Genomic DNA, 121,896 nt, shown 5'->3' with positions numbered 1-121,896 from the left:
TTCATTAATATGTCTTAATGAAAACTTTCTTTGACAGATAGCAGTTCAAAAAACCCCCGCAGGACCTCAAGCTCAGTTAAGTTACAATTAAGAGTTTTACTTTCAGAGCTGTTCCTCTCTCTGTTCTGTTTTTGTCCCCCTCTCCTCCCCTCTATGCACTGACCTACATTCATGAATACTGTATCAACTGCTGTGGTACATCAATATTTGTCTCTAATATACCCTGCACGATACTTCATACTTAACAGCCGCATGCATATTTTGTGTTTTACTGGATGTATATTAATGGGCATGTACTGATTCATTGTTTAATGAAGTTGAACTGATCGAAGTCAGAATAAAAGAGCACCTGGATGCTAACTACAGCCCGGGCCAAGTCTAATATGATGTTTACAGGCTTGATTCCCAGAGAGTGCAGCTGCAGATTATCCAGACCCACTGGAAAGAAAACACGGTCTTTAACTGAGTGTGCGTTCTTGGAATGTTTTTCCAGGAGGGACATTTGTGGAGAATAAGTTTATCAAAGTACATAATTGTGTTTCTCCAAAGCTTACACTTCTGCTCCAAACGCTTGTAATGACTTTTCTGGCAACTTTTCTACAATTAAACACATTCCAGAAGCTGTCAGTGAACGTGATGCTTTCTTACCAACTGGAGGTTACATTGAAATGCTGTATTTGTGCTCTATGGTAAAAGAGCAAACAGTGATAAATTAAATCAAATTATCTTCTTGGAAATTAAAGGGGACCAGTTGTGCTCATTTTCGGGTTCATATTTGTATTTGAGGTTTCTGCTAGAACATGCTTACATGTTATAATGTTTAAAAAAACACTGTTTTCTTGTACTGTCTGTGCAGGAGCATCCGTTTTCACCCTCTGTCTGACGCACTCCGTTTTAGTGCCTGGCTCTTTAAGCCAAAAAGCCCAGTTTGCTCTGATTGGTCAGTGTTTCTGTATGTCAGTGTCTCTGCACCTGGAAATGACTGTAACATAGTGACCCTTTTTTCCATGAAAAATCATCAGTGAAAGCTTCTAAACCAAAAATCTTCCTAACCGGACATGTTTCAGCAGGAATACGATCTAAAATCGGGAAGAAATTAACAATATCAGTAACCAAGATGATGTGTTTCCCTGATGTTAGCATGTAGCTACATGTAGCAATGTAGGCTATATAATCTAAACACATGCACTAGCGTGCATAAGCTGATGACCATATAAAAAACTGTGCATTCCAATACTCATACTACCACACTTATATGCCAGAAAAAGATTTAGTTTGTCTTAATACATAGTATGCGGAATGCAGTATGCCAAAATACCAGGGATGTTTTACTGCGTCCAATTTTGCAGTATGCAAGCCATTACGCTTTACTGGCTATTCTGACCCACGACGGATGATACACGTCAACTGAGCCACAAACAGATGATGGCTTGACAGCTGATTGACAATTGTCAGAAGTTGCAACGACGGATGAACAGTCAGATAGTAATAACAGGAATATCGATTGTTTAACTGACTAAAATAATCATAATTACAAACAACAGGACCTCACTATAAAAACAATGTAGATACGATTTCGCTGTTGCAAATATAATGTTAGAATCCACAATCTGTACAGATATAACTTTAAAGTTAAACTATACATTGCAAAGTTAACATACATGGCAAACTTGGTAAGTGGCGTTTGTTTTATTTCCAAGGTAACGCACATAAAAGCAAGAGGGTCAAAGTCCAGGACGTCATGTTATGAGAAAGTAGTATGTCCCGATGTGTGCATACTGCATGCAACAATATGTACTTTTTAAGGGCAGCTGTAGTACCCACTAAAAGTAAAAAGAAAAAGTATGCGATCCGAAACGCACCCTAAATGTGTCACAAGCTAAAAAGTCTGCTTGTCTTTTTGGGATTAATAAATATAATATAAGTAGAAAATAATGTTGGAAACAGAATATTCAGATGACTCTGAAACCTGAGGCTTTTGCTCACAGGGATTGCTTTTATGTAGTCTATGTTTACCTCATTACTTGGAACTTAAGCCTTGTTTAATATGCACATCTGACATTATATGACAGACCATAATGAAAAACATTTTTAGGTCCTCCTTAAATCAGGTGAATTTGTCTTAATTTACTTTAAACTGGCTTTTTATATCGATATCTCCGAGGCCTTAGCTGACTCAGAAGTTGAGCATATTAAAGCCCCTCCAAACTTTTTAAATGTGAAGTATTCATCTTTAACATTTCTTATGCCCAGCTTGTTGGAGAGCATAACAAAGAAGGGAGGTCGACACAGGAACAGCTTTTAAATAAATAATTTGTTGTAATACTCAAAGGAAAACTAATGGTTAAGTCAGCAATCAGTAGTGTGGTGAGGGTGTTGGGTGCTATGAGTATGTGGGTGCTAACACAAGCTATGCGTAAAAGGAAACTAAGGCTGATTTCAACATAATCAACCCAAACCAAGCAAACCAAGGAGGGTGTGAGGGAGAGCGAGCCATCTTGGATTCACCCAGCTTTTAAAAGCCCCAAGCAGGTGAAGCCAATCCCTAAACGAAGTGGGAGGGGCAGGCAATCAAGGAGACTCTGGAAGAGGAACACAGAGGCAGGAACACAGGAAAACACACTGACCAAGCCCTGTGGCCATCACACATTACATATAGTATTATGATTATTATTTCAACACCTGATGAGAAGGATGTAAGGCACTGTATTGTGTTTCTGGTTGATCACCACTGTCTTACAGATTAATATACAAAACTTCATAATAACACACTCACATACACACACACAGATACACACAAATATTTTAGTGTACCAACAATTTTATATTCGGCTTACAACTTCTCCAGGGGATAGACTCCTGCTCCAGACAGGTTTCCCCCAGATTTTACTAAATAACCTGCCAAGTATGTGCCTGTAGGAGCTGGATCTGGGCCAATATCAGCTGGGGAGATTGTTGTGGGCCATGTGTGTGTCACTGTGTAGTAGCTTCTAACCGTGTGCATGTGTGTGCTTGTGATTATTTGGAGTTGTGTGGGGTTAGTGAGGGAGTAGGCTGCAAAAGCAGTCTTGGGACAGCAGGCTGTAAACACAGCTGTGTGTTGAGGTGAGCGCGTAAGTGAGGGTAGAGAGCTTTTGTTTTTAGTTTCCCAGGCAAGACTGCAGTTCAGTTAATATGTTCTTCACCCTGTGAGTTGGACAACTGATCCTCAGCTGACTGCACATGCCAGATTATTCACTATATAAATTACACAATCAACATTCAAATAAAGTTTTTGTTTCAGATGTGCAATTCGTCATCACCTCTAATTTCACATGACGTCTTGTGACTGTCTCACTGGTACCGCAGGAGCTTCTGTCTCTGGCTGTTTCTCTTGCACCTTGTCAAAACCCATGTCTAGCTCCTTCTGTACATAACAATAACACAGAAACACTGCACGGCTGTGTGTGATGACCAAATGAGGCAGAAATCCCCAGCAGCTATGCAAACATGTCTGTGCTCCATATGAAATAAACATTTTGCAATTATTCAGCTACATCAACATCATATGCCTTTATATGAGCTGGAAGAACTGAATCCACTGTTGGCTGGAACTTGGCTGGTTCTCAGGTTTCTCTGATACATCTTACATGTATCTTGTTATAGAAAAATACATTTTCCCACAGCTTTACTCAAGACTCGTGTTAGTAAGGAAATAGGAATATATAGGACAGTACTGGCGGTGTGCATCATTTGGATAGAAAATCCAAATGCAGTGTAAGAATTTAGGAAATATAAAAGTAAAATATAAAATATTTTGCATGTTGGTTTACTGGTATGTCTGTGATACCAAGCTATACATATTTAGTAAAGTCAGGGGTTCAATGTACAGATTACCTGAGTCTATAAGTGCATCATTCTGTAATGTGCACCCTAAGTCATTCATAGATTTTGTCATTCTTGTATTATACTGTCATATTTATATACTCTATTCCCATAGCCTATTTGCAAATATGTCATTTTTTGGGTCTTCTTTTTCTCTTTTTGATTTTATGTTGTATTTTTATCAGTCGTGGTTTAAAATATCTAATAAGCTACAAGTCTTGTACATGTAGATATGGGTCAGTAGGGGCTTGCTACACCTACTGGTCAGTTTACAATGCTGTTATCAGCTAATTCAATGGCGGCTACCAGTTTGTTAGGTCTCACTTCCACTTTCCTTTGGTTTAGGTGTCAAAACAATGTGGTTAGGTTTTGGAAAAGATCATGGTTGGACATAAATATTGAATTCACATGGGACCTGAGTTTCATTTGGCCTGATAATGGCGTTCTCAACCTAATAGTAGGTGTGGCAGGCCCCTACTAACTGACATCTATGACACTTATTAATGCAGATAATGGCCATTTAATGGCCTGATAACAGCCACATTGGCTATCATGATGCTTATGTACTGTATTAGCCTAAACAGCATATAGGGCTACTGTTCAGTTTTACCTTCGGGTTAATATTTGCTTCTCTTGAAGGCCAGATGGTGACCATACTGAATGTAGGTCTCTGTCTCCTGGCTCACTGCTCTCATATGGTCTGCTGTGATTCCACCCAAAGCCAAGTCTTCCCCTCCCTTTAGTAATATCCCTCTCTAAAGTTTTATGTTAACTCCAGCTCTTCAAAGCTACAACTCACAGCTAAGATAACTGGAACACTGTTAAAGTTTAATTACTTCTCAGTTCTTCCCTCAAAGCCTTGGTTTGCAATCTGAAAAAGATGAAGTCTGACACCAGTTTGTCAAAAGAGATCAGTAGGAATTTATTTGCTTCAAATACATGTACAGCTCTTTTTTTTATCTGCCATTGATCCAATGATCACCCTCTGGCAGTCATCTCAAACTGAGCTCCAAATGGAGGTCCTCCAACACAGAAATGTCTCTGAGACAGCATGATTATGAGTCGAGAACATGTTGTGCTGGAGTTAGGCTCGTGGCATGTGTAGCTTTTAGCTGAAGTGGCGCCAGCTTTGCATGAGGCGATTTGTAGGGTTATGTTGAACAAAGGACAGAGGTAGAAGCCATCTCTTGAGAACAAATGGACATCCAATTGCTGCAATTACCCCAAAAGATTAAAAGCAGGCTTGAAGGATAAATATATGAAAGAATGACAAAGACACTGTTAAAGCATTTTGCCTCTTGCTATGCTAGCAGATCACTAAATTGGATCTGAACAATGGGAGAAAAGAAAGAAGGTGCAGATGATGAGTTAAACACATGGAAATAGAAAACACCTCATCATGCTGGTGACAACCTAGATGAGTGAATCATAGCAATAAAATGCACAGAACAGAGACTTAACACGGAAAATAAATACTGCACCGATTGCTAAATCCTTGTACATTCATCAGCGCTCATGCATTCAGGCGTTTGCTTCCCACTAGTCTGGCTCAAGTGCTACATTTCCAAGTTATGCCACTTTCCTATGAGAATCCCAGCCTGTACATTGCATGTTATTTCTGTTGTGCTGAGATGAACAACTTCACAGTAAAAATGCATTTGAGTTAATGACTGATGTGACTGACTTTAGGAAGCACTTTCTTTCAAAGACACAGAGGTGATCAGCAAATTGAGTTGTCCCTGAATAACAGAGGGAGTGCTAAACTGCTGGAGGAGCAGACATTTAGAATGATCACAGGTTTTCATCCAGTTGCTGTTTTAGATTTAGGATGATCTACAATTTGACAAAAAAAATCTTAAGGTAACAACACAGCATAGAGTGAGCTGTGCTTGGTTTCCTACTGTCGAAATGTGGCAGCAAGTCCTCTTTTCATATAAATAATGCTAAAAACACAAACGTCTCCTTCTCGCTCACATCAGAACTGTCACAAGAGTCTCTAAAAACCTAGGAGACACATACAGTACATAGCTTGCATACATACAAATATACATATATGCAAATACACAAAAACAATAACCCCTCCATGTGGAATAATGGCATTTCTGGATCTGAAATCATAATTTCATATAAAAATATATAAAAATAAAAGTAAAAATTAAAAAAAGTGTCATCTCAACTAATGAGAAAAAAAACCCAATAATCTCCATTGCTGTTCCACCGTGTGATGCATTGCCAGTTCAATGAATCAGTCTTTGTCAACACACATTGTTTGTCTGTCCATGGGATTCACACACATGTCCAGAGGCCATTTTAAAAGCAGCCACTTGATGCGTTTAATACTGGAGTGTAAAGATGTCCACAGACACAAAGAGAGGAACAAGGTCCTTAGTTCTCTGGCCAGCCAGCGAGGTAACATGAAAACTACACATCTATATCTATCTACACACTAAGGGATCTCCGACTGCAGGGCATGGTAAGTGCACATTCCCATGAAGAGGCCAGTTTACCTCTTAACCCCGATCAGTTCATGGAGACCTGCGTCACTGTTGACATGAAAAGGTGGGCTGGTCGTGTCAACCCAGGCACGTGTTCCACTTTGTGTATTCCTGTAACACTGTTGATCAATAGAAATACTTCAAAGAATGCAAATATTTTACCAGGAGTAGGTTATGGGTGTGTCTTTAATGTCAAAAAATCATACAGTCAGACACTTGATACAAACATCACAAGTCGGACATTTGTGACACCTTCATTCTCACGATGAAAACAATGGTTTCGAGAATGACAGTACGACTGACACCTCCACTTCTTTTGTTTCACGAAAAGAACAGCCAAAAGGATGCCCCATCATGCTTTGTTCAGGTTGTCTGTCTTACAGTTCTTCCTTAGATAATTTTCTAATTTTTCCTTCATATTCTCATCTCGTGATCAGGACTCTGGTCCAGTGAGGGTTCCCTGGTGCTGATCATCGATGCTGAGGGCCCTTGGTTGACTCCAAAGGGAGAAACAGCTGGAGATCGAGCTGCCAGAGGGGACAGCGAAGGGGAGAAGCTTGGGGACATCGCTGCAGATGAAATGGATCCTTCGTGACTGATCGGGGACCTGCGAAGTGAGGCCAAGTGGGGGAATGTCCGTCCAATCACAGGGACCTTGGGGGGAACTGACATGGCCCCTGGATGGGCTACTGATGTGATGAGTGGTGGAGGGTCAATTCTAGGCTTGGGATCCATTTTGTGCTTGGGCTGGAAGGGTTGGCGAGGGTTCTGGCTCTGCTGGGCAGTTTCATCTTTCAGCCTAGCGATCTCTGTGAAGACATTAGCCAGAGGCTGGAACTGAGGGCACCAGTTGAGCAGGTAATCCCAGTTATAGCTTCCGCGGAGCTCTTCATCACTGGCAACGATTGCTGTGAGGGAACCATCCACTGAAGGTTTACCGTCCTCAGGGAAGGCGTAATCCTTGGGGAGGGATATGTTAAGGCCACGGCCTACTCCTAGGTACCCACCTCCCTCGTCCCTATAGACTGGGAGCTGGCCAGAGAGCAAGGTCCCACTGAGACTGCCTCCCAGTTTCTTTCCTTTGAACCAGCTGCTGCCCTCTAAAGCTGCAGGCTCACAGGAAATATCAGAGAGCTGGTCAGCGTCCTGCTGAATCCCAGAGTCTGGTCCTCTGGCAGAGATGTGCTCCTGCATAGACGAGGTAATTGATGCGACGCGGGGGTACTCATTTATCATTCTGATCTCATCATCCTCCGCTGCCTCAGCTGACCCTCTTCCACTGGAATGAGAAGGATCCAGAGAACCCCCTCTAGTGTAGGGACCACCACCGGCCCCACCCTGATCTCCAGTATAGCCTGGCAGGGCCTGGTGGTAAATCCTCTCCCCTCCTGGTCCTGTGTTGCAATCATCTAATTTCTGTAGAGCAGTTCCTGACGCAACAGTTCTATTTCCTGCATCCTGGGCTTTCTTTCTCCTGCGTGACTTGATGAGGAACACCACCACAGCCATGACCACAAGCAATATGATAAAACCAAGAGACACAGCAATGATGCTAATCAGGAGGATGTTGACATCAGCAGCCAGGCCAAAGTTGGTGTTTGTGACATCAATGGAAACCTGGGCTGTCGAAGTGCGAGATGCCTCTAGAGGACTGTGAGCTTTCACATCCAGGGTCATCAGTCTGGTTTCCTGTTTGGACCGGCCAGAGCCACTGCTACTACTGCTGCCTGAACTGTCCACTTTAAGGAAAATGACTCCAGTGGTTTTGTTTACATCAAAGTACTGGGAGCTGGTGGGAAGAGAATAGAGAACAATACCATCCACCCCTCCATCCTCATCATTTGCCTGGACCTGGCCAATGCTTTGGCCTTTCTTGGCTCCCTCTGGGACTTCAAAAGAGAAATCAGAGGATGTGAAGAGTGGGTCGTACTCATCCTCACCTGTGACAAACACCTGCACAGTTACGGTGGCTGAGTGGTTGCCTGAATCCATTGCCACTGCTACGAAGTTAAAGGAGTTGACCTTCTCAAAGTCAAAGGGAACTTTGCTTTTAATTTCTCCAGAGCTCTGGTCCACGGTGAAGCTGTCTTTTCCGGCCACAGACCGTTCCACAATGTAGTACTTCAGTTGGCCAAAAACCCCCGTGTCATGGTCTATAGCATGTAGAACAGTCACAGCTGAGTTTGCTGGTTGGTTTTCTCTGATACTGGCTGTCAGGACTTCCACAGGGAAGAACGGATGATTGTCATTTACATCTTTGACTTCAACAATGACTGGAGCAAGCGCGAAGTGGCCCTGTCCATCTGTGGCCTGGATGATGACAATATGTGTGGACTGGTGCTCACGGTCAAGTGCTCGCTGAAGCCGCAAGGCTCCAGTCCACTGGTCCATGGTAAACAAGTTCACCTCATCACCAGAGCTGATAGTGTACTGGACCTCAGCATTGGGAGTTGAGTCTGGGTCTGGAAAAAAGACAACAGAGTACAATGAATAAACTGGGGGACAAAGTAAAAGAGAAACTGTGAAAAATGGTGAGAAGAGTAGAGAAAACTGGAGAAAAACAAAAGACTTTTGCTCACCTGTAGCAGTCAGTCGGATGATCTCAGTCCCGGCGGCAGCTCCCTCGCTCAGTGACACAGTATATTCTGCTCTGCTGAACACGGGAGGGTTATCATTCACATCACCAATGGTTATCACCGCAGCAACATTGGAGCTCCTCTGGGGCACACCACGGTCTGACACCACCACAGTGAGGTTGTAAAGTGGCTTGGTTTCAAAGTCGAGCCCCTCGGCCAACAGCAGAGTCCCAACTGTCTGAAAGCCCCGCCCCTCCAGGAACCGCACGCTGCTTTCAATCTGGAATGCATTTCCCTCATTCCCGTTGGCAATAGCGAAGTCAAAGCCGCAGTTTTCTCTAGAGAGGTCACTGTCAAAAGCCTCAAAAGTCAGAACTGTTGACCCCGGGATGGTGTCCTCAGAAACAGTAGCCCTGCAGACGGAAGAACATTACGTATGTAAGGACAGCTGTTGAGGTTACACCATAACACATTCAGAATCTAATGAATGTAGACTGACCTGTACTCCGACTGATGAAACACAGGAGCGTTGTCATTGACGTCAGAGATTTGGACCTGGACAGTGGTGAGTGAGGAGAGTGAAGGCGAACCTCCATCACGAGCTTCAATAACAATACTGACTGATGGACGTTCAGGGTCAAATTCCGCCCTGTGATTGATGAACAGGGTTCCTGAATACAGAGGACATAAGAGAGAGTCAACCATTGTGCTGGGAAAGTTACTTTTAAAATGTAATGCATGCTATATTACTCTTGAAACTAGAAACTTATTTATGGAGTGAAACTATATCAGGGATGGAGTCAAGGTTATGTACCATTGTTGGGGTCAATGTAGAAACCCTCCTGTGTTGATGACGTCACTCTGTAGGTGATCTTTCCGTTCTCTCCCGAGTCCCTGTCAGTTGCTGTTACTGTGACTACTACACTTCCTGGCGGTGTGTGCTCAGGCAGAGTTACCTGCAGCACAAAGATATTAATAACAACATATGAGCATCAGGGTAAAAGAAACAAATAATCCAACAATGAATCGCTTAAATACTGTAATAAAATTCCCATAGGTCAACAGGCACTAAACTCACAGAGGGGAAAACTGCATTTTATATCATAGTTCCTGTTTTCCTGAAGTTTGTGCTAACGTTGAGGTCATTTCCTGAGACAAAGACGTAAATACAGGCTGATCTCTGCAACCTTTTCCCAGGGTAATAATAGGCAGTTAACTTTTATCACCCGACTTTGTGCACCTGGGGATTGTATATATGTATTTTTTTAAAAATATGCGTGCCCGTCTACAAGTGCAGTTTTCTCTTTCACGATCTAGTGGTCTGCTGGAGAGTTTCTGAAGTTTAATTTCCTGTCAAACTTTATACGATAACGTGTGAAGAAATCAGAAATATATACACAGTTATTCTGTGATTTCCTTAGGTAGGAAATAGCATGCAATGGGTACATCAGCTTCCTTACAACGCACATTTAATTACCATGAATGCAGTCAATGCACTGGCGCCAAAAATAAAATGAACATCAGCTTGATTTATGAGCCATCCTACCTGATAGAGATCATGGGTGAACGCAGGTGCATTGTCATTAATATCCTCCACCAGTATTGTAATGTTAGCCTCAGTTTGGTGCTGGCTGTCTGTGGCTCTGACAGTCAGGGTGTACCATGTCTTCTCCTCAAAGTCCAGAGGGGCAGTGAGTGACACACCTCCACTGTAGCGGTGGATCCCAAACTTGCCTGAGGCTGTTGGGTCCAGCTGCAAGGAGTAGGAGAGGGCAGGACTGGAGTCGACGTCGTTACCTGTCACAAGAGTGATCTCGGTCCCAATCAACATATCTGGTAGAGAGAGAAAGAAAAACGATTAGCTTTATGTAGCTTTCGCTTTTTCTTGGTTTTAAATTGTTGCACAACCAAGATGCTCAACTACACATCCTTAGACCTGTGCGGGGTTTGACTAATGACAGTATGTATTTTTTAAATGTAATGCATTTGCTGTAAACTGTCAAAAAAGAAAACCAAAAGGAAAAAGTCCTGCAAATTAGAGCACTTACTCTCTGGGATACGGACTTCCTTGGGTAAGGGAATAGTGGGACTGTTGTCATTTTGGTCAACGATTATCACAGTTAATGTTGCCGAACCAGCCAGTCGTGGACTTCCTCTATCAGTTGCTGTTACCACTAGCCTGTGTGTGGGCAAAAAAAGAGATTGTCCAAAAAGTCATCCTGTTTCTTATTACATGTGCAGTTCTAAAACCTTAATCATAATGTTGAAGATAATACACTAAAGGTATAGGTAGTTATAAAAGTTTAAAAAATCAAAATGTTACAGTAAAATGTTACAACATGACTCATGATGTGCTATATCCAATTATTTCCTTCTATATATTTTACCCTGTGTGAATACAGAATGGACTTGTAGAAGCTTAGACTTATTTTTTACAGGTAAAATATATATCCAGCCTCAAAATGTGCACATAAAATGGTTCTTTGATGACGTTTATTCAACCATAGGTGTGCTCTTACTTGGTCTGTGTAAAGATCTCACGGTCCATGATGGCCGCAGTTGTGATGCTTCCTGTCATCGGGTCGATCTTGAACAGGCCGCTCATGCCTGACGACTGGATGGAGTAAGTCACTTGACCGTTTTGGCCCTGATCCACATCCTCAGCCATCACCTGGGAGAAGGTGGAGGAGAGGAAAGAAAAAGGGATGATGGTGAGAATTGATTTTGCCCCTAGGGAAAACTCCAGTAAACCAAACCAGTAGACTGACTATGTATTATTTATTGTGCAGTTTCTATATCTGGAAAGTACCTGTATGATTGGCATCTCATATCCCTGTGCTTCTCTCATGTAAGCCACATAATTCTGCAGCTGAAAGCGAGGGAGGTTGTCATTGACATCCTGCAGGATCAGGTTGATAGCCATGAAAGATGTGGAGGACACCGTTTCAGCCTTCACAACTAGACGGAGTCTGGGGGTGTCTTCAAAGTCCAGTCCATTAGAGCTCTGCACCATGATTTCACCTGGAGATTTAAGTGGAAAATCAGATCATCAAGAGACAGATTAAACTGATGGGTTTAGATTTTTTTTTTTCGATACACATCTCATTAACACCATAGGACATAATACAAAAAACAATAATTGAGTTTTATTGTGTTTCACCTGTTGAGGAGCTGATGCTGAATGCCTGCTTTCTGTTCCCACTGAAGAGGCTGTAGCTGATACCCCTACGTGTGCCATCTGGGTGTTGAGCCTGAGCCTGAGCCACAGCTGTGCCTACATTTTTCAAGTAAAGCAGAGAAAATATTCCACAACTGTGACAGCAGAGAGATCTTCAAAGTGTGAAGCAGGACAAATTAACAGAGTTGATTATTCTAATTTCTAATAATACTATATTAATGTCAGACCTTTTACAGCGTTCTCCTGTAGGCTCACGTCTCTCGCATTCCTGGAGAAGCGAATGCCGTTGTACTCCACCTCCTTCACGTAAATCACCACCACTCCCTGTGCAGACTGAGCTGGGCTGCCCTGGTCCATGGCCTCCACTATCAGGGTCCTCTGAGCCTGGGTCAGACTCCCCAGAGGCTCAGTGGCCTGGATCTCCCCAGTCAGGGAGTTGATGCTGAAGCCCTTGACTGGCATGGCGAAACGGTAAAAGACAGAACCATTGGCTCCAAAGTCTTTATCCTCGGCCTTCATGGTGGCTAGAACCCGCTGGGAACGCCTGCTGGACACTTCGATGACCAGCGGATCCTGGATGAAGAAGGGAGTGTTGTCGTTGACATCTAGGACGGTGACTGTCACCTAGAAGGAAAAGGTAATATCTGGGTTGAGTGCAAAAATCATTGCTAATGTACTGTCCATAAAAAAAGTGAATTATAATATTGTTTTTCAACGAGTTACCTTAACAACTTCAACATTTAACCCTTCATGTACCTGAGCAGAGGTGTTCCTGGGTTCAGCAGGTGAAAGGTCAACAGCAAACACCTGGAAGCTGTATGACGCTCGCTTTTCACGGTCCAGAGGTGCTGATGTGGTAATAACACCAGTGCTCTCATCCACACTGAACGCCCCGTGTGCTTCTCGGCTAAGGAAGTACAGAACCTTCCCATTCATGTCATCATCAGCGTCTGTGGCTGACACCTGGAAATAGTTAAATACATTTTTAGCATTAAATGAGTACCCCTGACATAATGAGGTCTTTTGTTATAAAATCTACTTCATAACTTTATCTACTTACCTCCAGAACTTTGGACCCCTCTGCAGCATCCTCTGACACTTCCACAGGGTAGCTACTTCTGCTGAAGACAGGGCTGTTGTCATTGACATCCAGTACTTTCACTTCCACTGTGACAGTACTGCTGAGAGCAGGGCTGCCTTGGTCTGTGGCCACCACCTCCAGAGTGTATTCAGGCCTCGTCTCCCTGTCTAGGCTGCGTGATGTGGACAGGGCTCCTGTGCTGGCGTCGAGGTGGAAATCTCCATCAGAGTCCCCAGCTGGAAGGAGAATTAACGAAGAAAAATCTTTAAAAATCCAAGAATTTTATGCAGACTGGGTGTTAAAAGTAGTTGTGCCAACTCTGCACTTAAGTTAAAGTTTGAATGTGCTCCAGACAGCAAAATGGAATGGACTATTTTTGAAATAAGACAGAAGAGTACCAGGAGTGAGCCTGTTAGCTATATGTAGATCTCATTTTCCATATGTAAGTGATAGAGCACTGTCTAAAGCAATACACTGACCAAAATGTTTTATGAACACTGTCATTACAATATCGGATATCACCAAAAAGCAATCCTGATGCATCACATACAGGCATGCACACACACACACACTGAGTGTAAATTGTGATAATCTGTCAACAACCTGTAAATCTAAACTTGACCATTTTAAGACCAAAAAACACCAAAAATGACAAAATTCACTGCCTCTCTCTGGATATTGTTATTTCCACATTCGATACACCCTCCAACGGCAATTACAGCAATTGTGGTGAACTAAATTGCTCTTTAAATCCATTCTAATAAAATACTTGGGTTAGACACACAACGCTGTTTCTCACCAGTGATCCTGTACTCCAGCTCTCCACCAGGACCCGAGTCAGGGTCTGTGGCCTTGAGGAAGCAAAGCTCGACAGGGGCCTGGTTCTCCGGCACCTCCAGTCCGTACCATAGCTTTGCAAAGACCGGAGCGTTGTCGTTCACATCCTGCACCTCCACACGGACTACAGCCTTGGCAAAGTTAGGAGGCAGCCCTCCATCCCTGGCGTACACTTATAAGAGATGGAGATTGTTAAACTGATGGGATGTTGGAGCCCATACAAAAGTTTTAACTAATGTACTTGAGGTGTTCTGTGGGAATAAGTGAGCTTGAACAGGTCAAATAGAGTCATGTGAGACAATGAATATAGTAGTACCAGTGAGTGTGTAGTGATCCTGTAGCTCTGCATCCAGCTCCCTTGTGGTGGTGATGACTCCTGTCACCGGGTTGATGATGAAGCCTTCCTCTGTCACACCTCCATACGTCACTTGGCCATTTGAGCCTGCAGTGAAACACAAGTACAAATAAAAATATAAAATAAAATAAAAGTCTGGGCAAACTGCAAAACTGGCAATAAAGCAAATCGGCTACAATTAGCGTAATAAGGCAGTGATATTAATGAATCCAATTCACATAGAGCAAGCCCAAATAACAACTCCAGAAAAATGAGGCTCTGGACGATGGCTGTAACCACTCATTTTCATTAGCATGAGCTTGTGGTTTGGTTTTTTTTTTTTAAGCGACTTGGTTTCTCAAAACCATTATGTGTCTCTGTTGTTTCATTCTCTGGCATTCCTACTGTAGGCATTCAAGATTCAAGAACTTTATTGTCATTAAGCAAGCATAATAAAACTGAAAATGGGTCATCCTCAACTGGTGCATACTTTTAAAAATGTAACATTAACATGTAGAAAAAGGCACGAATGTGAGAGAGAATAAATTCAACAATAGAATCTAACCAATACAAGTACAGCAATATTATGCATAAAGAAATATAAAAACTACAACTATCAAGAGTGCAAACATTATCATCAGCAGATTGATGTCAGTAGACTGACATGAGGTGAATATTGCATGTGCCAAATGATGGCTGCATTTGTACTATTTATTAGCTGTACCTTTTTAGTCATTCTTCCTATAGTGAACTTTGGAAGCTTCCTTTCTTTTGATGCTCTATAATTTTGACGTTGTCCTAAATACATCCTTCCTTGACTTCATCTGTAATTCTAACTGACCAAAAGACACTATGTGTTCCTCATAAGATATCAACAGACTTTATTATCAAAAAAATATGTGTACAATTTAATTTTTCATAAAAGTTTTTTTTTTAAGTTTTTAAAGTTGTATATCTGAAAATTTAGTTTGTACCTACAGTACTGTGTGTCCCCATTTCTCAGCATCCACACTACACAGCGTTGATATAACACATTTAAACCAACCTTGGTCCCGGTCTGTGGCACTAACTGTCAATACAGTCGTTCCTGGTCCTTGATTTTCCATCACCTGGGCTTCAAACTCTGCTTGCTGGAACAGCGGAGCTTCATCGTTCACATCGATCACCTGCACACACAGCACCTGAGAAGTGGAAAGCTGAGGTATCCCGTGATCCTCTGCTACGATGGTCAGATTGAACACTTCCTGCTCTTCCCGGTCCAGTGCTTTAAGGATGGAGAGGGAGCCTACAAGAAAAAGAGGAAACGGTAAAACTAAACTTTTGTGGGTTTCTTCGCTTAAAATGTATATTCTTACTTGGATTCCTTTGGTTTTGACTTGTGTGTGTTGGTGTGTTTGTGTCTGGGTGTGTGTTTGGATTATTTTAGTGAACATGTAATTTTGTGTACCTGAGAGAGGCAGTGTTTGTATGCCTAGAAGGACCAATAAAAACAAAACCTTTACAGCTTTGCTTTATGAGAGTTTCCACACGAAGAGAGAGGCCACAGCCAAGTTGTTAAAGTCTGGCACTTTGAACGTGCATTCAAATGTGAATCAGCACTTTATTAGTGAATATGTATGATTATATTTGTGCAGGCATGCAGGCAAACACACGCAGGACCCAGACTACAACCTGGAACTACACAGCTGCCAACTCAAATCAACCTATGACCTCCCCTAAAATTAGGTTATTGGATTTTTTTGTCTGTGAAACATTACAGTATCTGTTAGCCTTTAAATCTGTAAGGCATTAGTTGGTGTGCGTATGTGTGTGTGTGTATGTGTGTGTTTTATGTAAATCAAGCGTGTTCACATAGAGTCTGTGAATAAGACCACCACTTGTCAGACTCTGGCTTCAGTAACTCTTCTACCTTTTATGTCTACACCCCACACCCCTGTCATCACCCCGACTACAAGGAGGGTCAGTCAAAGTGAGAGGAAATATGAAATGGGTGTGTGTACTGTTCACAGCAGTGTACAAGTTAAGCTGGCATGCGGTGCCTGAGAGACATGTGTAATTTATAAATGCAACAGCATGCCAAACACATACACCGTGTGTTGACTGCCCTGTGAAGCTAAGGCTCTGATGTTCCTGTGGGGTTTTGTTGGCTCCCATGCTGCAGCCAAACAGATGCAAAACATTTACGGCTTCATTCTTTTCTGTAGCCAATTTAATGTTACTGATACAGCACCAACCATTATAAAGGTGTTCTTAGCCTGTCTGGGTTAGCTTTGTTCAAACTCACATGAAACCTTATTTCAGTTCTATAAAAGATCTCAAGGTTTTTCAGTGATACAAAATATGTCCTACTGAGTTTCAGGGAATGACAGATTTTTTTTTCATTTAATGCTGGAGTCTTCAACAGAAGGCGAGCGAACCCTCAGAGGACCCCCTCAGAGTTACTGCAGGGGTGCTGCCAAATTATTGTCTGATGATTTCATTCAATTTTTAATGTGTTTTTTCCCCCAAAAAATGTAAATGTCTGACAATACGCATTAACATGAATCAACACATTACATGCAAAGACAAATCGGCCTATTCATAAAAACAAAACATAAATTACAGTACACATCATTAATGATAGGCGTACAGTTACCCATGAATCCTTGTGCAATCTGTTAACAAGCTTACGCAAGATCATTGCGTGTCACTGAATCATAATGGCGAAGAACTAGTTAGCTAACATTTACATTAGATCCATCCATCCATTTACATCCACTTTTTCAGGGCTGAGTCGCAGGGGCAGCAGGCCAAGCAAAGCACCACAGACATCCCTCTCCCCAGCAACACTTTCCAGCTCCTCCTGGGGTACTCCAAAGTGATCCCAGGCCAGATGAGATATGTAGTCCCTCCAGCGTGTTCTGGGTCTGCCCCAGGGCCTCCTACCAGTGGGACGTGCCTGATACACCTCTAACGGGAGGCATCATGATAAGATGCCCAAACCACCTCAACTGACCCCTCCGGATGTCCGAGCTCCTTACCCTATCTCTATGGCTGAGCCAGTTACTATTGAAACATCTTGATCAACTACCTGTAGTATTTCTACCAGTAATTTGTACTGACATTCTTGTGAGCCACAATGGATCATTTTTTCTTTTCAAGCAAGAGACTTTGAAATACTGTACACCTCAAAAACCACTGGCGAAAGTCCAGAGGTTGAGGCTAATGAACCTAGCCATTGCTACAATTGCTGTTGACTTAGCAGCTACAGGCTGGTTATTGTCAGGTGTGAATGTATGTTTTGTATTGTCACTATGTAATGGTGTAAACCCCAGGAAGAATAGCTGCTGCAATGCAAAACTAATGGGGATTTTAATAAACAAACAAACAGGCAAACACAAAGAAGAGAAGACCCAAAAATTTTCAGAGAATATTTCAAGCGCAACTCATTTTTATACAATATCTGTAGTTGGGGGTCCCTGCTTCGTCTCTCTTTGTGCTGAGGGGTCCATTGCCTGAAAAACGCTGACGATCCCTGACTTAATGACTCTACTGTAAGTCTGTCACAGCTTCAATGACAGAAAAAGAAAATATATATTCTGTAGGGTTGGTAATAAAATTAAATATCACATTTTTGTCCAAATATGTCAATACTGATATTGCAACAATATCATAAAATTGACTACTGTTGATTATTACATGGTTTTTGATTAATAATTACCAGTAATGTGTCTTAATGGGTATAGTAAATATTAGAACAGCTAGAACAGTCTGGTAAGTTCAAAAAATATATCACTTCACTGTAATGCAGCCCACAAAATCAGGAAAAGACCACACTTAGGATATTATTATATCCAAAATCGAAGACAATATCTGGTCTCATATCATGATACAGATAATATTGCCCAGCCCTAATATCTATGTTATCAAACAGCATGAATAAAATCCTTGATCTAATTTTGAAGCTACTTGTGAAGAAATGAACGGACATATAAAAGACATTAGCGGTTAATAAAACAACCAGTAAAGCAGCTGTAATGGGAAATAACAGAAAGTCCATACTGGCAGAGCAGGCATGTAATTTATAAGCAATAATCAAGCAAATTATACCCTCACATCAGGCTGGTAGTTTGGTAAATGTCTTTGCAAAACAATCCTAATCTGCTATTACAGCTATTATTAACCATAAGCTTAACACCACACAGTCTGAGAAACAAACCAGAAGTGAAATCAAGCCGTGCTAAAGCACCAGACACTTGACAGTAATGAAGTAAAGACTTTCTTCCATCTGGAAGCTGCATTAAGTGTCTGTTTTACGGTTCTTAATCCCAACTCAGCCAGAGCTGAGCACGCCCACACCAACCAACTCCGGTGATGAAGAGATTACACATACACATATATAAGATATCAAAGGGCGTCCTCATCCCTAGCCCAAATTAAGCTCGGTTCCCATGAAGAAATCCATCAAGAAAAGAACACTGAGGCATTATTCAAGTGAAATATTGCTCAAAGGCACTGAAAGGCCATCTAGTAAAGAGGGTTATGAGGGTTATGAGTGTTTTAGCAGTTGAGTCCCCGTAGACGCAGCACTTCAGTGGGTAATTACGATTTTGTGGAAAGTTTTGTTCATCTAGGGGGCTTCTATGGGTGGGATGCTGATTATCTATCAATCATAAAAACCCTCCCAGAAAAGGCTACATACAGCACTACTCCCGCTGTGTTAAATCATTCAAATCCAGACTGTAAATGCATGAAATGATGTGGTGAATTTTACCCCAATCATCTTTTGATGGAGTGTAAATTGGGTATTTATGGGAAATCCCCAGTCTCCACAGACCCTATAATATTATTGGAACGTTACGATATTTTTAGATGTTGTGTCTAACCCTATAAATACTCTTACCAGTGTTGGGGTTCAGACTGAAGCGGCCGGCGCTGTTGCCTGCCTGGATCCTGTACGACACCCGGCCATTTTCTCCTTCATCTTCATCCCGAGCCATCACGTACAGAATCACAAACCTGTCAATAAAGTTACAAATAAGATGTCAGATTAGAACAAACATGACAAACTTGGAGCCATAAAAGTAAATGCACTTGATTATTTTTTAACTGTTGGTTTGTAGCCTAATGAATGAAAGCCATCAAAGGCTGCTCACCCCACAGGCTGATCCTCCATGACGCTGACTGCAGACGGAGAGCTGAAGACCGGAGCGTTGTCATTTTCGTCTGTCACAAACACCCGAGCAGTGACCGAACCCCAGCGCCTCTGAGAATGATCCACTGCCTGGTCCGTGGCCCGCACCACAAGGTAGAGGGATGGTGTTGATTCACGGTCCAACTTCTGCCCCAGTGTGAGGACTCCGCTGGAGGGGTCGAGGATGAGGAAGTCAGGCGTGTCGGGCCAGCAGTGATCTATGGAGTAACGCACCTCACTGTTGGGTCCACTGCCATCCTATGAAATAGGAATAAGAGACATTGTGTGAAGACATCACTTTGACTTCTTTCTCTGTTTTCTGACATTTTTTTGAGTAAATAATTAATTGATTTATCTGAAAAATAATTAACAGATTAATTAATAATGAAAATAACCAATTTTTAGTTTAATTTATAGTGTTTGGATACAACTATATCACAGGTAACCATCATTGATTAAGTTTGTTAAGCAGAGAATGATTTCAGTTTCCCACCTGATCCAGAGCCTGGAAGGTATATATGGAGGCCCCCGGCTCTATGTTCTCTGGGACCACAATGGTAACAGGGTCTTCTGTGAACTGGGGAGCATGGTCATTGCTGTCCTGCACATTGATGTGAAGCTGCACCAGGTGGCTGCTGGGAAATGCCTGGGAGAAGTCCGACACCTCGATGTGCAGCGTGTACCTCGACCCCTTCTCATAGTCCAGCTCACGCACCAGGTACACATCGCCCTTTAAGCGGTCCACCATGAAAGTCCCATCTCGGTCTGTCCCTCCCACCACCAGGTAGGTCACCTGGCCTTCAAGTATGTTAGATTCATGCTGGTCATGCGGGCGGACGGAGCCGATGATGGAGCCCGGAGCAGCTCCTTCGACTGTGTTCAGGGTCATGGAGAGCATGTTGGGCTTTGAGTTGGACCTGGAAGAGCTGAGAACCTGACGGAAAGGAAACTAGGGTCAAACAGGCTTATTCAAATCTCAGGATTTCTGCACCTAATCATGGTGATTTAGATCATGTCATGCAAGTAATCACTTTGAAATTCTTTTCTTTAATCATCCACTTACTTATCCCCAAAGAGAGTGGAATAAAAATGGGGAAAACATTTCAATATATAGTATTGTTTCAACCAAGTATAGGATGAAAGTGTCAAGGTGAATGCTGTGTATGTTACTGGATCTGATTTCCGTGGGTATTCTGCAGACAATGAAGCTATATGGCTCTCACCCCAGCCCATCCCTAAACATAGCCTTGGGCTGTAATCTGTTTCTGTTTTGTTGCTATTACTATAATAACCCTCACAGGCATTCTCATTGTGCATGAAGACATTATGCACAATCCTTCCAGTAAATATCTTGACACTGCGGCTTTCTGGCTTCAAGATGAGAGTCAGAGTGTGTGACCTGTGACAAAATAATTAAGGGTGTAATGTGAGGGAAAACTGTAAATATTCCAGTTCAAATAATGCGGAGCATTAAGTGCAGCTTTAATATGCTGCAGTCTGGTCAGATGGGAAACAAGAGCGTGCCAAGGGGGCTTTCGCCACTCTGAGCAACAGCTTCAGGGTTCGATATTGTTCTGGGACACATCAAAGAGCTCTAAAGACAGCAAGCATAAGCAGATTTTAACAAGCTCTGGTTTCATCATTGAAAAATCCATACACACGGCATACCTTTCACTACCAAGATCTGTTGCAATGAATTGCATCTTTCGAGTGTCTTTATGGAACGTGAGCAGCAAGGATAAACTTACAGGAGGAGGGAAGAGATGTGGATAATGTGCATAATACAGCCTCACATGCTACCTAAAAAGACTGAACCCTGTGTACAGGCTGCTGAAGCTAAAATGCACTACAAACCACGTGTCATAGGAAGGGTCCATTTTTCTGACTCCAATTTTTAAAGCTAGAAAACAGGATGTCATGCCATTGTTCCAACAGCCCAAACTACTGAATCCTCATTAGCCCAAAAAATGTCTCACTGGACCAAAAGCCCACTTCTCTGACAGCCCCTTATCCCAAAACCAAGTGTCCATTGTTCCAAAGTTCCATGTCTCTAAAAATACATGTTCTCTCCAATTAGTTTCAGTTTCCCAACAGCATTTAAGCCACCAATCCTGGGTGTTTCTGCCAACATGTCTCGGCATTTCCAAGCCATCGAACCCAGGCGTTTTTTAACCGACCCATCCCAGGTTTTCCAGCGCTTTTGTGCTACTGAACATGGGTGTTTTAAACCAAAGCATGATCATTTCCTAACCACAACAAAAAATCCAACCACGTTTCCCCACAGCGTTGTTGAGAAACATAAAGTTTCAACATATCTGCGACAAAATAATGTACAAAAGTAATGTGTCCGTGGTTTTCGGAAACGTACAATGCAACCTTTTTTTCTTGCAATTGGGTTGTGTAACTGCAAAGTGTGTCGTTTCTGAGAAATGGGACTTTGGACAAATGAACTTTTGTTTTTGGGATAACGGGCTGTTGGAGAAATAGGCTTTCGGTCTAATGGGACATTTTTGGACTGGCGAGGCTTCAGAATTTTGGGCCGTGGGAAGAATGGGCAGTCCCCAAAAAGTGAACCATGTCCTATTTTTGTCCTCTTTTTTCCATTGCCGTGATGCAGTGGGGTGGTGATTTTACTATAAAATCCAAGTGGCATTTAGCAACGATTCAGTGCATTCAGTTGGGATTTGTGGTCTGTTTAAGCCATGAGTGTTGAAACGTAGGACTACAAGTGCTGCAAGTCATGTGCAAGCACATCCCAGTGTTTCAGTTATCTTGAATGTGATGCTTTGCCACACGGTGCCAGCAACTGTGCTGTACTATTTGTACTTTTCCTTGGTTGGCCTAGAGTGTGTACTGTGGTACTTGTGGTGTACAACAATATCCCTGTATCTGACTTTACCCACAGCTATGTGAAATGTTATCTCAAAATCATTATCTGGAAATGTTACCTCATGGGAGTGTTTGAATGTCTCCTTACAGGGAGTGTGCTTGCATGCGTGTATGTATCAGGGCCTGCTACCGTACAGTGGTGTATTCCCTTTCTCTCTGTGTGATTTGATGCAGCTGGCTCTCATCAAATCTCATATGGGAGCATTTGATTCCTAGGTGCCTGTTTCCCCTCTGTCTAATCTCAGTGTCGCACAAGCGGGGCGCAAGCAAAATCTAAGGCAAGCATTCCCACTGTAATTAGCATCCTTTTCCTTTCTGAAATCACATCACATAAAATCACTGAGCTCAAAGCTCCACAGTCAAAGCAAACCACCACCCTTTTCTGGCTAAATGCCTCTGTGGCAGGCTGGGTTTTTTTTCTCTTGCTGTTGAATTCCTGATATTGTATGTTGATATGCAGGACTGACCCTCTTACAGAAAGTTCAGGACAATAACTCAGTCCAGACCAGCTCCCTCCTGCAGCTCAGGGTTTCTCACCTTGGGTTTTGGTTACCCCACTAACCTCTAGAGCAGGAAACGCACACACTTGATTGGATAGATGCTTTTGTTTGTACAGGCACAGGTTCAGCTTCTCTCCTTCTCATATTTATCTCCTTTCCCAATTCCTCTGACAGTTATACTGTTCACTTTGTGCACAGTTTGAGGAAATTACTCGCAGCAAGGAATGCAAAAGGACTGAGGTAATATGTAGATGTGACAGTTTTAGGTTTGGCCACTAGACTGGCCTTTGTGTCTAATTGTGCAATGGCTTACAAATGTTTTTAAGACACAGAAAATGTGTAGGCATTTGTGCATGCAGCTGGATGATGGATGAGGACATTAAAATGTACAGATTGTGTTTACCTGTATCCGTAGCTTGCAGGTGGAGCTGAGGCCTGGTGTGCCGTGGTCAGCAGCAGTCACAGTGAAGGCGTACTCGGCACGCTCGGCCCATCTAAGAGGAGAAGCGGTTCTCAGCTCGCCACTGGTTGGGTTGAGGGTGAAACGCTCTGCTCTGGCGCCTTCAGAGGATGCAACAAATATGGATATCAGCTCAGGTATGCAATGATGATGAAACACTAAATTTACATACTTGAACAAGCTGGTTGAAATGTAACTGACAACTGAATTGACACTCACCTGATAAAGAGTAGTATATAGTTCCATTCTCTCCCTCGTCTGGGTCTTTAGCCATCACTGTGCCTATGACTGTCCCAGATGGAAGTCCCTCCATCACCTACAATGAAGAAGGGTTGTTAGACTTCCATTATGTTTATACCTATCTCTGCCCTGTCTCATCTCCCTTCATTCTCACCTGATGGAGCAGCTCCCTGTCCGGCCTGGCATGAGTGAAACTGGGGGCGTGGTCGTTTTCATCCAGCACAGTGATGTGAGCGGTGCCGGTGGCGCTGCGAGGAGGCGTTCCCCCATCCTGTACGACCACAACAACCTGGTAGCTTGACTGCTGCTCTCTATCCAGGGCGACACGGGTGCTGATCTCACCTAAAGAAAAAGAAAAGGAGAGAGGGCCTCAGTGTGCATTACTTGCAATAGTTAGGCAATAATTACCATGTTAATTGAATTGACACACAGCATAGCATTAATTCCTCAAGGGAAATCAAGCTGGCATTAGTGCCACTTATGGAGTAACTACATTTCAGCCAGTGTAACACAATTACAGCAAACTGCTTCAAGTGTTACTATTAGGGTTCTTAAATTCACATAAAGGTAAAGTTATGGCATTTATCTTCACCTGTTTGTGAGTTGATCTGAAAGTGCCTGTCGGTGTGCAGCAGCCTGTAGGTGAGCCGAGCATTTAGTCCTGCGTCTCTGTCTGTTGCCGACACCCTTCCAAAGCCGGTCCCCGCCAACAGGTTCTCCCTGACAGCCAGGAACACCCTCTCCTGGCTCAGTCTTGGCGAATTGTCATTCTCGTCCGTTACCGTCACCCTGACTGTGGCACTGCCTGTCCTCCCCACCCCTCCAGGGCCTGAAGTGGCAAGCACGGTCAACAGGTACATGTCTTTGACCTCTCGGTCCAGAGAGCTGCGAACAAACAGCCAACCACTATCTGGCATGATGCCAAAGCCGGCAGCATCACCATCAGGCCTAAGGCGGTAGGAAATAGAGGAGGAGGATGAGGAAGAGCTTCCACCATTCCCAGAAGCCTCTCTGTTGAGTGCTCGAACCTGGAGGAAACGTGTGTTGAGCGGTGTGTTTTCCCGTAGCTCCACTCGGTATGTCAGGGTGTCAAAGTTGGGGCCTTGTGCATCTTGCGCTTGGATGTGGACCACAAGGGTGAAGGTGGAGCTAAGCTGAGGTGCTCCACCATCCTTAGCAACCACCTGAAGGTCATAGCGTGGGACACTTTCGTATGACAGACTCCCAATCAGACGTACCTCCCCACTGCCCCGGTCAACACCAAATGTCCTCTGGCCACTGCTGCCTGCCGCCCCAGCAGAGACCAGGTCAAAGCTGAGCTGACCATTATGACCAGAATCTTTGTCGGTGGCCTGGATGCTGTAGATAACTGTCCCCATTTTGGTGATCTCAGGTAAAAGCAGGGACTCTGACGAGGAGGGGAGGAATGTGGGGGCGTTGTCATTGACGTCTGAAATTGTTATTCGTACCCGGCTGGTTCCATACGCTGGAGGAGAGCCAGAGCGTGCCTGGATCTCCAGGTCAAGACTGGAGCAGGTCTCGTGGTCCAGAGGAAGGGCAGTGCGAATGGTTCCAGAGGCACTGTCCACTGTGAAGTAACCATCAGGGTCACCGGAGGAGATGGAGTAGAAGATATCCTTAGAAATACCTGCAGGGAGGACACAGAGAAACAGCATATATATATAAATATATATATATATATATATATATATATATATATATCCACCTGTCCTTAGCTAAATAAATAAATACCCGACACATGAAAAATTCACATGACAGATCCATATCCGCTTTCAGCAGAAAGGGTGTGCTGTTTTTATTTCAGCTAATATCTCATCTAAGTGTTAATGATGGGCTGAATTCACTCAGAGTGGGTGAGTGGATAGAATCACTGAAAGCCTCGTGCAGTTACACAGACAGAGATAAGTGTTACTCTGTCCACCGCACCACTGAGAACACTTCATTTTGACTCCCACTCGGAATTACAGCCCCATCCAAATTCATTTCTCCATCAATAACACTGAGAGAAAAATAAAAGTCTGGCCGCAGTGAAAATAATCCCCAGTGAAGCCCACGCTGTGTGATGGATGTGATATCTTAATGGAGTGTGTGCTCTTGTTGCTTGCGTATTTGTACAACTGCCTGGGTGAGAGGTAAGACGTCATACACTCTCCAGCCCATTAGTGCATTTTTGTCCTGGTGCTTGTCAGAAAGATGAAACCAGATACAGTAAGGCACCTAAAGCATGTTCCCCATAGCAAAGTTTAATATAACAAAAGGCAGATTAAACATCCATACATAGTATAAGAAAGAAAAAGAGAGGACTTCAGAGTACAGCCGCACTCACCTGTCTTGGTAGCAGCTCGGACCACTCCCACCGCCGTCCCCCTGAGGACGTCCTCAGATACAGTGAAGAAATACTGGGCCTGGTCGAACACGGGAGACGCCACTGAGCCTCCCACCACACTCACGTTTACCCTGGCATTGACCGGTGCCGTCAGACCACCACCGTCCTCGGCTGATATCACCATGGAGATTACAGTGTTGGCTTTACCATGGAGCGAGCGTGATAGAGATATCACACCTGTAGAGCAGAAGACATGAGCAGATGAGATGAATTACTCAATATCCTTTCGGCTTTTAAACACTCCAAAGCAGACATGTTTCACAATAGCTCATCTGTTGTTTGTTAGTATAAACACATACACACAGTTGTATCACATGCCACAGCAACGTGCCACACACATACCCGTGTCTTTGTTGAGGGTGAAGAAACCAGAGCCTCCTGCAGGTACGGTGCGGTAGGTCACCCTGCCGTTCTCCCCAGCATCAGGGTCATTCGCCGTTACCTTGACGACAGAGGTTCCTGGGGCACTATGGGTACTGAGACTGACTGTGTAGAGGACTGGATAGAAGGTGGGCCGGTTGTCATTGATGTCTATCACCGTGACCTGCACGCGTGCTGTAGAGCTCAGGCCACCCTGAAAAAAATATATATATAGTTTAAATTTTGCATTAAAATATAATGTTAGCACACTACACAAGGTCACATTTGCAAGCACCAATGCTGTAATGATATTAGGCACCTTAACTATTGAGACAAAGAGAGGCTAAATCATAAGAATAGCTATTTTAGTTTAACTGCACCCTCCCTTCCTGCACTATATATCCCCAAAGACAACATTCAATTTGTTTTCTATCCTTTGGTAAAAAGCGACAGACGCAGACTTTCATGTTATGAAACTTTGACAATAGATTTATGTTGCACAATAAAGACGAAGCAGCTCTAAAAGAACACAGAAAGATGAGTTCTCTGTTGACGATCTCTGAAATATGGAGCCAATCAACCGTTGTATGCATTTGTCAGTGAGGAGAAGAGTTTGCACTCATTACACCGTATCTGGCTTAGTTTTATGAGACCATTAAAAACAAGGATAGTCGAGACGGAGGAAACAGACACCAGCTGAAGAGAGCTGGGAATGTGCCAGGGGGTGGGAGAGAAGATGCATTGTGGGGGTTACGTTGTAAATTACAGACCTGAATTCAATCTTTACCTGTAAAGTGGTAAACATAGAGAATAATAGTATGTACAATAAGTATGATAATACACTTAAAACGAAGGTCATGTGGTGTATGTCTTAACATGAGCCAAGTATACACAAGAGAATGCTTTATTGTGCCTTAAATGGAATTTCAATGCCTATTTAAGTGCATCCAATGTGATTGATACTTTAAATGTGCATGGGTCTACTGGGAAGAGGCTAGAGCAAAGAGTGTGTTAATGTGGTCAAGTAAGGCATTGTATTTAGCTTAAATGGCATGCTATAGTAAAAAGGCTATTTAAATTGACTGTTTAAATGGATCTGTTTTCCTACTTCTTTACCTTTCTTCCTCCCTACACCCCTCTATGTTTGCTCTGATTGCTTTGCCATGCTGTTGCGGTTCCCCTTGACTCTTTTGAAGACACACAGTAAGAGACAGGACACTGTCTTCTTCAAACATGTCCCGAATATCTCTTTGATCAGATTTATTTGTGTGCAGCTGTACACATCTTTAATTTGCCTCCTGCTTGAAGCTTTGATCAGGCGGAGCATCGCACTCTCAGCGGGCAATGTGTTTGGTCACGGAGCTACACAAAGAACTTAGAGCTTTGACTACAGTCGTAGTTGATGTTTTGCTCTCCTTATGAAGTGTATTTCAGTTACGATTAATTAGATTGTACTTAATGTGAAATGAATGAATGAATTAATTAGATTGTACAAAAGATGCAAAGGTTAAAGGAACATTTTTGGGGGAAATAGGCTTATTTGCTTTCTTGTCGCGTGCTGGATAAGATCAATGCCATTCTCTTGTCTGTACAGAAAACACAAAGCTACCAGCAGCCAGTTCATTTAGCTTAGCTCAAAGACTGGAATCAGGAGAGTAACAAAGTCCACCATGCTTGTTTAATCTGTATAGGAAGTACAACTAAAAAGTGCTCTCATTAGAGTGCAGATCTTCACCAGTTGGCTATGTTCCGGCTGTGGCGCATCTGCCAGAGCTGATCTTGGCCACTCTGGACAGAGCATGTGATGCAGCTGTGCCCACTGGAATTATCCCTCCTTGGCTCCCCTACAGTCAAGGTAACAGTAAAGATAATAAAAGCAGGGTTTTTTTTCATCTTGTATTGTGCCTAACTGGCATCATAACATATCGGGCATGGAATTAGTCCGATTTTGAGCCATGACACAGGCCAAAATGTAGCCTGCAACAGACAGTAAGGCTTCTTGCTTTTACAAAAGACAATATTCGGAAATGCCTGTTGCTCTATCCTTTTGCTACGGGATTTTGTTGGTGACCTCCGGCCTTTACCTGCAGGCTAAGAGGAGTGAGGAGTCAGCAGTCAATGATGGAATAAAACAATCAATAAAACAGATTTTTTAAAACAATTTTGATACACTGCAACCACGAGAGGTATTTGAGCATATAGTCATAAATGTGCGCAAAATATTAGGCTGATTGGTCCAGTAGTATGCAAGATTGGCTGTGGACAGACAGATAGATACACAGATACACACATTCTCACACAACCAAACACATGATCTTCTCCACGCTCATGTCTGGTGAAGATAAAAATGGCAGATTATGGTCTAACAGGGCGTTGTGTTACCTCTCTAGGCTAGGTGTTTTCCTCTTCTTCCAGTTTTTGTGCTAAACTACACTAGTCTGCAGTAGCTTCATATTTATTGTACATACATAAGAGTGGTGCTGTAATGATCCTCCTATCTCACGCTTAGCAAGAGACAGAATAACAAAGTGTATTTCCCAAAATGTCAAACTATCACTTTTAGGATTGATTTGTCTGACAAGATGACAGAGTTACAGAGATAACAACTACCGTTACTATGTGCTATTCCCATATACTTTAGGATAAAAGTGTTCTTACTCCATCTGTTGCAGTGACGGTCAAGTCAAACTTGTCCAATCCCTCATCCCGGTCGAGAGCTGTGCTGGTGCAAATCTGGCCAGTCTCCTTGTTTATGGTAAAGTGGGTCGGTGCTGCGCTTCCAGAGCCAGAACCCAGGACGTAGGATACAGCACCAAAGGAACCACGATCCTCATCTGTGGCTGACACCTGAGGGAGAAGAGACATGAGGTAAGACACAGACGGTCCACCGGTGCCAAACGGCCCGTGAGACATGAAGATTTCAAAAAGCATCCCACCAACACGCACAGCAGGTCCTGAAATCTGCGTGAAAGAAAACCTACATGTGTCATAATTATAATATATGAGCTGAGGGTCTTTCTGTTATCACAATAATGTCCCATAATACAGTCACCTCACAGGCCCATACATCTGCACTTGTCATAATATCACACACCATAACACTACTTGTTATGGTTTCCAGAGTACTATAAAAACTGAGCATCTGTGAGAGCAATTCACTTTTATAGATCACAGATATACTGTATGTAAAAAAAGGACAGATCTGCCCCATGGTGTGTTTGAAAAACGGGCAAAGGGATAGGTGGTGCAGTAACCATGGATACAGAGGGAGGGAGCTGACAGGTAACCTTTAGGAAAAGAGAAGAGAGGAGAGTTTTGACAGGGGTTGTGAGTTTGGTTCAGAGGTTAACAGAGGCACTTTAATGAATGTTGGAAGGTCAAACTGGTTTTAAACTGGCATTTAAATAGGATGCAGACTGACAGACTGGGAGAGCCACTTAAGCACACACCTTAACATTAATCCATTTAGTTCCTAGAAAGGACTTCAAACTGTTCATACAAAGACACACAACAGACACAGGTCTTGACCTAACCTTTGACTTTTTTTATCTCATCTACCTTTAAACTGTCTTTCTACTACTGCCACAGACACAAACACAAGATCACACACACACACACACACACACACACGCACGCACAAATATATATATTGTATGCTCCGACTTAATCTATTAAAACACAAAAAAATCCCATAATACAACAAAGATTTCCTTGCAAAACACAGAAGGGAAATGTCGTCTGTGCTCCAGGGTCCTGCCTCTGACTGAAGCTTTACACTGGTCCATAACATTGTTTGGTGGCATTTATGGTGCTTGTTAAAAGCAGCATTCTCCTTCAGATCTCGAAGCCTTGAAGGCGAGCCAAGATCCAGGAGGCCTGATGACATCACTCCCTCTGTTGTACAGTCTTTCTCATGAGGCAACAGTGAGATACCTCAAGTGTTTGACTTCCTTGAAACTTTTAGTTTCAGTTTTCTTTTTGTGTGAATACTGATGAAAAGAAAAGAAGGATATTCTCCTGTGTTCAGCTGAAATAATATATGATGAAATGCTTTATGTGATAATACACAATGCAATATACAAAGATCAAAACAACCAGAAAGACAGATAAAAGAGATTTCAAGAATAAAGTTGTCATGTTATAACCTAATCTGGTAAGATAGGTTAGCTGAAACTGTTGAGCACGTGGGAGAACTACAGTGGCCAATGCGAAAACGGGAATGGCCCTAGCTAGAGCCAGTATTTGGTTTGTCCATTCTGGGCTACTGTAGAAACACGGCAGTGCAACATAGCAATCACTGTTGAAGAGGACCCGCTCCCCATGTAGATATAAAGTTAATGGCTCATGCTAGGGTAATCAAAAACATAATGATTCTTATTTTCAGGTGATTATACACTAAAGACATAAATATTATATTACACACCATTTCTGTCAATAAATCCCCCTAAATCTTACACACTAAACCTTTAAGTGGTAAATCTAAACTAAACTATTTTGAGAAAAAGGTGATGTTCCAGAAATTATGACTCATATAATGATAATACTCTTGAAAATATTCTTAGCAAAATTAGACTTTATTCTCTTGATTAAAGGGTAACTGACATGTTTTAACCTGGACCCTATTTTCCCATGTTTTTGTGACCAAACCCTTTTTACCGCTGCACAAAAAAACACTTACACCTGCTAACAACTGGCTTTTTTATTTAATGGGAAAAGTTACAATTGGTATTCACTCAAATGACTGCAGCATTCACAGATATTTATTGATGGACACTGATGGAAATGAAACACCTGGGTCGACAGGCACATTTTTGCCCCTTTGCCACGACAAACTATCCATCCTTGTCTAAGCAGCACTTGGACATCGTTCAAAACTAGACAGCACCGAGTTTGCGAGAGAGACTGAATAAGTAATAGATACAGAAAGAAGAGTGTTCAATAGTGTCCCTAATGTCTAATTGTCCCCATTTATATAGATGGATAGATACCCTTCTACAGTGTGAAGTGAATGTGGGTTTGCTCTCTATACATCCACTGGTGTGGCCATAGTGTTTTCAACTGGAATTTCTCAAAAAAGAATACATAAAAGACACATCTCTTCTGTCTTTGCTTGTTGTTTAATGATATCATCATAAGTTTTATTCCCTACATGTGAATTTGCCCTGGCCCCTGAGCCTCACAGAGCACAGGACCACCTTAGCAGACATCCGGCAATGACCTTCCTTCCGTCCCACCAACACATGTCTTCACCATTACACTATATCTACTGGCTATTGACAGAGAGACAGAAACACTACCACCTTGACTCCTATTGCTCCTATAGGAAATTAAAAGATGGGAATATTGGACTAACCCCTTTAGGGTTTGGAGTTGTAACATGGCCAGACAGTTGTGGTTTTTGAGGGGTCATACTGCACCTCTTCCTTTGGTCAGTGTTTACAGCTGGGGATTTTAGATCATTGCTGGGACTTCCTACAGAGTACAATGTTGAGACTAGCACTATCTTTTGGGATCTATGCACATGTCTGGGTGTTCGTCATATCTTTCTGACTGTCTATGATGGATTAGCCACCTGTGCTGATGAGAACTAGACGAACATGGACATGCTCACACACACACAAAGACATTTGTAAAATGATGACCCCATCCTTTTCACTAAATCTAATTAAAGAGGCTTTAACACCCATGACCGCCCACCTGGTCATAGGGTGACTTCATCGTCACCTCTATTTTTTCCCCCCAATAAAGTCTGCTGTTGAAAACAAAGGCGAGGGAAAGGGTGCTCTCCTGCGGATATAGCAGCAAAGAAGACATGATTGTGTTTGTTAGGTTTATATGAAAATGCAAGGGTTGGGCACAGTGTACATAAATATGCCTGGAAGTAGTTTGTAAATGGAGTCTTGGACTGGAAAGGACTCGCACAGAGGCTGGGAACAAGAAGGAGAGCAGGACATTGATTCTCCACACACTCTAAAATGTAAAAACCCAAGCAGTATGGTATGGATTCTTCATGCTGGAAAGAAAAAATATGCAAGACAAACATGAGGTTGCACTAAGAAAACGCCAATCCAAGCACACTTTCATGGAAACCTTGGGAGCTATAAAATAAAAGATGTAATGATTTGGCTTTTTCTGCTACAATGTACATATAGTACAGTAGTATTGTGGTTACAAACTTGCAATGCAAAAGTAGAGCAAGAAAAAAAAATACAGAGGGACAAAACAGAGAGAGACATACCTCCAAGACTGGAATACATGACAGAATTGTCAAGGCACAACAGTTTGAAATGTGTAGCAGAAGAAAATCACATCAACCCTCCAGAGAAGACAGGAGCTTGTAAGGATCAACTCTGTCATCAGTACATTTCCCTCCTGTCAATCCATCTGACAGCACAGCGCCAATGTTCAGTTTACACAGCACAGGCCAGAGGGTGGGATCAAACTGACATGCCGATTCGATACCAAAAACCCCTCTCTCAATTTGGTGCAGTATCCTGCATTTACAGCACTTATCTCGACTAAAAAATCAGCACAGTTTTGAAGCCAGTAAGGTAATCTAGTAAACACACACAGTCGACGTGTCTTAAATCAAGAGATCTGGTGGGCCAGACGAGGGTGTTTGCCAGGGAGGAATTCGTCTCCACGCCAGAGCTTGCTCTCTGATGCATGACCAGCCAGCAAGCCTCGGCTCTGCACACCTATTTCTCATCGTGCTCTCCGGAGGTTTCCCGCAGTGATAAACATGCAACTACATAGCAACACATACACAGACAGCAGCTCATACCTTTCAACATCTAAATCTCTCTTGCTCTTAAGTATATGCTTGCACTGTGCTTGTCTCAGTATATGCGTGGGATCTTCCACATTTACATAGATTTTTGGATGTGGGTGTAGACGGCAGGGTGGTCTAGACAGAAGGTCAAAAGTTTGGTCGCCATGTTTTTGTAATGCTCAACAGCATGCCACTGAACCTCTTCAGTGTGCCATCACTCACTTTGTTATATTGGATGATGCAGCATTTACAGATTTAAAAAAAATCATCCCACATCCTATTGTAGCCATTATTATATTAAATGGATATAATGGTGGTTTTGCAAGTTGACTTTCAGACATTATTGGCATGAACCGAAATTAATGGTTGTCTGGAAGGTGCCTTGAGTGTGCCTCACTTTGGAAAATGGTCTGCAGTAATGCTAAGTATACACAATTTGTAGTAAATGGGCTTAAACGTGTAAAACCGCCAATGTGGTTCTGTGGGAGTTCTGATATCCCACCCGATATCACAAAATGCTGAAGTGTCTTATGACAGGAACATGGCTCAAACATGTACGTTAATGATAACTGACCTACAAGGCATTTGAAGTTTATAATCAATTCTAATGCATCTGACATACCGGCTGTGCAGTTTCCTTTTTGACTGTGAGGATACGTACTGGCTTTCCAAAGCATTTATCAGTAGAAAAATCATCAAAATACAGACCAACTTAAAAAATACTTCGGTCAAGCATCTGCCAACCATCTGAACTTGTAATATGTGAAACATTAATTCATCCAGCACGCTCTCAGCTTAAGCTTTTCAAACAGTGCTTTGATTTACCTATCGTGTAGTTCATTGACCGACTACTATGTATTTGTTAAAAGGCACAGCCTAAGGCTCTCAGAGCACACGTCAGCCTGGTAAGGACTATGTGAAAAACAGTCAGGAAGAGCGTGCCGAGTATTGAATTCAGCCAGGACTCATGCCTGGAGCTTTTTGTCCATAGAGAGCCATTCATCCCTGGCTGGGACAGCAACGGAGCGATCACTCACTGGAGCATTAGCAAAGATCCAGACCTCATCATTCATTTGCCTCGCTCTTCCTCACAAGTGCTCTCTCTTTCTGTTTCTTTGGGTCTCTACCTTTCCACTTAGCCTTTCTCTTTCGCATGCTTCAACTGTCACTTCTGCAGATACATGGATGGGTGACTCTCCACTTAGATCACTGATACACACCTAACCCTTCAAATCTGCATCTCAGTGCTCACACACATCACAAATTCGCTTTTTCCACCAGTGATTCCCTAATTTTGAACTGTGTGGAGCATTTCAACCAACAACAAATTGGTTTGTAACTTAAGAAGTTGGTTCCCTACTGGAACCAAAAAATAGCAGGCTTTCCTTGACCTTAAGTGTGAACTGATGACATCAGTGGGCGTGTCATTTTCTAGTGGTTGGAAAGAGAGGATGTAATGGTCTGCTGCTACATCTTTTAATCATTAATATTTGGTCCATGCTTCTCTTTCCGATAAAAAGAAACATCTATGACAGAACAAAAGCTCGCAAGTAATCAGAGCAATCTGTCATTTTGCTGCTACTGTTTACTTCCATTGTTTTTTGTGCAACACCCTCTGTTGATGACACATTTATGATTACAATGGCTCCACTCAAAACTGGTGGAAATGAGCTGGTTCATTAAATAGCAACAAGAATCCTGAAAGGAACTGGATTAAGAGCCCCAGCTAATTAGGTGGAGAAGGGATAAAAGAGTCATCTGCTAGTGATATTTAATACTTCAAATAAGAAGTGTTCTCCTTTTTGGGATGTGATGCAGATTAAAGGCCCATACACACCAAATGGACATCAAAGAGCTAGTGGCGAGTTTCCTGTGTCTTGGAGAAAAGTTGCACATAGATACAGTACAAAGATTACAGCTGATGGCCAAGTAGCATGTATGTTCCGCACCTGCACGAGAGGAAATAACTCCCCATACCAGCAGAGTGTATTCAAAAAGGGAAGCCAGAAGACTTCTAGGATGGATTCAAGATGCTAGTTAGCCAGTTAGCACATTAAAAACACAACCCGATGTTGAAAGAACAAATCATATTTACCGTGCACTAGTGAACAATCACACAAACAATAATGAACTGTTTCTGCTTAGGAGCTCAGTGGCTAAAAAAATAACCTTATCTAATATAATGTTTGTTTGGATCTCATGCTCTCTTGGCTTTAGTCGTTTGTTTGCTTTCCCAACTTCTGTTTCTCTTCTGGTGCGCTGAGCTTAACTGCCAATCACAGTGATTTCATTCACGGACAGGTTCCGCCATCTCCAGTGCCAATTCAACATGCTAAATCAGCCAAAAATAAGCTGAAAGAGCAAACTAGTTCCAGCAGTGTGGGACACGCCACAAATGGGCAACAGACGCTCACCAACAGCCCAAAGTGACCATCGGCTGACCATCAGTTTGGTGTGTCAGGGCTCTAACAGGTAGTTTATGATCCCAGTAAATCAACATCTACCCTAAAGCCTTCTTTACTGGACTGCCCACATCTTATCAAACCTCAGTGACTGACAAGTATGACATCAGCTGACTTGTTCCAGGTTCTGCTTCTACTTTTATACAGGATTGTGTATGTCCTCTTTTATGCCTAGTTCACTCCTCTGTCTTTCTGTCCTTCATTATACTCATGGCTTCATCCTTTTTGCTGTTCTGCATCTCCTCTCTCCTTCCCTCTCCTCTATCTTCTATCCTCAGCTTCTCCAGATGTGGGCGCTGGTCCAGGTAGATCCTGCTGTTCTCTGCAGTTTGTCTCTGTAAAACATCAGTTAGTGTCAGAGGGAGTCTGCACACGGCTTTTCGGACACAGCTGCGGCTCTGGACTTTTATAGCTTCTCAGTAAAGAGAGGGAGGGAGAGAAAGAGATTCTATAGGCTTTCATAGTAAAACCTGTAAAACACACAGAGTTGTCCCAATCTAATCTACTCTTCACTGACTGAAGCCAGCCTCGGATGTTTATAAAACAATCATCATCTAAGAGGTCAAAGAAGAAGCCTAATATTCCCACCACATGCAGAATTACTTTAGGAAAACTCTGGTATGTTACCACTTGAGTCTTCCTAGTCTATTGGTTATGTAGTTATAATGACACTGTACTCATGCCTTGAACTTGCACTGATTGTAGGTCTTCTTCACATATTCTTTCATTTAAACCATCATTTTGGGCATTTTAGACAACGTTTTTGGCATTTGCCCTCATTTTCTAATCTGGGAGTTCCTGATTGGTTGTTTACCATGGCTGCTCATGTTCTATTTCCCCAATTTGACTTTTTTAGGGATGTCACTGCAATCCCAGATCTCACAAATTAACTTGATGAGCACAGTCTTATTATGAATAATGGCAGAAACTAAGAAAATTAGTTCCAAGCTGTAAAAAAAAAAAATGAATTATCCTTTAAAGCAGCAGCAATGACCATAAAAGAGCATGACAGATCTGGAGCTGGCAAAGTGAATGCATCATTGTTGGATAATTGCACACAAGCTTGAAGTTATTTACAACAAACTGAAATGGGAGTCTGCGTTTAAAGGCAATAACTGTGTTGAGTGTCAGATGGAGCTAAAACATTCATTTAACTTTGTTGCTCAGTTTCCACTGAAGCATTCCTTTTGCTCTCCTGTGAGCTGCATTCCTCATATTAGGCATTCTCAAGTCTCCAAATCAATTTCTGCCTTTCTGTTGCCAATGAGTCGAGGCACTATGGGTACAATTAAGATATATGGCAGGGAAGGAGCGAGGGGAAGGGAAGGTCGGAGAGGGGGGAAATAGTTTGGCAAAGGAACAAAAGGCAGGGCTAATGATAACATGAGACCTTGAGATGGGAATGAGGAGGACCGAGGCTTCATCTAGCTTCTCATTCAACCTCCGTTCCTCCCTTGACCTCCGCTTTCTCTTCTAGCGTCTCCCCTCTTTTCTGTCCTCTCCCTCGCTCGCTCTTTCAGCACCCTATTACGGCAAGTGCTTGTTGTCTTTCATGTGGAGTTCACGGCTGGAAATGATTAGGAACATCAAACCACTGAAGGGAAGAGAAGGGGAGGGAGGTGAAAGAGACAGAGCGGGAGAGACTGTGACTTCTATATTTGGAAGAAAAGAACGCTAATATTATTAATGAACGTAATAAGGGATGATGGCCACTAAAAAGCCTCTCTGCCTCTTTCTCTTTCTGTCTCCCACAAATGTGCGTACTTGTGCACGCACAACAGGACACATTTGTGGATGTTCCACACTCAAAGCTAAACAGTAAACTATACCATAGAGTTACAGCTTTTAGCCCACGGAGTTTCACATGCAGACATGTGGTGTGTGTTAGGAAGTTTATCTTTGAGCTGCATCTCATGTTAAGGGACACAGGAGCTGTTGTTCAGGCCTAAGTCGAATCATCTCACATTTATGTCTGATGTTAGGAGTTTCCCATCCCTATATCTGGTTTGTTTTTTTAGTCGTATATAGAATGAGTCTGCTACGTTTTACCCTTCACACACTCAGACCAGTTTAGATTTCAATATGTAACTGGAATAGGAAATAATCAGTGGTGCAATCCCTTTAAAACTATAAATCTCCAACAGCAATTACACCGGCTCTGTCAAGCGCCATCTATTTTGCAAAAAGAGGTAGAGAAAGAAAGGACAAGGAGTCGACTGTGAATGGAGGTTAAAAGTCAGGGCTGAGGGAGATAAAAAGCTAGTTACAGGGATGGACAGAGGGATAGAGGGAGCACAATGAGGGATGACATCACCTTACTGGACTCTGAAGAGTGATAAGAGACGTGGGGGATTTAGATGGTAGCGATCCTATCTTGTGTAAAGCCCTGCAATGTGGCAACCCTTAACCTGTGTGTGCAGCTCTGCGTGTGCCTGTCTGGTGTATGTGTGTGTCGCTGCCTTCCCGCTCCCCCTTTTTAAAGATTCTTTTCAAAGTGAATCCTGTGGGCCCAGAGTGACAGCCGGCCTAATCAGCACAGAAATCTATTTTCTACTTACTGTTAAATATTTATAGCCATTTAAACCCTGTGTCTGTCTGTGTCCAAGGCCTCAGCGGGACTCACTCTGGCTAGTGCAGCAGCTGCAGGCAACAGAGGTGCATATCTGTGAAATACCATGGATTTTATTGTCGCTATCTGCTAACAGGGAAGCTAATGAGGAGCTTGGGGTCATATGTCAAAGTTGAGGGGTGAATGTGTATGTTCACCACCCACAGAGACGAATGAAATGTGTGACTGTATATTCACGGTTGTGGTCATTAAATGGTCTTAAGTCTGCACGCAATAGAGGCAATATGGCCCATAATTACCTTACACATCAGCTGAGAATTAGAGTTGTTTTTTTAAAAGGCATAATCAGGGAAATCAACATTGTGCCCTTGTAACTGATCCTTGATCAGCATTCAAATACAGACATCTGTGAGCTTAATGAGGCTCAACGCTGTTCTATTGTTGTCAAGCATAGCAACTGTTCTGTTTCATGTACTCTGAAAATATTGAAATGCTGAAAAAGTGAAGCAAAAGCTGCTAAAACAAAGACAACAAAACGCATGACAGAAAGGCTTTCCCTAGGCCATCGTCTTTGATTTACACAGTGAGGTCTGTAATATAAAGTGAGCGATGATTATCACTTATTGTCCTCCAGTTGTAATTTAGCTCCAGAGATGAAGAGAAAACAGTAATTAAGGAGTGAGAGAGCACAAAGATGGACTGGAGTTGGACCTCAGACTGTCTGAGCTCCTGAATGAGAGGATGAATGATTGAGAGTGAGTGGCCCACAGTTGCCTCGGGGACACCGCTCTGGGTAATTTTAAATCTTCTAACTAGCTAAACCAGCAGTATGTGTTTAGGAGGATGCATCTGTGTTCTTGCTGCAGCATCTCTCCCAGAATGGGAGCAGACATGTGTGTGCGTATATATATATATAAATGTTGGGCATTTCGGTGGTTTATCCAATAAAAACATGACAAAGAGACAGAGAGCGCGTGGAATCTGTTTTGTTTTTTTTCCTCTACTGGGACACCACAGGATTTTATTTTCTCTTTGACGAGTGTGTGGGACTCTCAGACCTCTGCTAAGAGTATATCATTGGGAGCGGGCAGTTGGAATTTGAGGGTGAGCATCTTGTTGATGGTTTTTGTTTCCAATTTGTGTTTTATGTTCAAAGCATGTCAACGGAAGAGGATGAGAGGATAAAGACGGTTCATACTGAAGCACACGACTCCGGCTATCTAAGCTGTCAGCCATTTTTCAGTTTGTGGGTTTTGCAAGTTGGCAAATGTGTTACAACACCCAATGTGTGTGTGTGTATGTGTGTTTCCTGGGCAGACACAGTGAGCAGTTCTTATTGTGGGTATTGATTAGTCCATCTGTGAGAGCAAAAAAGCACAGAAAAGGGGAGATCAATAGGTGTGATCTGAACGATCTATCACGAAGACAGCTGTTGAAGGAGCGGAGAAAGTCAATGTCAACTTCCTCCAGGGATCAAAAATTTTATAAATGAGAATCTGTCGTCAGCAGGATTTCAAAATCGTATCATTTTTTATTTGAAGAGCCTAAAGCTTTGAACCATAATAAATCAAATGTAATGTATGTTATCTTTGTGCTTCACTTCTGTGGTTGTTCTTTTTCTTATAAAGCTAATGTTTTACTACCACCATCACTATATCAGTCTGAGATGCTTAGACAAAGTTTTTCAGTCCTCCTGCCCTCTCAGTAACAAGGTTGAAGTTGATATGCAAATGGAGATACACAATCCACCTTCTAAACATGCTACACAAAGGTCCAGGCTTATCCCTGTTGATTGCACGGCTTCGCTCCACTAAACCAAAATAGTGTCTCTAAGCCTCTGTAGCCCTCCGCCCATTTAGTCATGCTTCCTGGATGTGATCCCGGAGGTCCACTTTTATCAGTTTATGACCTCGTCCGTCACCATGTCAACAGTGAGCTGCAACATTAAGGACATGGGTGTAAGTTAATTAGCACCAGACTGCAGCCAAATAATGCATGATTTTAGTTAACAGCCACAATTACCCTCACCATTTCGATGTCCTGATTGGAGCTGGGAAAAAAGTGACAAATTAAATTCTAAATTAAATGCTATTGGGATGATATGATTACATTGTTTGCCTTTGCTGTCCAAATGAATGCAATTTGTAAATGAAAACTATAGCCTGTGTAAAAGAAGTGGACGTGGCCACCATGACGTGACCCATTGGTTTTTGGAGTACTGTTTTGGAGCCTCAAGTTTGGAATTTAAGCCATTTTTTGGAACCAAAAGTAAACATATTTGGATGAAAGGGTGGAGCTGTTGAGTGAAGGGTGGATCTGACTGTGATCCCGAGGACACCGCTGTGGTAGGAACTTGTCAATCACAAGCTAGCCACACCCTAAAGCATACCCGGTGTTTATCATATATTTTACTCCAAGAGAGTCCATAATTTACAGAATAAATATGACGCTGTATTGAAGAAGTGATTGAGACCATAGAGTCAATAAGGGAATGTTTTCAAGTGAGAAGTAGGATCAATTTCTAATAGACAACCAGTGGAGTTGTCCCCTGTTTGCCATTAGAAAGAATGCAGGTTTGGCTTCACTTTCCAGACCTGGAGATAACCACCCTTAGTTAGAACTAACTAAATTTATTATTGAAGGTTTGGGGTTACACGTTTAAAGAGAAAATAGAAAGTAATAAAGAAAAGAAAAAGTAACTGGCTTGTAAAACATCAAAGCAACCTGGGACTTTTTGGATGTATCAATTGACTGTGGCCGCTGGGCATTTTTCTTGTGAGGTGCAGACTTGTTTGAGCAGAGAACATAAACAGGACTCACTGAAAAGCCACAAACGTCCCTCTACCACTCCCCCCCTCTCCACCAAAAGCTCAAAACATGGCAGATAAAAATGGCTGACCTCATACGAACACAGAGGTAAACTCCAAAGATGATTTGTCACTGCCACAATGATTCCTTGTATCTTACGCCCAAGGCACTGCCTTGGTTAGGGCACTGTCGTACGTTGCCAGATGGAAGCCTTTAACTCAAAGACTTATTACATTATTTATCTATTACTTTCTCTGCCTGGGGGCTAAGAATACAATAAATCTAGCCAAACTTGAGTTAAAGGATTCTACACTGACATGTTTCCAATTCAAACTAAATCACAGCTTTATAAAGTAAATCTGATTGAAACCAAGTCCCCCTCTGTGGAGCAGCAGGCTTTCTTTTTAGATGCACACAAGCTTCTAGGCTAGTTGAAGCCTGATTTTCACCATATAAACATTTATGTTTCAGTGTCATTTTATTTCTCGATCTGTAAACCAACACGCGGCTATGTGGGAGGTTCACACTAATAAGGCAGAGTGTGTTTATCATTATAAGTAAGCTAGGCTTTACTGGGGACAGACTTTTCTGCCCTCCAGAAATGGTCATACAAAGAGCCAATGCTCATGTGACAATGTTAGTTTCAGGGAAGAGGGTCATTACAGACTGTGTGTGCGCATGTGTGTGGCATGTGTGCGTCTGCGTATGTGTGATCAAATCAATGTGAGTCTTTAGGGTCAAAGGTGAACCAAACTTCCAGCTGCGCCTCTCTTTTCTTGACCCCTAGAGACGAGTTTGTGTGTGTCTGTGTGTGTGCGTGTGTGTGTGTGTAACAGGTCACAACTAACGCTGCATGAATGTGTCACTGACAAAACAAGAGAAAGCAACACCTGTTATCTTTGCACAAAAAGAAAAAGTGTGGCAGTCTTGACTACAGCGAATCACACCCCTGTGTGATGTGACACTCCAAGGTTCAGCGGGGTTAATCTCACTTTTAGTTTTGCTTTTAAGATCAGCACACACAACAGATTAAACCAGCAGTGTGATTTCGTTTTCCTTTCATCTTTGTCTGCTTTTCACACCTGAATCCCTTGTCTACATCTATAGTTCCTCCATGTCGCTCCCTCTTTCCCTCGCTCTGCCTGAGGTCAGGCAGTTAGCGATCTCCACGCCAGGGAGGTGACAATAGTAAAAGATAGCAGGAGCACCCCCTGAGCTTTGAGCTTACATCTGGCGTTGGGTTACTCTGATAGTTGTTGACTGCAGAGAGACACAGCAGCTCCAAACCAGAGGGTCCATGTGCGTTTGTGTGTGTTTGTGCACAACTGTATACCGAGTCTGCACACTTCAAACAGTAAAGCAGAACATATAACAGAGTGGCTCTGTAATCCTATAGCGCCTATGTATCAAAGCAGTCACATTGCCAGCGAGAATATACACAGTATACAGCATGAAAATAGTGACTGTCTTAAACGAGGGTGAAACTCAGGACAGGATAAATAGGTAAACCACTAACAGGCTCATACATGACAGCTGCTGTCATAGCTCACTCTGTCTCTCTGTTCCTGTACTGCAGGGATGCCTGTTCTGATTTAAGAGAAATTTCAGATATGAGCATTCTTTTGCTCAAAATAAGCAAATTTGGCTGCCAGTAATCCCCTGTCTTTTCACCAGCCCCCACCATGAGCTTGATTTTTGTGATTAAAGTGAAGTCTCTACACTGATTTGTCAGTGCCAAGTACATCTTTAATGGTCGCTGTAGATGTATAACATGTGCTCTTCTGGTTGACACAAAGACTAAGGCTTGAAATGAGATATTTTGTCCAAAGAACAAGTTGAGAATATACCTGTGAAAGCCAAAAGACTAAACTTTGAAACAATATGTATTTGTCCTGAAACTTCAGAGCTAAAAATGGGTATCAAAGCATACTGCAGGAGCTGCAACAGACATGTCTCATGTGCCGGATAAACAGAACCCTAAATAAGATAAAATTGCTAATTGAGAGAGTTGAATTTAGTCTAAAAGCTTTAGATAGTCAGCACTAGATAATCCAATCCACATTCAAATCAAGTCTGGCCAAATTTTAAATCTATTTATACGATTATCTCACTTCCCAAGCCTTATAATTCCCAGTGTTATTTCCATGTGAACTTGTTCATCATATGTTTCTCTGCATAATATAAACATTTTTTAAGGTGCTCTTGCCTGCTGCTGTTGACGCCTCACTTGCTGCCCTACAGATGTTTGTATTCTGAATGACTGCAGACATCTGTTAAGATCTTCACTAGCTCGCAGTAATGTTGTATAGCCACAACCTCATGTGCATTTACGCTGATTATTTCTGCTCGGGCTAGAGTTGTGAACATTACTGTACATGTCCTCGACCTGGTACATTTTCTGGAGTCATGTGCACGACAACAAGCAGCAAAGATTAACAGATGCTAATACTGGACCTCTGACTGACAATGGAGCTAAGTTGATTGTGCACTTAGGAGTAACAGGCAGCTATGATAACTGGATTAGCCTCGCATTGACCTGCGCCTGAACCACAGCCAGAGTCATAGATGGGTCACCTGCTTGGTGACTGTTAAGAGAAACATAGAAGGTTCTTCTGTCTGCATTAATGCTCATTACCATCAGGGTCGATGGCAAAATGATACCAAACGCAATTAGCAAAATTAACGCTAAGAAGGTTAAACTACTTGTGCACTATGCAGGACCCTGAGGGTCACGAAGTCCAGCGTGTGTGCTGGCAATTTAAGGACCAATAGGTACCGTTAAAACACATAATTCTCATTAACTGACACATGCAAAGATACAAATACACAGTTGTGGACAGTCTGCACTCATACTGACACATAAACTGCTGAATGGTCAGCTTACAGTCAAGGCAATTACACCTTAATGAATTCTATTGATTGACTTCATTCTGCTGAAGGTTCAGGAGTCAAACCCTTGTCTGTTACACACACACACACGCACATACACACACACACACACACACACACACACACACACACACATATGCCTACAGTATAGCTCAATTTTGCTTAATTGACCCACAGAGACATGAAAACCCTCCATGTGCATTTGTGGGGGAAGATATTAGACACTGCGATTTCATTTTCATACACAGCCTGAGGGGGTTGAAAAACTAGCTTATCCTTGTTAAATTAATTTCCTGACTCTACACATGTGAGGTGAATATGAGGAAGTGGCGGAAAACACAGTCCTGATTCCTAAAGCACCTGTTAAATCAAAGTTCGTGTAGGACCAAAGCCTGATACCCAGAATTTTGACCGTGCTCAGAAGAGGCAGCCAAGTTCTTCATGGGATAAACTGTTCTGTCTGAAGCCGCTTTGGCCGCTTAAATCATCTTTGTCTCTCTCTGTTGTTTTTTCCTTTATTCGGTCCTCACGCTTTTCATCTGGGCTCATCAGCTTCTTCAGAGAGGATTGAAGTTAATTGTTCCTTTGGGTCCACAACTTTCTCTCTCATTCGTTTTCTCTGTCCCTCTGATTTCAGCGCAACAAAAGACAGTCAATGTGGACAGTGATGGTGCGGCCAAACAGCGGGGAGCCTATCAGATTAAAGCGAGCACCGGAGGCCTCATAAAACAACAAAACACACTTGGTAAACCAGGTTGTCAGTGATGTAGAGCATCCATTAAAGATACATTCATGTGCACAGAGGTACAACACATGTGCGCAGTCTGCCTCCCCATTATCATCCCATCCTCCACGGCTAGCTCAGCCAACTGGAATTTCCAAGAAAAACAGGTTGGCCAAGCATGATGCAGCCCTGGGGTCAGAGACACGGCCAACTCCTGCAGGGAGCGAATCAGGCAGGGATGAAGAAAAGGGGAGAGAGCGAGAATGTGAGGGAGAAGAAAAAGAAGAGGGAGAAAGGAGGTCAACGTTGCACACCTACAGACGTGTGGAAAGAAGTCTTAAATCAGCTGCACGTCCGCACTTCATCAGTCAGCTCCCTGGGAAATGACTTCTCAACACAAAGACCCACAGCAAACGCTGTACGGCACGGTAGTAGCTCCAAAAAACAAACACTGCAGACATGAACTGGGCAGACGAGGCCTGAGCCGCAGATTACTCCATTGTCTCTAATAAAAAAGTATAAAAGCACACCACAGGTATTCAAAGGAATGTTGAATGCTTAGACAGTCGCTTTATCTCAGTGTTGGGAAACTGGAAATCTTAATTGCTCCAACAGAGGCGAAGAAGCAGAGATAAGCCGGAATGAAGATTAATTTAAAGCTGAATAGTCTCCACATAGAGAGATTTTAGCTTCAAAGAAAGAAATAATGAGACTCCAGTGACTCTGATTAATTGAGGGCCTTTTTTATCTTCATCACTCCATCTTTCCTGCTATCTGTATCTCTGCAGCTTTCATTCACTGTGCTGAATCATTACCATATGACGTCATTACACCAAGGACAAAAAACAAAAGTGCTACACTCATTACCTCATACCGAAAGTTTGGGCTAATTTATGTTCACAGTTGAGGAGAAAATTGTAAAAGTTTTACAATGTCTCCGGCGGAGTGAAGCAAGCAGCAACGCAGATGCTATTTTCCAACATTTCCGATGCAGTCCACGTCCCAGCGGACACGATGAGCTGCACTCTGCTGTGTAAATCATGATGCACCTGTCATTGCCTTCTCACAGAGCAAGAAAGAAGGAGGTGTAAACAGAAGTCACGGCTGAAAGGGATGAAAGAGAAATTCTACTAATGGGTTTGATACTGAGAGATGAGGTGAAAGTGCCGGGTACAGTATGTGTCAGGAGGAGTGGAAATTGTTAGGATAAGAAGAAGTGTGCGTGAGGAAAGGTGGATAGCCATGGAGGGAGGGGGGCAGCTGAACTAATGTGGTGTTTTGGAGAAGTGTAACAGAGGGTTTAAGAGGAAAAAGCAGAGGGGATGGACAGAAAGTCAAAGAGAACAAAGGAGAATTAATACTTCGCCAAATAAAGATGATGACAGAATAGTATTTATGGTTTCATTTGATGTGGGCATGACAAATAATAGTAATTGTGAGATGTCTGTTGTCTATTTTGGCATCATTTTTCACGCATAAAGGAGGGGAGGACAGGCGATGAGAGGTTTAGCTGGGAGTTAGCAGGGAGATTAGTTTAAAGTCACGAGGTAAACAGACCTGCAACACAGTAAGCCAAGGGGTTCAAGGTAGGAGGCGCTGACTAAGATGCACTAAGCCACACAGTAATGGGAAATGATGGGGTCCCAGCTATCACATGGCTGGTCATACCGAGGCTGCCTGGAAGAGGGGTGAGAGGGGGTGGTGGACCGGGGGTGGCGCAGATTATTACCCAGATCAAAGCCACGTTTGAGTGGATTTGGGTTTCAGAAATGGGAGGAGAACAGGGGCCGAGTGGAAGATGAAGGGAGGGCGGAGATCTAAAGATACAGTAAACAGTATTTCAAAGAGGTTAGAGTCATTACACACCTCAAACACATATTATTAAGGCTTAGATAGACCACTTTTGCTCTGTAACTAAACCCCTAATACAGCATTCACCATTTCTTTCATGCACCTGCTATGACAGATTTGCATCCCCTCTTTTTCCCCACCCCCACTTTAATGCGCTGCTGCCAAGAACAGCTTCTGCCCACGCTTCCTCTCTGTTTGCTTACCCTTTAATGTATTTACTTGACCTCCAAGAGGCATCCACATGATGGTGTTTTTCTCGCCCCTAAACTCCCCCCGCGGCTCAGATGGCAGCATCGTACCTTAGCCAGCAAGCAAAGCTCACCATCGCCAGTGTCACATTTAGCTCAGCTCAGCACTTGCAAAGGAGGATGAGAAAGGGACAACTGATACAACTGCAAAAACAAACGTGGGAGAAGATACAGCGGCACAAAGATAGGGATGGAGGGATGAAAATGACGGAGGGATGGAGGTAAACAAAGCTTGAGGGAGGGAGGGGAAAAGGAGGTCCCTGCTGTCTTTAAAATTGTATTGGTTTTCTCTTTCATTACAGACACTGTGTTGACTCTGCACACTGCTCGCCCCGTGTGGATTCACCACACTGCCTTGACGCACACAGTAAAGCACTAATTTTATATGCATACTGAAATAAGCATATGTGCAAACGTATGCACTGCCTCTATTTTGACATTATACAGCAGTGATGTATGATCTTTTTAATCTTTAAAGGCAATTACAAAGCGGACCGACCAGTTCCACTTGGTAGCAAATGCCCAGCATGCAAGGATTTGCCTCTGTGTGACAAAAAGGTAAATATCCCTCCTGTGTCTTTTATGAGTGAAGCATGAAAGGCCATTGCACTGAAGAAAAAGAGAGCAGTTTTTTGGATGATGTAGAAACAAAATGCCCCTGTACGTTTCTATCTCAAACACATTGCTCCCAGAAGGGCCAGTCAAAACAGGCCTGTCAAACCCGGTTAGCGAGCCACTATAGATGCACAATGGTGCCTTGTGTGTGGGGGCCAACCCAAACTCCTTGTTGGCCCTTTACTGCACTGGCAGGGTATTTCCCATTAAAACTGCTTCCTTTTTTCCTACCTCAATTTCCCCCCTTATCACTTCCTCCTCTCCTCTTTGAGTCCCTTTTTCAATCCTTGTCACCTCAATCTCATCTCCATGGCCTCTCCCTGTCTCTAGCCCTCCTGTCTCCTGACTGCTTATTGACAATTTGTCCCCGCTGGCTTGAACTCTTAAGGCCACGTGTGCAATATTCTTTGCTGAGAGTAAAACCTGGAAAGCCAGGGTAATTGCCTGTTTTACTGCAATGATTTGTTTTCCCTTTTTTCACTTTTCTCTTTGGTTTCAATTGGTTGCAATCCATCTCTACTTTGGAATTTAAATCCATCTGCCAAACTCCGTCTTCACGCATGCTTCTGCATTACAGGTACGCACATTTTTTGATTTGCATTTCTTTCCTGTTTTTGGTTATGGTTACACTTTACTGTCCGTTACTTCACAGACAGGGTGTGTCGCATTCATTTCTAGATGTTTTTTCGCTACAGTCCACTCTCATTTTGGTTTTGACCGAGGAAGAGAACCCAAAAATATTTCTGGTCGATTTTTATTTTATTTCAGTTACTTTAGGGTGCACTGCGCTTCCTCCGCTGTACATTCATTCAGCAGTGGTGGCACCGCACCACTGGAAAGTACCCAGCTTCAGTGTCACTGTCCTCCCAGAAAACACACGCAAGAGCACTGTTGCTGTTTCGAGAACTTCCGCCCGTACCTTAATCTCAATCTAAACATTTAAGTGTGTTATGTTTCTGAACTGCAACCAACAGTGGAAACGGGATAGTGATGTGGTTTGTAAATGGACCACAAACCGAAATTGACTCCAACTCTTGCTGTTCCAAAAAGAGAACACACACACATACAGCACACACGCTCCACACACACACACACACACTGTAAATAATGGATTTTTAGTGATGAACAGATGGAAATGCTCAATTTTGTTCAGGGTTTTCCACAAATATCTGCTTCATTTATATGTATTCTTCACATAATTCTGGTAAGACAAAAATTCTGCAGTAGCTTCAGTATTACGGTTGCTACAGTTGTTTTGCTCAAAGCTCAAGGCTGAAAGCCATGAAATATTTGAGCTATTTATTTGATTCTAATGGTGAAACTGGTCGTATACATTGATATGAAGCCCAAAGTGATGAAAAAAAAAAGATTGTGTAAGTCATTACAATGAGAAACTTTGTTAAAATAATGACTTTGTATCTCAAGGTAACTTGGTAAAATGTTACTTTGAGAGAAAGTTGTCATTATTTTAAGATACTAAGTCATTATCTTGAGGAAAGCTTGAAATTAGTTGTGAGATTCTTAGTCATTATTTCAAGATACTACCTCATTATTTTTAAAAAGTTCTCAATATTGTGAGAAAGTTTTTCATTTTTTTTCATCACACTGGCAGAAATGGGGTTCCATACTTTTATTGACAGTAACAAGGTTGGGAAATGTCTTAGATTTACCTTGATGAAGCACACAACCCAACACTGGTGCAGCTGATGCCATTACTAATATGAAAATCTTCATGTGACATCATCTGGCTCTAATGGACAAAAGATTGGCCAAAAAAACCCTTTCAAAGCATGAAAAAAACCCTGTTAAGCCTTCATTCCTTTCTCACTCCTATCCCTGCCAGGTCGTTTTATCCCCAGTGTTTTTAATCTTTGTTTTTCCTCTTTTGTCTTTTGCTTCCCACTCTCCTCCTCCCTCATTCTCTCCATACTCCAGTCAGTGCCAGCCTCCACTCCCTTTGTTCTCCGCTAGGTGTGGCCGATGACAGAAGGCTAGGGGGCAGTAAACTCAGGCATCGCTCTAACACCGCTTCACTGATTCACCGCTTTGATGCTCTCGCTAATCTCCAGCACTCGCTGTGGCACATACTGGCACAGAGCTACACAAGCTGTGACTGTATACACATGCACACAGCCCTGCACACACACAACTGCTATGAACAAAGGATAAGGGTACAAACAGATTCAGGCAACAGTGTGTACAGTAAGATTAAACACAATCACAAAGACATACACAGAGTTCTGAAGCGGACTCTTGCAAACTTGCACACACACGTCAGAACAATTTCTGTACAAAACAATGGAGCAAAATCTGATCTTTCCATCAGCATAATGCATATGGGCAACTCATATTTAGGCTTACAACAGCAGATCGCCAGCTGCAATGCGCCTTCCATTAAAGAACTGGCTCCATCAGTAGATACTGTTTTTCCCCTCGCTCAGTGTTTCGCCAGAACAGCGAAATGAGCAGTGTCAGGTTCAGAAAACAAAGGATCAAGAAAGGCTGAGTGGAGTCACACACACCCAGGCGCAGCTGATTACTTCACTTAAAGTTACTCATCATCATTGTGTCTGATTGCACACATGTATACAGTCTGAAACAGTTGACTTCTCTTCTCTTAGTACTCCTCTAATGAACAGTTTGCAAATGAAAAATAAGGATTATGTACTTAAAATCCAAGTAAAGCAAACTAATCACGTGCTATGGGTTTGTCACACCACTGAAAAATGTGTTACTAACCACCCAGCCAAATTTGACTGATGAAAGAAAGCCAAGAATATAAAATTAGTTAAGATTAGTTGAAAAAAGGCTAAAAGGCATGTTTACGATAGCAAATTTGCTTGTGTTAATATGACAGTGGAATTTAACAAAGTTGTTTATTAGTGGAATTATTGGACTGAAAGAGCTCAGTGAACTTGTTAAACCCAAGCAGCAACCTCCAGGGCTGAAAACGGACGCCAAAACCTGCAGTTCTTTGAATGGCCACTTGAGGATGGTTCCAAAAGACAGTCAACCCCCATAGGCACTCATGTTAAAATGCCCAACTTTACAGCAGAAATAAACATGTTTACAGCATGGTACAAAAGACAGTTCTGGCGTCTGTTGTTAATTTTTCCCTTCATGACAACTACAGGGGGTGAATTTTTTATATAACCCCCTCGTTCACATCCTATTAAGGCTAAAAGCTATGTGTAATTCAAGGCGGGATGCTTTGAGTGATGGACAGTCTGCTGATAGCGTCTTCAGCTTCCCAGTCAGATCTCCTCCCTCCTCCACATTGCAAACCTCTCGCCCAAATATGGTCACTTCTGGCTCCAAAAACCCAAGATGGCCGCAGCCAAAACGCCAAGCTTGAGGCTTCAAAATGGGAGTCCACAAACCTGGTTGAATGTAGCAAACTCGCCACTCACACATGGTATTAATGAGACAACACGGATGCTATACGTTCTAACATTAGCTTTTATGTATCAGGGGAGGGGTTATGATAAAGATTCAGGCTCCAGTGCATCATCGAGCCAGGATTTCGTAAGATCCTGGACACATAAACAGTGAAAACCAGTCTAAAAATCATTTATCTCTACAGTGCAGTACTGTATAGTTCACAGTTTTTCATGTGTTTTCAACAACTATTCTCTAACAACTACTTTAAAGAGATCCATTGCAAGTATAATATCTCCCATTTGAAAATACTTAACCCTTCTTCACAAATTTATGACTGATGTTGTTCTGAATATTGGAACAATTGTGAGGGCATCATGACTGCACTGATTTTATTGGAATATGAGGAAAATGTGTCACAGCTGTGATGGGAAGTGCATTTTTTCTGAACCAGAAACACATTACACATTATGAGTCACTATTTCTGTGCTAATGGACACCAAAAAGTGCCATGCGATGACATCCTCAATTCAAGTCTTTATGCTCTATTTTGCTCTTTGGCAGATGGGTTGTTGTTGGATTCTCTGTCCACATTCATTGCCACAGCAGAATGTAAATCCGGTTTTGGGTCAGTATTTGAAGCCAAGAGAGCCTTAAGGCCTTCGCTAACTAAACTGTCCTATTCTATAGTATAGTATTATAGAAAACAGCTACATTGAATCTACTTTTTGTCATACTGTATGAGCCATTTTGGTATCAGGCCTTTCACTTGATTCAGAAGAACCCATACACAACCAGGCCACATGTTCTAAATATAATGAAGTAATTCTACATTTACATTATGCCAAACTTTATGATTACATATGATGGAAGCTGAAATCAGCCGGGAAGATTACACACAATCAGTGCATCATTGCTACATGGCACTACAAGAACGTTTTCATTAGACGCGGTCCCCCGGGCAAGATGAAATATATGACAAAAAGAGAGTTCCAGGCAACAATGAGCCGTTCCTGCTCAATATTTAAGTCTTTGTCATCACCCCTGGGTTCAGTTTGCTCCATACCCTTGGCATGGATGTGAGTGCTGGATGAAGAGCAGGACTAGATTAACTTGTCAGCAGTGTGTTAGTTAGGCCTGTCCCATTCTGACCTGCCTGCATCATGTCCCATAGCACACCACTAGACTTTGCGGGCTTCATCACACTCCACAGCTGCTGTAAACAAGGCTCTGGGCCAGGTGTATTAGACGACTTCCCAGTCAAACCATACACAGGGATTCAGCCTTACTGGCATGACTCAATTCAACAATGAAGAAACACAGCGCTGTAGAGCGCCATGGTTTTGTCATAGTTGAGTATTCTTGAATGCATGCCTTACAAGGGCTTTGAAATAAAACCAAAGATGAGAGAGAGAGAAGTAAGCTATTAGGAGTTGGACGAGAAGATTCATACATTCTTGTGGACGCGCTGGACCACCCGAGCAGTTGCCTTTGATCCACGAAAACATGAAGATGGTAGTTAATCCCTGTGGAAGCTCTTTTTGAGATCTCTCCTCTGTGCACACACACACACATAAACATTAGCAAGCACATCAGTGATCAGTATTGATTTTACAGCTAGCACAGGCAAATTTAATATTGGCATTTTATTCTTTTATTTTAACATAAGAATCCTAAAACCCTGTGAAGTTACACATTAAGCTTAACATTGCAGTACCTGCTCAATACCTAAATGTGGCTATTGAAAGAAAAGATGGTTGTTATCTTCTTCCTATTTATCTGTTTTCCATAAATAGCTGACCTAGATCACTGAATTGCAACACACATCGACACTGCTGCGTGCCACTTAGATGGGAGATACTGGGGAAAATGATTGCAGACTAAGTGTAACATTTGGATTTTATGGTCAACACCATGACGATGACCAGATTCGCTCCAAGGGCTGAACACAATGTGAATGAGGCCATGAGTTCATGTTTTCCTACAGTTTATAGAAGAAAAAGAACAGTTGATTTATGGTGTATGAAATCAGTGAATTAAATTTCTAAAATGAAATTTGCCTTGCCTGATCCTTCAACTTTTACTCTGTCCTTGATTACTTGGTGGGTTGGGGCTGAATTTCCAGTCTCTCTTCCAGCGGACACTGCAGTGTAAGACGCTATTAGAGCCGAGACAGGAAGTGATGCGATAAACCAGGAAGTTGCCACTATTGTTAGGACCAAAAAAACGGAAGCTCTGCTTGGAACGATACGGTCAGGAACTGGACTTCTGTGCAGTAATCACACAAGAAAGCCCCAAACACACACAAAACACACACACACACTCTTTCTCAACCTAACGCTACAGGTTAAAAATCCTCCAAGAAACTTCCTTTGAGGACTTCAACTTCATATTTTGCATTTGAATACACATCTACAAAGTATGTCCTCTAGCTGCTTATAGATGGATTTGATTGATGAAGAAATGAAAACAATCTGCCGCCACAAAAGCCATGACAGAACTATTAATTGACATCCCTCGAGCTTTGTAACGTGAGAAGGTGGAAACACTGAGGTCATAACTTAGCATACTGATAAACAAGGCTGACCGTGACTTTATCATCACAGTGACACGGTTGAAAGCACCACGGGGCTCTGACAAAGTATGAATCACACAGAAAGTTCAAAAAGACAAACAAAAGAATCTCTTTATAGAGAAACAGGAACAACACATTTAGCTACTACAGAGCTATCATAAATTAACTGTGTCTGAGAAATAGACATTATTGAATAGTGAACAGCAAACAATTGCTGTGGAAAGCTGGAAGACTTTGGCTCTGCTAATGAGGAACAAGGGTGGACTATGAGACAATGGACCCCTGGGAACAGATATGCAAAGGCCCCACCACCTCTCCTGCAGAGGAGCAAGACACACAGACTTTGTGGTGGTTATGCCTCTTTTATGTGTTGTTTTGTGTCCCTTTGTATTTGTATTTTTGTATTTTGTATTTCAAGAGTGATCATTTGGGTCTACTTGTAGTTGTTTTGTGTCTCTCTGTGGTCATTTTGTGTGTTCTTGTGATTGTTTCGTCTCTTTGAAGTCATTTTATCTCTCTCTGAGGTAACTGTTTGTCTTTTTGTAATCATTTTGTGTCTCTTTGGAGTAATTCTGTGTCTTTTTTGGTGTTTTTTTTGTCTCTTTGTAGTTATTTTTCCTGTCTCTTTCCAGTTCCTTTCTATCTCTTTGTGGTCTTTTTGAGTATCTTCCTGGTTAATACCTCTTAATTTGGGCAACAATTGCAGGTGAAGGACTGTAGGGGCCCTGACACTTTGGGACACTTTGTACCCCTATATCTGGTTGGCCTGTTCAGTAATCCATCTATAATAAGGAAGGTCACCCCGTGATCTGCAGGTCTTTAAACAAATTGGATTTGTCATTTTTCTCACACCATATTTGGAAGCACACATGCAAACAAACAGTTATGTCTTTGTTCACTTGGTTGAAACCTCCAGATTCAGGGTGAAAACCCGCCAGTTATTCTGGTCTGACTCAACAATCACTGCAGTTTGCTGACACGCATTTCACACCTCTCCTCTACAGATTCAATTAGACCTTTTTACAGTATCGCCCCAGGAGCAACACACACATCAACCTTACTCTGCTTTTCAACACACCCCTCCTGCTCTCATCCCTCCTGTTACACACATAAAACGACTGGTGACAGAAACGTTTTTTTCCTCTTACATTCAAGTCTCCATGTTGCACAGCCTTCATTTCCACATCTAAGCTATGCCTTAGAATCTCAAATTCTCTCAGAGACAGGGAGACAGACATGTAGAAAATATAACTGGCACACACAGCTTGAATCTTTCAAATGGCTTCAAGCAAGCCAACACGTAGCTGCGTTGAGTATGTTCTCTTTGTGTGTCTTTCTCTTTGCTCTGCCATTTCCATTCACCTCATTATGAGCAAGGACAAAAAGGATGCTTGTCAATCAGAACATGATTAAATGGGATTTTAGCATGCTACCCACAGCGACAGACAAACTGTGAGTGTGCACGTGTGTGCAAGTGTATAAATGTATGTGTATAAGTGAGCGCCCGACAGTGACAGCCAGACTGTACAAGGCGTCAGGGATTAGGTGGGAAAACCAATCTCGACCAGCCATGAGCAAAGCTCTGTGAAATAATAAAGAAGAAAAGCTTTGCAGACAGACGCTGAGACAAAATAGGTTTCACTGGTTCATTATAGGGGCCGACTCACTGGAGGGCACATCTGGATTCCTCATACAGCCTTAATCAAACAGCTGGTCGTGAGTGCAACCGGTTCAGAAGGAGACTACAAGGATAATATACAGAATGTCGGTGCGAGCGTTTGCGTGTGCGCTTTCATGCGCATCTTGTTTACAGTTAGTTACAAACTGTAATGAGACTAATTGTGCAAGAAATCATGTTTCTATTACGGTGACATTTAACTTATAATGGTGAGCCCCCTAATGTGGTTGTCTCATAGTTTGTTACCATGGCAACACAGAGATACTGTCCCTTACAAAAGCCATGGGAGAGAATTGGGTCACATTTTATAAGTTAATGTATTACATTTCCTTTGTTTTGTTTGTGTTACCTCGCTAAGGTGCCATATGGTGTAAACACTAATAGAAAATGTGGGTGTATGATACATTTAAGGATATTTTGGTACAATTGAAAACACATCTGACATAATTTAAACAGCCTTGATGTGATAAATGGGGAATCTTGTACTACAACATGTACTACAATATTATTAGCAACAGATTCGGGGACACCTCCCAGTGTGTGAATGAATCTTTCCCTCCTGATCAATGCTGCTGTTTTTCTAATCCTTGTTGGCCATGTTTTCCGAGGACGCAGTAGAGGTAGTAAATAATATAAAGGCAACGTTGTGTTTGCTTGCATCCCTACCTCTCTATGAGCTCAATATCCCCTTGGGAAAATGCTTTGAGTGCTCTGTTGATAGCACAATATACATCATCTTGTCACTGCGTTTGATATTCTTGGACTCGTCAGTCATTTATTCAGAGGAGCTACAAGGTTGTTTGAGGAACTTACAGTTTTGAAACTTTCAAATCAAAGGGCCTCCCTCAGCACGCGGCTTACAAGTGAAGGGATGAGATACGAAACAGAAAATGTAACACAACTTTGATTTTTCATCAGAGGATTTTGAATTTCGGAACAAACAATCCTGCCCATGTAAAGACTCAGCTCTGTTTTCTTGCCATTAGGGCACAACACAGATGCTTAACTTTTTTGACAGGAAACTCTCTCTTCAAAACAGCAAAAGGTTTACCTCCTCCTATCAGCTCAGGCAACACAGAGCCAGGAGGAGCTGGTTGATGTGTCATCAGAGTTCGGGAGTGAGAGACGTCTTTGAACCACAAGCAGTTTCAGGTAATGATTTCCAGAGTGGTTACGTTCAGAGAGATGGGGAATAATGCTGGTGCCTCGCCAAGGTTAGAGCTACACACTGCGATACAGATGCAGAGACGAATGCTAAAGCAAATGGCGACATGGTATAAACATCCAGGGTTTGGATGTGCTTTCATGACTTGTGTCTGGTTTCGGGAGGGTGGTCTTCTACACTGCCCCTTCATACCAGCTCATGATCAATAGGCCTGTAAATGTTTTAGCACTGGCGCTACAAGGGGCATAAAATATTGAAGCGACAGACTAAAACACTACCTCGCACGATGAGAGAGGGATTGTATGGCGTGTGTGTGGAGGGGGTGGGTAACACTAGAGAGCCAGTCAGCATTATAAACTACCCCATCAGTCACTCTACACCAGTGTTTGTATGAAGAGAGAAAGAGAGACGGGGGAAAGAGATTGTAAATGTCAGAGCAATTTAGCCTAAAACTCTTTCTCAATTAGTTTACATGGATCTTCTCAATGGCAACCGATTGGTATTCGGATAAGACAATAAACCGTATTTCAGTTTCACCATCTAATTAATAATACTTGTCTCTGTCTTAGGCAATGACACGTTATGACAAACACATGTTATCTGTCCTCACATGACAGAAATACACACAAACATAGGAGAGTTCATATTATTTGTTTACATTTGAACCATTACATAGCTCAGACTCTGGCTCTCCCTTCAGCAACTGCTGACATGAGAGATTACCTTTAGCCACTCCTGTTCCAGCCTCCTGCACACTTACAAACACTCCACTCAGCCCAGGCTCCACATGATTTACTTGAATGTATATACACAAGATGAACTCAAACCCAAACATGAGGGTGCGCGTACACTTACTGAATGGACCGCACGAACATGTATACTTCAGGTAAATGTCAAATGCAACCAATTGTGCGGAAGCGGAGCTGACCTCAGGTTACTATGGGTGTTAAATGACAACTGGGCATGAGTGACTTGGAGGCTGGGCCAAACCATGAGTGCAACTTTATGACAGGAGTAACATGATAGGCTGTGTTTATGACAAAGGAAACTGCTCAGTAGGAAGCTGGGCAGAGGGAGATGAAGAGATTATAAAATGACTAGCTCAAGGAAAATCTTGGTTTGTTAAAATCTGGATCATTTGTAGTGTTCCAGCCATCATTTCTATTGGTTATGATAACATTTTACCACAGCAACTGCTGAGAAATGCTGAGACCGCTACAACTGAGTCCGACACGACAGATCAGACAGGTTATAAACAGTAATTTAACCAAACTTCTTTTCAAAAGAAAACAAAGCAAGTACTATGAAAATAATACCCAACTGTATTAAAACAGAATTTTCCTTTGACCCAAAGAGTTTTAGGGGAGTAAATGAGCAGAGCAGTGAGTGTGTGCAACCCCTATTGCTGCTCATGTCCAAGTCCACATTCCACATTTCTCAATCTTTGGACTTTGCTGCAACCCTCTTAACCTGTGCGACCCTGTGACGCTCTCCAGCAGCAACTCAGAAACATAAGCACACATTCATCTTCTCAAAGCATGTGAGACACTTTATCTTAAGTGTCGAAACCACAGTTCTAGATGTAAAAATCTGTCATCTTTTTGCTTATTGTTTTTACACTTCTTATTCGCCTGTTGGCATCAGGGCCGCCGTCAATGTGCTACACGTTCGCCTTAACACTGATGACACATGAAAGCCAACCTTTAGTACTTGAAAGAATAAAAATTTCACCGATGCCAATGCATGACATCCTCTACAAAATGAGTTTACACAGGCCTTATGGCCATGAAACCTAATCAGCACACAAATTGCTGTGTAATGTTTCAATCCAAGAAAAAGAGCAAACGGGAGTTTCAAACTTTTTCCAGTAAATGGCAGCATTATGTAACAGGAGGCTTGTCTCAAAGGTCTGAGTCGCCCTCACTCTCCCTCTGCATCTGTGTGTGTGCATTATGTGTGAGAGACAGGGTTGACAGATGGCTTAGGGTCCAAAATCACCACCTCGCGTGAGTAGTGGGCCTCAGACCCAGCTCTCACCCCAGTCTCTGCCCTGGGTCCAGGCCTTAACCCAATCAGGGGGATGGATAAACCAGACACACACATGTGGACATTTACATACATCTGCTGAATCTATTCCTAAGGGGGGAGAAGATTGAGAGGATGACATGGACAGACAAATAGATTGACATGAGGGGTGGGACTAACCAAGACCAAAGAAACTGGGGAAATATTAAGTCAGAGGCAACAGTTTTCTACCATTGCAAAACCATATAACTCTCATCTCCTTGTCCTTGTCCCTTCATCTTCCCTCCATGTCCCTGCAGCAGTCACTTGCAGCAAATTCAGACTTGTAATTATACTAATTTCCTCACAGCTGACTCACCCTGGAGGTGGTCAGTATTAAACACTACGCCAGATGGAGAATCAGTGCGACAGTGCTGAGATCACTGTTGATAATTCACTTTTTCCCACCATTCAATATGAGAGCAGTAACACTGAATGATGGAACATGTGGGAGTGTTCGTGTGGCTGCGTGTGATTGCTTCCAAGTGTGAGAGCGAAAAGGCAAAAAGGAGAAAATGGGACAAAGATGACCAAAATATTCAGCTACTTATCACAAATTTGTTTTTTTTTTCTCTTCATACTTGAAAGGAACATTTCTCAGTGAAAAATAGACCACCGGTGACTAGTTCAAATTGTGACGAGTGGAAAAATGGATGTCATGCATGGAAATGATTAGCAGAATAGTAAAATGGCAGCATTACAAAACCAGTGCCACTGCAGATATGCAGCACCCTTAGTTGATATGCAGCCGACATCCATGCTACACTGCCAACCTTACCGTGACCAAAATGATCTGAGGAGATGGAGGGAGAGGGAAGACGGGATGGGTTGGGGGGGAGAAGGTGCCTGAAGTGATTACCGTAGCTGTAATTTATCAGGACATTGGAGTGAGGTCAAGGGGGGCACTGAAGTTAAAAACAGGGAGGGGCAGGTTACATGAGATTCTGACCTCAAAGTCAGAGACTCTGCAGGGAAATACAACACAGACTCGTGTGTGTACACAGAGTCCCCGAGGTTTACTGCACGTATAAACACACCACATACTGTACTGTATATGGTGGTTTCAATATTGAACTCATGTTTGTGTATGTCTGGCTCGCTGCACAGGTACGATAAGACAAAGTGAGGGAGATGAGCATATAGAAGAAAAAGAACAGACCTATGGAGCAGACAGAGAGTGTGGACTATTTGAGACGTGTCCACAGTAAATCACAGTAATAGTTCTCTTTGAAAAGCCCCATAAGAGAGGACCAGTGGAGGGACGCCGTTGGCCACCTTAATAGCACAGATTAAATCTCTATAGCTGGACTATAAACGGACGTCTCTCTGTTTCCATGGGTCTGCTATAGCCTGCATCTCACATTACCTCTGTCCTGGCTCTGTGGTCTGCTGGCTAACCAAACCTGACTCCTACCTCCTATGTCTCTCCTAGGTGGCGTTCAGCCGAGAGAAGTGGTTCCCAAACTGGGGTCCAGACACCACAAGGGTAGCTTGAGGGGCCAATGAGGGGTCCAAAATCAGATAAGAAGCAGTTTGTCACTCAGTTAGTGAAAGAATGACACTATGTAGAAGGATGGTTCAGTATACCTACATGTACTGCTGTTTTCAGTGCACTGCTGTTCATGTGACGCACTGCGGCCTTAAACACTCCTTTTCCAAATACAATAATCACAACAGAAACAGATGTAAAGCAATGTTTTAAAAAATGTTAAGAATTCAACTTTTGTACCATAAAAAATTGAGCCATCAGGTCTCATGAAAATGAAAAACTCATGTGGGCATATCTGTGTATTATTTTTGTGTCATTCATATGTGCAGAGATTCGATCAGCTCAGCTCTAATGTGCAGGTGCTATGGGCCCAGAAGTGCCAAAATTGGGAACCAAATCCAAAATTAAATGTAGACTACCTACAGTAGTTGAATCAGTCATCATAAACAGTAAAATCAGTTCTTTATACAGTGAGCTACAGTATAAAAATGACTCTCGCAGCACATGATCGCAGACCATTTATCTATCCATCTGTTTCTGTGTGTTTACTATATTTACTTCGCTTGCTAACCACATTCTGCACACATACATCTGGTGCCAAAAACAAAGTGTTCCCCATAATGTTCCATGAATGCAAACTGCAATGTTTGGTAAAATTTCCCTCTATCAATCTGATATCAACATGGTATCTTATACCCTACGTCTTATGTCACAGCCAATACAGGATTTGATTTGACACTAACTTTGGCAACTCCTGCACGTCAGTCAAAACTTTGCTCTGCATTCTTTCGCATATTTTCTCCTCTGTGTCCCTGTTTGCCCAACATGAATATGAATTTGGGTGGAAGTTGCGGCTAAGCCTCGAGGATGGAGCTGTCAGCTGTAATCCTGTCACAGGTGTCGGGATGTAAATGTACCTTTGTCTCTCGCACCTGAGAAACCTCAGTACATCTGACACAGTCATCCTGTTTTGCCCAGCTGAGCCCAACCCCTGGCTTAGTGCGGGGACACAGGGAGGAACCCCACCCCTCATCTACTGGAGGTTTCCAAAAGTGGGAGAGACTGATGGCTAAACCAGGCAGTATGTTTACACCCCTGATCCAGGACTCAGATACCCGGTCCCTCCAACGCTCCACCCGACAGCGGAATCCGAAGGAGTCTCTTAGCCTGGGGACAACCCCGACAGACGAGGGAGTCTGAACTGTGGCATTTTTGGTTCCGCAGTTAAGTCACTCCATAAGCCAGCTGTCAGCCATGAAATAAGCGTGTGTTTTTTTTATATGTGCACACTCCTGCCAAGGTGACCTCTGAATGAACGCGATTAAACAAGCCTCTATATTTGTGCGCCCGCATGCATATGTGCGTCTGTGTGTGTAAAGGTCAGCAGTGTCGGGGTAGGGGTACGGAGGGGAGGGTGCACAGAGAGCGCATACATACAAAAATGAGTGAATGACTGATTTATTAGGTGTATAATTGCCACAGCTCTCCTCTATCTTGGCTGTAGATCTCTGTTGGATGTTCAGTTTGTGTGTATGTGTGCTCGTGCGTGTGTGTGTGTTGGAGTGGGCAATGCGAAACACAGCAGGATTAATGGAACACTCAGCGCGCTAACTCCATGCAGACCACCAGCATTGTGTTAACCTCGTATACCAAGATATTGAGACAGAAAGGCCGTGAAATCGTGTGCATAGCTGAATATGAGCCTGTTTGACGATCCACCTGCACGCCTGTCTATCTCATTTTCATCTCTGCATTCCTCTCTTCTTTTTTGTGTGTAAGCGTATGCTTTTTAACTTGGTTGAATATTTTGAAAGCTCGAAGTTAGTCTACTCGGGGTGGATCAGGAAGGATTTTAGCTTTTATCCAGCATCTTCTTTCTACACTCCCCCCTGAAGAGACTCAGGCATAATTTTATCTGTTACCCTGGTGACTCAGTGTATCTCATTTAGGATTTCAGCCAAATGCTCTCTGGTGTATATCATGCCTCGCTGATGTAAGTCGAAAGGGAGAGAAGCAGAGCTCACTCACACACACACACACACACACACACTCAGACGCCCAGAGAGCTGTGCCAGAAGAAGTCTTATTCATCAAACCTAACCTTGTGAAAATGTGGACCTGACTACAGTCCTCTAAATCACCGGGATGAAATGGCAGGGGGAAGAAGAAGCCAAATCACTTTATTACATGGTGCACAGTCAGAGTGGTGTTGGAGCCGTGACTGAAACCAAAAAGAGATGATGTGAAAAAGGGCAGTTAAGAAAATAGAAAGCCTTCCTCCAAAAATAGGAGAACCTGTTTTGTTTGTAGAATAAATGTAAATCTAACTGAAGGATAAGGCTTAAACTCAGCTGCTCAGCTGATAAATCACCTCTTGCCAGATTTATATGTCTTGTTTTAACACAAGATTTTCTTAAACTCCCGGCAAAAATATTTCCCATAGAGAACCAACACCTGCTTCAGGAATACTAAATGAGCCACTGATTGGACTCCAAGCCGAGGTTCAATTCCTCGCTCTGTTGAATCTTAAACCAATAAAGACGGCTCTGAATTCAAAGCCTTAATTATGTGTCTTTGGGGCTGTGCAGCAGGAGGACATTAATTAAGCTAAATGATCCTTCCTCTACAAAACATCTCGCAGCATTCATCAAGGAACAAGCAGGAGAATTGCTCCCGCGGCGTGAAATATAGGTGTGCATTGTATGGAGCTGCAGGCAGCCCGGACAGCGCTACAGGGTTCACATCCACTCCACTATGAGAGCGAGGCAGCTGGAAGAAAAGGCCAGACTAATGTGTAAAATGGAGGATGTGTGATTGGACTGAGAACAGGACGTCTGCTGGGCAAATAAATATAAAAGAATAATCACCCATAGGAAAAAAAAAAAGTGAAGAAAGAAAGCGCCCACTCTATTCCATGTTGTAGTTTTCCATTTTGGAAGCAGGTCCCTCTCTCCTCCTCCTTCATATTTCACAGACAGGGCTGGGATGGATGGGGCTTTCTAGTGGCACTCTGGGATTAGAAACACACACAGATACGCACACTCATAACATCTACATGCTCATGGGCACTACACGTGGCTAAACACACACACAAGCAAGAGAATGAGGCAGCCTGTGAGGTGATTGTTACCAGATGAGGGGGGGTTGTCCATCCACGCTCACTCTGTGATGGACAAAAGATTGCACTGACTTCTCCTCATCCTCTCCTCATTGTGTGTGTGCATGCACATATGTGTGTGTGAGGAAGAGAATTTTCTAGCTTGTTCAAGTAGTTTATTTGGGGGGGAAGGGGCTCGTGTCTTTAATGAATAAAGGCTAAACCCCCCATTTCTCCATTGGGTGAACTGGCAGCTGGCGTATGTGCGTCCCATTCAAATAGAGTGACATGTTTAATTTGACAATTAAGAAAACAAAGGAGCCCATTTAGAGCCACAGTTGGAGGCTGTGTACACTGCTTGTGCAAGTGTGTGTGCTTGTCAAGATTCTCTGCCGAATCGAAAGAGACAGATGGGAAAGTATTGTGGATGCAGGAGCCCAAAAAGCCGAAGCAAACCTGAACCGTCAGTTTAGATAAGCAAGAAAAGAAAAGGAGCCGTGCGTAAAAGTGGGCAAGAAGAGAATGAACTCGAACAAGAATTTACTTTTCTGCTAATTCAAACCACTAGGTCTAACCTACTGCCAGTCAATCTGGCTCATGCGTGGAGTATTTACAGTTGTGGGTAAAGTATTACCTCAGTTTACCTCAAAGCATCGGCAGACCACAGGGATTTAAAGGTGATGCAAATAAAACCAGCACATGGTGTCTCTTTTCAGCTGGCTGACGATCGTTAACCTCACATTAAGTCACACTTTAGGTGTTAGAAAAGCAAGCTGAGCGCTTACGCACGTATACACGCACACACACATTATTTGTCTTGCAAATGTGCATGAAATTATGCTGCACAAACAAAACATTTTCCTACATGAGGAGAACCGTGCAGTATAACTGCCTGTTTCCTAAGAGGTACATAAAGAAGTTTTTTGGCTTAAAAAATCCACCTCAGTACCCACTTATAGGAGAACTGTGGGAGCTGTTAAAAAGGTACAATTTAAGCACACATTTATTTTACAAGTTGAACTAATCTGGAGTGATTGCCTTTATCTTTTTGAACCTACACACAACCCAAGCTACATCAATTCAGGCTGTACAGTTTGCTGTGCAGCTATTTTGACATTCATTTCTTTCAGATTTTGAAGTCTCCTTTCATTTTAATTTTTAATGAGCTTTAAATTTCACTAGAATTTGTCAGAGCAAACAACAGCATTCCATTTTAGGTCAACGATGCGCAGATTTACATCACTGCTTATCGTAAGATACAGACACCACTCCCCATAATCCCCCCCACTTCTCCCTCTTCCCTCCATGTGGTCCTGAGAGTCCTGTTACCATGGCTACCGCTGAACGATGGCTCCAACCCTTTGAAAGCCATCACGCTTCCCTCCACCACACACATGCACGCACACACATGCTATCTGAATGAAGTAATGGCAATCATCCCTCACATGGGTGAGTGTTCATATGAAGACTGTCTGCCTGCTTCTCTCTGTGCCCAGTTACAATAACATGACCCCACTCTCCCCCTGACAGCCATGAAAAATACCTCTGGATGGAAAATTCCTCCCCTGTGCGCACACACACATACACACACACACACACACACACATACAGACACACACATGCAGTGTGGTCGCTCTAATTTGTAAAGACAGCCATTATCATGTAATCAATAGCATTTCTGGTGCAGCCTTGTGGCATTGTGTGAAACCATTCATGCTGTAGAAGATAATGTCCTGTAAACAATGGAGAGAATGACCGTCTGCTTAAAGGTAAAGAAACACTTCTTCTCCTTTACTATGTCTCTCTGGACGCTGCTGTGGTAGACGACATGCAAGGATTGATCTGCCCATTACCCGTCTGCTCCCCATCCAATTCTCCACTGCACTGCTCTACTTTTTGTTTTTGTTTTTTTTTTACAACTATATGTGTAAATGTGTGCGCAAGCAAGGTAGGAAAAGCTCGTTTCAAGGGCGTACTCAGACAGATAGAGGTCAAGTCCCACAAACACACACACACAGGAGTAAGCGGTGATGAATTGGCTCGGCCCCACCTTCCCCTGACCCCCCCTTTCTACGTCTCTCATCGTCATGGTAACCATCAGCACCTCCACTGCATCCTGCATTTATGCTTTCACACCACCACCGTGCAGCCATCCTTTTCATCACACCCTCTTTTTTTCTTTTTATATCCTCGCTCACTGTCTAAAATGTGCTGAGTCCTGCTCTTTCCAGAGCTCTTTGTGCCCTTACCATGAATCATGCATACATTCAGCATCTTCAGCTCTTTGTTACAAAATATTAACACATTTATGCAAGAGCATTAAAATCCTCGGTCATATTTGCTTATCCATAGTTGGACTATGTGAGTGGGCGAGGAAACCGCCAGGCAACCTCTGTGAACAGGCTGCATTTAACTTGATGGTCAATAGCATCTACATGGCACACTGACCTAATTGCCTCTGTCTGCTACAGCATCAGTCATTATCACATTAAAATAGTACGCAACTTATTATGGCAATATAGCCCACCAGGGTGCACTGCAATATATAAACTATTTTACTGCTTGGTAGCAAATAAAAATGAATTTAGTGCCATTTTCATGACAAATCCTGAAGGAAAACAATCAATAAATGCAATAAATCTAACAAATAATATTAAAAAATATAATATAATATAAAAACAAGCTGCATACATCTAATGAAAACAACAACTTTTAGTATTGATGTATAATGCAAAAAGGTCAATACAATGTAGGTAAATAGGGTACCAAACAGCCATGATTTTGATCAGTCAGGATCAGACTCTTGCAATTCATTACCGTCATGGCATGCTTCATTACAACATACAGTGCATAGTGTACATTGCATTACACGTTATACACAAACTAAGCGGTATCATCTGCTCTGCACTTCCTGTGATCTCAGTTTCTCCATCTGCATGACTTGAAAGAATCATTCTTTAGATAAGAAACAAAGGCTTCGGAGGAGAAAATACCCTTCGATGGATTCACATTAGCTCTTGTATCCGGTATTAGAGCAGCAGATCCGGCACTCCAAGATTCTTGCAATCAAGCAGCTCTATAATCGTCCCCTGGAGCGGGGCACAAAATACTCCCAACAGCCCGCCAGTGGTGGGGGTGTTTAACAGTGTGTATGAGTGTGTTTGTGGGGAAGCCTGTGTGTATATGTGTGTGTGTGTGTCCATGTGTGTGAATACCACTTGACAACACCAGAAAGCACTTCCAGTGTTTTTTCTAAATTGATATTCTCTTACAGTGTGTAGGACTCTAGCCAAGACACCAATGTCTGCCGCAACTAGAGATACAGAGAGACTGCGCATCACCACAGAACAGGGTTCCTCCATTAACAATCCAGGCTGATACACTCCTGTTAGGAATGTTTGTACGATCATTAGCAGACACAGACACATCTACAGACAGTCTCTGTTTACACTCTGTCTCTTCTGCACAGCATACAAAAGATACAACACTTCATTCACCTGCAGACTTCGCTTTAAGGTGTGACACCTGCCATTCAAGGCACCAACTACCAATTTAGGTGACACACATGATGTTTTAGAGGGTCTTTTTTTGTATGTACTACATGTATTCTGTGTATAACAAGCAGTATTTTTGACATGGCCTATTTTATTTGTCTTATTTGAGATGCATCACTTGTGTTTGGCCTTTAATTTGTGGATAAAGATGTGTATTTATCTATGAGGTTTAGTCGGTGTTGAGAAGAATACTTTGAATGACTCACTAAAGCAAATTCCCTCCTCACAAAACTGTGCTCATTCAGACATGGCTACAAGAACCAAAAACATTTTTCCTCCCCTCTGTGTGAAAATTAGTGTCATAACAAATGTCTTTTTTTTAACATTTGAAGATTTTATTGACATTTTCAATTGAGGCTTCAAATATCTGTTGTCATATTTTATGATGTCATCCCCCTAAATATTTTTTTTTTTATAAAGAAAATCCTTGATCAACACCCTTAATTTGAATTACATGATTCATCGGATGAAATGAATTCATGTTTTTTCTTAAACCAACTTTCTTAAATGAATATAACTAAGTTTGATCAACATGAAACATGTAGGCAGCAGGCTAATCCAATAAGGGCATAAAATAATGACTAACAAAATGTGCCCTTAGGCTTACAGCAATATTATGCAATGCCAAACATGGCAATTAAATAAATAAGAACATTTCAAATCAACCTTGTGTTTGCATTATTTTTAACTCAAAATCTGAGCAGCCTGGTGTAGAAGTTCAGTATAACGAATACTCACTCGTTCTACAAAGGACAGCGGTTGTAACCTTGGTAACAATGTTGAAATGTTTGGATCACACGAATCGGAAACAATCCTACGCCAGCCACCGCTGGAATCTAATAATAATAATATCAGTGTAACCTAGTCTTTATATGCAACTGTGCAAAAATACCAACTTTAAATAGAATACACATGCAAAACAAATATGCTGCCTGTTGATTTAGAATTTGAATGTCAACGTTATGAATGAAGCTTCGAACTATTCAGTAAAGCTCTAGTGACAATGAATGAGTGGGATATCAGATTCAATAAAAAATGTGTCTCCTTTCATCTTCATACCAACCAACTGCTCCCACTTTCCACAATAGTCCCGCTCTGCTGAGCCATGATGTGAGAACATTAAGTTGCGGTGAATGACAGCAGCTAGGACACCAGATGTTGACATTTAAAGATGGCTGGTGAGACTCCCTCCCTTTTGTCAGTTCATTTGATGATATTAGTAGGAACACAACAACATCAAGCTGTGTCTGACTGCTCCCAAAACCTCCTTGCAGACTTTTGACATCAATGCATCTCTGTCAGCTGTTTACATTAAGGTCAACCTCGTCTGCCTTTCTTTCCCAAGTCTGTGCACTTTGACTTGAGAACATCATCTCATAGCACTTTTACTGCTAAATTCTGCGAGATGGACATGTTATTTCAAAACCAGGAGATTTATTCCAAGTAGTATAAAGAACTTCCTAAACTGCACACTGCGCACCAGGGTGTGTTAGGCCGCAGTAAATCTGATCCAAAACCACAGAGCTGAATTTGGTCCACATGCACCAGAAATGTTGGTTCTCCTAAATTGACATTAAATCTGACACATCCTTACTCTAAAAGTTAAATCACTTGCAACAGCAAGACAGCGCGCAGGCCAAATCAGATGATTTACCTAACCTCAGCCAACACCTATTGCCCAGGCCAAATGCCTGTAAATGTACTCAGTGTGAGGTTAACACAACACAAAGCTACTACTGTTTCATGTCAGTGAGATACATCTTGGAGTCCTTAGACGACTCCAACACAAACACCTCGTGCATGAGCTGACTGCAAGACACACTTCTATAAAAAGAAAAAAAAAATCTGTCATAGTCCTTACAAGAGCTTTGTCCAAATTGCAGGGTGGGAATACCGAAAGGCACAGTGACAGCGAAGATGGAGAATCCCTCTTCCTAAATAACAAGTTACAGTGTGGCTGGTAAGGAAAAGATAGACCACCCTGAAGTAGCTGACATTTGCTTGAGGCAAAATTTTGAATGACCAGAGTAGGAAACCCGCGTGCCTTGTCAAGAATGTCTAAACTCAAGAGCTTAAAGAAATAATCGAAGCCATTATTGATGAACGGCAAACTCAGAGGCATGTATTTATAGGTGTATTATTAGTGTTAATGTCAGTGGAGCTTTACAAATATTACAGCGGGTGTTCCTTTGAAAAGAACATTATACTGTAGCTATTTGTGCTGAAATGATTGATCCTGACCCAATAGGTATAAATCTAGAGAAAGGAAAGATGAGACTGCAATAAGCACAGTGGTAGCCTCTAAAAAGTCCAACCCACACTGAGCTGGTTGTCAATTTGTAAGGGGAAAAAAAGCCATTGAGGTTTATTCCTCATCTCAAGGCTGCTTATTAAATTAATATTCTGCTTATCCTGCATGGATGGGTTCATTGAGTCCAGGAGGCTACAGTGCAGAGCGTGTCCGAAGATGTGACGGCGTTTAGGATCGAGAAAAAGTTAATAATCAAGCTCTATAGTCAATTTCTCCCGTGTCTATTGATTTTCTGTTCCAACATTTCTATCCCCTTTCTGATCACGTCTCCATTCGTTGTCATCACTCCTTTATCCATTCCCGTCCCGCCAACCTCGCAGCTCAAGATTTGTACAGTTCAACGAAACAAATCACAGCAGTTGCCCATGCAAACAGTAAAGTTATTTCCACTCCTGTAGTCCTTCCAAGCCTGTCTGACACACCGCAGCCAGCAACCACAAACACACATGTACGCTCACATGCACAGAGGCCCACAGTGGAAATAAGTCTCAGACTTTTCTGTGGTTTTTATCCCTTAAGCTCAGGGGCCAGAGTTTCATCCTGTGCTTCTGTTCTTCTCTGTGCATGCTTTTATTTAGATTTATGCATCTACAGAAGGGGTGGGCGTTATGGCCAAAATCTTCTTTCACGGTTAAAGTAATTTTATATCATAGCAACAGTATATATCACAATGCAGCCATTGTTCTGTAAATTCAATTAAGAAATGGTTTCAATTAACCATACTCTACTTCATCACATGTCATTATTTCCTTCCTTGCGGTGCTTCCTTACAAACAATAAAACGGCTGCTTTATATGAGATAAGACTTGAATTAAAATCAAACATTACTTTCAAAATGGAAGCTTTAAGGTTGTGTTAATGTTATGTAATTACAACTTATCTCATCTCCTGCATGTCTGCCCAAATCATGTTAGCGAGGAAGTTAAGTTTGAGAACACATGAGTTATCCCGAGATCACACAAGAAGCCAGCCCTGATTTGCTACAGAGCCAGCCCTGAATAGCCCCTGTGGTTGAAACAGTATTGCCAAATCGCCCAACCCTAATACATCCAATGTTGTTTCATCACATGTGCATAATATATATGAAATGCCCCACTAAAGTACATGTACAGTACAGCTCAGTGAAACCAGACAGCCATCAAAAAAAGAGGGAGAAATGGGGATCAACGAAGGGTAGAGAGGGCAGGTGGGAAGTAGTAAGAGATTTTCTTGTAAAAGATTCCACTCTGGGGGAGTGGAAACTTTCGTTCGCTCTTCTGGTGTTGCTCTAACCTTTAATAGACAACTCATGGTGAGAACTATCCTTATAAAAGCTGAAGTCTAAAGAAAAGACAATATAAGGTGCACGCATGACAGAAATGCATCTGGGAGATGTAAAGAAAGCAAGAGACGTGATCTGGACCATATTGAGTATAAAATGCTTTTCGTTAGTGGGTGCCATGTCTGTGATCTCACATAGACCAGCGGTATTGTTTAATACTGTGTCTTTTGGCACCGTGAGCGCAACACTAGATCTGGAATACTAAAGTATCCGTCTCTTCTTCTCCCAGCATCTTTCCACGTTTGAGTTCCTGAGGTGAGAAGGAAGTCAAAGAGGACAAGTGAGATGATTAAATGGATGATTCATTTGAGAAAACAAATATCTGTAGCTGCACAGTCTTTGACCCCTGAGAGGAAAATAAATAGTGTGGAGAGAGCTGGGACAGACACAACACCAGAGGAGCAGAGTCAGCCAGATAACAGCTCCGAGGCTGGTGCTGCTGCAATACTCACGCACTCCCACACGCACAGACAACAACTGAAAGTCATGCCCAAGAGTAGTGCAAAAAATAACAACAAAGAAAAATGAATTAAACAACGTGAATCATTCATAACCATTGGCACGCTACCATATGAACTCAGTGCTGAAAGAGAAATTTCTTTGTCACACCCAACTGTGACTTGAATTGGTAACCTCTATCTCTCTGTAAAGCCGAATGACAGAATCTGATACACTGGGAAACAAGCGCTTTCACCGCCCTTCACCCCTAACTTATTGACCACCTGCTGTCCCAAACTGCAGAACCTCTCCCAAAGCAAATACAATCTCGAGAAACACAGGAAGCATACTAATTTACACCAACTTAACTCAACGTCTCATGAAATTAGATTAGCGTGGCCAAATGAACTGTGGAGAGCCCCAGGATCACCTGCCGCTCGCGAGTGTCGTGTGTGTGCACTTTATGTGTGTGTGCATTCAAGCAAAATGTGTGGCTGTGTGTGTATACGCCTGTGAGTTTGTTCCTTTCGCCCTCACACTCCAGTGTAGGAGTGAGAGGCAATAAGAGATGAGACAGTGACAAAATGGAGGCCCAGACAGAGATAGAGTGGACGTCTGGACGGCAGATAAGTTTGAAAAGAAACACAATGCAAAGCAGCCCAGGAGAGCTGGAATAGAGAGATAGGCTGGGGAGAAGAGACAGATAGATGTGCGAGAATGTGTGTGTGAGAATGACTGCAGGTTTGACTGTGTTGTGTATGGAGGATCCTGTGCCTGCAACTGTTTGATATCTGCGTGTTCCACAGACAAGGGGAGCTATCTTAACTGTGTTCTTGCTAGAGCCGAAAGTGTCCACCTTGTCAGTTTCAGACTGTGGAAAGAAACTTGCCACACTAAAGGCTTTGAAATTCACAAATGTCTTTTCTATACAGGTATCCGTTATTGTGAAGTTTAATTTGCTGATAAGCAGATACTTTGGTTCCATCCTGTACATTAAAACCCAGATCACCTAATAATGGTAACCTGGTGAGGTCTATTAATAAAAAAGAAATACCTTTGGGTTTTGGATATTTGGTTGGACAAAAGAAGCAATTTGAATCAAAATCACCCTGGGCTACAGGAGATGTGATGGGATTATTTTTCTGACATATTATAGACTAAACCATAGTTGCTCAAAATTCATCCTGCAAACCAATGGTGGCCTTTCAGAAACATTTTGTGTGGACCCCTATCATGACATGAAATGCAGGCAATAATCATCCACGTATCATTTCAATACTTTCACTTTCACTAGCCTACATTTAATCAAGCAGCACAAAAATTTTTTAAGCCAACAACAGACGTGCCCTCAAAGTTGTGCATAATTAGGGGTGTGGCCTTTTTGAGTGACAGGCCATCTGCCAGATCCACCCTTTGCTCCTCCACAGCTCTACCCTTCGTCCAAATATGGTCACATCTGCCTCCAAAAAAACAAGATGACGACGGCTAAAATGCCAAACTCGAGGCTTCAAAACAGCAGTCTACAAACCAGTGGGCGATGTAAAGGCAGCTATGTCCAATATTTTATACAATCTAAGTATTTAATACACTATTTGGCTACTGCGTCATACTGCGCTCCCCTAACAAGCGTTTGTTGGACTATGAATGACAACTTGTAGAAAGCTACTGGTTGCATGGCAATTAGTGGCATCTCCCGAGTGTAACAGGAATTACTTTCGGTCATCAAAACCAGTACTGATATGCCTAGTTCAGACCAAAGAAAAAACATTTTAGAATATTGCAGAGAAAAGTTGCTGCAGTGTGAACTGGGCGGTCTGAGCTCGACTTACGCTGGCTGATGGTCTCCACTGGCCAAATCGCCAGCAGCTGGTTTTAAAACACAAAGCACGTCACCTGTTTCTACAGTCAGTCAGCTTGTAGTGAAGTCTGCTGGTCAAGTGAAAATGACTGCAGACGGTGTGCTTGCTGCGGCAGGTGCTCCACCCCGCCGAACCCTCTGTTTCCATCCTCATGGTGTGCGGTGTCAGATGGTGGGTCGCTGCTGCTGCTTGCTGTATGCGCACATTCTCATTGACAGATTGGTGCTGGTTATTTATATTATAGTGGCATATTCATTATGAATACAGTCCATCTGATGCTCGTTTTGTTTCTGTTTGTCACTGTTTCATCACTACTACAATTGCAGCTGGAGCCAGTATCTCACTCTCTCTATCCTCATTCATATTTTAAGAAGCTACAAATTATATTCAGCCACGAAATAAGCCTGAGTTGGAAATCAGAACGGAAGTACAGAGTTGTTGCATAGAGATGATACACCATCTCATATAGTTGCATTGGTGTGAACCAGCAGATTTTTTGAATGTTGGTGAATGTTCGTCTCGTTGCAAATCTTTGGTCTGAACTGGGCTTTAGCAAAAGTTAGTGAATTGGGTGAGTAACTTGGTCATGTAATGCGAAAGTGAGATGTGTGCTTTTTTCCTGTGCAATCATATACTGGCTTCCTAAATTGGCACTAAATGATTAACTGACAATAGAAAGTAAAAGAGGTAAAAGTGAATGAGAAGTAAAACTGATGCACTGATACATTTGGTTGTGTATTATTGGCATGCTTATCTCAAAAAACGTTTCCACTGATGCAGAAAAAGAGAAAGAAATTCTTTCCATACTTGATAGTCTCAGTCACTGATGGGAGATTGATTCCTCTAAAATAGCAGAGGAAAAGATAAAGTTGAGACCAGTGCAGGAGCCATAAGGGTAAAAGCCCATGAGACGTTAGGTAAAAAGTTAAGGGGAAAAAAGAACGGAAACTGAGATACTCACTAACAGATGAAATGAAGAAATGGAATAGAAACCAGTCAGACTGGAGAGAGACAGACAGAAAGAAAAAGAGTGAGAGAAGAAAACCCCTGACTGCCATATGGTACGGAGTATTGGGCTTAATGAGGCGTGAGGCCATCCTCTCCACAGAGGCATTGGCCAGTCAGATCACACATGAATGAACACCGTGATAGGTTTAAAACACAGCATATGCCAACAGCTAGTGATATGGAACCAAACTACTGCTTCTGAAGGGAAAAAGAACGATTTACCCAACCCGGGCCACAAGCCAACACCCTGCAAAGGGCTGAAAAATGCTTTTGCAAAAAAGAACTCTGCCTGATAAGATAATGTTTTGAGCCTGATTGGTACTGAAAATATTCTAGCTAAAGTAAAAGAGAGACCTGATGATGCTGCTAAATGAAAAGACATGTGAACACCCTGTGAGCAATATGCATGCGAAGTACAAAATTTCATGCCAATCCATCCAATACTTGTTGTTATCAAAAACTGTCAATCAAATCAACAAATGTCAGCCTCGTGGTGGTGCTAAAGGCAAAGTCAGGGGGTCTCGTGGATATATCCTCTGAGCACAATGAATAGATATATATTTAAATATATAAGTATTTATTAAAATACAATGGTCCTGTCTCTGTAACATTTGCTGTGCTTATCTTATGTACTGTGTTTTTTCACTAGTGTCTTTAAAGAATAAATCTACCTGCATGGAAGCTAAGCAATGTACTGCTGTGAATAGAGCCACAGCAAAACGTACGTAAAGTGTATGCTATATTTGGAATATTTTCCCTGCTTTATCTTACACACTAACCAATCAAAGCAACAGTAGACTAGCAACACCTGTATTCTGCTACATAAAATTACTGTAATGTCAATGGAGTGTGGTAGTTTGGATAATGGCTTCAGTTCCCCATCGGAAAGGGCTGTCAGACAGCAAGGTAAAGCTGTGACATCATGCTAAATATATCGAACACTTGAACTGATACTGTACATCATTGTGATCTGGTCTAAAGTTGTTCAGATATTTCAGTCTGGATCAAAGTGGTGGACTGACCAACAAACCGGCAATACCAGCTCTAAAGCCAGGATGCCAGCATGACTAAAAATGGGGGATCATTTGATGGATTCAACGATTTCAACTTTGACATTTCTAAATTAAACAAACACTGTCATGAGTTTAGAACGTCTGTTCTTTTAAGAAAACCATTATCACCACAAAGTTAATTACAAAGCCCACCTCATTAAGTAGAAAGCTTAGGGAACGAGTGTTAAAAACAAGGTGGATTTGGTTCATGGCATCTGAGCTTCCAGTAGCAAACAGGTGATGAATTCACAGCAAGTGTTGATGGATGTTATGAGAATAGTTCGCATAGCAGACACACCATCCTGATCCCTCGTCACACACATCCTGTCAACATCACTGGCAGCTGAGAGATGTGAAAGTCGGTGGGAGAGAGCGGGAGAAAGAGACAGCAATACCGAGCCAGAGAGTAAGCGTGTCAGAACGGGGGCCAGCTGTTAACAGCATGAAACGATTCACCAAATTTTCGATCTCACTGATGTCTGTTTGTGTACGAACCCGACCATTTGTCAGCGCTGATCACCTGTTAGATGCAACCAAGGCATGTGGTGACAAGTGACTGCTCCAATCTGCAGCCTTTGCTGCTATTGATCCTGGCAAATTAAACACACTGACAGATTAATTAAAACACACAAGACAAAGTTTCAACAGAGCGGGGCCGTATTAAAGAACAGCTGCCACTGTTTGAGAACAACCATTGAGGTGAGACATCAAGCGGACAGTAAATTTAATTCTCTTCCCCCCTGCATTTTCAAGCTTAATAAAAACTAAAGTGTGTGTGTTGTGAGTTTGGGCTGGAGGAGTGTGTGTGTGAGCTCCAAGTGGAAGCTGTGGTTTGTTCTGCCTCTGGTTTCCGCAGGGTCGGGTTCAGCGCGACACCAGCAGGAGACTGGTTACAGGAAGCTTTAGAGGAACCCCTTCCTGTTTTCAGTGTGTCACCAAATGTCTCTGGCTCTATTGGTTTATCAAATGTGATTAGTCTCAGTGTGCATGGGTGTGTGTATGTTTTAAATTTGATTAGTCTTTCCTTATAGAGCCACATAGACTTTAGCCACAGGGTCCCAGACTTTAGACTTCACACCAAAAAGGGCTGATTACTTTGACAGGCAGACGTGCTTTGTTTATTTAAGTGGTTTTGCGGGAAGTTCAGGAGGACTACCTCCACCTGTCAAAAGAAACCTGTCTCCTTTCCTCTCTGTTTTTGCGCTATTTCAGTCACCTTCACACCACACTCACACTCACATGTTCTTGTGAGACTTCCTTGTTTTACCTGACTACCCACAAGGCCTGCTCAGTAGGTGAGTCTGTCTGTCAAAAACATGTGGTCCAGAGCAAGATTTCACCACATTTGACTGGTGAGAATGAAATCCCCATCATCAAGTCAAAACGTCCACTGAGTCAGATTTCCATTAAATTTGCTGCAGAGAGTCATTGTCTCCAAATGGGCAGCTTGAATTTACTGGGAAGATTCATATGCACCCGAGAGGATGAGCCATCTCTACACACAAGATCAGCATGTCAACTTTATTTGCGAGCTGTATCATAATCTGGGGCGCATTCATGTTCCAACATGTTGAGTTTAATGGCTTCTTTATGCTAGTGCCACCCTCATGACAATATTGTATCTACGGTGCTCAGAAGGATGTTTGAATAGCAGAAGTATTTTTCTAAGTATGTTTCTCATCCTGTCCAGCATTTTCTACTGTGGAGCTTAAAAAATCTGCAGCCTCCATGGGCCCCAGGCGTGGCCTCGAGGTTTTGCTCATGTTCCAGCTAACTTCCCTCCCTTATTTCTTTTTGATTCTGAGTATTATTCATTTTGAAAGCAGTGTCAACCTGTACTCTACCAACAGACGGTGCAGCACCATTATACTGTTGTATAGCAATGCCAGCGAGCCATTCTCTATGGTTTTGTACATCTCCCAGCTGAGTACATCTGTGCGTCTGGTGAGATGATTGAGTGTTGTTTAACAGGCTTGACCAGGAAACCACATGCTGGACATCACAGGGGAGATGCATCACCTGCTCAAAGTAAGTTCTTGGCTTCAGAAGTGTACAAAACCAGTGCACATACACAGATGTATGAGTTAAAGGCATGCACATGTACATATACACACACATGCAAACCTGCACTCCCTGTTTTGCTGTCTTGTTCTCAGCTATCTCAACTATTTCCTTCCACCCTTTTGCTTGGGTCCCTTTATTTTATTTGCACTTTTCCTCCATTTGAGCTGTTTTTTTCTTTATTCTTTAATCAATGTTTCTTCTAGCTTGCATCTCATCTGTTGATGTCTACTGCATTTGAGCTGAGGCAAGAGCATGCATGTCACTACTTGTGTGATCAACAGTGGCTTCCCAGCGGTCAGGTCATGCTGGAAGTGAGCATGTCATTGGATTTGACAGGAACTCTGCAAGGCACAACCCACACAGGAAGGAAAATATGCTTAGACGCTGAAAAACACAGATTATACCCAAGAAAACTAGCAAGGAACCCATCAACTCAGTGGCATTAGCACTCACTGAAACAGGCCCCACACAGATCAGATGATTTCAGCAAATTTTGCATGCAAATAGTTTTTTACACAATGGAAGTTTGCCACTTTAAATTACGCTTGTCACTTTTCATCACCAGCCACAATTCACGCTGTTCTCATGACCCGAACTTTCTCAGGATATGAACCTGAATCAGATGGATGTGCTATGCACGCGCGCACACACACTCACACACACACCCACACACACACACACACACACACACACTGAGGCACCATAACCTCTACTGCCTGGGAAATACCTTAAGGAAGCGGGGGAAGTGGAAAGCAGGGAAACCAAGAAATAAATAACTCCTTTGTGTTGCGGCTACATAAACAGTGCAGCACATTACAGATTACTATAGTAGTCCAACTGATAAGAAACTTCCTTCACACTATTGCCACAAGTATATGAGTGTGTATGTGGGAGTGGAGACTGAGAGCAATCAAGAGACATCATAAGAAAGACATAAAGAAAGAGAAACAGAACAAATAAGTAAGAAAAGAGATCTTAGGGAAGACTAGTTTTGGCAGGAAAGAGAAACTACCCCTTACCTTAAGTGCGTATGTGTTCCATTCCTTTACACATGTCCTCTGATAACATATTTCCTTGTTTGGATATTAAAGATTTGCTGATTTTCCCCCCATTTTTACACAAAGTGTCCAAAATTCAAACCAAGCCAGCCAGCCCAGTGTAATAATGTGATTGCTATCTATTGTAAATATTGGTACAATACTGGGAACATTCTGCCTTCGTCTCGACTCTGTTAGGAACGTGACGAAACCTCACAACCTGATTGCCGGTGCCAAATAGCATTAGACAAAAATGTAAACTGGGCCTACTGGACCAGCTGACCCAATTCTTCACTTTGTCACTATCTTGACAGAGGAAAACACCAAAAAGCTCCACAATCTCGACAGTTGGTTGGCAAGCAAAAGGAGAAAATACAGAACAAATCTGGAACGACAATCCATTAAGGTACAAAGTCAGGTCGAACATCATTAGCATGTGTGTATGTGTCCTATCTGAGTTGCCACATATTCCATTGGCTCAGGAAAAAAGTTTACTCCATTATCCTGCAAATCGCTGCCCCTGTGGGGAGACTCTCGCCCAGGGAATCTTGGCTCGGTTTTGAGCGAGCCTTGAGGAACGTGCCGGAATGAGCAAATCAAGCCTCATTCACTCACTCTGGCATCAAAACCACCCGGGATGTCTGGCATGGGATTACGCCTGCACCTACTGCCAGAATAACTGCCGGCTAGGATTAGAAAAAGGACTAACAGTTGATTACAACTGTTGCAACAACTGGAATCGAGGTCCAGGGGGTTCATTTAGTTGGTTGAGGGATATAATAATTCAACTGAGCAGCCTAATTAGGAGCAAATTACAGGGTTCAATAATTCAGCAACGTGCAGGCTGTATCTGTGATTGTAAAGACACCTCAGGAATAAATCACGTTAAGCCTGTATTTATCCACATGGCTTTTTTCGTTTCTCAGTCACTCCACAGGTCAATCCACCTCTCTTCTTCCTTTTTTAATTCATTTGCATCTCATATCACTCCTCGTCATTACTTCCCTCGTCTCCCGTCTTCCCTCAGGAGCGGGCCCATATGCCAGTTTCCACAGAATACCAACCATCCATCCTCTCCAAATACATGTTAAACAAACCTGCAAGAATGTGAAATTCAACTACCAGTATTTATCTAATTCCACTTTGGTTGGTATGATTAGGGGTCCAAAGCTTTTTATTGGAGCCACCGCACTTTTAAGTTCTAGCTGCAGCCTTTCTTAAAAATGCTGAGAAACAGAAACGCTTCTTTTTCTTCTCATCCGCTTTACGGCAGAAGGGCAAAACCAACCTGTAAAAACAGTCGGTCTAAACGGCGCGTGATGCCAAGTTGAGACCTTGCTGGAAGACAAACAGCCAGTCATCCTTTTTTCATTTCTCGGGAGAGGTCCTCCTTATACATAAGAGCTGCTGGAATCAAGATAAAAGCAAGACAGCCTAGCTGCCGCAAGATACCAAGGGCTCACCCTACGCTGATGGCTTGGTTGCCGTGGCAACCACACGAGGTGAGAGAGAGGACATACCAGCACAAGAGTAAATCTCCTCACAGTAGATTCAGGAATGCAGGTGAAGTCTGCCTCCCTGCCTTTCTCTCTCTGTTTCTTATTTTTCCTACCTTTATAAATCCTTTTACCTCTAAATGAACACGTTGAATGGCTTCTTTTCTCATAGCCCACTTTTTATGAATCACATCACAATGCTTCCAAGTGCACAATCCTTTTCTCAAATAGGACTTTGAGCCTGCTTTGCACTTCAGACATGACTTTGATTTCTAGACTCATTTATACTGATGTATAAATCAGGCTTTTGCCAGGGGAGTAATCAGAGGGAGCTTAAGGGGAGGGTGTGAGTGAAAAGAGAGAGTGAATAAAGAGATGAGACTACAAGGGAGACAGTGAATACTTGGTTTTGGCTGGATAAGTGGGACAATAGTGTTACAGCCAACACGGTGCAAGATTGAGCACCATGAGAATTAACAACGGCAGGTTTCCTACAAAATAAAGAGTGAAAGAGATAAAAGATTGAGCAGGAAAGAAGGCTGAAGGCTGCAAAGAAAACTTTGTCAGGGTTTCTCTTACCTCTAAGAAACAGGTCCCAGCTGGGGTGTTCTCCTTGATGGAAGCATTGTAGAGGCTGCTGGAGAACACAGGTGTATTATCGTTAACATCCTGCAGCACAATGTCCACTTTCGCTGTGGATGACAACGGTGGGCGGCCGCTATCCACTGCAATGACGGTCACACTAGGTGCTGGCTCTGATTCAAAGTCCAGAGCCGTCGCTGTGGTAATGATTCCTGTGACCGGGTCAATGGAAAACCAGTCAGAGTGAGAGTTCTTGCCTTTGAGGAGGCTGTATCGGACGTCCCCATTGGGGCCCTGGTCCTTGTCCCTGGCAGTAACTTGCAGAACAAAGGAGCCAGGATAGACAACCTCGGGAATAGTCTGCCTGTAGGCCTGCTGGTCGAACAGAGGGGGGTTGTCATTGACATCAGTCACCTGTATGGTGAAAGATGACTCCGCCCTGAGAGGAGGCGTGCCAGAGTCTGTGGCCATAACCCTGAGGTCATATGAATCCCGTTCCTCTCTGTCCAAGACCTGGTCAACATATATCAGGTAGATGATGCTGTCCTTGGTTGTAAGAGCAAACTTCCCATCACCCCCCTCCAGGGACACATTCACGTTGGCGTACTCTCCATAGTCTGGGTCTGTGACAGATATCCGAGCTACATACTGGCCTGGCTGGGCCCCTTCAGAGATCCTCGGAGAGCCGTCCTCACTGAGGAAGATGATGGTCATGGTGGGCTGGTTGTCGTTGTAGTCACGGACATGAATGGTCACAAACGCATTGGTCACCTGGGAAGACGGTGCATGACTCATGTTAAATTCATTTGTGTCACATTATAGACGTGGACATATTATTTTCAGTTTTATTTTTAAAAAAAGGGAATTTGTCCGTGTTGGATTGGACAATCAATTGTACAGAAATCAAGGTAACAACGACTCTTTAGGAATACATTTATGTAACACAATATTTATTACCTATCATCATTAAAAGCTCAGAACTTTATGCTTAATGCACTGTAATGAATAACCAAAATGTGGTTACCTCTGGGTGGCTGGCGTTATCCCTGGCCTGGACCACCAGTTCATGGACCCTCTTCACTTCATAATCCAAGGGCCTATTCAGAGTGATGACCCCAGACTTAATATCCATAACAAAGAAGCGGTCAGGGTCACTCTGACGTCGGTTGATTTCATAAAGGACCAGACCATTATCGCCCTCATCCTCATCTGTTGCAAAGACCTGAAAAGATAACAAAGTCAAACACTGAAATTAAAATGAACCTTAAACTTCTGAGTTAAGAAAGAATAATACTGAAGCAATGAGTCACTTTCTAAACACTGACAAGACTTGAGCTAACCTGTAGGATGCTGCTGCCTTGTGGGAGACTTTCAGATATAATAGCGTGGTATCTGCTCTGATTAAAGACCGGCGCATGATCGTTGATGTCGGTCACAGTCACTTCCAGGGTCATGGATCCCATCCTTCTAGGAGAGCCCCCGTCAAAGGCCTCTAGGACCAGGGTGTACAATGAGCGTTTCTCCCTATCCAGAGGTCCATTGACAACAAGGTCAAGATACAACACCTTGTTAGCAGCTCGCTTGGTCTCCAGTCTGAACGGTTGGCCTACGTTGCCCTCTCGAATAGCGTAGCCTTGGGTGGTCAGCTGGTCCTTGTCCGCATCTGTTGCAGGCTCCAGGGAAAACCTTGTCCCCACTGCTGTGTGCTCAGGGATCTTAAGAGCAGCTTTCTTTTTGGGGAACACAGGCGCATGGTCGTTGATGTCATTGACTGTGATCGACACCTCAACAGTGACTCCCGTCATTGTCACGGCAATAAAGCTATAGTGGTCCCTCTGCTCACGGTCCAGGCGGCGTGCGGTTTTAATAATGCCTGTGGTTTCATCGATGTTGAGATCGTTGCTTACGCCTGTGCCCTCATGGTCTGAGATGAAGTAAAGACCTCCAGTTTCACCTGGCGGTAACCCAGCGCTGATATCACCAACAATGGTCCCCGCTGGTTGCTCTTCATCCAGCTGGAGCTCCAGTGCTCCAAGGACAGTTGTAGACTGAACAAGAACAAGGATGATGCATAAATAAAAGAGTGGCTTCCGTCGCCAGAGGCTTGAACACGCACAAGGTCCGCTGACCCAAGCCCTCCGTCTTGACCCTTTACTTGTTATTGGCATGGCTGGGTTCTGCTACACCTAGGAGAAAGAAAAAGGGAGAAAGATAAAAAAAAAATATCAGCCAGAATAAATATGTATCTCTTCAAGTACAGACATGTTTTATGAAGTGTGAATTGAGCAATTGAAAAGCTTTTTTCATTTTCTATTTGAAAACACTGAAAAGTCACTTGCTCCCTGGGCACAAAATGAAAACAAACTGTTCTTTTTCTGAAAGTATCTATCTTAAATCCTTGCATGACAACATGCTAACACTTTTACAATCCTGAATCTATATTTTAGACACTGCCTGATGAATTTCAGCTTTTCCCCCATTAAACTGACATATATATAACATTTTGGAAAGAACTCTCCAGCTGGATCATGAAGATTTGAAAGAGCATGAAAATGGAAGTCTACATCTGTCCAGGATCCACACTGGCTTGAACCACATTGAGGACAGAATCATAAACTATATTTATCTGAAGGATAACACTTTTTATTCGCTGGGTGAGAACATTTTAAAAGTGTCCAGAGTGGTCACGCTCTGAACTCCCAAAGGAAAACACATTAAAGACACTGAAATGGGCATCAAGATCCTTTGTAGGATTTTTGTTTCATGATAGCAAATGCTTGAACACACACACACACATACACACTTACAAATACATGGAATGCATGGGAAAGTACATCTATAGCTGCTTCAGCAGGGCCTTTATGGGGAAAAGCAGTCATTCAAGACTGTAAGCTTAGCCTCTATGTTGCCCAAACTCTAAATCATGCACAAATCCATAAAGATAATATCCTCCTCATGCTAATGCTATATCAATCTTATCAGTCATAGGCTGGATCTAATCATGAACAGATACACATACTGTAACTGTCCACAAAGGCATGCTTCAGTACAGGGTCAAACACTTTTTGCCAAAAATTCTAGAAGTTCCTGGTGCGCCAGAAGCATGGATATGACTCATGAGTTATCACATGGCACACTTGACTGCCAGAAAGGCAATCACAGGAGTTTAAAGGCTATCTAAAACTCACCTGACACTGTTATCCTGCAGCAAACCCACCATCTGGTACTTCTAGCCAGTTAAAACAAACACCAATAATTATTTGCAAATGGTATTTGACCCAGGTTTGACACACATACTTTTGCACAATGACATAAAGCTCTGGAAATACAAATGTAACCTGTATGGCCGCTGGAAACTCTCACGAGATAGATGCTCATTTTACCTCTTGATGAGGTCCACAAATATTTAGATTATGTTCAAAATGAGACCAATTGTTTATGCATGTTCCCCTCGTATTTACAAGGGAAGATTTATTGAGCGTATAACTCTGCAAAACATCCTGCAATGAGGAGAACCATCCAGCCCTAACATAAGTCATTCATCACACTTGGAAACCAGAGGGATGCTGCTTTAACAATCTTCAACACTGAACACCTAAACTCTCTGGAATGTGAATGAGCCCTGCCTCTATTTGCTAATCTTTGGTACAAATGATCAAACTATAAATGCGTAATGTAGGCAAAGGGCCAGTAGCAGACAGGAGGTTAGTTGTCAGTGGAGGATGTTGGCCTTTGCTGGCCAGCCATATTCACCTAGACAATCACTCCCCCGGTGCATGTATAGTCTGGACAGTTAACTTTAGGAATGTCCTCGACCTCTAGGGAGAAAGCCAGCCTGCTGCCGGCTGCAGTATCTGCACATGCGTTGAATTGAAGCATTCACATTCACACGTACAGAAAAAAATCGTAGGCTGACCTTCTTCCAGGCCAACGGAAAGGTTGGCTACCATTCCATATACAACGACAAGATGAAAAGCAGCTTCATCCAAATAAATAGCTCATCTCAATGATGTTGCACTCTGCAAGAGGATTAGATTCACTGCATCAATCACCATAATGTTGACACCATAGACTGTAAGTAATGGGGGTAGCCACCGTGACATCGCCAATTGGTTTGTGGATCCCCATTTTGAAGCCTTGTGTTTGGCATTTTGGCCATTGCCATATTGGATTGTTTAAGTGAATTATATAAAAACTGACCCCCATACAGTTGTCATGACGGGGAAATGAGCTATAGGGACCAAAACTGTTTTTGTACCAGCCTGTAAACATGTTTATTTCTGCTGTTAAGTTGAACATTTTAACATGGGGCATCTAAAAGGATTGACTTGCTTTAAGAGCCAGCCTCAAGTTGCCATTTGAGGCACTGCAGTTTTTGGCACTTCCGCATTGGTTTATTTTTCAGCCCTGGAAGCTGCCACTTGGGTGATACAAATAGAAATGCTTGTCTTTGAGCTTAATGTAATTAGTTTCTTTTCAGTTTTTCCTCAAGACTGTAGTATGAAAATTACTTTAAGGGTGGACCTAATTTCTTTCTACATGAGTAACAAATCATTGCTCATAACATGTGGATTGATGCTATTTAAAAAACGACACTGCTATTTATTTTCAATTTACACGGCTCCTGAAAGACTATTTAGAGTTTACATAAAAACATAAAGCAAATCATTTCATATCTAATGAATCCATCTGCAATCATCCACCCCCACCAGTCTTTCTACTGACCCTGACCTCCTGCGGTAGTTTATGAGGCCACTGAGGAGGAGAGATTAATAAAGTCTATAGCTCCACTGGGACAGCGAGGGGGACACTGATACTGGCCCCTTTGGTATGGTCGCCGACCTCTACATCTGGTCCAGACGGCTGCTCTGGACAGTTGCTGCACTCCTACGCAAAGAGGGAAGCAGGGCTGAGACTGAGCGTAGTCTGCATACACGCCTTTCCTTTGTTGTGTTTGCTCTGTGTCAAAAGAATTTGTGAGTGTTTGTGTCTATGGGACTGCCTGTCTTGAAAAAAGCGCAGGAGGGAAAGAGGAAAAAAGAGAGAGAAGTTGAAAGAGGAGGTCTCAGAGAGACAATCAGGGGTGTGATGATGAAAAGAAACCTTTAACTATGGGGAGGGAAACTCAGAGTCAGAGCCTTTGAAAACCCTGCTGTGATGAAATCAACCCACGGTGCCCTACAGTACCATAATGCAGCCATTGAGAACACCAGGGCGGACAAAAAAAGAACAAGAGAGATGGAAAGAGTGGATTTAGGACACAATAGAACAAGTTCTGAGGAGTGATTACAGTTTGCTTTGGCTTGACTGCCTTATTGTCTTTAGGGACCCCTGAGCTGTGTAGCAGAAACTTATTATTGAAAAAGCAAGTCAGAAAGGGTGTTCTCCAAAGTGTGTGAGAATGTGTGTCTTTTTTCGTCCTCTCTCCCTCATTGCTACAGCTGAGTGTCAGTAAGAGGTTATACTGATGAACAGGTCGCACGGCTGCAATCTGTCACTGTCAATGAGCAGTCGGCGCATGACATCATCTCCCTATTTGACGTGTGCTGTAATACACTTGTGTTTACACTGGAAAACACGAGCTGATGAGGAATGGAGAGAGCAAGGGCTAAAATATAGCTCATGCTGAAAGGATACTGGCTCTAACAGATGGCCAGTGGAAAAGAAAGCCACCTGATTCACTCCCTCTAGTGGCCCTCTTTATAACATTCTGCTAATTATGATGAATGACTAAATGAATTAGAGTGTCTCTAATTTCTCCCCAAATGCAAAAAGAATGTACTAAAAATAAGTTGAATGCAACAAAGAATGAGTTTCAACCTGTCTGTTGGGCCGCATGGGTCTTTACACATCTGTGTCTTTGTACGCCTGCACAACACATGTGCATGCAAGCAGTGACATCATCTCTGTGCGACCACATTGACAGGCAGGGCAGACCCTGAGGGCTCCATGCAGTCTCAGCCACATTATATCTGGCATTGCACCCCCATAATCTGCCTCTGCTGCGCACAAGCCTCAAAGCCTCAAATACATGGGCCTCCACTCTTCAGTGCTGTTACCATATAATAGAAAACCATAGTGTTTTCTATAGGATGTGACCATTTAGAGCAATACAGCATGTGTGTGAGGATGTGTGTGAGTGTGTTCACACTGTCGTATCTCAGTTGTGAGGAATAGCTTTTCCTCATACGGTGCCAATCCTTAACAGGCCCCTCTATCTTCCCCATCCCTCCCATGTCCGTCCCTCCTCCTTCTCTCCGTCCATCCCCTCTAATGGATTTTGCAGATCTAGTTGGGCATGCCATGGCTGCCCGTGGGCCAAGCTAAACAGGACCAAAAGTCACGAAGTTCCATGTAAAAAAAAATGGCCACTCCGTACTGCCTCTATCTCAACCATGTTTCTTGTGCTTTGATGGAACAGCACAGGATTGAATTCAGCTAGTTCCTCAGTGGTTGAGAGGTCTGGCATTGCCTGTAGATAGTTGGCAGCCACTCATTCAGCCCGGCAACTGCTTCTGTGTCACCCAGAACAAACATTGGCTAGGTCTTGTGATTGACAGTAAAGTCAGACAGGGGGAAGAATAAAGGGAGAGGCTGTCAAAACGAAATACACAAGTTAACGTCAGAAATACAGTATGCCTACCACAAACACAGACATGGATACAACCTTGCCTTTGCATGTTAAAAAACCTGACTGTTAAAATCAGATATAGGGAGGAACTTCTTCACATCTTGCAACAGATTTTTTGCAAGACATGTCGTGCATGTGCTCTATTAAAGCAGCAACAATTAATCAATTAGTCAATTAGTTGTCAACTATTAAATTAGTCGCTAATTAATTTGATAACTAAACTGAATGTCTTTGGGTTGTGGACTAAACAAGACATTTGAAGATGCTATCTTGAGCTTTTGCAAACACTGAGCAGCATGTTTTGCCAACTTATCAATCAATCGAAGACATAATCAGATTAATGGACAATGAAACTCATTGTTAGTTGCAGCCCTGTGCTCTATATGGTGTTAAGTTACTGGATTGTTGTACTTTTGGTGCTGTTTGAAAACATAAAAAAAGAAATTTACGACAGTTCTCAGCAAGTGTACAATTACAGGGTGGCTAAAGCAACACAGAGTCTTTAAATGACTGAGAATGAAAGGTTAGGCCAGGTTGTGGTGAAACAAGCTGCAGCGGTGAAAGGCTCTGTGAGAAGAGGGAGGTGAGGGCTGAGAGACTGGTGGGGGTAGAGGATGGAGGAATGCTTTGCATCTCAGTTTTCATGTCATTTGGGTTGAGTGTGTGTTTAGGGGGACGACAACTCTGACCCCTGTCTCCCCTTGAGTCGCCTTTCCCCGGATCTCTGGATATAGACGTCCCGTTTCAAACCCCAGCTGTCACCAGCACTGTGAGCATATGTGTGTGTGTGTGTGTGTGTGTGTGTATATTTAAGTCCCCTTCTACACACATACACCTATGTTTCCTCAGCTCCACTTTTACTTTTTCCCCTATTCCAGACTACATCCAGACTACACTAAAGATGGATATCAATTTCAATTTATTTCCATAGCTGACTCAATCAAAACGGAACCTACAGTATCGTAGCACCAGCCCCTCAGACAGCCAGACGTCCACTGTCTGGACAGTTACACACACACACACACACACTGAAATATAAATGCACGTGCTGCACCTAAGTACAATCAATATTAATACTACTATGTGCCGAGAGAGTTCATGACTGTGCCATACAATTGGGTTACCTCACCCAGGGGGGCCTGCAGCCGTAAAAGCTCTCACAACCCGTGAAACCCAACCTACGTATCTGGTGTGTAGAGAGTGGTAGAAACTAAGTAAGTAAGTTTGAATTAATTATGATGGCCACGCTGAGCTGGAGCATAATTAGTTGATCTGATACAGAGTGACAACTAATCCAGCCACAAACACTGTCAAAGGGAATGTGGAAATGAGGTCTGTAAAACTGATCTGAGCTTCAACTCTTATCCAGTCGTCCACCATCATGTGTCTTATGATACATTGTTTTCCAATTACTTGTATTTTTTAGTTTTAGTTTAGTTTTTTAGTTTTTTTTCCATTTTTCTAACCTAATATAGGGCAAAATCAGTTATTAAAAACTCTTGTACTGAGAAACCAAGCTGCAACATTTCCTCCAGTTTACCTCAACTATGTGGAAGCTTTTGTTTTTAATTCTGTCCATGAAATGTTGCTCTGGGGTTTTATTTTATGACTTATTTCCTACATAAACGTCCATGTCAGTGACATCAGTGAGGCTGCAGAGGGTAGGTGGGGGGACACACGTCATCGCAGAGAGAAGTCAGTTCACAGTGAGAGCAAGCGTCTGCGCCAGGAGCCTACTGAGAGTTTCAAGTCCACACTATTCTGTAGAGTAGAATAGAAAAGAATAAACTAGAGGACACAGGTCCTATTCTCCGATCAAGGAGGTGAATGTCGCTTGTATGTGGAATTATTTTTTGTTCCAATCCGATGGTATTTGGAGAGTGAGATATTTTTTCATGGTTTGGCTCCACGCTCTCATTTGGATGTGAAACGATGCGATGAAAATGAGGTTTAAGTGCTGACTTGTTGTATAAGTTTTGTTTTATTCTCAGTCATAAAATACCAACCCCAGTTGAACATTATGTGTCCTCATGTTGGGGTCAATGCTAGTTAAGATACTATTCAATAAGATAATTTTTGATATGTTGCATCCCATTCTTAGCCTGCAAGAGAACCATCATTGTGCTTCTAAATTTATTAATGAGCTATATTTGACTAATTCAATCTGTAGTTGAACACTGTTACAGGTCAAGGAGCGGTTGAAGTTGTCAGATCAGTCTCAATTCACTATGCTGCTGCAACAAAACCTTAAGTTAGGCACGTTACACGTTATATTTTTGCATCTCTCCACGAACATTCTTACTCAAGTCCACTGGGATATTAGTTGGGGGAAAAATAACAGCAAAAGACTCCGAAACTCTGCAGAAACAGCATGACAATTCAAAGCTGGTGTGATGACTCAGATTTGTTTATTTACCCACACAGAGGATGTCAAGCTGGAATACAGTCACACACATACTTACAAACTGCATCAGGTCCCCTGTGACAAAACGTCCTAGATTTTACTGCCCGACAGGCCAGAAAGAGAAAGACAACGACACAGCCAGAGAAGGGAGGAGCAGAGGAAAGAGATGTAGAAGAAAAGTTTGATTCTGAATGAGGTTTCCTTAAAAACAACATTGCCACGGTGACAGAGACAGAAACATAAAGAAGTTAACCATAGTCTGAGTGAGTCTGAATCACTCACACACATGCATGCAGAGGACTCACATGCACCCACATAAATAATGTACCCTCTGGACCATCCGTGAAGGCATGGAGCAAGTGAAAACACAGCCGGAGGTGATTCACTAACCTCTCAGCCTTCAAGGCCATGCTGCCAAGTGAATGTGCAGTGAGGTTAGTCTCTCTGATGAGTGCGTGTGTGTGTGTGTGTCTGTGTGTGTGTCTGACTACTCCTTTTAAAAGGGAAAAAAGGGAAAAAGTGGGTGGAAAGTAAAAGAATATGAGGTCAAGACAGAGTGAGATAATAATACAAAACAAAGAATAATCAAAAAAACAAATAAACAAAAAAAAAGAAGATTGATGTGGCGAGATATCCCTAAAGGTGAAGCAGCAGCTGCCATCTCCCATCACTCAGCGCCCCTCCCCATCACAGCACGTTTAATATCCCACAAGGGCAAGCTGTTGAGCCCGGCCACGTCCATGGCTCTGTCAAACATTATTACCTCACTGGTGAAACTGAGATAAATAACCTTATGGTGGCTCAAACAAACTGTTTTTTGTTATTCATGATTCGCATTTTGAGTTCTATCTGACAAGAGAACACAAATTCAACGCTCTGTTCGTGAAAAGCAGAACATTAACTGGATGTATTTAAACATCAGGAAATAATCTTAACTGTGTTGAATGTGGAAGACATTACAAAGCACTTAATGGCTTCATTTGGCAGAGCACTGTTCCACAAACGTGCAGAATGCAGCGCGCACACATAGTTATGGTTATTTATTAGCTGGTTATTTGGATGTGAGTATTATTGGACAGCGTGCATGAGCAATGTACATAATCTTCCAGTCAGTGTATATTCAGTCAGTATGAATTTCTTTGCACTAACTGTATAGTTTTCAACCTACAGAACACTTGAATTGTATATAAACATTTTATTTTTCCATTTTTGTTTTACTGCTGGTCACTGGTGCATTTTGTTTTTTTTAATAGGGCGGCATGATGGTTGTGGTTTTCAGACATTTTTTTTTAATAGGGCGGCATGATGGTTGTGGTTTTCAGACACTGTCGCATCAAAGCAAGAGAGTTCCTGGTTTGAACCCCGGGGTGGGGGAGCCCCTCTATGCAGAGTTTGCATGTTTGCCAAGTGTCAGTGTGGGTTTTCTGCGGATACTCCAGCTTCCTCCCACAGTCCAAAGACATGCAAGTTAACTGGTGACTCTAAATTGGCCGTAGGTGTGAATGTGAGTGTGAATGGTTGTCTGTCTCTGTGTCAGCCCTGTGATAGTCTGGTGACCTGTCCGTGGTGTACCCCGCCTCCCCCCCAGTGTCAGCTGGGATAGGCTCCAGGCCCCCCGCAACCCCCAACAGGATAAGCGGTTACGGAAAATGAATGAATGGTGCTTTTTATATTTATGTAATATTTATATAAACACCTATTCTTGTACATATTGTGTACATAATAGTCCTATCTATTTTTTACATTAATTTGTCCAGCTTTGTTCGTGCTGTTATGTCTATTTTTGTGTAAGTACATTGAGTGCAATGTAAACAAGTCAAAGTCTGTGTATGTGTTCACATACTTGGCCAATAAAAGTGATTCTGGTTGTGATTCTTATGTGTGAGTATGTTTTGTGGGGTAAAGCAGTATGTTTTTATGCTAAAGAGCTTATGAATCATTAAATTTGGATGTCTGGATCTGAAGTGAAGGCAAGGGATGTCTCCATCCGATCTCAAAGATTGGCATCGGGGCCGAATGAGGCATTTTTTAACTAATTCGGATCGGCTATATTGAGCTAGCCTGAGCTGATCCTTTGTTTTATGTCAGCTGTCACACGAGTGTTTTTACTCGCGAAGCTTTCATGCACAGCAACGCAACATGTTCAGCTATCATCAACTCTGCAACTGAGCACCGTGTCTGTGTAAAAGCAAGGGCTGAGCCCCGCCCATGGCAAAACACCACACATAATAAGCGAAAGAAAAACACAGTATAAGACTGTTCATTTATCAAATTTGCCTCATTTATGTGCACTTGTTTTATTTCAGCTTGGTGTGAGAGAGTATTTTGCAGTTTGCTTTTTTTGTCATAGGTTATTTGGTGCATGCTTCACCGCGGAAACTCCAGACTCCACTGCAAGTGTAATCTGCTTAATGTATAGACAATGAAAATAAATACTGAACAGAATATGGTTTATTCAGGTATGTCAGGCAAAAGGCTGAGTCAAAGCAACAAACACTGGAGAATACTCTCTTAAAAGGACAGAGCAAAGCTAGAGAGATATGTTCTTGTTCTTGTTCTTGTTCTTGTTCTTTATTTATACAGCCCTTTACAACAACCCTTTTGGTGAACCAAAGTGCTTCACAATAGGTGCAAAAAACAATTAAAAATAAATAGAGGCAATAACAACAATAAAAACAATAAAAGCAATGAAAATAATAAAAGCAATAGGAGCAATAAAATACAATAAAATAAAGTAAAACAGAGTAAAAGTAAAAGAGTCACCACACTACTGGGTATTAAAAGCCATCCTAAATAAATATGTCTTCAGTCTAGATTTGAAAAGGCCCAGGTCAGAAATGAGGCGCATTTCAACAGGGAGCTTATTCCAAAGCCTGGGAGCAGCGATGGAAAAGGCTGTTATTCTATTGAGGACTTTCCTAATTTGTAAGAACAAACAAAGAAAAACAAAACAATAAAATACAGATTGGTTGCAGGGATTTTTTTTCTTAATGCACTCCAGAGCTAATTTATTGTCAAGCATATCCACTGGATTCATTTTAACGACTTTAAAGTACATGAAGTGTGCAATGTGCAGGTGTATTATCAAGGAAAATAGAAGTATAAGAACTGGACTGAGTATCAGTAGATACTTAAAGCCGCAGTAGGTAGAAAGCCTGAAAACGGTTGATTTTTGAGTCTCATCTGAGTTAGATTTCGTTCGTCTCCGCCCTGAGACCCTCCTACCAGACGAGCATGCAAGTATTTTATCCTACTTGGTTCTATTTCTCCCTCTCTGGGAGCCTCGGCTCTCCCTCACCGTGCAGCAGCCCGCCCCATCCCTCCCTCCCTCTCCGCGGAGAGCCCTCGGCTCCGCTCCCATGGCCAACCCTCGCGCCCTCCAGCCGGGCCCGGCCCCACCTCACCCTTCCCCTCCCTCCGGGGCTCCGGGGAACCGAGTTTTGTCTTCCTTTTTTTGGGTTTAGCCGTGTAGGTAGCTGTAGCCAATGCTGGAATAGCTTTTTTACCTGGTGCACTGTTCGCCATTGCCGCTTGCTCTCCCCTTCTGCCGGCGGCATGGGAACACGCATATGCAGTAGAACAGCCAGTAGGAACACAGTGGTCTGAGCCGACCTTTGATTGGTTGATGCACATCAGCACGATACTGATTCTTTAGAGGCTGAACACAGAGCCATGGTGAGGTGCAGAAACCTATTGTTTGTCTCAGACCACTTGATTTACATTATGCTTAGAGGATATTATAAAATTTTTACTCAGTTATACCAAAACAATGTTGCCTACTGGAGCTTTAATATTAAATGACTCGGATCAGGATCGGGATCAGGGGGAAAAACTTTCTCTGGGCATCCCTAGTGAACGCTATGCAAATAATCGCTGTAGAGTTCATCTGAAATTTCAACTGCAATGTTTACCAAATGACCTGTTTGCTTTCTGAGCATGATTGTGTAGTATACTTACACACACTTGCTACACAAACAGTGTATCAACTTACATTAATTCCCTGTGGGTTTATTCTAACCTCGACTGCCTAACGCCAACCTTTAACCTAACCTTAACCCAGTTATATTTCAAAACCTAAAACTCTAAAATGAATGTTTAACATTGTGGTGATTGCTGTGGGGACACATGGGAGATGAGTCCCTATATGTGGCACACACTCACACACACACACACACACACACACACACACACAGTATGATATCAGAAAAATCACAGCGTTTGTTAATGAATGAAAAGAGGAAAGGCTTAAAGACATAACACTCAGCTGATAGCCAAAACAGGATCAGGAGAAGGAAAACCAAGGATCCATCTTGTAACTTAAATACACACACACACACACACCAACACACACACACTTTAATCTTTTCCCACATTCCACCAAATGAAATAATCAGCGGCATGGCCTAACGGCAAACCAGGCAGAAAGTCATATTAGGTCATGTTATTGTATCAGAAAACACATAAACATTAATCAAAGTGATAAGATGTTTTGTTCAAAAGTTTGCCAGCTAACAGGGGGTGAAAAGAGGTCACTCAGTATCTTCCAAAAAGAAGAGCTTACTTTCACTGGGAGCAACTGAGATTTTGATTCTTCTTTGTTTGACAGATCTGGGAAATTGTCAAAAACCTGTAATTACTCATCTCCAGCTCAGAATATGGGACTGAGACTTAGCTTATTAGTTATTAAATTCTCCATCAACTCTTGGGTTAGTGGTGCGCCGACAGCTGTTCTCCAAGAGAATGCCTTTGTATCATGTTACTCCATTATATTTCTTGTGGTAAGCCTGAGAATTAAGTCTGTCTGTCTTTGTTTTAATTTGCTTTACAGAGTTAAACAGACATCAACAGTCGTCAGTTAATAACAATGGAATGAAATCATGATAAAAAGGCAGAGATGGGTTTGAGGCTCCAAATGAAAAATTAACTTTGGAGCTGGTCAATAGCGCTTTGATTCTCTGACAGAAATATCAATGGCAAACAACAAAGAATAATATATTTGATCTTCCTAAAGGCCACTGCTTTCAATCTCTAAGATGTCAAGAAACAAAAAAAAAACTTTTTCTCTAGCCAACTTTTTCTTTTCCCTCCTTTGGTCTAACACCACCCACACACATCCAGCCTCTGAGTCCCTTAACTTGCATAACACGTTGCACTACCTGAGCTGCGGCGCCCTACATGCAGCTCTCAGCTCGGTGCAAGTGTTTGAAGTTACCAGAAGCTCAGATCATCTCACTTACTTCATTAAAAACACATGAGACTCTACACAGACAGGCTCTCTCTTCCTCTCTCCGCTCGGCCCGCTTGCCTCAGAGCTTAGACACTTCTCATCCATCATGCACCCAGATGGGCAGAAGTTACCACGTTTCATTCATCTGAGCTCAGAGCCATTCCCACATCTATCTCTTCCTGTGACTAATGAAATTAATACATCACTTCATTCAGAAACATGTGTGCATATACTGCACACATGCCTGCACCAGTCGCTCTCTCAGCGGGAGGGAATCGATAAAGAGATCCGAGCAGAAATGTCTCTGCTGGCATCTGAAAGATCAAACTAGGACACAGTGCTGAAACAACTTGTCGATTCATTGATTAGTAGATAGACAGAGAATAATCAACAATTAAGACATTTATCAAGCAAAAATGCCAAACACCTGCTGGTTTTTGACATTTTATAGACTAAACAGTTAGATAACAAAATAATTGAGAGATTAACGGCTGATGGAAATAGTCATTAACTGCCCCCCCGATGAGACATCTCCATCAACTACACAAGCATTTCCAAAGGCCACACACTTGCTCGCATTCATACTTGCATGAACAGGAGCAAACTCACTTCTTCCATCCATCTACTGCAGCAATGAGAAACCCAGAGTTCCGACGATCTAGCCACACTTTGGCACTCGGGAGCCAGTGTCACAGGTCCAACCCACGTTGGAGAAGCACAGGATGGGGAAACTCGAGACAACACCAGGCTTTAGAGGACTTCCATCTGCAGCTTCCTCCAGGAATATAACAGCCCATTTCCAGTAGTCATTATCCCAGAGCCAAATTTACAGGCCTGGCCTGGTTACGTCGGCCAGTGGATCAACGTCTTTTGTCAAATTTGATGATTACACTGTAGCGAGTAAAGACATTTGAAACGTGTTATTTTTGGAGCACAGTGGAACAACTCCAAAAGCAGCACCTACTGTCCTGCGCTGTAAAGATGCGTTTTTTTCTTTTTCAATTTAGCCAGTGTCTGTAGTCTTTCCCATTCAGCTGACCTGATCATTACACTAACAGGATCCCTACTGCCTGGACAAAGACCATGAATAACGACAAGGGCAGTTACTTCAAAACTGGGCCTCAGAACAAACAAAAATTGAATTCACCATCTGAAAACTCCAGCTAGTCAATCACTCTGCATCTGACAGGAGAGTCCGGTCATTTCCTTTGATTGGTTGAGGCGGTCATACAGTAATATCTTCTCCAGAGCAGCAGATAGATGGGTCTTCATACTGTAAGCAGGAAGGTAAGATCTGTATTTCCCCAGGGAAAGGACTACAGTGCACTGTCAGAAAATAAGCCTCAGTCTGAGCTAAAAGATGAAGTATGACTCAGGACGATTATGTATCAGGGTCTGATTCATTTTGCCAAAGTTTATTTAATATAAACACGTTTCCACGACCACACATTGCAAAGTATGAACTTGTACCTCATAATTCAAACATTATCTCCCTAAGTCGTAGCAGCACGGATGAAGAATGAAACAAGCAAGGATGGCAAATGCTGAGAAACTTTAAACATGTTTTTGAAGGTGGCCAGCCAAAATAAAATTGCGAAATAACAACTCGATGCTGTTATCTTTGTTTAGTTTTTGATACTTGTTGTAGAAATCCAACTAATGCATTAATATACTTAAAGGAAAGGTCACTGGAACCAACCTGACACAGCCATATTTCAATTCACGTGTGACTTTGGGAACCACTTTCCCTGCATGTAAGCACACACATAGCTCAAATTTTACACTGATGTAATTAAATTTCACGATTATAATCACAGCAAGATGGCAGACTTGCGATTGTAGCTGCCATGGCAACCAAGGGGCCCTGAGGGTGCAGTTAATGAAATGTGGAGCAATCAGCAAAGGGGGATTCCTTATCAATGGAAATCTTATTTTCTGACTCCACTACTCAAGCTATTAATAACTGTCTGGCCCTCCTGTGGATGGATGATGCAAACAGAAGAGGCTTTCCAGGAAATCGAAGCAACTCCATCGTGCAATGCCGCAGCTTAACACTGGTTATAGTTCACATGCTGCCTAATAAACAGAAATTACAAGAAATCCCCTCAATATTGAGTCTCTGGTTTATGTCATGACTAAGGCGGAGGTCTGTGAGGTAAATAAAGACACCAACACAAACCCCAAGCATCAGCAGCGTGCAATGAGTGAAAGATGGAGGGTAAATAATTCCACTAGCTACTTGTGGAGCCAGAGAGGGAGAAAACAAGCTACAGTTTTTTTGGTTTGCTGTCATCTGCTACTGATTCAACACTGTGGTGAGTGTGTGTTGTGTTTCTGTACTTGTGAGAACAAATGGTTACATTGCCTCTCCTCATTTAAAGGTGCTAATTCAGCATTTAAATCACTTGGTGGTAAGAGTTAGGGCTGGGGTGCAGGGAATGTAGTAATATCATCGAGTGAGGTAAGCTTAGTCTTGTGGATGAGAGCATATTGTGCTTGTGTGTGTGTGTGTGTGTGTGTGTGAGAGAGAGAGAGAGAGAGAGAGAGAGAGAGAGAGAGAGAGAGAGAGAGAGAGAGAGAGGGAGTCTCTGAGTCACTTTCCGATATTTGTACTCAGAGGCTGATTTCCCATGCACAAAAAACAAAACCCAGGAAAAAAACAGTTCTGGGATACAATTAGACAGATTCTTGTTTGAGCTGCAACATTTGGGTGGGAAGATGCTTTCTGTTTCTCCCCTCGCTCTCTTTCTCTGCTGGCAGCACTCCATGATTTGGGTTGATGAGCTGAAGCAGATATTACACCACATCTGTCATTCTCTACAGCTTTCTCTGCAATATTGCACGTACATGTGGTGTCTTTGTATTCTTAATTAACAATTCAGACATTTGACTTTGTGAGAAAGGATGGAATAAAATCATGCACATAATGAAACTTGGCAGAAAAATACCAAATCTTCTTCTAATGTGGGTTTTGTGGGAACCACAAAGAGAACAACGGTGTATACAGTACAAGCGGGATTTCTGTGTCAATGTGGGTGGCGAATGCGCAATTTGATTACACTGTATATCTCCGGAGTTTAAAGTAAACTCTCAGGATTGCTTGAGATTTGCTGAAGAATAAAGCCTCAACTTGGACATTCCCTAAAGTAATACCATTAGAGTAAACAGAAAAAGATCCTTAAAGACTGTGGATAGTGGTATTATATTTCATCTTGAAAAAGGCGAAATTGATTAAAGCTTAAAGCAGAGATTTGACGATATTTGCCTGCATACCAGATGTAGCATTTTCAAAATACAAGTAGTAGAAGAATAAGATGCAGAAACCAAGCCAGGTTTAATGCCACATTGCTGCCGACATGAATCCCAAATAATCCAATGTACAATGAAGGGAATGGGGGTTGGAAGGTAGCGGGTACTAGTCAGTCACCTCCTCCCAAAAACTGCAATAAAGTCTTTCAGCAGATGTTGTTGAACACAGCCATTATAAGAATCAAGCCCCTGACCCTGGCAAAGTCAGTATCATGCTCATGCATTCAGCTGCACATGAAGTGCAAGGTAAACAGCTGAGTGTTTACTTTGTTGATAAGCTCGACAAAAAGACTTGACACTGAACTGAATGAATAGACCTCTCTGCCTCTACATGCTCATCTTTAACAGTGTCAGAAACCCAGGTAGTGATGGGAATAACATGAATGAACAACTCTTCTTGGTTATTAAATGAGGAAGAATCATTCACAGGGATGTCAGGGGTCAAGATGGACACCTCAGCTGCCGCACCACCATAAAATGGTTGTCTAGGCTTAAACTAAGAATGCCTGTTTTCATAACCACATCTTCTAAAAATCTAAACTAAATTCTTGTGAAAAGTATCCAGAGTTTGGTGCGGTCCTGCTCCTGTATATGAGCTGTTATAAAGAGCCGATGTGAGTAATTATAAGTTGTTTGTACAAACATAAGCCCTGCTCGGGTGCAGCCACACCAACAGATATCCATATGGTTCCTGTTAGAAAATGTCTTGCTGCACGCCTCATCACTCCGCAAGAAACCAAACTCTTACTGGTTGTATGCAGACCAGAGGCTGAGGCTGAGGCCAGTATGCTGCAGAGCTGGAGCACATGAGACCATGTAAGTGGATAGTGTAATAATGCAAAGATCCGTATCCCTCCAAACAGCAGAAAACCAGGAGCTGTGGATGCCAGCAGACACCAGATATGACTGGAATAACTATTGTGGTTAGGTGCTTAAATATGCCCCTGGGTTCCCATTTTTAGCTTCTGGCCATGTAAACATATATAGAGAAAAGTGGCTGCTATAAATACACTTTATGTTTTAAAAAAAACACAATTGTGTCAGAATGTGTTTGCTGGATATTAAAACTACCTTAAACCCACTTGGAGTTCTTATTTTTATATGTTTAACATGTTATACGGTCTTTAGTGTCGACTGAGATAGTCCCTCTGCCATTTTCTGCTTCTGTTTTCCTAATCATACAGAAAGGTGGAAAGCTATACACCATCATCAGCAGAGCAGACCCCGCTGCAGCTAATGATTTAAGTGCCTTGCTCAAAGGCATAAGTACTTCAAATTCTCTTCACCAGTGACGCCTCTCAGTCGTCTTAGATTTCTGCATTGTCACATCAGTAGGTCTTGCCAGGAAATAGTCCAAAGTATTCTGGACCGCTTTGTGCGCTTCATGGTGTTTCCCTTTAAGTGGCTCTGTCCTCCCTCCAAAACAAAGTGTAGGAAACCCTGAGAAGGAAACCACTGACTTACTGTCATCAAACAGTCCCATAAGACACAATGAGCCTATATGCTGGCCTAGTAAACTAACCTCCCTTTCATGTTTAGCATATTTGAAAGGGTGCCTGCTCCACTCTTTTCCCTTGTTCCACCCTGGCTGTGTAGCTGGTTGGCTATGAATGGTAATCAATAATCAATATGAGGCTATGCTGCATCATCAAAATAAATTGATCTTGTAACACTATTGTAGCCTAGTCCCTGTAGTATGGTCTCCCCACATCTCAGTTAGCCTGACCAGCTACCAGCTCTTGCATGCAAGGTGCAGATGCAGGGTGCACCCATCTATATGGAAAACCAGAAGCCTGAGGTAATTTCTCTCCCTTCATTCCTTCCTGATCAGATGCATCAGTGAACACAGAGGATGCGAATAAAAGGAACTGTCACTTACATTCATCTGACCCACTCCGCAGCTCTGGATGTGCGCTCTGGATACCCCCTCCAAAACTGATTAGTATGCAAACGGGTTTCCAATTCCCCCTCAACGACAGACAATCCACCAGGACAAAATCTTGAATGGAGCCGTGCTGGCCAGCTGGACTGGGCTTTTTTTGTTTTCACATAATATCCACAAAAATGACAATTGAGCCAATTCCACAGATTTCTCTAATCCGGCAGACCGGTAGGTTGGTTTACTCCTCCAGCGAAGGGTCTCACTGCGTGTCGGTTCCCGTGTCAGGTGAGCGCGTTTGGATCAGCTGGAAAGCTCTACGGTTTCTTTGCAGTCTGCAGAAGAAAAGGAGCAGTCTGTGGCCCTGCAGTGCTCTGCCCGCTCTCTCGCTGATGTTAAACGTTTCTCTCCTCTTTTTCTCCCTCTCAGCATCCAGTCACTCAGACACGGTGTGTGTGTGTGTGTGTGTGTGTGTAAGCGTGTGTGTGTATGCGCTGAGACAGAGCCGCTTCAGGGCACCGTGCACCTCACCGACTGAAAGCCGACTCCTCCGCCACAAGGCCCAGCCCCCCTACTCTCCTCCTCCTCCTCCTCCTCCTCCCTACACCGACTTGGGTTGCTAATTTATTCGGGTAGCTACACAAAAGGGGGGACAGGAGAGAGGGAGGCTGTGGAATACAGTGGGGAGTGAGAGGAGAGAGGAGATCGGAGAGCAGACTTTGGTGCCCCCCAGCTCCGTTTGGTGGAAGTAGTCTTTGAGACAAAGGAGCGCACCATGCGCCATCAAAAGAGGGGTTTTAGCTCAGCGTGGCACATTATGCATGGAAATGAGTCATTATTAACAGCATCATTTCGATATCCCTTCTTCGTGGGGACTTATTAGTATTATGATTTACAAGAACACCACACACATCTCACAAAACCATATAAATCAATTAACATTTATGCAATTTTATACTATATCTCATTATTTTAAATTTACTGAAGAATCATAAGAACAATAATGATATATTAAAGATGTGAGGGTGACACTGGTGCTTTTACTCTTTCAGTTATTGTATCTTAGATCTGTATGTACAAAACATTTAGTTTGTGGTACTAATAACAAAGCATATGGTGTGGTGTTTCATGACATCTGTATGAAAATGGGCAGCACTGTTTATTCAAAACGTTTGTCAGCTGCACATTTTATAACACAGGTCTATGTAATTATTTTAATATTATTTAATACTGTGATATAGACATGTTTTATTTAAATATATTGGAGTAATTTAAAGTGGCCTTATTACTGAAGTTGGATTCAAGCTATTTCATTTTCATTAGGTTTTAAATATCTGGATTTAAAAGCTTAAAGGGACAGTTCACCCCAAAATCAAAATCACATTTTTCCTCTTGCGGTGCTGTTTATCAGTCTAGATTGTTTAAGTGTGAGTTGCAGAGTGTTGGAGATATCGGCCGCAGAGATGTCTGCCTTCTCTCAAATATAACAGAACTAGAAGACACTGCTCTAAGCGCCAAAAACAAATAAATAATAAATAAAAATACATTTGAGAAACTCAACAGCAATGTCTCCTTCCAGAAATCATGACTCAGTTACTTAAGATGATCCACAGACCTTGTTGTGAGCAGTTTCATGTTGGAAGTATTTTCTTTCTACTGAACTACACCCGCTAACTGTATCACCGTGAAGAAAGTAGTGTGCATCTACTGCCAGTTCACACAACACAGCTGAGCAAGCTAACCTTACGTGTCCACGTAGGAGGACACCATTAATGTTCACATCTCACTCTGTTATGAGCACGAGCCTCTCGTCTATCTCACGCTTCCGTCTGTGAACCTTCTACAAAGCAAATAGTTCCTGCATGAAACTGCTCACAACAAGGTCTGTGGATTATCTTGAGTGACCGGGTCATGATTTCTGGAAAGAGACATTGCATTTGAGAGCACCACAAGCCAATGGCCGTCTAGTTCCATTATATTGGAGAGAAGGCAAACATCTGTCCACATACAGTCCATATCTCCAAAGCCCACCCCAACTCACATCAAAACAATCTAGACTGATAAACAGCACTACAGGTAAGGGGATATATATGTATTTTTGATTTTGGTGTGAACTGTCCCTTTAAGACTATAACCTGAGAGAGGAAGCAGCAGAGCGGGCTGGGCTGAGGTTCAGACACACACACACACACCCTTTCGACTGCTAGCATCAGCAAGATGGGAGTCATTCATCACCCCCGGATTTTAGGTCAAACACCTGCATCCCTGAAGCAGAACAAGAGAGGTGGTGTGGAAGAGGGAGAGACGGTGGGAGGTGTGAGCATGGGGAGGGGTCTGTGGATGCAGTGTTGGAGGCGGTGGCCAAGGACAGCAATCAATCCATCTTCTCTTGCTCTGGGAGACCACATGCCCTATGAGTGTATGTTGCAGTCAGGGGAGGCGAATGGTGCATTTACATTGTTACCACTAAATGTCTACATTTACATACACTGCCCATGACATGATGGCCAGACACTGTGGATTCAGGCTCATTTGACTCAGCAGGAGACCTGTTTTACATCAAAGATTGTTTGGTTAGTGGTGAATGCAAAAGGCAATGATGTATGAAAGACAAACAAACATAAAGTCCTTGTTTCCCCACATTGTGACAGTGGTCCCTTGGGGATTGAACCATCAGTCATGGCAGTATTAGTGTCATGTGGTACCTCTTAAAATGAACAAAGTATAAAATCAAATCCCAGAGGAGCTGCAAGCAGGTTTAAAGTGCAGTTAGTTTCCTAAAATTAAATGGGTTAGCACACAGTAAATAATGATATCTTGTGCTCTTTCCGTGATTTAATAGAATTTTTTGTGGAGGCTGTATATCACCTCTACAATTAAAATCATTTTCATTATTGAGTACAAAATATGCTAGTCAAAAATCCGGCAACATTTTCCTGCTTAAAACAACCTACTGTCTGTACAATTCCATTCACTCAGCTATTCAAAGCTCTAAATACACTATTACCTATGTTTTTCTTTTCATTTTCTGAGATGTTAACTATCAGTAAAGTACTTGCCCTTCTTATCACAGCCAGTTAAACTTTATTTTTTTTAGGATGATGGCATGTGTTGGATAAGATTACCAGCGGATACAAAGTGTAATCCAACTCCTATTCTCACCCTTTGATTCTCACCTCCTGACTGAACCCTGGCTCTGCCCCCTGATGGGTTTGCATTTCTAAGAAAACATACCAAAGGGTTAACATGAAAGATGCAGTTTATAGTAGAGAATGAGCCACTAGTTGATTGTGTCTTACTACCCCTGTTTGCAGTGAGTTATGAGGACCGTTCATGTCTTCTGGAAAGAGTAATAGTAAGTGCATTTTTAAAGACACATGTCAATCAATTCAAAAATGGACAACTAATAATTTTTCCTCTTCATCTCATATATTTACCTTTTCCTGGTGAAACAAGCCCCAAACCTAATACTCCTCTTTCTGACATCTCACGTCTGTCCTCATCGTTCTAGAATCCATCCTTGTGTCTTTGTGCAACTGTGCTGTCTGTGTATTTGTGTGTGTGTTCGTGAATTTATTCAGCATCGATCTTGTTGTGTGAACACTTGCCACAGAGTTGCAATTACACTGCTTTAACCATTAGCAGATGTCTGAGGAGTGACACTTTTGGTGGGGCTCCCCACGACGGAGGAGACCGGCGCGAGATTTATAGTGCTGCCGCACACATTCGTAAATGTAAAAATCTCTCACCGCCTCCCTGTCGAATACAAACACACACGTATACACACACACATATGCTCACATACAGATATAGATCATGAACATGGAGTGCTGTCAAAGGATTTCTTTGGCTCCTGTGTCTATCCTGTTTGTCAGTTCCTCCCTCTAACCTCAAAAACCAAAGCCTGACCATGGTAACCCTGGTCCACATTTCAAATCTTTAGCACACCTCCAAGATTTATAGCCTGCCAAGTCTTAGATAAGCCTTGTATGCATCCCAACTTCATGCATTCATAATGGAACTGATTAAACCAGCGGCCACAAATTCCCAGAGACCCGTTACAAATGACTTAATCTGGCCCTTTCAGCATCATCTGATATTCTATACAGATTTTAATTATCTTGGACCTACAGTATGGTTACCGTGAACATAACATAGAAGTAAGTGTGACATGGTGGTTAGCGAGAAGCTGTGAGGTCAATTGGAAATGCATCGTTAGGAGCTAATGGAGGGGCCTGTCTATATTGGCTGTATGATTGGGCTTGTTGGCCAGGTCTCTCTCTTGCTCCTATACAAACACACACAGTTGACCGCAGAACTGTGATGTGAATCAAAGCAGCAAATTAGCCAAATTGGCATGTTTTAATGTGCGGTGGACTGAGACTAATTTTTAGATTTCATCACTTAAAAAAAGCTGGTGAGTACTGTAACGTAACAAGTATTCTTCCTCTAAGCAAAATCCTTTTGGAAAATATGTCTGAAATAATTCCTTGACAGGCGAGCAACGTAATATCCCAGCACTGTATATCCTGGCAGCTCCATCCCAAAAAGGGCTTAATGTGTCTCTTTCCACCATGTCTTATTTCGTTCAACTGTTATCACTTCATCTCCCTGGATTCAGTCCCTTTCCTGAGACACAAGTTTATATCTACCGTCCTGCACATACATTAACTTTCTTATTTTTGTCACTTGACTCTGTCTCTTTCTCCCTCGACCATACACGTGACCCTGTGTCCATGCAGGTGTCGGCCCCGGCTATCTGATCCACCTTTCCTGTGCGGCAGGATGGGATGAGGTCACAGCTTCTCTCAGTGACTCTGTGCCAATAGAGGAAAGAGTGGTGGCTTAATCAGACCTTCCTTTCCCATGGCCAACATATCAGTCTGGCCTTCATAATGGTTTCAATCAAAAAGCAAAGAGAAAGTGTTGCTCACAGTTCAATGTTTTAAAGTATATTTTTTTTCTTATTGTCAAAAAAATCTCATGAAATGACCAAAATAAACAATAAATTGATCCTTGATTGATTGATTGGAGTGTTGCCTGTGCAGCCACTGTCTGATACAGCTTATTTCTCTGTGCCATAGTCCTCCATTGTTGCCCCAAAATGATTAAAACACACAAACCTTTGTACTGGGTAACAAGTTCATTCAGTGCAATGAACATGAGCACTGTAATTCATTTTGAATCAACTCAGCATAAGCTGTTCTGGTGCTGAAAATACTCCCAAACACAAGTATGTATCATACGCATCTGAACATAGTCCCCAACTAATGCACTTTTTACTGCTGTTTGAGTTACATTTGCGATAAACTACAGTGCTTAGCCTTTTTAGGAAATTAGTGAAATATTTTCAAAAACAAAGTCCACCAGACGCACCAGGCTTTCCATCAGCTACAAGCTAAACCCACCTACATCATTATCAAATTCAGGTTTATTTGCCCTCTAAGTGCGGTTCGTTTGGGCAGGTGTGAACACAGCAATCGCACTCAAGTTCACACCAAAACAACTGGACGGAGACCTTCTTGAAGAGGTGGTCTCGATCCAGTTACAAATTCTGGTGCAGTTCCTTTGTGGTGAGAACGTGTTCTGACTTCGATCTGCACCCACTGCAGTTGCATTACACATTGTTTGGGTTAAACATGAGCATGTTACAGTCCTGGAGGATTATTAATGTGTGCCTTCTCCTGTACTGCCTTAATATGCACATTCAGCACATCCAATGCATTAAAACATTGTTTTGTAGTTGGAGCCCTGCCTCGTTTTCAAACTGTATTGTTTGCGTAAAATGAACAATGACAGCAATATAGTACATGATGACCAGCACTAAAATCAACCTGTGTAGTTGTCCCTCCATTGTGACATTAGGTATTTAATCTGGAGAACATGAACCAACTCTAGGCAATTATGCAACTTTGTAACAAAATAAGTCCCTGATTCAGACCAAAGCAAGCGAACTCTAGGTGTAAAAGCACCCTCAAAGTAACGGACATAGTTGTAAGAGCTTAATTCTCCGCTCAGGGTGAGTGGTAAGGGAGGAGAATGGGTCCAACAAACACAGACCTTTGACGCAGAGGGCGTGTTTGGGACAAATAAACAACAGCATTGGTTGCAGGGTTTGTGGCACGGTTGTTTTTTTGTGGCATTCAAAGCTTTTCAAATTCAAAGTTTATGGCATCATCTGCGATCCAAGTTGAACCATAACCAAGTTGTTTTGTTGCCTAAACCTTACTACCAACCCCTTCTACATTAAGATACATAGCAAAAGGCTTCCCATCATTTCAGTAATACCTAGGGCATCTGTCGAAGTGGCAAAATATGACGAGCAGGGATAAGATCATGTTGGAATGTCAGAAAGTATTGACATATACCATGTTGTTGGTTTGGGTCTTTCATTGGATTTACTGGCAATAAGAACAGTATGAAATGACATATTATTTAGTTTCATCTTCACACAAGAGATGAGCGTGTGACATTTATAAAATCCTGGACATTTTAAAAGTACACTGAAATATTGTGCAAGCTTCACCTCCTCTCAGCATGCTATAACACTATGGGCTCTGTCACCAGCTTTTTTCTTTTTTTCTCTTCCTTTGCCACTGGCAACAAATAGAGTTGTATTTGTCTTCATCTGTGCCTGCAGGGTATTCTTAGGGAGATTATTATAGCTTACTTTACTCTGAGGCCAGCCTGCCTACCATGCAACCACACACCGGCCCAATGACTTTGGCTCTTCTTTCAAAGCTACAACATTGTTCATTTCTGCAGATGTCACTGAACAGGGACCAGGGTTTAAGCATTTAGGAATAAGATGTATTGAATGTAAAATCTATGGGATAATTGCTTTTGTTCTGCCAGTAGAAGAAAAAAATCCGTGTTTCCATTTTGTTGGGTGTTGGCACCATATTTCCTGTTGGTTATGTGTGGTTTCCTCCGGACCTTTTTAGCCGTTTCAGGGATTTTTACATGTGCATTGTTTAGGCGAGTTGTCTGTATGTGCGTGTGCAGCTTTTGGACTATTTTAGGGAGAGACTGTGAGGATAAATAGATGGTGGAATGACAGAGCAGGAAAAGGGCATTGTTATTAGGAGCTCAGAGGGCTAGTACTTCCCGAGAGCTTCGCAGAATGATATCACACAAAGTGTTCCACAGCCAAATGGAAATAATGTCTGAATTTGTGATATCATCATGGCAGCCGTTCACCCCTAAAGTACCTGCTATATACAGTACTGTACTTTCCAAAATCCATCATTAAATCCTCTTTTCACTCAGCGAAGATTTCTGCTAATTCTGAGCTTCATATTTCAGCCTTATCTTGAATTACGTCATCTCCATAACGTGCTTAGAGTTGAAAGAAATGTTAAAACCTGTCTCTCTCTGAGTGAGCTGTTATAACTTCAGAGGCTCTACTTCAGAGGCTGGCCTGCTTCCACTTGGCAAGAACACGGCCTCCCAGCATTAGCTGTACATTGGCTGAGAATCTTATCTTATATGCTCAAGCATGAAGGTCGTAACTTTTTTCTTATCGAGCAGTGATCTGGAGGTAAAGAGTGAAAACAGGAAAGCGGCAGTCCAGGTTTAACACTGCAGTTGCAGCACACCTTTCTCTTTCTGTATCTTTACATGCAGGCCGATATCAGAGAGGGAGATTAAACAGTTCCTCTGACGAGCTTCCAGGTTTTGTATGATGGAGGAAATTTATGGGTCACAATCCATCCGAGGTTTTCTCCCTTTGTTGGGAAGATGATTGCACTCACCTCTCTTATATCTCTCTTACGGATATAACTATCCTGAGCGATACTCATTTTGTTTCTTGTTAAAAATAAAACAAGCCATTATCACAGTTCTGTACAGTAATCCCGCTGGTTCCTGTTGATGAGTCCGCTGCAAGATGCAAATCCTAATTTTGCCACAGGGACTAGCTCCCAGGAAATCATTTCAGAAGCTGTGTTGTGTTGGTGTTTCGGCCCCTATCACTGCATCTCTCCACTTGGGACACCTTTTATAATTTTCCTCTTCCCTCCTTTTCCTCTCTTCTAATCACGCTCCAATTTCCTTCTCTGCATGACTTGGATGTCACATCAACACAATACCTGCAGACTGCATCCGCCTCTTCTGCACCCTTGTCGCAGTCTTCCCTCCCTGTTAATTTATCTCTCCATGACACCTCCCTTCCTCCTTCTATCAGAATGTTTTATTGTTACAAAGCAAATACCCCAAGAAGGCAGATCCACTAAATCAGAACAGCTTCGAGTTAAGATCTGAGATTGTGTAGGCTGTGCGGAAACTATTTAGCTGCTGGCTGACCGGCTGCTGTAAGACCTTGGTGACCATGAAACATGAATTTAATGGGAATAAAATGAAGACATTTGTAATTACAAAACCATTTTTGTGCAGACTGATTTTACGCAAATGAGAATATAAAACCTGTGTGTATTGTGTGTTGTCAGTGTTGATCAAGTAATGTTCCATAGGAGTAAAACGGGGAAAGCAGAAATGTCAATGTTACTAAAATTCTCATGCCTGCAGAAATTGGACAATCAGCTTCAGCAGCTATAGAATACTAGAGTATTCTCAAACTGGTTCATTAAACTTGGTGAATAGCTGCTGAAAGGCTTCTCTACCCGACAATGTGCTTCTAATACAAGCGTCTAGCAAACAGGAAGTAGCCAAAGCTGAGAACTTCCTGTATAAGCCCATCTACTGGCCAGCTTCTGCACTATGGGCACAGGAGGTTCCTGAATGTGTCCTGAGTGTGTGTGTGTGTGTGTGTGCGTGTGTGTGTATTTGCCATTCAGCATTCCATTCCCCGGCTTCCTTCCCTGCTCCTGGCCTGCTGATGCACAGCATCGTGGGAAAGAGTGAGTCGCACCTCTACACGCCACCCTCGCTCACTCACCACACACATAAAATAGCAGAGACGTGAACAGATTTAGTGAGTGTTGCGAGCCAGATGTGTTGCCGTGTGGAACTGTTGTGAATTTGTGCCATTAATGTGCCACCGTGATTCCATATTTAGACTCAATCGATAACGAGTTTCTGTGTGGGGTTTGGGGGGACTATAAAGCAGAGATGAAAAAGGGTGTTATTTTACTCAAGTCCTTTGTTAAATTGCACATTTTTTACTTATCAAACTTTATTTATTTATTTATTAGTTTGTTTTTTAGGGATGATGCAAAAACATTCTACAATAACATGAGTATTGCATATAGGATTTCTAGCCAAGGCTGATTTGCATCCCCTGTCCCTGGTTAGACTTGTCTACTGAAAAAGGTCATAACATGTCATCTCCAACAAGTACATTTGGTAAATTGAGCACATCATAAATAGAGACATTTTAAAACATATGACACATCCACATAAATATTCCCATTGCAACATTTTACATATGTTGCATATTTGTATGTGTGTATGTGCGTATGTTTTCTATTTCATGGCAGTATGCGGACGAGCATGTGCATAATTTTATGGGTGTGTGTCTCCATGTGTGCGTGCATGCTTGTGGTATTTATGAGTATGTATGTTTATCTATGTGTCCCTCTTCCTCTATCTGTGTGTACGTCTCCATGTGCGTGTGTGCAAGCAAAAGTGGATGATCAGAGATCAGCGATCACAGGTTTGGTTTTGTTTCAGCCAGTGTTTCACCTCTTCAGTGTTTTTAGATCAGCTAGATCAGGGTGTGTCTTTTATTTACATTGGTAGGGCATTTTAAAAATGTAGGATGTTCCTTTTACTGAAAAAGATGACTGGCCAAAAATAGTTTGTGCCACCTGCAGTTGCCATTATCTTATCCCTTAGTGGCTTTTCTATTGGTATTTGCTTACGTGACATATGGATAAAGTCTTTCTTTGCATGCTGAATATTTCTTTCAGTGTCGAAGGTTAATGTCTTGGATCAGATTCATACGCAAGACGCACGCACAAACACACTCCCTTCCGTTGTTCTGTCATCTTTGGCTCCCCCAAAATAAAATTTGCAGCTTTATGTGACAACAGTTACTCTTTTGTTTTGTTTATGTATATGCATGTGTGGTGCGTGTGCTATGGGATGTCTGAACCTTGGCTCAGCCTGTAAAGCGTGTGTCAGAGACTTCAGAGGAAGAGGAAGATGAGAGGGTCAAGTTCGTCGGGGGAGATAAGTCGTCCCTCACGTTGCCCTTCTGTATCAGCTGCTTCCTGTTTATTGTTGCACTGAAGTGTTGTCCCATGAAGATAACAAGACTTTGACCTTTGACTCCGGCGGAACAGAAGCACATCCTGCGGCGGATGCCATATTGTTTGGTGCCTCCTCACACCTCATCACGTAACCATTGTGACCTGCCCCTTACTCACATTTGAGCGGTTTGTACGTCATAGTGGATCATAGTGCAGCGTATGATTGAATGTAGAGGCGTCTTCCTTATTGTGGCCTGACACTGCTTGAGTGAAGGCAGGATAATAATTAGCTGGATGTAGAAAAAAAATGATGAACTTGAATATTTAAGGTTAACACTGATTTGTGGAAAGCAGCTAGCAACAAATCCAACACCCTTTTCCAAACACTGAAGCAAATTTATTAACTGTTAAATCATGTTAAACCCCACACATTTGGTAATAAATTAGCACAGCTTATTTGAATTTATGCAGTCTTGCTCGTCTCATCCAAAAAGGTCTTTGAATGTGTCTCATCCACTGAATGAAACTCAGCAGAACCTGGCGTTAGCATAGAGAGCACGAACCTATCCCAAAAGCAAAATCTGTTATTTTTTCAATAAAGTCGAGGGTATAAGTTTACATTCAGACAGAAGGAGTTGATAGATTATATTCAATGTTTTATGATACAGTGTTCTCGAAACTTTGTCTATCTTCTTGGAATCAGAAAGCAGAAACTTAAGGCTACTTTGAGTCTGGAAAATGGTCAAGAAAAACTCCAAAATCGGCTCTGTAATTCTCACAGCTGTCTGTGGCTGGAGCCAGGGCAGAAGCTGGAGAATTTTCTACATCCCTCTTCGAGTGTGATTTATGTCCACAGCAGTCGTCTCCCACTGCTTCAACTTTGTTTGCTTGTTTGTTTTTTTGGAAGAGTTTAGGATTTCTTTTCCAATAAATTGCTCGCTGCGGGACAATAATCAAGATAAGGCAATGGTGGTTTCCCATCCAGTGCCACACACAGCACAGGTCACAATATGTTTACATTGTGGAGGGCTGTGTGAGCTTTTAGAGGGATTAGGGCCAGGGGATGGAAAGGCTCCAACAAAGCTCATATTTGTTCATAAGGATGCTTGAGCTAGTTTGGCAAAGTGACAAAAGTATACAGAGACTTGGAGACAGATGAAGAGGCACCGTGAAGTTAAGCTGAGGCCACAACAGGACAAACCAGAGGAGCTCAGGTTCTGTATTTTTTATGAGAACTGATCACTGGGTGCAAGTTCAAAAGCATATTTTATCTGTTTTGGACTGCAGAAAGGACTCTCTCCTTCAACTGCTGCAGCCATTAACAAAGCTCGCGTGAGCGCAATATGACAAAATAAAAACCCACAGAAGACTGTTCCAACAGTCTGAATAACAAGCAGGGATTGCTTTACTATTGGTTTTGAAACTCCCTCAGCACTGCAGTGTCTCTACTAAATCTACTTTGCTGCATTCAAAGCGTGTTGAGCACTACACAGGGGGTTATTCATCTCTACTTCATCAAGTACTTCTCCTTCGATGCAGAGATGTGACCTGTGTGCTTCCCTCAGCATGTGACCTGGACCGTGTAGTCCACATCATCCAAGGTCTCCCTCAACTAAATGGTCTGGGAAAAGAGAGACGGACATAATTTTACAGTAGACAGTCCTGAGTGCATAGTAAACATAGTAAACAAGGTTAAGTCCAGACTCCAGACTGATAAGAGCAGGAGACGGACAGGAGCCACTGATGATGTGAATGTGTCTCTTATGTCAGTCGTGCTTCTTCCCAAAACTAACTTACTAAACTTAATTAAAGGTTAGTCTTCCCTTGGCTCCTTATATTGAATACAATAACATACACATTAAAATGATCAGCACAATTAATAACATCAATTCTCATTTTAAGAAATACTCCTCCCCCCGAGTGACCATTTGCATATCAATTACTCAAACTGTGTTATCTTGAATTTGTGAAGAAAACTTTCTTTTTCTCGCATGGTATCATGGTGAACAAGGAATCCAAAAACTGAGAAAATTCTTGATGAATTGACGTCATAGTGGTTCATCACTCCAGTCCTTCAGAACCTCCACTAGCTTCCTCTCCCACAATGCACCCAATTCAAAGTCCTTCTCCTCACTTACAAAGCCCTTCATAACCACGCCCCCTCCTACCTCACTGACCTGCTCCACCGCCACATTCCTTCCTGCAGCCTCCGCTCCTCTGATGCCAACCTCCTGACTCCACCACTCAGGACCAAGCACCGGACCTGGGGCAACAGAGCCTTCTCCATAGCTGCCTCCACCCTCTGGAACTCTCTCCCCAAACACATTTGAGACTGCACTGACCTCTCCTGATTCAAATCACTCATCAGAACTCATCTTTCCAAAATGGCTTCTTATGTGTGAATGATGTTGTGTGTATTTTATTGTATTATCTTTTATTTTATTTTTTATTTTTTTGGGCATTTTTTTGCCTTTAATGGACAGGACAGTTAAGTGTGAAAGGGGGAGAGAGAGGGAGTAACATGCAGCAAAAGGCCACAGGCTGGACTCAAACCTGGGCCGCTGCGGCAACAGCCTTGTACATGGGGCGCCTGCTCTACCACTAAGCCACCAACGCCCCATCTTTTATTATGTTTTTAACTAATGTAAAGTGTCTTTGAGTACCTCGGCATGTATTTTTCACATCACGGGGATTTTTCACGGACGTTTTTACAGGAAACTACAACGCGGAAGTGCGCTCGACTATGAAAGCCTGAATGACTGCGGACATTCCTCGCGGAGTCCGTTCCGCATACGTTCCGCCCGAGTATGTTTGGGCCATTAGAGGACGCCTTTTTCGTTGGTTTCTGATGCCGCAAATCGCCGGACTCCCCAGACAGGCAGTCCTTTCGCACCACAAACTTAACTGAGAGCGAAACTTATCTACGCTGTCTTCGAAGTCAGGCTCCATTAACAAATGCAGTAATTTTACCTCGCTGAACACGTGAGCTGCTGGACTACCTCTGCCTCAATTGATGGTTTGACCATGTTATTGTGTGACTTTGCTGAATCCAAACTAACTCTTTACAACACTAAAGTCACAAAATGACACAAACAAGCTAACTGATTGAGGCATCAGTCGAGAATTTTCTCAGTTTTGGATTCTTTGTTCGTAACGCAGGAAATGATCTACAAATGGTCATTTTGGGAATGAAGTATTCCTTTATTGTACTTACACTGTTGCAGTGTAAGAAATCATAGAAGCTGCCAGTAGAAGACAACACTGATTTATGAAATCAGTAAGCATATCTGTGTCATCATGACTGACTTACACCAAGTTCATGCCGTGCTCATGTTTTGACCAGCGAGTCATTCCTTGGAGGTTTTAACTCTCTCGTCCCCTTGCAGCTTGGCAGTCAGCAAGACCCAAATATTTACTGTGCCTCGTCTGCCATCTAAACACCCTTTCTACATGACATATTTATTCAATTATGCTTCACTTCACAGAGACAAAAAGAGCACTGCAAGGTCCAAAATTGTGAGCATTTTTCCACCAACAACTGTGTAGTCCCAATGGCTTTGATTCAAAACAGACGGAGAGAAACTTTGGATGCATGTGTGACATTTGTTAAATACTCTCTGTAAACCGTTTTGACTGGTGAGGAAATCATAAACACTACTTTTGCACGATTCAAGGTCCAGGTAGGCTGCTTGGAGACGACCGTGTGGTGAGGTGTTTTTTGGAACAAGGCCTCTGGCTTTACAAAGAGCACTGTATGAGCTACCAGTGATTACCTACCACCAGGGAGGTATTCTCTCATTTACAGCCGTATTTCTCTTTTATTGAACATTTGGTTTTCAGCACACCACAAGCGCATGAACAGGCAGGCTGCAACACAAAGTCATGGGTATAAATATTTGCAAACGCTCCAAAATATTTCCTCACAACCGTAGACTAGAAAAAAAAAGAACAGAGTGTGCACGGCAGTAATTCAGTAACAGCTATTATTTCTACAATAATTCTTTTGAATAACAGCAAATGACTGAGATCACTATGAATGTCTAAAGAAGCCAACACTGGCAGCTAATTTTTCATTTTTTTCCCAGCGTGCCTACTTCCATATGAGCTTGGAATATAATACACGCAGTTACATGGTTCAGCAAATGTGAAAAACTGCTTTAAAAGATGACTCTGACATCTTGGCAGGAATGCCTTTTGATCAGATTTGTGTTGGAGGACAAGGAGAGTGGTTTTAGTTCCACCTCTATCTGTTTATATCGCCACACTGCATTCTAATACTCAGTTACACTGTGTGTGATTAGTGGAGGGTTCAGTTTAACATCGCACAGGGACTACTGCGCACAATGGGATCTGCTCTGCTCTGATGTTGGCATGCAACACGCAGAAAAAAACAGTGTTAATTTGGCTAAATGCATTCCTCTCAGGCTCTGTAAAATAGTTCCTCCTTTGTGTGTGTGTGATCCACTACCACACTTTGTTTATTTTCAGTGCTTTGGGAGAAATCCACCCATTTCTCAGTCCCCTACCATGAAACTTTACAAGGCAGTCTTCATTTTCCCCGTTCCCTCTGTTGCAGTAACAGTGCCTATCAGGCAGACAGTGAGCTGCCTGTCACCTCTGAGTACGAGGCTGACATCATCATGACTTCATTTCGCCTGCTCTCTGGTTTTCAAAGTCACTCAAAGTCAAAGAGTTCTGTAAACCTGAGTGCTGGAGGGGGCTGACATTTGTTATACAACCCACGTGGCCCCAGCTGGCACCCTTCTCCTTTTTTTTTTTTTGCTTTTGTTTTGTTCTAAATGTCTTTTCTCTCTCTGACGCTCTCCTTCTTTCTTAACCTAATTGTTGCTTTTCTTTCTCAGTTTGCCTCAGAGGCACAACTTAATGCTTTCTTCTGAAATATCACCGTGCTTTGGAGAGGCAGCCTGTTTCATGTTGGTGAAGTGTGTCGGGTGCAGGGATTTGGGGATATTGAGGTTGTGGCAAGGGGGTTGTGCTCGTCTCTCTTCCAGGCAACCACTGTTTTATTCCCAAATTTTCCATGCATTAGGCAGTTATTATTTAACTACTGCAGCTTTCATACACATACTATACACATGGACGCCATCATGCCCATGCCATGGAGGCGGTTGTGCGCAGGGCTTACGGGGACAAAGTGGTCACTGTGTTTCCCATCATTCCCCGCACACACAGATAGCCCTAAATGGAAAAGCAAGGTGGTGTGTGTGTGTGCAACCGCAACCAGAAAATCTGCTGCACTGCTTAGGATACCCACCGGCTGTCCACATCACAGTGACCACTGATTTCTGAGCTCTGTAATCACCGTACACAGGACTATTTTTGTGCAATCTGACTATGGATTAGACAGCAAATTGCCAGGGATAGTGAGCGTTTCCATGGAGAGGGTGGAAGTTGCTTGTAAGGAATAATAAACAGAGTTAGATTAAGATTAGACGTGACGGTCTGAGAGCGGTGGCAGCTGGAGGAGTGTGTGTTTGTGTGTGTAGCTGTGATGTCCCAGTGTGTGCGTTTATTTGAAAAGGGAGAACAAGGAGGTTTTATGTGGGATAGATCCCTCAAAAGCTGAGAAAACTTTTTTTTAAATTCATCCTCACGCTTAATCACCTCCATTTGTGCGTGTCTTACTGATGACTTCGTCCTCATGCACTATTAATCAGTTGGGTGTAATGACAAGCTGACACAGCCATAAATGTTTATCCTCCGTCAAGCTCACACATATGTGTTGGAGACCCACAAACTTGTCCCCAAGTCTTCCCAAAGTTGAATTCATTGCAGAGTTTGCGGTTACAACTGTCATGAAAGTCAGCTCGACCCAACAATTAGCTCCTTTAATGAATAAAAATATGAAAACTCTGTCAGAATCCCTCCGGGTGTTAAACACTCCATCGTGTATCTATTAAATGTGACTCCCATCAACTTGCAGACTGCTGAGAGAGTGGTGTACAAGCACAGTATGCGCCAACCACATATACATACACACACCACAGGACTATATAGATAGCACATGGGGCATCTTTCAGAGAATCAGGACTGTGAAAACATGCCTGTGCACACAAACAATAAAGCTCAGTGATGATTTGAACTGGAAACCTCAACATGCATTCCTTGGTGCTGCCACATTACTTTCTACCCACCGCAGCAACAAAACGTAGCCCTCCTCACAGCTTCGGCACAATATTTCAACAATAACAATTGAAGAAGACACACATCTTTTTCTACTTTCACGTGGAATGTTTCTTAAATTGTGATGAAACTGTTCTGCATGATGGATATATTAAGTATGCTATTTTGCCCTGAAATTATACAAAGGCATGTCAGAGCTCATTTAGGAGACAAGGGATTCAGAGCGCTGGTAAACGCAGAAAGCCTGTATGCAGATGGTATGTAAATCATGCCAAAGGAAAGAATCTGCTCTGGCTCTATCAATGATAGTGGCGTAAATTATTGAGGGAATAACATCACCGTGCAATGAATCATCTCGGCAGCAACTGGGTCAGTGTTGAGAGAGTCGATGCATTAAGTTGCTCTCATGAGGTCATCCGCAGAGTTTGTTTTTGTTACTGATCAGCTTCCAGGAAAAAATCTAATACTAGGATTCACTTTTTTTTAATTAAACTAATGCAAAGTTCAGTTCTTTTTTAGTAACATTTGGAATCGAAAGTGGGACACCTGAAAGCTAAAACTAAACCCCAAAATCTCCTTTCTCCTCCTCCTCCTCCTCCTCACATCTCTCTCAGACCGGTCGTCAAAATTATGTGCTCATGATTTTGACCACATGCTATTGCCTTGGGTGATTGCTGAGTGGTGCCATTAGCTTTATCACATTTCCCAGCAGCCAGCTTGGCCTCTGATGCTTCGCTACACACACACTCACCTGCGCTCCAACTGGTTAATTTCCTGAACATCAGAGAAAGAGCTAGGGCGGGTTCGACAACAAAGACAGGAAAGAGTTTGAAAAACGGACGGCTTTGATAGTTATGAGCTTATTGTGCTATGCTAAGCACTCTTTCTACGTGTGCATGAGTGTGTGTGAAGGGAAATATGGGCGCCATGTGGGGTTGAAGGTGTGAGAGGAAGCCTAACAGGCCGTCTCATTTGTACACCATTAGGTCCACCGCAATAGGCGCGCACAGAAACTACTTTGATGACTGTTGGGGCACCTCGCAGTGTGCGCCAGGTGTGCAGTGTAACCACAAAAGAAACTCTTGACACTGAACATAGGAGTTCTTGTTTATACTAATAGAATAATGGGATAATATTTCACTGTGCATTATGGCCATGGGTTTGAATAATATGAAACACTTCCCTGAAAGCTATAGATTCCCTGTGAAGATTTGCCAGGCATCCGTGCTTTTTATTCAGCCGCTGTGATGATTGCAGCCCAATAAAGATGGCAGGGGGCTGCGATTTTAACAAGACCCTTCGTATGGCTTGTGGCTCCTCTTGTTCTTTCTTTCATTCTGTCCATCTGTCACACCGCTGAACACGCCAGCATTGTTCTGCTCTGGCTAATGCTAAAGGTCTGTCGCCCTCTGATGTGGTGCTTCTCTGAGGGTGATTTTAACGGTGGTGCAATGAGAGATTGGAGCGAAGGAACAAGCAGGAAGATTTCAGATTGTTCTTGACAGGAGGCAAGTGAACACTGAGTCCAGAGAACCTTAAGGGATTTTATCAGAAGAAAAAAAACACAGTGTACTTTGTGTTTTCTGTGTGCCTGCATTCTGTGTGTATGTGCGTGTGAATGTTAATATACGGCAGTTTTATTTGGATACAGCTTCTCGTCTCTGTTAGTGTGAGAGAGCCTCATTTGGAGAATGATTCTGTAGAGCAAATACAACCTCCCCAAGGACACTGTGATCATTCCCAGGCTACAGGGAAGATTCAGGTTTCTTCAGAGATTTTAATTTGCAGGTGGTTTTCATTTTAGTGACACTATCATCTTCAGATTCTTCGTCCTCTTCAGCTGTCTGGCCCCTGCACCCCTGACCCACCCTCCTTTTCTATGTTACCTAACTCTCATGTCCCCGCTTGCCCTCTCCAAAAAGTTTTCCACTTCTTGACTTTTCTCTCCGTCTGTCTCTGCACTGCACTGAAAGAAGCAGGCACTGTTTAGCAGGCAGTCATGAGTCATTTCAAATAAAAAACATTCAGGAGCTTTGTCAACCAACTGACACCAAATGTAGCATTTTAACATCAAGAAATCATTATGAGGTTAACTTTTAAATGAAAAGCATGTAGGATTTAGTGGCATCTAGTGGTGAGGATTGCAGATGGCTACCAGCTGAAACTCCCCCTGAGTGCATGAGAGCATGAACTCCCCATTAGGATTTCTTTAGTGTTTACTATTCAGGAGGTTTTTTTTACAGAGAGCCGTATAATTTTTAGATGTGTCTTCCTGTCCAAAACAAACAGGTCATGAGATTATAACTAGTAAAAAAAAACCAAACAAACAATGTAAAGTAGTTTTATGTTACAAATCTGTGTTTTTCCGATGTTGTTCGGCTCTTTGCAAGTGGGTCGCTTTAGCTCAGTACCTGCGAATGTGTGCTCACCTTTTTTCTCTGATTACTTAATGTGTGCTCATCTTTTTTTTCCTGATCCAGGTGTTCAAGCAGTTTTTATCGGGACCTAGTGAGTTAAACTGGTTGAAACACTGAATAAAACAGTTTCACATTAAAAAAAAAATCAGTGTTTTATTGACGCTGCCAATCCAGGTGTGCTGTGAGATTTTGTGATAACCACACATTAGTATTGTAATATTCAGCTGGGCTTATACAAAAAGTTCTGAACTGACTGTATCAGTATGTTGTGCGCACCCATTTCCCGATAAAGAGGTAAACTCTCGCTAAAAAAATATATAATTTAATCATCGAATTTCAAATATCCTCACAGGAAACCTATTTGTCGCTGTTCTTGTGTTGGAATTAGAAGTGTGTGACACACTGATTGGCAGCCAGTGTGAGGGATGATAACATTTGAAAGGAGAAAGCTGTGAGTGGAACAATGGATCGCTTTATTGTACAGAGCAAATTACAACAAAGCACCATTGAAAGCTACTTGTCTTCTTTTTTTTTATTTTAATTGTCTTATGTCGTGTTAAGAGTGTTAATATGTGTTGAAGCTATCGTGCACAGACATAAATACAGGTGTGCCTTCAGATTTTGGCCTGTGCCTTGCTCAGTGTTTAGTTTGTCTGCTCTGGGCCACTGTAGAATCATGGCAGTGCAAAATGACAATCTATAATATCAGGACCTGCTCACAATGTAGATATAAACAGCTCATTCAAAGGTAACAAAACACAACAATTCTTATTTTCAGGCGATTATAGACTGAAGAGAACATACTTATTATATTTTATTACATGTGTGCCAATATATCCTGCTATATCCTACACACTTTTAAATGTGCTTATAATTTCTGTAGACCACCCCACTGGTGAGACGTTTGCAACCAGCACCAGTCCCCAGAAGTCATTTGTCGTGCCTTCAGATCTGAACTCAATAACCCTCTTAGATCAGATCAAGATTCAAAGCAAGACAAGGCCTTGCTCTCCCTGTGCAAACTGAGCAATAGTTTCTTACAATGACAGAAGGAAGGATTTTGAAAGACCCTCCGCAAAATCTTGATGTTTATCTGGCGTGTTTATCTTCTTCAGATAAGCAAAGATGAAAACTCCCAACCAGAAGAAATAAAGATGCTCTTTGCAAAAAGAAGCAGTTTATGGAAAATGTGGTCATAATTTTAAGAAACACATACAATAAGTGGCCACTGCTGTGGGATCGAAGCTGCAAATCATCTTGACTATGGCCCCATTTTGTTCACAATGATTACACGAAAATCAAGACAAAGACTTATGTTGACAATGATTCATTGGTGTTTATAAGTCCTGCATGTGTCACCTGTAAGGCAGCCTTTCCAAGCTATTAGGCCTGACATACTGAAACATGAGATATAAAAGGCAGTGTCACAGTTCTGCAGCCGAGCCCCAAAACTGTCAGAACACAAGTTGACAAATCCTCCTGAGTCTTCTCATCCTCGGTCATTGATAATGTTTAGCTTGCTAAACCACAGCCTTTTGTTGGGACATGGTGAAGTGCTTGTCTCTCAAAAATGAACTCAAGAAAGTTGGCACATGTAAAAGAATTGTTCCAAATTTGGCTAGTGTAAGAACATTTCAGTATATTGATCCATGGGGTAGTTACTGTTGCATGTTGACAGATTCACCCTCTCTTCTTTCTCCTTAATTGTATCATTTCCTTATTGTGTGCAAGACCAAAGGGGTCTGGAAAGGCTCATCATCTGGATTCACATTCCTGGTCCAGATGCAATATAGAGATAGCAGGATTGTTTGCATGATCAACAATTCCAATAAATATCTTCATAGATATAATACAATTAAACACATATGATCAGAGAAAGCACAAGGATTTTGTTTTTGTTTTCAAAGTTCCAACATATTGGAGCAAGCAGAGGGCTTGTGAGGCCAGACAGTCAGGGTTTCTTTGTCATTGGATCAAGGACTTCTTTTCTCAATACAAGCTCCACTTTCAAGCCAAGTATCAAGACGCTTTTTCAGGTTGTGATTATGTTTTTGGTTTTCACTGAGTTGAGTGAACCGTTGTTTTGCTGTTCATCAATCGAGATTGTTTTGGTGCGAGTTGTAGTGTGTTGGAGACATCGGCCGTACAGATGTCTGCCTTCCCTCAAATTTAACTGAACTAGATGGCACAAAGTGCTCAAAGCACTGAAAGAACACATTTTAAAAACTCAACAGCAATGTGTCCTTCCAGAAGTCATGACCGGGTTACTCAGAAGAAACCGCAGACTTTGTTTGACCAGTTTAATGTAGGAAATATTTTATTTCTAGCGAACTACACCTGCGAATTGTGTCACCCTGCAGAAGGAAGTGTACATCTACTTATGGACAAGAGGCTCACCCTTGTGACAACTTGAGATGTAAACATTAATGGCGTCCTCCTTGGCTGAGCTGTAATTTTAGCTAACGCAGTGGTGCTAGCTAACTAGCAGTAGATGCACACTTTCCTCTGCACAGTGATAAGGTTGGCGGGTGGTTCAGTAGAAAGAAAATAGTTCCGACGTGAAACTGCTCATAACAAGGTCTGTGGATTATCTTGAGTTCCATGTCATGATTTCTGGAAAGAGACGTTGCTGTTGAGTTTTTCAAATGTTCTTTTTTTGGCACTTTAAGCACCTCAAGCCGAAGACATCTAGTGCCATGTTATTCGAGAGAAGGCAGACATCTCTATGGCCGATATCTCCAACGCTCTGCAACTCACACCAGAGCAATTTTAACTGATGCATAGCACTAGAGTATTTTTGATTTTGGGGTGAACTGTCCCTTTAAGGCATGACACTGAGGAGACATTTGTGAGCTGTAACTTTTCTGTTGCCGGGGTTTCTCACAAACACATCAGGATCAAAGGCACGCTTAGCGACTCCAGCTGTGTCTTCCCTCCTTTAACACCATCCTCATCCTTGGAGTGACATCAACAGGATATCCTATACCAGCACTAGTGACCTCAGCGGACCTCAGTCCACTGCACATATATACTGTATGTGTGTGTATGTGTGCTGGCATGTGGTCTGCTTTCCATTAAACTTCATCAGAGAAAGTGTTAGCTTTTTAAAGAGCTCCGAGCGCAGGCTGTAATTTACTGAATCTGTGTTTAGGATGTGTGCTTGGAGCTGGTGCAGTGCATGAGCTGGTTGGGTGTTTGGCACAGGGCTTTTTTTTTTTCTTTCTTAAAATACAGAGGGCAGTAGCAGACCTCATCAAAGCTCGACTACTGTTTTAAACTCTTGCTGCCTGCTAAACTTACTCCCCGGAGTATTTCAAAGGTCATGTCCACGCACGAAACCTCTTCTGTAAACACACACATACACAGCGATCCATACACACACAGTATAAATTAATGTACAGGGTAAAAATTAGCTAAAGGCTGTAAATAGACCATTGGCCGAGGCATGTTTCAGCTAACAATAAGCTTAGAATTTTAAACAGGTATGACAGAAGAAAAACTTAAAGTCATAACAGCTCTGGAAAGTGTTTTTAACTGACTACTCAGTTAGTTAGTTAGTTAGTTAGTTAGTTAGTTTCGTTTTGTTTTGTTTTGTTTCGTTTCGTGCGGTCATTTTCCAACTTATCAAGACTTACGAAGACGTAAATGTAAGGTGTAGTGTCTGGGGGTGGGTAAGAATCCATGTCAATGGGTGTCCTGGGCCTTGTTGGTGCCCCCTGCCAGAGGGTAGTGTTTCAAAGAGTTTTGTCCAGGGTGGGAGGGGTATCCCACCTTCTCTCCTGCCCACCTCAGGGTCCTGGAGGGACAGAAGATTGGAGCTAATCACTTTCTCAGCAGAGCGAATGATGGTCTGCAGTCTGCCCTTGTCCTTGGCAGTGGCAGCAGGGTACCAGATGGTTGAACTTCCTCAGCTGCCGCAGGAAGTACACCCTTTGCCGTGCTTTGTATTAATCTCTGCATTTAACATAAAATTAGTGGTTAAGTTAGTTTAGCATGAAGGAAACAGGAGCCTGACAATCATGCAAGATGTAACATATTGATCACTGAACTGTAGAGGTGCTGGTAGGGAGATTCTTTTTTAGTTAGTTAATTGTTTCCCCCTGTTTCGTTAATGCTAAGCTAAGCTAACCGTGTTGTGTCTCACATTTAAAGGACAAATGGCCTGTAAATGTAGGAGGCTATCTTCTCATCTAACTTTTGTCAAAATGTGGAGCAATTAACTCTCACTACAGTT

At 42.5% G+C, this 121,896-nt stretch overlaps 1 protein-coding gene across 1 annotated transcript; it reads right to left on the bottom strand.

Moving 5' to 3' along the window:
- Nucleotides 1-4,761: 4,761 nt before the first annotated feature.
- Nucleotides 4,762-99,501, bottom strand: dchs1b (dachsous cadherin-related 1b). The gene is made up of 29 exons (XM_033642261.2): nucleotides 98,951-99,501; nucleotides 80,841-81,686; nucleotides 80,525-80,722; nucleotides 79,498-80,271; nucleotides 29,053-29,241; nucleotides 26,377-26,608; nucleotides 25,975-26,211; nucleotides 24,220-25,275; nucleotides 23,782-23,969; nucleotides 23,607-23,703; nucleotides 23,331-23,488; nucleotides 20,032-20,472; nucleotides 19,501-19,796; nucleotides 19,248-19,363; nucleotides 15,411-15,650; nucleotides 14,348-14,473; nucleotides 13,994-14,203; nucleotides 13,174-13,430; nucleotides 12,870-13,076; nucleotides 12,341-12,737; nucleotides 12,096-12,209; nucleotides 11,745-11,956; nucleotides 11,455-11,606; nucleotides 10,984-11,114; nucleotides 10,482-10,768; nucleotides 9,750-9,891; nucleotides 9,435-9,606; nucleotides 8,939-9,348; nucleotides 4,762-8,821 (listed from the first exon to the last, which is right to left on the bottom strand). Exons 2-29 carry the CDS (start codon nucleotides 81,666-81,668, stop codon nucleotides 6,774-6,776), a joined length of 9,915 nt encoding a protein of 3,304 aa, XP_033498152.2. The 5' UTR covers nucleotides 81,669-81,686; nucleotides 98,951-99,501; the 3' UTR covers nucleotides 4,762-6,773.
- Nucleotides 99,502-121,896: the final 22,395 nt, after the last annotated feature.

This window comes from Epinephelus lanceolatus, chromosome 11 (genome assembly GCF_041903045.1).
Source record: "Epinephelus lanceolatus isolate andai-2023 chromosome 11, ASM4190304v1, whole genome shotgun sequence".
NCBI classification, from domain to species: domain Eukaryota; kingdom Metazoa; phylum Chordata; class Actinopteri; order Perciformes; family Serranidae; genus Epinephelus; species Epinephelus lanceolatus.
Note: the sequence above shows the minus strand (reverse complement) of the source record. Positions and strands in the feature narration are given on the sequence as shown.

Bases quoted from the DNA above. Each gene is read 5' to 3' on its own strand.
- dchs1b (XM_033642261.2), bottom strand. From the start codon at position 81,668: ATGCCAATAACAAGTAAAGGGTCAAGACGGAGGGCTTGGGTCAGCGGA. The intron at 26,609-29,052 runs GTAAGAACACTT...TATTTTTTTCAG, and splicing joins CCGTCACTGCAACAGATGGA to GGTGGCCTGAGCTCTACAGC. The intron at 11,957-12,095 runs GTGAAACACAAT...TTAAATCTCCAG, and splicing joins CAGCATCAGCTCCTCAACAG to GTGAAATCATGGTGCAGAGC.